Below are 141,036 nucleotides of genomic sequence, written 5' to 3'. Positions count from 1 at the left end.
TAGCAGGAAGGGAAGAATGAAGGGGGGGAAATCAGAGGGGGAGACAAACCATGGGAGACTATGGACTCTGAGAAACAAACTGAGGGTTTTAGAGGGGAGGGGGATGGGTGAGCCCGGTGATGGGTATTAAGGAGGGCACGTACTGCATGGAGCACTGGGTGTTGTACGCAAACAATGAATCATAGAACACTACATCAAAAACTAATGATGTAATGTATGGTGATGAACATAACATAAAAAAAAAAATGTGCAGCAGTTTCTGGAGTTTGGCTTTGTTTTTGTTTTTTCCCAAGAGAGAATGTTCAGAAAACCAGAAGCATGACCAGACTCAGACCTCATATGCCCAGAATCTGAAGACAACCGTCCTGAGAGAAAAAGGGGTGTGGGTGACTGTGAAGCTATCTCAGAGAACCTCTTTGGAACATGCTGTGGACAAGAGGAAATCAGAAGGAAGGAGAGGGAGAAAAAAACTGATGTAGAAGCCAGAAACAAAAATTTTAAAATAGCTCTACCAGGATAACCCCATTAGCCAAGGACTTCTTTCTCCTCAATTGACCAGTTGTACAGCATGAGGAGCAGAGGGCTAGTCTGTGGGTGCCCCCTCGTGGCCAGAAATATAATGGCTTCGGTGTTTGGAAAAGGGGAATTTCCCCTCTCAGGCTAGAATGGGCTATTATCCAGAAAGGAAAAAGAGAAAGAACAGACATCAGAAATGTCCCTGGCCAAACCTTTCAGGGAAGAAGCAAGGCAGAATATGGTGAGGATCAAGCAGAGAAAAGTAGACTGCAGAGGAAGGAATAATGAATCTCTGCTGGAAGATGGGGGAAAGCCAGCTCCCTCCCCCATTGGACCAATGAATATGAGTCTAGATTCTATCAATCTAGATAATAGAATAGGTTCATGGAATTAAGGCTGATTCATTTTTCTTTTTTAGAATTCCTTTAATGGTATTTTAATAATGAAATGAAAATAACAAAAGTATGCGATTAAAAAAATAATGAAGGAACCAAAGAGATCATCTCTCTGGACCTCTCAACCAAGGAGGAATGAAGCACAGGTTGGCGCTTTGAATAATTAACTGACTTGTTTTCTTAACCTCTCTCCTTTGATCGTCATCCTTACTTCCCTTTACCTTCTACTCTTTTTCCTTCTCTCTTTTTGCCTTGTTTCCTTCCTTTCTTTCACTTTTCCTGTTAAATATATCATACATAGAGAAAAGGATAATATGTAAATGAACATCTATATCCTCTCCCCCACATAAGAAACAATATCACCAATACCAGTGAAGTAGCCTGGGTGCCCCTCTTTCTTTATTCTCAGAGGTAACCTGAGTTTGGTATTTATCCTTCTCTTAATTTTCTTTGGTGTTACCACCATACCTGTATGCTTAGACAATATATTGTTTAGTTTTGCATGTCTTTGAACTTGACATAAATAGAATCATATAAGTATTCTTTTTTTTGTCCTTGCTTTTTTCACCCAAACATTGCATTTAAAATTTTCATACCTCCAGGAGTGCCTGGGTGGCTCAGTTGGTTAAGCGTCTGACTCTTGGTTTCAGCTCAGGTCATGAGATTGAGCCCTGCATCGGACTCCAGGCTCACTGGTGAGTCTGCTTGAAGATTCTCTACCTCTGCCACTCCCCCTATTCTTGCATGAGCACTCTTTCTGTCTCTCTCAAATAAATAAATAAATATTTTTTTTAAAGATTTTTTAAAAAATTTTTTGAGAGAGAGAGAGCAGAGGGAGAAGCAGACTCCCCACCGAGCTGGGAGCCTGACATGGGGCTCAATCCAAGGACCCAGAGATCATGACCTGAGCTGAAGGCAGACACTTAAATGACCGAGCTACCCAGGTGCCCCAATAAATGAACCTTTAAAAATTGTTTTTCATACCTCCAGAAAGCCCACATCTTATAAATATACAGCTTGATCAATCAGCATTAAATTTTTCATTTGAATTCATCAATATACAGCTCTAAGTTCATTAATTTTTCATCTTCAAATATAATTTTTTTAATATTTTATTCATTTGAGAGAGAGAGAGCATGAGTGGGGGGGAGGGGTAGGGGGAGAGGGAGAAGCAAGCAGACTCCCAGCTGAGCAGAGAGCCCGACTTGGGGCTCAATTCCAGGACCCTGGGTTCGTGACCCAAGCTGAAGGCAGATGTTTAACTGACTGAGCTACCCAGGCAACCCAAATATAATTTCTAACACTTTATTTTTAAGTAATCTCTACACCCAGCCAACATGGGACTCAAATCCACAACCCTGAGATCAAGAGTCGCCAGGTGCCCCTAAATATAATTTTTGATACAAAGAATACATGTAAGATATATAAATCATAATAATAAATTAAATATTCATCACCCAACTCAAATTTCGCAAGTAACTTGCACCTACATATGATTCTTCTCATCACTTCTCCTCTCATCTCTGATATAGACTGATTGTGTCCCCTGAAAATTCATATGTGGAAGCCCTAACTCCCACCGTGACTGTATGTGTTACCTATAGGGAGGTAATTAGGTTAAATGAAGTCTCTTTTTTTTTTAAAAGATTTATTTACTAATTTGAGAGAAAGAGAGTGGCGGGGGGAGGGAGAGAGAGAATACTCAAGCAGACTCCCCACTGACCGCGGAGCCCGACACAGAGCTCAGTCCCAGGACCCTGAGATCATGCAGGTTAATGATAGCACAGGAATAAATAGATAAATAAATAAATGCCCCAGGTTAAATGAAGTCTTAAGTGTGGGGCTCTAATCTGATAAGAGTGGGGTCCTTATAAGAAAATAAAACAAGACGAAATCAGAGAGGGACAGAAACCGTAAGAAACTCTTAATCATAGGAAACAAACTGAGGATTGCTGGAGGGGAGGGGGTTGGGGAGATGGGGTAACTGGCTGATGGGCATTAAGGAGGGCACAGACTGGAATGAGCACTGGGTGTTATATAAGACTGATAAATCCCTGAACTCTACCTCTGAAACTAATAATACACTATATGTTATTTAATTGAATTTAAATTAAAAATAAAAATAATACATTAATTAAAAAAGAAATAATGCATGTAAAGCTCTTTAGTACTTAGTAGGTACTCAATAAATATTAGTTCCCTTTTCTTTTCTTTTTTTTTTTAAAGATTTTATTTATTTATTTGACACAGAGAGAGAGACAGTGAGAGAGGGAACACAAGCAGCGGGAGTGGGAGAGGGAGAAGCAGGCTTCCCGTGGAGCAGGGAGCCCGATGTGGGGCTCAATCCCAGGACCCTGGGATCATGACCTGAGCCGAAGGCAGACGCTTAACAACTGAGCCACCCAGGTGCCCCCTAGTTCCCTTTTCAAAAAAAAAAGAAAAGGAAGAGAAACCAGAACTTTCTCCCCCCCAACACACACTGAGGAAAGGCCATGTGAGGCCACAGCAGGAAAGCCAGAAGAGAGATTTCACAGAAACCAAATCAGCAGGCAACTTCATCTTGAACCTCCAGCCTCTAGAAGTAGGAGAAAATAAATTTCTGTTGTTTAAGCCCCCCCAGTCTGTGGTCTTCTGTTACGGCAGCCCAAGCCGACTAAGACACCTTCCCTCCTGCTCAAGAGGTAGCTGTTATTCTGGATATATTAACTTTTTTTTTTCATATAAAAACCATGTAGTGTTTCCCTGCATACATATTTTTGCTTATTTTTGAGATTTGCAAAGTTGTACTCATGCCATACATAGCCTTCAGGACTTTTTTTTCACTCAACATTATTTTTTTTTTTTTTAAGATTTCATTTATTTATTTGACAGAGAGACACAGCGAGAGAGAGAGGGAACACAAGCAGGGGGAATGGGAGAGGGAGAAGCAGGCTTCCCGTGGAGCAGGGAGCCCGATGCGGGGCTCGTTCCCAGGACCCTGGGACCATGACCTGAGCCGAAGGCAGATGCTTAACGACTGAGCAACCCAGGTGCCCACTCAACAGTATGTTTTAAGAATCATACGTGTTGCTGCATATAATTATAGTCCCTTTACATATATAGATCATCCCACACATGAGCCATTCTCCTGGGGGTGGATATATGGGTGATTTCCCTTTTTTTTTTTTTTTTTAATGATTTCTAGTGTTGCTTTTATGAACAGAGCTGCTCTTAACATTTTGTACGTGTCTCCTGCTGAGCAGAAGTTTCTCTGGGGCGTAACCATAAGAGTACTGCTGAGGAGGAAGGTGTATGAATCTTCACCTTTATGCAGTAATGCCAGGTAGTTTCCTTAAGCAGTCAGTGAATATATGACCCACAGCCTCTCCAATCCATGCTATTGAGTCAGAGAAGAGTCAAGGGCAAGGACATAAACACAATAGAGAGATTGAAAAAAAAACCATTTTTTTTTGCTCATTTTTGCTTACTCATTTTTGCTTCTCAGGTTTTAATTGTGGCCTTACTTTGCATCTCCCTGTTCACTAATGAGTTGACATAACTTGTCATAAATTGTCATTTGTGTTTCCTCTGTAAAAAGTATGTTCTTTGTCTTTTGCACATTTTTCATTTGGGTTTTTGGTGTTTTTCTGACTGATTTGTGAAACTTTCTTATATTTTCTATATAATCTTTCTTTGGCATTTTTATGTGTCACAATATTTTCTCCCAATTTGTGACTTGACTTTTCACTTTCTTTATGTCGTTGTTTGAAGATCATAAGTTCTTATTAGTAAAATTTAGTATGCACTCTTAATAGTAGAATTTTCCAATTTTTTCCTTTGCAGTTAGTGCTTGTTTTAGAAATGATTCCTTGCTCCATACATAGAAAGATATTATCCTCCATTACCTTCTAAAAGGTTTTTCTCTCTTTAAGATTTTAATGTTTTCAGAATAGATTTGTGTGTGTGGTATGATGAAGAGATATGATTTAATGTTCTTCTCTATGGATAATCCCAGCACACCATTTATGGAATAGTTTGTCCTTTCCCCAGCGGTCTGCACTACCCAGTCCTAAATCAAGTTTCCATACGTGCATGGATCTAATTTTGACGTCTCTCTTCTGTCCCATCAGTTATTTTATTTATCCCTATGCTATCATCATACTTTTTTTAAGATTTATTTATTTATTTGAGAGAGAGAGAGTGCGTGAGTGCAGGAAGGAGCAGAGAGAGAAAGAGAGAGAGAATCTCAAGCACACTCCCTGCTGAGCACGGAGCAGGACTCAGGCTTGATCTGGATACTCTGAGATCATGACCTGAGCCAAAATCATGAGACAGATGCTTAGTTGACTGAGCCACCCAGGCGTGCCTGGTTTTAGCAGGGACAAAAAGTTCCTTAACAAGTCCCTCAACAAGAAATTCCCTTCTATTTCTACTTTGCCAGAAGTTGTGTTCTCATGAATAGATGCTGAATTTTGTAGAAGGCTGTTCTACCTCTAAGATAATCATAAGAATTTCTCCCTTAATCTCTTAATGTGATAAATTAAATCAGTCCTTTTTCTAAAGTCAGGCTAGCCTTGTCTTCCTAGAATAAACCCTGGTATATTATCTTCATACGTACTTCTGGATTTTGTCTACTGATATAATTTATGGTCTTCACAAATATATTTGAGTTAGATTGGCCTATAATTTTCCTTTCTCATGAAGTCCCTATCTGATTTGGGTATCAAGGTTATGTAGCCTCTTGCCATGGACTGGGGGTAAATTCCTTCTTTTTCTATATTCTGGAAGAGTTTGTGCAAAAATGATATTATCTTTTCCTTACATATTTGATAGAATTTACTGTCACACCATTTGGGGCTGATGTTCTATTTGTGGGAAAGTTTCAATTATGGCTTCAACTATTTAATGGTTATGGAACTGTCTGGTTTTTCTATTTCTTCTGTGGCGAATTGTAGTTTTTTAAGAAATTTATTCATTTCATCTAGGTATTCAAATTTATTGGCAGAAAAGTCTTCATAATATCCCCTTATTATCTTTCTCATGTCTGCAGCATCAACGATAAGGTCCCCTTTATTTCTTCCCTGGTTTATACTTGCCTTCTCTCTTCTTGTCTTGACCAAGTAAGCCAGAGGTTGATTTGTTTCATTAATCTTTTCAAAGAATCAGCTGATGGTTTTTTTTTTCAATCTCTCTATTGTGTTTATGTCCTTGCCCTTGACTCTTCTCTGTATTCCTTTTTTTTTTAAGATTTATTTATTTATATTTATTTATTTGACACAGAGAGAGCACAAGCAGGGGGAGAGGCAGAGGGAGAGGGAGAAGCAGACTCCCCACTGAACAGGAAGCCCGATGCGGGGCTTGACCCCAGGACCCCGAGATCATGACCTGAACCGAAGGCAGACACTTAACCAACTGAGCCAGCCAGATGCCCCTCTTCTCTGTATTTCATTTCTTCTCTTTCTGCTATTCTTTTTGTAACTTCTTCTTTTTTTTTTTTTTAAGATTTTATTTATTTATTTATTTGAGAGACAGAGCACGAGCATGGGGAGGAGCAGAGGGCGAGAAAGAGGGACAAGCAGACTCCCCGCTGAGCGGGGAGCCTGAGGCAGGGCCCCATCCCAGGACCCTGAGATCATGACCTGAGCCAAAGTTAGATGCTTAACCGACTGAGCCCCCAAGCACCCCTCTTTTTCTAACTTCTTAAGCTAGACACTTAGCTCATTCATCTTTAGACTTTCTTCTTATATAAGCAATTCAAGGGCAAAAGAAAAATCTTACTTTTTATGGATAAAGCACAGATATCCATAATAAATGATAAAGCACAGCACAGAAACAAATCTACAGTATATCTGTGGTCTTAAAATTATATAGACAGGGGATTATATAGGTGATTAGGGAAAAAAGTGTCTAAAAAGTTTCCTTAAGGGGATGATAATGAAAGAAACGTTGAGAAACACCACCCTAAGACCAGGATCTGAGCGCAAGTAGTTAACTTGGGAAGTTCATGTGACATCAATGGGGAGGGGAAGAAGTGATACTGGAGGTAAGGCAGCCAATAGGGAGTGTGCTCACAGGCCAGCCTCCCCTGGGGAAATCCGGAGGGCAATACCTACAAGTCATCCCATATGCGCTGAGGGAGCCCAGGTATTATTCACTGACTCCTGACCAGCTTGTACTGAGGGCTGCTCCCAGCGAGTAATTCTGCAGCTCTTCCGACCCACCACACAAGACAGCCACGTGGCTTTGAACAGTCTTGGGAACCAGAACCCTCAGGCACCAACTATTGGCAATATCCTGCAATAGTCCACTGGGGCACAATAAAAAGAGAGATGGGTGGTCAATGCCCCCTGTTACACTATTGTTACTTAAAATAATAGACAGTACTATTTGGAGAAAATTTCTGAATTGCATAATCACTAGCAGCACTTTTTATAAAGTCCCCAGGGAGATATATTTGTCATGTAGGTGCTGCCAGACCGAACAAGTCAGTGTTCCTTATTGTCAGTCACACATCATCAGGCTACTTCAAGTCTAACCCATCTTTCCTAGAGATGCAATGTTATAAATTGTGTTTTCTTTTTTTTTTCCTTTAAGATTTTATCTTAAGTAATCCCTGCACCCAACGTGGGGCTCGAACTCACAACCCCGAGATCAAGAGTCGCATGCTCCTCCGACTGAGCCAGCCAAGTGCCCCGTAAACTGTGTTTCCAATGCAGGAAACACATTTAATATCATAAAAACACCAAAACTGAAGATGAAGAGAAGTGAAAATCGAGTAGGCTGCAAATATATAATAAACATAAACTAAATATGTATGCAGCCAAAAAGCTAAATTGTTACTGTTCTTGTGGGGGAAATTTTGTGCACAAGCTGGATTTGCTAAGGGTTCTTAAACTATAGCTTCGGGGCGCCTGGGTGGCTCAGTCGTTAAGCGTCTGCCTTAGGCTCAGGTCATGATCCCAGGGTCCTGGTATTGAATCCCACATAGGGCTCCCAGTTCAGCGGAGAGTCTGCTTCTCCCTCTCCCTCTGCCTCTCCCCCTGCTCGTGCTCTCTCTCTGTATCTCTCTGTCTCAAATGAACAAAATCTTTAAGGGAAAAAAAAAAACAAAACTACAGCTTCAGTGGAATGTTTTTGGTAAATGTCCATAAACATTCTCATTGCTCAATGACCTTAAAAGTCATCAACATTCCTGTCATCTTTGTCAGAAATTTCCTCCCCTGCCCCCTCCCCTTCCCATGCCCTCCCCCGTCCTCTCCCCTTTTCATCCCCTCCCCCTTCCATCCCCTTCCCCCTCCCCCCTCCCCTTTTCATTCCCTCCCCCATCCCCTCCTTCTCCCCTCCTCTTTCCTCCCCTTCCCTCCCCCTTCCCCCTCCACTCCCCTCCCCTCCTCTTTCCTCCCCTTCCCTCCCCCTTCCCCCTCCACTCCCCTCCCCTCCTCTTTCCTCCCCTTCCCTCCCCCTTCCCCCTCCACTCCCCTCTCCTCCTCTTTCCTCCCCTTCCCTCCCTCTTCCCCCTCCACTCCCCTCCTCTCCTCTAAGCTCTACGCCCAATGTGGGGCTTGAACTCACCACCCCAGAGATCAAGCGTCACATGCTCCACCGACAGAGCCAGCCAGGCGCCCCACCCTGTTCTTTTCTTGTACAGCTCATTCTGTAGTCTTCCTGAGAAGTGTTTCCTCTGATGTCTCATCTTTTCTTGAACGTTTCCAAAGGACAATGACTTTGCAGAAACCATTGAGTTGGAGGCATACTGGATTCTCTGTATCTGATTATGCTGGACATGCATTCTAAAGTGTTGTCATCACATGAATGTTGGCTGAATTGGCCTACACTTCCCACTTTCTTCAAATCTTTCTTTCCCTCAAAACCTGTGCCTACCAGAGAATGCAACTTGACCTCAGGAAGACTAGCTCATTCACTTTTCTTTTTTGCCCTATTATCTTAAAATATCATGCTTCTTTTTCAGAGAAACTGAGGGAAATCCCAGAAAACTTCCCAAAGGAGGTGACATTTGGCTGTGCAAAATTTTGGCAAGTGTACATGGGCTCAAGTGTGGGAACTGCTTGAGAAAAGGCCAGGAAGTATGGCAAGTGTTTGTACTGAATATCTTCCATTGGTTCCTCCAAATCCATTCTTCATTTTTCTCCACCCTGCGCTGTGTCCTGGGAGATGACCATGAGGGACTGCACCAACAGACTTCCTTGCCCTACAGTTTCCGGTGGGCTCAGCCAATGGAAAGCACCAGCAGAAGAGAGTGGCAGTTTTTCATTCCCGCTGTGGCACCATCCCTCCACTAAAGGCCACAGCTCCTGTCAGGTAGCATTCTCTCTCTCTGGGTTCAGGGAACAGTTTTGTCCCTTCGGCCCTAGGAGTGCTAACAGGTATCGCACCATCTCGTACTGCTCTTCCTAAACTCTACCCACAGCTTTGAAAGAGCTCCTGTATTAAGCTCTTCTCAAATTATCCATTTTGAGTGTGCCAGGTCCCTGATTGATACAGTGTGTTTGATGAATGGATATTAGTTCAGACTAGTTGGAGCATGAAGTGTGTGAGATGAAACAGCAAAACATCATGTAGGAACAGTAGGCTGAGAGCAGATGGTGAAGGGGCTTGTCTTCCAGGCCAGGGAGTGGGAACCTCAGAGGGTTTTAGACCAGGAGTGCCATGCTTTAAGAAAACTAATTTGGCAGCTGCGTGTAGAAGGGTTTAGCAATCAGACATGGGGAGAGAAGTTAGGAGATGATTACAACTGCTATTACAGGAAGGTAACACTTTGTAATTATCAGATTGGCAAAGCGCCAAAGATTTGATAGCACAGCACATTGATAAGGATGTGGAGGACTAGTGCTCTCAGACATCGCTAGTGAGGGCATAATTTGATAAACCTCTTTGGAAGGCAATTTGATAATATGTATCAATATTGTAAATGAGCATAAGCTATTGCAGCAATTCCTCATCTAGGTACTTAACCTACAGATAATATTGCACACATGCTAAATAATTTATGTGTAAGGCTATCCATTGTAGCATTGTTCTAGTGGCTCAATATTGGAACAACTTAAATGTCCATCAATTAGAGACTGGTAAACAAGTATAGTACAGCCCATGGCATGGACTACTATGCCACAGTTAAAAAGAATGAAATGACTATATGTACTCACATGGGAAGATCTCCAAGTATAATGTTAATGACAAAGGTAAGGTACCTAATAGTTTACATAATATGCTTCTATTTGGGTGGGAAGATAAAAGGATATTTTGCACTTAAGTTTGTAAATGCAAAAACCAGAAGAATAAAGGAAACAGGTATAGGATGGTTGCTCTCTGAAGAGAACTGACTGGCTGGGATCAAAGGAAGGGAGGAGATTTACTTTTTATTCTAATCTTTTTGTATCTGTGCATAAATTATCTATGTTTAAAAAATCCACGGCACTGCCATCTTAGACCCAAACCTCTACCTTGATATTAGTGCTAAAAATCCGACTATGTATAGCTTTCTTGGTGAAATAACACAACTGAAATGTAGTCAACTAAAAACAAAAAAACAAAACAAAACTTCATAATAAAGCATTTGAATTCCTGAGCAGAATGTTGAGCTTGTTTACCAGGTAAGTAAATGGCCTTGAACTGTCTTGCCTGGACTTGTCAGTTCTTAAAAGTTCAGACTAACTACAATATCTGAAAAATTGGAAGGCAGGTCTCTGAATAGTAACTGCATCCTTCTGTGACTGTTGCTAATCCCAGTAGGTAGTGGGCAGAGCTGTCAGTCAGGGAAGACCCCTTGGATAGTCTGATTGATGGCTTACTTAACGGCTTTTCTAAACTGGAGAGATTATAAGGCACCGCCCTTTCAGAGCTCTCAGAGTTTCTCTATCGGGATTGTTGTTTCATTCATCTTCACCTAGACTGTACCCTCCATAAAGGAAGACCACATGCTTGTCATTGCATTCTTAGTGCCCAGCACTGAACAGGTGCACAGTAGATGCTCAAACATCTGCTCAGTTGAATTGAACATGGCTTTCCGAGTCGTATTGCCCCTGCCCTTCCTGAAAGTTAAGCTGGGTAAATAATTGACCCTTCATCTCCCTTCATGTTAATTGCAATGGCCAACTTATTTTCTTCATAAGAGAAAAAAAAAAAGTCAAGTAGTGTGACTGAGTTTTCAATTTGGTGATGAGACTTTTAAATTAAATGCAATTTAGTTGTCTAATTTCTGTGATACTAGAGTAATTGCATTATGTTTTCTAAAACACTGTTATTACCTTGTAACATTACCCACAGAAAGTTGAATCTTCACATCTTGCTGCTTTAGTTCATTTCCTAGTTAATACAATTAAAACTTTTCTTGGCAATAACTCTTGCATTGCAATCAGAACTTCAGGATTAGAACTTCTATGTAAATTGGCCATTTCTCTTATTCTTATGGGGTTGAGACTCTGAAGTGATACAATTATGTAATACCATACTGAATTATGTCTAACATAGCCAATAATAAATGAAGTTTAATAAACTGCTTGACTAATGTGCAATTTTATTGCTTCCCTAGACGATTTTTTAAAAGATTTTAAAAAGAGGGCACCTGGGTGGCTCAGTCGTTAAGCGTCTGCCTTCCGCTCAGGTCATGGTCCCAGGGTCCTGGGATAGAGCCCCACATCGGGCTCTCTGCTCAGAGGGAAGCCTGCTTCTCCCTCTCCCACTCCCCCTGCTTGTGTTCCCTCTCTCTCTCTCTGTCAAATAAAATCTTAAAAAAAAAAAAAGATTTTAAAAAGATTTAGAGAGAGTTGGGGGGGAACAGAGGGAGAGAATCTCAAGCAGACTCCCCACTGAGTGTGGAGCCCAACGTGTAGGACTTCTATTTGGGTGGGAAGATAAAAGGATATCCCACCCCAACACCCTGAGATCATGACCTAAGCCGAAATCAAGAGTCTGGGCTTAGCCCACTGAGCCACCCAGGCGCCCCTCAGTGTTTATTTATTTTTTTAAAGATTTATTTATTTGACAGAGAGAGAAAGCTCGAGCAGGGGGGAGCGGGAGAGGGAGAAGCAGGCCCCCCCGCCGAGGAGCGAGCCTGATGTGGGACTCGATCCCAGGACCCCGGGATCATGACCCGAGCTGAAGGCAGACGCTTAACCATCTGAGCCACCCAGGTGCCCTCAGTGTTTATTTTTTATGAAAACATATGGTTATTAAATTTATTGGTACACTATGCTAGCATTGTAATGACCATTATTATTAAATTTGTTTAATAAAAACTTACTAAAATAACTCTAATCAGTACTTTTTTTTTTAAGTTATCTCTATGCCCAGCATGGGGCTTAAACTCATAACCTGAGATCAATAGTCAAGAGTCGCATGTTTTACCAGCTGAGCCAGCCAGGCACCCTCCTCACCCCCCATCAATGCTTTTAATTCAGGGGTGTGATTTTTTTTTTTTTTGTCAAAAAAAACCCATCACAGTTTAAGTCTAGGGAAAACATAATAATGTCTAACTTTCTGAAATGGCAGAAAGACTTGAGAGGACAGGATGAATAGGCAAAATCTGCTGAGGACAGAACTGACATGATCTGGAAGTCTGATGTTACAAATTGGCCAGCTCAGGGACCAGATGCAGACTGCAAAAAAATGTTTTGTTTGGCTTGTACAATGTTTTTAAAATGCTTAAATTTGTCTGCCAAGTCACCTGGTCCCCCACTCCCTAATGACTTTCTCCCAACAGCCTAACTGACGTTACCTGCTTGGCCCTCGTAATGCCTGGAGAAGAGTGACAGCTTTGAAAGAAATAAGGAACTTGGGAGGGAACGAAGTGAAAATGGAGATTTTAAGAATGTATGAATTTGACAGGCAAGTGAGCCCACTGATACAGAATTGTACACATAGGTTCAGAGTTGCAGCTCTGGAGAACATGCATACAAAGAAGCTGAAGGCAAAACCTTGGGCATCACTCACATTTAAGGGCTGTGAATCCCTGGAATCATAATGAAAGGGAAAAAGCTGTCAGAGAAACAGGGTAGAGCAAGGCTACGGTGGAAAAGAGAGAACTTCAAGAAGATAGAGGAAAGCTCGGCTGAGACTAGCAAGCATCAACAGTGGTTCAAACTGCCATGATTTTGTGGTTTTATTATCTATTACAAACTGCAGGGATTCTTTTGGATGCAACTACTTAACTGTCCTGTGAAAGTTCAGTCCACAAATAGGAATTGCAAGCCCATCAGTGCCGTAAGCATGGTTTTCTCCTGAAGTGTTTTTCTTTGGTGTTAAACTATCGGTCTTTAGGAGAATAGCCTTACAATACCAGTCCTAGTTTCTTATGTTGAGAATTTCATTCCAGGTTGTCTCTTTTTATTACCAGAATTCATTCTCCTAAGCAATAGATTTTTTACCCCTTTTCTTTGTAGATGTTGCAAATTGTGAAATGATTAGGATTGCTTCAAGTCAGCCAATAGTTGAGGGAAAAAAATTCCAGATTCACCTCCAGCTAAGGAATAGAGCTTGGCAGGCCACATTTTTTACTGGCCTCAATTATGCCTAGGTGACTCTACTCTTGTTCACATATCCTAAAAGCCACCTTAAGTTCTTTTTTGGAACAAGATAGAACATGGAAATACTTAAGGTACTACAAGCACTTTAATACTTATGGTCATTATTAAAAATCATGTCTGCAGTTACAAGGCCACTAGACCCAAAAAAGCTTTTTGCAACTCTTAGAACTTTCCATTTAAGAATAATGGGTGATAACATTGAGTGGAACGCCAAATTTGTAATAGTGGAAAATTATAGCAAAATGAGTGGAAAAAATGAAGATTCAGCTAGATGTTTTTGTGAGGATATGTAGCATATTTATTCCTGGGAATTTAGGAAGAGCAATTTGCCCTCTTTAATGACTTTGGAAGCTCTCTTTCTAACTCAACTAACACTATTCAAAATCACTATGTTACATAGTGGGCTCTGGAGCCAGACTACCTGGTTTCAAATCCCAGTCCACTTGAGCTGTGTGACTCAGGCGACTCACCTACCTCACATGAAAAATGGTGCTAACAGAACCTACCTCCTAAGATTTTTTGGACTTAGTCATGTTTGCATGAGTAAGGTGTTTAGAACAGTGTCTATGACCTTTTAAGGGCACAAAAAAAGCTGGTAGCTATAATTATTTTGGCTTTACAGTTGGTTAAGACTTATGAGCCTCCTGGGGTCGATGCCAAAACTTTGGATCCAAACAAGTCGATGAGTAGCTGGATTCCAGAAGCCCAAGCTAATGTGTACCTGAAGACCAGAGTCTTTGCACCGCCCTGCTGAGTAGTACCTATGGAAGTCAAACCTTCAATTCAAGAGCTCTCAATTACTAGTATTTTGCACAGGTTTGATACCATACTTTACATTAACTGGCTCCTACTAGAGCACTACTAAATTCACTTATTAAATATTTACAGTTATCATTAAGTTTTAAATACCACAAATCACTAATAACCAACACACATCCATACTTTTCCTCTTACTGCTTCAAACTATCATAGTCAAATCAAAGCTACCGCACAGTACCAGAATAGCAAAAATGCTTCAAAGTGTTAGACCTGTCGTGAATTTAATGGGAATCACAAGTAGGAGCCTATTACACTCTCAAGCCTTAAAATACTGAAAACATACAAAGTATGAAAACAATTAAGTAAACTCCGAGGTCCCATTAGCAGGAGTAGGTCCCACATGGGAAGTATTTGGTAGGAGCGAAGAACACAGTGACAACTGCTTAGTCCCACTGGATCACTCGCTCTTCTTCAGGAAGAATACTCCAGTTCGGGGAAGCCATATCCCGGGCCAGCCAGTTGAAATCGTCGACGTTGTTCCAGTTATTTTTGCTTCTATCTAAACCAGAGCCCTCGAAGTCCTTGTCGATGCCCGGGTAGCTCCAGGTATAAGGGGCGAACTGGATCCCGCTGCAGTCCTCCACGATGGCCCTGCTGGTCACCTGCAAGAAGATGCGGGTGTCTCTCGTAGTGTGTACGCGGAGCTGTTGGCAGGCCACGGCCAGCACGCAATCACTGCAGTCCTCCAGGAACACAGAAGTGGACACCGGGCCGCAGAGCAACGTGCAACTTCGGGCTTTGGCCAGCCGCAGGGTGTTGGGATTGCCATACAGTTTGATGATGCATTTGCTCAGGTCGGTCAAAAGGACGTCGCGCTGGTGCAGTTCCTCCGCCCGCTTCTCCAAGACTTGGGACTCCACATTGGAGAAGCCGAAAACAAAGCTGGAGCCGATGCCTCCCTCATTCAATGGCGGCGGGGAGGCCAGGATGCCTTCCGCGGCCGGGGCGCTAGGAACTGCGTCGACTTTGGTGGCCGAACCAGCGTCCTTCCTCCGGGTCTTGAAAGCGAAACGCTTCTTGGGCTGCAGCTCCTGGCGCCGCTCGGCCAGGGTCGCCTGCAGCCGCGCCAGCGCCTCTTGTCCCTGCCGCAGGTCGTAGGCGGCCAGGAACAAAACCGAGTCGTTGAGAAGTTTCTGCAGGCCCTGGAGCCGAGCGGCCGCCTCCTCCAGCTGCTCCGTGGATTCCCCGCTCTCCAGAAGCTCTTCTACGGCCGCTCGCTCCCGAGCGAAGGCGGCGGCGAAAAAGTCGCTCTTCTCCTCCTCCACCTCCTGGTCCTGCCGCTTCTGCTTCCGCCTTTCCACCTCCAGCTGCCGCTCTTGTTCTCGTCTCTGAAGCCGTTCAGGCACCAGGCTCCGGTCCCGCTGCGAACCCATGGCCCCGTTTGCCGCGGCGGCGGAACAACTGGCACTCTCCATCTTGACTTCAAGCTTCCTTTCTCCTACCTTGCTTCCTCCGGGCGCGCCCTCCGTGAGGCCTCCCACCAACGCGTCCTCTGATTGGCCGGACACGCTTACGTCAGCCCCGGCCTTATTTTCTTCGCCCATTGGTTCCTCCGCATTGGAGAGGGCGGGGATATGAGGCGGGGCCGAGTGACAAGGGGGGTGGGGAGACAAAGGTCCTTGTGGGTGGGTGGGGTGGGAGACAGGAGGGGGAAGCTTTTTTTTCCTCTTAAAGGGGCAGGACTTATATCCGGGATTGTGGGGTGAGTTGCAGCAGCGGTAGCTGCACATGTGGGTTTGTTTATAAGAACAAGGTTAGAAACTCGCAGGCCTCCCCCTCCCCCCAGCTCCTCCCTACTACCCCCTTACAGGCCGGAGATCCGCTACTGGTGGGGGGAATGTGTGCGTATGGTGGGTGGGGGGGACAGGTAGTGGTGAGAAAGATGGACGGGGGGGGGGAATATTGCACCGCCCGGCCCGCGCTGGAGGAAGCGGCAGCTGGAACAGCTGGCTAGGGAGCCGCTTGCATGCCTCTGGTTTTTTCTTTTCCTTTCCACCACCCCCTCCCCCAACCCATTCCTGCCGCCCCCAAACCCTCGTTCTACCCGCCTTCCCCTCTCAGCCGCTGCAGTTCGGCGTGGCCTGGGCTCTCCTCGATTCCCGTAGGCACTTACGGGGGCGGGAGTAGGCGAGGGGCACCGGGATGGGAGAGACTGGGTTTCTCACTGCAACCGGGTTCCGGGGGCCCAGGGGCTGTCTAAAAACGGATTACTATTTTTTTGGCCAATTGCTGCAGTCGGAGGGGTGGGGGCGGGGGAAGGTGCGATTCAACACCCCCTTCCTCTTCCTCCCACGTCTTCCCCCCCGCCCTTCGCGGTCACTCCCTCCGCAGCTGCGAGGGTGAGACCCCAGCCCCGGGCTCTGCGGCTCTCCGTGGGGCCGTCGGTCTTTAGGAAAGCCTTGGGGGAAACGTTAACATTATTTCTAGAGGTGGTGGGAGGGATTTGTCACCGGAAGTGAATGAGCCTAGCCGAAAGTCCGGAGCAGCCGGAGGTGTGAGTGGGCAGCCAAGCCGGCGCAGTCACGAGCAAAACGCCGGGCAACCGGCCGGCTCGGAGGCGAGACGCCGCCGGCTGCGGGCGCGCGGCCACCTCGCGTGCTCCGTGCAGGCCGCCGAGCGCGGGGCGCGTCTCTGACCCCGCCCGCCCTGCCAGGCTTCGGTTTTGCTCTCCACCGCGTTCCCAGCCGCCACCGTTTCTAATTGGGGTATTTGGCCAAGAAACTGTCACTTGAAATTTCACTGATGCATCTGCATCTTGGTGCAGAGAAAGATGGGAGGAAACGAGAGAATTAAGACTCATTTCCAGTTTTTCACGCCCCACTCTCCTCCTTCCCTTCCCATTTAAAACAACAAAACACAACACATAAATTCCTGTATTTCTCCACTGAAAGCGAGCGAGCACAGATCACAGCGCTCGGCAGATTGCGCGCGGGAGGGGGAGGGGGGGGTCCCGTGTGTTATGTGTGTGCAGTGGATGGGAACCGGGAACTGGGTGCTGAAGATTTTCTGTGCTTGTGCTTGTAGTATATATTCTTGGTTTTGGTTTGCTTTGTTTCATGTGCAAGCTGGATGAGGCTTTCTGCTTTTTGTGAGGTTTGGTTCTGAGGCTGGTGAATTAAGTATAGCTGGTTATCTTGTCTGAGTCGTACGGGGGAATGCAATAGCTGCTTTATTTTATAAAGATTTAACCAAGGAAGGTTTAAAGAAGATTTATTTTGCTAGGGAAACAACAAAAAACGAAAATTTGACCTGCCTTCCTTAAGTTTTTCAGCAATTGAAACTGCCCCACTCAAATTAAGACAGTTTGTAGCCAAACAAGGTTTACTGGAGCTGCAGGTGCGTGAGGCAACATTTGTGTATTAGCCATAGTGAATCTATGGGTGGGTGGTAGTGTCTGTTATTAGAAGTGGAATTGAGCGTCGTTAAACCTTCCCAAGAACTTCATTTCTGCCCCAAAACAGGCTTTGGCATAGAGGCCAGTAGACTTTGGAAGTTTTGAATATTTTAAGTTGGGTAGTTCAAACTTTTATGAGAAAAAAGAGGTAAAGGACAAACACGGACGAGTCAGCCTGTTGACCCTGTGTGTTGAAGGCAGTTTCAGAGACTGGTATGGAGTCTGAGTGGGAATGGGCAGGGGTCAGTGATGCGGTCCTCATGAAGCATGGGCTGGAGGGTTCTCTGCAGCCGCCGGCACAGCTGCAAGCCAAGGTCAGGTGGTCAGGATATGAAGGTGAAGCTACATTTCTATGTTCAAAAGCAATAGGAGGGTGGAAAACCTCTAGCAGTGCCAGACTCTGTTTGGGTCTTTTTTCTGACATTTGAGGGCAGTCAATTCAGTGTGCATCCTTGAAAGGGATCCCAGCTCCTGGGAGGGAAGAGCCTGTTCCAATGCAAGGAGAGAGGGTGATTAATGGCAACAGTGTGACATGTGGCAAAAGGCAAGCCGTGCCAGAGCTCCGAATCCTACTTTCAAAGAGCTTGTGAATCAAGGACTGCTGCTCTCTTTTAGACATCTCGAAAGAATCCTAAGGTGTTCCAGACTTTAAAAATTATTTAACTAACATTTATGGTTTATGGTTCTGTTTGTGAGACTGACTTTTTAACATCTTGAACATTTCAAACGTAGTAAAGGGGACAGTGAAGGGGATGGGTACTCATCACCCAGACTTGGACAGTTACCAACTGACTGTCTGCTTTCTTCCAAAACCCTGGCCACTTATACACCCCATCACCCTGATTATTTTACAGCAAATCCCAGACATTGTAATACTTCATATTCTACAATCTATACATATTTCAATATGTCTCAAAAGGATGAGGACTGCCTTTTTAAAACATGACCACATACCATCACAGCATTCCAAAAATGTAGTGATATTTCCTTATTATCATCAGAGTTCCAGTCTATACTCAGATTTCTTTGATTATCCTATAATTTCCCCCCTTTTTAAGTTATTTATTGACTAAGAATCCAAAAAAGTTCCTCACAATGTGTCTAGTTGATCTGTTCCTTCAATCACTTTAATCACTTTTAAATCCACCCCACCCCCACCCCCCAGCAATTATTTTGTAGGAAAAACCTGATCATTTGTTCAGTGGAGTTTCCCACAGTCTGGATTTTGCTGGTTGCATCTCCATACTGTATTGGATGTTAAGTATTTGTTGTATTCATTTGATCTTTTTGTTTGTTTGTTTGTTTGTTTTATTTGACAGAGAGAGAGAGAGACAGCGAGTAGAGGGAACACAAGGAGGGGGAGTGGGAGAGGGAGAAGCAGGTCTCCTGCTGAGCAAGGAGCCTGATGCAGGACTCGATCCCAGAACCCTGGGATCATGACCTGAGCCGAAGGCAGACGCTTAACGACCGAGCCACCCAGGCGCACCTCGTTTGATCTTTTAATGTCATAAGTGAACGTTCATGTATTAGTATGCCACAGGAAATGAAAGCTGAATTTCAGCACAGAAAACAGTCTTTGGTTATGGCTGGACAGCCAGAAATAAGGCCTCTTGCCGTCCTCTGGAGTTTTTCGGCGACCCTGTGTGGATGGGAGATACCAGGCAAATAAAGAGGTCCAGACCCTGTTTTCTCGTAGCTCCATTCCAAAAAGGAGGTGGCATCTTTCAGCAAACACTGACTATATCGTGGGTAGAAAGCACTCATTAAAGAGCTCTACATGCCAAGTATCTAACGTTGGGCAAATTTTTCAACTTAGTTGCTGACTTATCTGACCCGGAAAGAGGACAGCAAGAAGGCTGTGCTGTCCTTGAAAGGCTCCAGGTCTGTCTGGGAAGCAGGACAGGAGCAACCCCTTCCTTCCACCTCTGCCCCCCACTCTCCTCCCCTTCAACCCCCTTCAGCTTTCTGGAACGATTTTCATCATTGTACACCCGATACCGTTTATGAATCTAGCATCAGTTTATGAAGCACTTGCTGCGCTCCCCCACCGAGCCCACGGATGCCCTCAGGCTGCCAAGGTGAATGAAGACAGACTGAGTCCCCTTCCTCCTTGGGGAGGGCTAACTGGGCCATATAAGAAACAGTAAATACTCTTACAATGTTCACTAGATACTATTTTCTGTTCTGCTTACTGCATTTCAGAAATACTGATCAAGCCCCCTTAAATTAAACTGCAGTTTAAAAATGCCGTATCAGCAGGAGAGAGTGCAGCTGTAGGTAAATTTGTGCGTTTGGTAATTGGCAGATGAGTCGGATGGTTTCTGTGTTCTCTGTAAAGTAGGCAGTGAGGTCCTCTGCTGGGTAGGGGAGGGAACGGATAGGGGTGTCTAAAACTGTGGGGAAGGTTTGGAAGCTCTATGGGAAGAGGATCAGTATGTTGCCCAGAGAAGTGGGGCTGGGTGGTGTGGATGTTCAGCACGCACTTGGAAAATGAATGAGGGAATGAATGAGAACCTCCCAGAGACCAGGTCAGGGGAGGGACATGGGGTTTGGGGCAGGCCAGAGGGAAGAAGCTGGTGTTGAGAGCCTGACCCTCAGAAGGCAGGGAATCCCCATAAGGCAACTTCTCCAGAAGAATCTGAGGCTCGCCACCGGCAGTCCCTCATGCGTTCCCTGTAAGACTCTTCAGAAACTTCTTTCACAGGGCGCCTGGGTGGTTCCGTGGGTTGTGTCTGGCTTCAGCTCGGGTCATGATCCCAGGATCCCGGGACCAAGCTCCAAGTTGGGCTCCCTGCTCAGCAGGGAGTCTGCTTCTCCCTCTGCCCCTCCCCCTGCTCACATGTGTGCTCGCTCTCTCTCTCAAATAAATAAAATCTTAAAAAAAGGAAGAGTTCTGTCACTTCCCAGGAGCCCCACTGCCTGACAGCAGATGAGCTTACCTACTCTTCACAGAGGAGAAAGCCCAGCAGATGAGAACCTGAACTTGCCTCGCATCTCAATTACAATTTGTGAGGATCCTCCTCTTCGTCTTTCCCTTCTCACGCAAAGCAAAGCTGTCCACCTGAGTTCTGTATCCCTTCCCCTTCATGTTCCTAGGACCTTCAGCCACAACTCATCCTCTCTTCCTTCAGGATCTTTCCTCTCTCTTCTTCAGCATCCCATCCCAGCCAGTAGGTTCCCTCAACTTAAAACAATTTTCCATTTGTCCCATCATCCACCAAAGTGGATGCTCTAACTTCCTTCCTTCTCTTAACAAACTTTTTACACTATTCTATTTTTTTTTTTTTTTTTTTTTTTTAAGATTTATTCACTTGTCAGAGAGAGAGAGAGATTGAGCAGCAGGCAGGAGAAGCAGGCTTCCAGCTGAGCAGGGAGCCCGATGCGGGACTCAATCCCAGGACCCTGGGATCATGACCTGAGCCGAAGGCAGACGCTTAACCGACTGAGCCACCCAGGCGCCCCTATTCTGTTTTTTGGTTTTTGTTTTTGTTTGTTTTTTTTTACTGTTTTCTTTTTTAAGAGAGAGAGAGAGCACGCCCAAGCATGTGCGTGCGCAAGGTAGGGGGGAGGGGCAAAGGGATAGGGAGAGAGAATCTTAAGCAGGCTCAACACCCAGCTCAGAGCCTGATGTGGGGCTCCATCTCACGACCCTAAGATTGTGACCTGAGCTGAAATCAAGACTTGGATGCTTAACTGACTGAGCCACCCAGGCACCCCTACACTGTTCTATTTTTTAAAAACAATTTTGGGTGGTGCCTGGGTGGCTCAGTGGTTAAGTGTCTACCTTCAGCTCGGGTCATGATCCCAGGGTCCTGGGATCGAGCCTGACATCGGGCTCCCTGCTCCGCGGGAAGCCTGCTTCTCCCTCTCTTACTCCCCTTGCTTGTGTTCCTGCTCTCACTGTGTTTCTCTCTGTCAAATAAGTAAATAAAATCTTTAAAAAAAAAAATGGGGGGTATAAGTAATTAGGTTAATTCCCCCCCAGCTTTATTGACATTTAATTTGATATATAACATTGTGTGAGTTTAAGATATACAACGTGATGGTTTGATATACATATATATGTATTGCAAAGTGACCACCACAAGAGTTAGTTAATATATCCAGGTTAGTTAATATATCCATCACCTCACATAGTTACCTTTTGTGTGTGTGTCTGGCGAGGACTTTTAAGATCTACTCTCATAGCGACTTTCAGCACACAATACAGTATTGTCACCTAGAGTCACCATGCAGTATATCACATCTCCAGAACCTGTTCATCTTGAAACTGGAAGTCTGTGCCCTTTGACCATCTTCACCCATCCCTCCACCCCCTGCCCCTGGCAACCACCAGTCTACTCCCCGTTTCTATGAGTTTGGTTTTAACCACAGAGTTTTAAAACCGTAATCTACATTTGCTACGTCTGGTTTCTCAGTTATCATCCCTCCTTAGCCCCTTCTCATACGACTTCTGCCTCTGCCACTTTATTTGAAAATGAGTTGCTCTCTTCCCTCCTAACTTCAAACCCATTGCTGTTTGTAGCTCGAAGAGCTTCAGTACCTCTTCTCGAAGCCCAGCTCCTGGTTCTTAGTTCCCTGTCCATCTCTGATCACCGATGCTTCTTGTCTCCTTCACAGACTTCTCTCCACCAACCCCTTACATACCCGTGAGGCCAGGATTCTCTCCTGGTACCCCTCTTCTCATTCCTCTCGCCTCCCTGCCAGCTTACCTTCTCCTAGGACTCCTGTCCTTGTGCTGACCTCTCTCCAATCCCTGCCTCCTCCACCCTTCTCGAGACTGAGCCCGACCCTGAACTGCCAACACCTTTCTAGATATTGCCAAGTAACTATTTACTATCCTTGGAACTATCTTCTACCCAAAATACCTCATCTTAAAAAAAAAAAAAAAGCCCCATCTGAAGTAGATGGTCTAAAATGAAATCCTTAGTGCCCTAGTGATGTCCTTCTTCTCCTGTATGTAAGTTTTAATCCTTTGTTGCTGCATAACCATCCCAAAACTTACCAGCTTAAAATAACAATACTTTATTATTTCTCACAATTCTGTGGGCTCAGCTAGGGCTGGAGCCTCCAAGGCAGCCTCCCTCGCAAGTCTGGGGCCTTAGTGCTGGCTGTCGCCTGGTGCACCTAGCTTCTCCTCCTGGTGGCCTCTCCCTCACTCTTGGTCTCTTAGCATGCGGTGGTTGAACTTAAGCTTTGCGTGGTGACTGGTTTCCAACCGGGCATAAGCAGAGGCCACTAGGCCTCCTAAGGCTCGGGCAGGAATCGGTACCGTGTCGCTTCTGGTGCGATCACTTAGTCAAAGCAAATCACAAAGCCAGCGCAGATTCAAGTCGAGGAGAAAGAGACTCCACCTCTTGATGGGTGGAGCAGCGGGCCTTTAGAGAGGTGGAAGGAATTGGCAGCCGTCTTTGCAGATAATCCACCATGCTATATACATAGAAATCGTCCTGCTAACTCTGACGTGGCATTCACCGTGTGCCAGGCAATGGCTGAACATTTACGTGTATTACCTCATTCAGTCTTAACATCCCTGTGAGGTAGAAACTACTACGATCCCCATTTAACAGACGAACAACTGAAGAAGCGACAGTGAGCTCCTCAGGACCAAGACCTAGTAAGTTGGCGGAGCTAAGATTTGAATCAAGCCAGCCTGGTTCCCGAGTCCAGGCTTTCAACGCCGCCTCTCTGATTGTGACGCCACACTCAGCTGTGCTCCGACGCCACATCGCTAGGCTCCCAAGCAGAAGGTGACAGTGCCTCGTTCTCCCTCCCGGCCTCACGGTCTGCAAGTACTGTTTTGTCTCTCTCAGTTCGGGGCCCTCTTTTCAGGCCTTGGCGCCCTCCTCATCTTCTTTTCCCGGGGCTATTGTTCTAGACTCCCATCTGGTTCCCTGCCCCGTGCCTCCCGGCGTCCCCCCGGCCCTCCAGGCCTCAGCCAGTGATCGCCCTAAAACTCAACTGATCGTGTCACTTCACTGAAAACTTCTGCGGGCTCCCTGTTGTCTAAACACTGTCCCAATTCCTTAGTCCTGATACCAGGCCCTTCACAGCCTGTTCCAAGTACGTCCCCAGCTCCGCCTCCCACCACTGCCTTCACTCCAGCCACACCACACTCGCCGTAACACACCAACACACCGTGCTCGCCCACTTCCACTTACTCATGCCGCGCTGACTTAATCAGCACCCACCATATGCTAGGCACTCCGCTAGGGGCCACGCAGACGGGCCCCCTCTGAGCTTACAGCCTAAGTGATGGATGCAGACAGTGTGGTGGCATATATCCTATAATGGAGGAAATCTTGGGTGCTAAGATCACCCGTGGTAGCCTACTCCAAACCAGAGGAATGGGGTGTGTAGGCGGGTGTCCTTTAGAAAATCTAAGCTGGATCCTAAAAAATGAGTGAGATCTAACCGGAGAAGGGGGAAAGCAATCACTCATCATTCCTTTCTGTGGATATTCATGGAGCACCAACTACGATCTGGGCACCGTTCTAGGTGCTAGAAATACAGCTGTGAGAAAGACAGACAAGAAGTCCCCGGCTTGATGGCCAGGAAGCTAGGAGAGCTTTGGTGTCTGCCTCTAGCGACAGAGACAGGGCAGTAGACCTGGACATGAGAAAAAGATGTGTTCCACGAGAGCAGTGTCCTCCACCCTGGCCGCACGTTCGTACTCCTGGGAGGCTTTCCAGCATCGGCCAGAATCCCTGGGAGTGGGACCTAGGCACTGGTGTTTTCTAAAGCTCCCCGTGTGGTCCTGATGGGCAGCCAGGGTTGCAAGCCGCCCTGTTAGAGGACCTGTAGCACACTGAAGCTGGAAGTGGTGATCAGAGTTGAGGTTAGCATAGTCAGCAGAGGCCAGACCACCAAGGGTCTCGTCAGTCCTGTCAGGCACTTTGGGCATAATCTTGAAGGCACTAGGAACTGGGGAAGGATTTCGGCAGGATAATGACAGAATCAGATTAGTTTTCCTTTCTCCTTCCCCACCACCCCCCTTTAACAAAGGATCAGGCTGGATGCTCTGTGTGGATTGCATTCTCTTGGAGCAAAAGTAACCTGATACCAGTTTGGAGGCTGTCACTGGAGAAGTGGGGGTCCTGGGCCAGGATGAGGAGTGAGGAGAGAGAAGAAACGGTTAATGTGTGAGAGATTTAGAAGCCTACACAGGACTCTGGCTCACTAGAAGTGAGGGACAAAGGAGGGCAGAGAGTTGTGGAAGGTTCTGGCTTGAGGAGCTGGGTCCACGGTGATCCTGGTGCAAGGGCCAGTGAACCAGGAAGAGCATGTTTGGAGAGAGAGCTGGTGGCTCCATTTGGGACCCGCTGCTTGCTTCCTTGTCCTGCTGCCTGTGATCCTCTGCTTAATCTCCACCTGATGGCCCTTGCCTCCCACCAGACCTGTTTTATACACCTCTTCCGGGAAGCCTATCTGGATTCTCCCTTCCATTGGCTCTGGGTGAACGCCTATCAGTTTGTGAGGTCAGTGTCTATTTACAGATATTTATTCTACAGCCTGGGCTTCTCCAAGCATGGATGTGTCTTATTCCATGCTGTCTGCTTAGCACAGTGCCCGGTACACAGGAAGTGAACGATAAAAAGATGTTAAATAGACAAGTTAATGGCTGAAGACCTGGGCCGGAAGCAAGAGCTCTCCTAGGACTGATTAGAAGTGGGTCAGGGGATTCTTGTTCTCATTTCTAGGGAAAGGGACAGACAGAGTCCAGGGGCAGAGGAGGGTATTTGCTGAGCTGATCAGGAAAGAGACTGAGTTAGAGGCACCGAAGCTGTTGACTCGTAGATAGAGTGACGTATCATCAGCTATCTAAATTGTCTTTTTTTTTTTTTTTTTTAATATTTTATTTAATTATTTGACAGAGAGAGACACAGTGAGAGAGGGAACACAAGAAGGGGGAGAGGGAGAGGGAGAAGCAGGCTTCCCGCTGAGCAGGGAGCCCGATGCGGGGCTCGATCCCAGGACCCTGGGATCATGACCGGAGCTGAAGGCAGACGCTTAACGACTGAGCCACCCAGGCGCCCCTAAATTGTCTTTTGAATATAGTTGCAAATTCCTTTTGTGGCAAAGGCATATACATCTCTTAAAACTTTCCTGCATCTGTCCTTTCTCTTATATCTCTTCCTGTCAGTGAAGTGGGTTGATGGTAATAAGAGGACAGATCTGAGCTTAAATTCTGATTACTAGCTGTTGTGACACTGAGCATGATACATAACCTCTCTGAGCTCAGTTTCCGCCAACTGTAAAGTGGGGATAAAGAAAGATGTATTTCTCCCAGGATTGTTGCAATGTTAAATAAAGTAATGTGTGGGAAAAGTACCAACTATTGGGCCAGACCTATAGTAGACCCCCAACCATTGCCAGGTCCCTTTCTGCCTGCCAGTCCCTAGACCTTTGTCCCTTAATACTTCCCAGCCCTCAAGGCGAGTGGTGGAAGCAGAATTTGCTGTGTGCATTATGACGATCTCAGAAAGGGCCCTTCAATGTCCAGCCTTTCTGCAATTCTGGGGGATATTTGGGCAGATTCTACATGTAAATAGTGCTGTAAAAGAAAACCAGAGAATCCTAGAAAGAGAGACCTGGGCAAGCTCTGATGAATCCTTTAATACCAGGACAAAACCTGGCTTATAGTTTAAGAAAAAATAAGGATATGTGGTGATTTCTTTTTTTAAAGATTTTATTTATTTGACAGAGAGAGACACATAGCGAGAGAGGGAACACTAGCAGGGGGCGTGGGAGAGGGAGAAGCAGGCTTCCCGCCGAGTAGGGAGCCCGATGTGGGGCTCAATCCCATGACTCTGGGATCATGACCTGAGCCGAAGGCAGACGCTTAACGACTGAGCCACCCAGGCGCCCCTGTGGTGATTTTTTTTTTATGACAATTAATTCAGTTTAAAGAATTATATTAAGAAATCATATCATTTTTCTTTTTCTTTTTTTTAAGTATTTCTTTTTCTTTTTTTAAGATTTTATTTATTTATTTGTCATAGAGAGAGTGAGCGAGCATACAAGCAGGGGGAGTAGCAGGCAGAGGGAGAAGCAGACTCCCTGCTGAGCAGGGAGCCCGGTGCGGGACTCAATCCCAGGACCCTGGGATCATGACCTGAGCTGAAGGCAGACGCTTAACCATCTGAGCCACCCAGGCGTCCCTTTAAGTATTTCTTTTATGACAGCCTTTCTATCTGTGAAATCTTTACCTTGGGGAACCACTGATGTAATCTTACCTCCCTTTACAGATAAGGGAGTGTAAAACAGTTGTATGTTATGTAATATTAATGGAATGCGCAGTATTTTCTCAAACACTAAACTCTTTGTAGACACCATAAGGGCTATGGTTGTGTCTCCTATTTTTTGGACCCCATAATCCCAGAATATAGCATCATGCCTGGCATGGGATGCTCACAATAATTATCCGTTGGAGGAATAAATGAATTGTTCTAGGGTTTTTATGTTTTTTGCAAGGTTCAAAAGCTTAACCGACTGGGCCACTCAAGACGCCCCCCTATTTTTAACTTTTTGAGAAAGCTCCATCCTGTTTTCCAGAGTAGCTGCACCAGTTTGCATAGAATCCTAGTTGTTAATGATATTTATTTTTATTGATGGAGCCGGTAGACTCCTTGAGGGACTCTGTTCTCTGTTGCCCAGCAGGGCAGGTGCTCAGCGAGGGATTGAGCCCACTGACCATGCAGAGATCAGACATATCCAAGAAAAGATAACCCAGGAAGCTGAATGATAGCAGGAGCCACCATGTACTTCCCTTATATTACATCCTCCTTTAATCTCCATGGTAACCTTGCCAGGACCTGTTTGTGCTGCACGTCATAATTTGAAGCAACAACAATTTTAAGATTCTTTAGCAGATATTGCTGAATTTTAATTCCTGAACAGATGTGAGTTTTTAATATAGATTCGGGACGGCGGGGGTGAGGGTGAGTGGAGGTAACTTTTCTGCTTCAATTTCTTTCTTCTTCAGAGCAAAGGGAATAGTGTGACCCACAACGTTTTGAGATTGTTTAAAGGCTTTTGTTGAAATGCTTGTTTATTAAAATGCTTTTAAAGTGTCCTGGCAGTTGAAAGTTAAATAAGAAGCAAAAAGTTTACTCCTTGTCAACTCATCTGCCTAGAATTTTTAAGGTCCTCTTCTTTAGGTAGGATTTCATTATTTGCCGTAAAATGCTACTTTTCTGTGAAATACTATAAACTACTGTTTTCAGACCATAAGTTCCAATGCAATAAGGTCATGAAATCCATTTAGTGGATGGTGGTCTTTTAATAATGGCAAAAGAGATGGGGTGCCTGGGTGGCTCAGTCGGTTAAGCATCTGCCTTCGGCTCAGGTCATGATCTGGGGGTCCTGGGATCGAGCCCCACATCGGGCTCCCTGCTTGGCGGGGAGCCTGCTTCTTCCTCTCCCTCGGCTTGCCATTCTGCTTGCTTATGCGCTCTCTCTGTCTGTCAAATAAATAAATAAAATCTTTTTAAAAAATGGCAAAAGAGGGGTGCCTGGGTGGCTCTGTCATTAAGCATCTGCCTTCAGCTCAGGTCATGATCCCAGGGTCCTGGGATCGAGTCCCACATCGGGCTCCCTGCTCAGCAGGAAGCCTGCTTCTCCCTTTCCCACTCCCCCTGCTTATGTTCCTGCTCTCGTTCTCTCTCTCTCTCAAATAAATAAATAGAATCTTTAAAAATAATGGCAAAAGAGGGGCACCTGGCTGGCTCAGTTGGTAGACCTTCTGAGTCTTGATCTTGGGGTTGTAAGTTCGAGCCCCATGTTGGGTGTAGAGATTACTTAAAAATAAAATCTTCTTGGGGCGCCTGGGTGGCTCAGTCGTTAAGCGTCTGCCTTCGGCTCAGGTCATGGTCCCAGGGTCCTGGGATCGAGCCCCACATCGGGCTCCCCGCTCAGCGGGAAGCCTGCTTCTCTCTCTCCCACTCCCCCTGATTGTGTTCCCTCTCTCGCTGTGTCTCTATCAAATAAATAAATAAAATCTTAAAAAAAAAATAAAAAAATAAAAAAATAAAATCTTCTTTAAAAATGTTGGGTGCTTGGGTGGCTCAGAGCTTGGTTAAGCATCTGCCTTTGGCTCAGATCATGATCCCAGAGTCCTGGGATCGAGTCCAGTGTCAGGCTCCCTGCTCACTGGGGAGTCTGCTTCTCCCTCTACCCCTCCCCCCGCTCATGGTCTCTCAAATAAATAAATAAATAATCTTTTAAAAAATGTCAAAAAGATGTCAGAATGCATTGTGTTGCATAAATGAGTTTATATTACATGCATATGTTTTATGGATACACATACATGACTTGCAAGATAAAATGTATTTCTTTTTATAGGTTACAGTCAAAAAAGTTTGAAAAGATGGTTTTGTTGGGGTGCCTGGCTGGCTCAGTCAGTAGACCTTGCAACTCTTGATCTTGCGGTGGTGAGTTTGAGCCCCACATTGGGTGTGGAGCCTTTAAAAAAAAAATTAAAAAAAAGAAAAGATAAAATGGTTTTGTGAATGATGCCTTGACATTATGGTATTCAAATTATACATCGGCATGGATGAAGGGACATATTTTGTGTCATTATGAAGAGATAGCAGTAAGGAAAAATGGATGCTGAGCTAATTCCTGCAAAACGCCTTATCAGGTGGAAACCTGTTTGTGCTGCGCGTACTTCCTACTCCTTTCATTTGTAAAAATACTGAAGGCTTGCTCATAAAAAGAAAAATTTGGAGGAGGGAATAATGGCACATAAAGTTTCGGAATGTGCATGTGTAACAGGCTACGGCGTGAAGCATTTCTGCCTCTAATGGTTGTTGAGTTCTGCTCCCTGGAAGGGTCCCCAGTGGTCCCTCTCACGTGGTAACTTGAAATGTGCTGAGGCACGAATCTAAGTACATCCTAGTTGGCCTGTGGGCAGGGAAACAGTCCTTTAGCTCATGAGTGGGCCACGCCCCCTGCCCTCCATCTCCATTTTTTCTATTCTTTGGGGTTTTTTTTTTAAAGATTTATTTTTATTTGGGGGGGAGGGGCAGAAGGAGAGAATCTGAAGCAGACTCCCCGCTGAGCGAGGAGCCTGGCATGGGATGACCCTGAGATCGTGACCTGAGCCGAAACCAAGAGTCGGATGCTTCACCGACTGAGCCACCCAGGTGCCCCTCTATTCTTTGTTTTAAGAGCATAACTCCTATAAGGTAATAAAAAGTTTGTTCCCATCTGAAGAATGACCAGGAAGTGAAAGGTGAAGCCCCACCACGGAAGACAGCTTCTTGACAAAGGTGTGACTCCCCCAGAAAGCCAGAGTCGCTGCAGATCCTCACGTTCCACAATCTGGCAGGCCCTGGAGGTCTCTGTGGGTCGCTCTGGTGGCGGTTAGGGGTCTGGGCCCTATGCTTTGCTGCCTTTGTAGACCCTGTGGGGTAAGCATTGATTTGAGGCCATATTCGTTTACAGTATAGCCTCTGAAAGGCAGAAACTTAGTGTGTAGAAATTTTCATGTTTGCTTAAAAAAAGGAGAAATTATTTGTTCTATCTAAGGGCTGTGTTTGGTTTTTGCTTATTGATCAGCGCTCCTTCCTCAGTGGCTCTGGGAATGACCGTGTAGAGTCCTCTGAGATCACCTGAAGTGCTTCTGCTCTTTAGGATTCCATGCTGTCTGTCTCTGGTTTGCTGCGAGCTGAGGCCTTCACACAACTCTGGAGGGGAGAAGGACAGCTGGGGACAGGACAGGGGGTGTCAGTGGACAAATCAGGACCAGATTCTGCTTCCGCCTTCACGTGTGGATGCTGACTCTTTTGAAAGAATTACAATAAAGTCACTGATGGGCTGACTCATATGCCCTTTCTCTAAAAGACATAAACTGGATAGCTGGAGGGGGGAGGGTTCAGCCCCTCCCCATTCGGCAGTGTTTTGACCTGAAGCGAGCATTCTGTAATGTGCCTGTAAGTCACAGTTGCAATGTAGAAACAGGGGGAAAGACAGGAAAAGGGGAGAGGCATGTTAGTTTATCAGGATGCGAGAAATTGTGCCTCCTTTTTTATTAAAAAAAAGTTGGGCTGGGATTCATTCATTGCTTCACTATAGATGCAGCTCTCTCCGCTCTCTCAGCTCCGCATAGCAGAGGCTAGGTGGGCATCTTACCTAGTGATTACGTCCAGGGAGAGTTTGTCCATACAACCGCAACCGACTGTAATCAATCTGGTGGCCATTTGTCGAGTGCCTGCTACCTCCCAACACCAGCTAAGTGCCTTGACATGTTCCTTTAGCATGGAACATTGATGGAAGATGCTATAGTTGGTCCTGGGGTGAGCGGGGCTATAAATATGAGCAAAGCATAGTCTTTGCCTTCTTGAGGCTCATGATCCAGGGGTGGAAATGAAGATGACTAATTATAAGTCAAGCCAACCACAGTGTGTGTTATAAAGGAGGGAGGAAGTTCTTTGGAAGTACAAAGGGAAGAGGGAGGGGGCCAAAGAGAGGGCTGAGGGAAAGTGAACAGGAAGGAGAGGTACCCAGGGGAAAGGAATGCCGGGGCTGTGGCAAGAACATGAGCAGAGCTGGGGAGGCACCAGTAGTATTTGAGGAACCCGGAGTAACACTATGTGGGAAGAGCGGAGAGTAGTCCGAGGGAACAGAAAGATGTGGTGGACGATGAGCAGGAGCCCAGCGTCGTCATTCCAGAGGCATTGGGGCCCCATCAGAGGTTTTGAGCAGGGATCGAGGCACCAGATTTGTGTATTAAGAAGAGAAGTTGAAGAGAATGGATTGGAGCGGGGGAGGTTGCCTTCCGGAGGCCTCTGCAGTGGTTCATTGGCCAAGTGACAGGGCTTGAACAAGGCCAGTGGAAATGAAGTGGGGGTTACCCAGAATGATTTGTACCCGAGAGCCAGTCTGTGAATTTATAATGGGCATGAACCTATCCAGCCACTGGAGTGATTAGGTCAGCTGGCCAGAACACAACTTTTAAAATTGAAGTACATTAATAATCAAAGGATTACTTGGTGAAAATGGAGCTAAGGCAAAAGGAGTTGGATGGTCTGAGAGGACCTTTTACTCAATCTGTAGCCGTTATTGTAGAGCAGTAATAATAAAGCTTAGTCTCTGGTGGGATACTTGGCCTGCCGCAGATGGAGGAGCCGCTCCCCAGGCCAGCGCTATAGAGAGGCTGGTGGGCAGCATATTCAAGGCTCTTTTGGTTGCAAGAGAGGGAACTCACTCATAGGAGAGCAAGTAAAATGGGGAATAGTTCTAAGGAAGGAGAGTCTTCCAATCCAAATGCTAGAAAGGCAGCCAGGCCTCATGGGGCTTAGAATATCATCAGGCACTTTCTCCACCCCTCTTCCCTCCCTCCACACCCAATGAAAATCTCTTCTCCCTGACACACTGGCCTTCCTGTTCCCATCCACTTGCATGGACCCCATTATAACTGCTCCAAAATGGCGGCCTTGACCCTTAGTCTTTCCATCCATATTGTCTCCTCCCCACAGCTGAGCCACTTTCTGTGTCCCAAGTACTAACACGAGCAGAGAGGATCCAATTGGTCCAGGTTGGGTCATGGGCCTTTCCCTAATCTAGTTAGGTTGAAGATGTGAGGTGATAGATTGTTTGAGAAAAAAAACAAAATGATGGTAAACAATGGATAACTCTACTATGCTGGTATTAATGTTCAGCTCTTCCAGACTATGAATAACCCAGTGTATTAGTCGTGTATGGCTATATAGCAAAGTGCCTCAAAATTTAGCAGTTTGGGACGCCTGGGTGGCTCAGTCGGTTAAGTGCCTGCCTTCAGCTCAGATCATGATCCCGGGGTCCTGGAAATCAGTCCCACATCGGGCTCCATGCTCAGCAGGGAGCCTGCTTCTCCCTCTGCCTGCCACTCCCCCTGCTTGTGTTCTCTCTCTCTGACAAATAAATAAATAAAATCTTTTTAAAAATTCAGCAGTTTAATTTTTTAAAAAAGATTTTATTTATTTAATTGACAGAGGGAGAGAAAGAGAGCACAAGCAAGGGGAGGGGCAGAGGCAGAGGGAGAAGCAGACTCCCCGCTGAGCATGGAGCCAGATGTGGGACTGATTTCCAGGACCCCGGGATCATGATCTGAGCTGAAGGTAGACGCTTAACTGACTAGGCCACCCAGGTGCCCCTAGCAGTTTAATTTCTATTTTTATTTATTTTTTAAGTAATCTCTACACCCAACATGGGGCTCAAACTCACAACCCTGAGATCAAGAGTCACACGCTCTACCTACTGAGCCAGCCAGGCACCCCCGAAATTTAGCAGTTTAAAGCAAAAGCATTTATTGTATCACAGTTATGTGGGTCAGGAACCCAGGAACAGTTTAGCTGGGAGTTTCTGCCTCAGGGTCTCTCAGGAGGTTGTAATCCAGCTGTTCTTTGGGGTTGCAGTAACCTGAGGGGCGGGGAGGGGTGGGTGACGTGCTTACACAATAGGCAGAAAGCCTGGGGGCCTCTCTGACTGTTGGCTAGAGACCTCAGTTCCTGGCCACGTGGGTCTCTCCACAGACCGAGTGTCCTTAGGACGGCGGGGCAGCTGGCTCTCCCCAGAGTGAGTGATCCAGAGATAGCACCTCAGATAGAATTTGCAGCCTTTATAACCTACCCTCAGAAGTGGTAAACAATCACTTCTGCCCTGTTCTATTAGCCACAGACCACCCCTGGTACAAGGTGGGAGGGGGGTACACAAAGGTGAGAATACGAAGAGGTGAGACTCCCTGGGAGTCATCTTGAAGATTAGTCATACTCAGGACTTAACCATACTCAATCAGACATTTATTTAGTGCTTACTTGTGTGCCAGGTGCTAGGAATTCAGAGCAATATGACTGAGTTTCTGTCCTTGAGGATCTCCCTGTCTAGTGTGGGGGAGCCTTACAAAAACACACTGCCATGTGTCCCCTGAGCTCTCTTTCACCTCTCTGCAGCCATCTTTCACACTACCACCACACTTATCCTCATAAAATTCCAATCTGTTCATAGCAGTCTTTTATTTAAACCATCCTCAAGTGGCACCCCTTTTTGCCTAGACAGGTGTTTGGGGGGGTTGTTTTTGTTTTTTAAGATTTTATTTATTTATTTGAGAGAGAGAGAGTGAGCGAGGGAGAGAAGGAGCAGGGGGAGGGGCAGAGGGAGAGGGAGAAGCAGGCTTCCCACTGAGCAGGGAGCCCGATGCGGGGCTCGATCCCAGGACCCTGAGATCATGACCTGAGCCAAAGGCAGACCCTTAACCGACTGAGCCACCCAGGCGCCCCTGTTTGTTTGTTTTTTTAATTTTAATCACCACCACAGGAACAAATACATTTTTTTTTACTTAAGCATAGACAAAATACCATATGATTTCACTTATGTGTGGAATCAAAAAATAAAACAAACGAATAAACAAACAAAAAGCAGAAACAGAGCCATAAATACAGAGAACACACCAGTGGTTGCAGAGGGGAGGAGGATGGAGGGATGGGCAAAATGGGTGAAGAAGAGTGGAAGATACCGGCTTCCAGTTATGGAAAGACTTAGTCACAGGGTTTGAAAGGAACAGCAGAGGGAATATAGTCAGTGGTATTGTAGTAACATGGTGTGGTGACAGACGGTGGCTACTCTTGTGGTGAGCACAGCATAACATAGAGGGTTGTTGAATCACTGACTTGTACACCTGAAATTAATGTAACATTGTGTGTCAACTATATTGCAATAAAAATAATAATAACAAAAAATTTTAAAGATTTAATCACCACCACAGTAATATATATATTTTTTAATTGAAGTGTAGTTGACATATGGTATTATATTAGTTTCAGGTGTACAACACAATGATTCAACATTGATATACATTACGAAGTGATCACCAGGATAAATCTTGCTACCATCTGTCAGCAGAGAAAGTTGTTACATATTATTAACTATATTCCTATGCTGTACATTGTATCCTCGTGTCTTATTTATTTTATTTATTTATTTTTAAAGATTTTATTTATTTATTTGACAGAGAGAGACACAGCGAGAGAGGGAACACAAGCAGGGGGAGGGGGAGAGGGAGAAGCAGGCTTCCCGTGGAGCAGGGAGCCCGACGCGGGACTCCATCCCAGGACCCCGGGATCATGACCCGCGCCAAAGGCAGACACTTAACGACTGAGCCACCCAGGCGCCCCTTATTTATTTTATATCACAAACCAGCACACACATATATAGACAGGTTTATAATGAAAACAAATTTCACAAAAAAAGTTTACCTTACTACCTGTGATATATTCAGATATTTTCTATTCTAGGCTTTCATTTTTTTATGAAAGCTGGTCACAATCTCATGAATTTTACAACCTATTGAATTGTGGCCTGCAGTGTGAAAAGCAACCACCTAAAGAATCACCCAGACTCCCTGCCATGAGCTACAAAGCCCCACATAAAGTTCCTCTACCTGGAGCTCTCTCCTCTCCGCACATTATTTAGAGAACTCTTACGCATCCTTTAAAACCCAGCTTTAAAGTGTCTCCTCTTCCCCTCTCTTCTGGCATAGAATTGCTGCTCCCTGCTCTGGCCCTCAGAGCATTTCGCTTGGTGACTGTCCCTCCTCGCTTCCAGCCTGCTCTGGGGCCAGCTTCCGGAGTCCACAATACATTTTCATAAAGTCTCTCCCAATATGTTTACCAGGACGTGGAGCAAATTAGCATCACACGAATGACGGTGCTGCGAACGAGCACAAGCGGTGTGCAGGGGGGAGTGTCACACACAGGTTTCCTGTTGTTGGAGCCACGTGCTGCAGAAACAGGATCCCTCCCCCTGCGGGCCACTGTCTCGCCCTGTGCAAGCAGCTCAGGTACATTTCGCACTAGAACTTGCCACCCGGGTTCTTTGCCGCGGTTCATTTTAGCTGCTCTGGTTTCTTTTTATTTCGTGGTTTTGTGTTTTTTTTCTACTTTTTTCATTTGTTTGTGTTGATGGGGACAGCCTAGTGAGAAACGGAGCTTCAGGCGGCACGCGTAGAAAGGCCTCTGGACCCGCCCCGGGGAGGGAGGGGTTCCTTTCTGAAGTGGTATAGAAGGAGGGTTTTGAGGTTTTTGAATATTCGCTGCTAAGTATCTAAGAAAGAGATTTGTTTGCCCACATTTGCACTATCTTGGCAGGCCAGCAACCTGACAAAATATTTTCTGGGTTTGTTTTTTTTTTTTTTTTTGCCTCTCCGTGGTTTTTATTTTTGAGGGGGAGAAGAATTGACACCTTGGTTCAGTGGTATAGAAATACAATGGCTGTTTCCTTTTAACTTAAGGGTTGATGCTAATATGATTCCTAAGCCCAGCCTCTTGGGAGTTGCTGATAGACTATGCTGTGAGCCATAACCAGAAAAGGAAAAAAAAAAAAGCAATTAAATTATTCCTTCTCCAGTATTCTCATTTCTGCATCTGTCAATGGCTGTGTAACTGCCCAAGGATATGTTGACTTGGTTGTGGTGTGTGCATATTTGGGGGAGGGAAAGGAGGGGTGAAGACAGACTGTAAGCAGATAATTACTGTGGAATATGATAAACAGTATGATAGATTTATCGCATGCATAGAGAAGGGAGGTATTTATTCCCTTCAAGTGGAAAATCTGCATTTTCAAATGAGGGTCACTTCCATTAGTGGATCATGAAATCCATTTACAAGGTGGCTTAATAGCACTTCTAAAAGTGAAATCGAAGAGACTGAAATACGGTTGCCCCTTAAACAACATGGGGATTAGGGGCTCCAACTCCCCCACACCCTCCACTATTTAGTCAAAAATCCATGCATAATTCGACTCCCCCCAGAACTTAGCTACTAATAGCCTACTGTTGACTGGAAGCCTTACTGATAACATCAACAGCCAATTAACACATACTTGGTATGTCATATGTATTATATGCTGTATTCTTTTTCTTTTTTTAAGATTTTATTTATTAGAGAGACAGAGATCACAAGCAGGGGAGGGGCAGAGGGCAAGGGAGAAGCAGACTCCCCACTGAGCAGGAAGCCCGATGAGGGACTCAATCCCAGGACCCTGGGATCATGACCTGAGCCAAAGGCAGACGCTTAACCAACTGAGCCACCCAGGTGCCCCTATATGCTGTATTCTTACAATAAAGTAAACTAGATGAAAGAAAATGTTATTAAGAAGTTCATAAGGAAGAGAAAATACATTTACAGTGCTGTGTTGTAAGAAAATCTGCATATAGGAGACCCACGCAGTTCGAACCCATGTTGTTCAGGGGTCAAGTGGATCTCAAGTTGCAACCTCCATAGTAAGTTTAGATATCGTTTTCCGAAACCTTTGTTTTAGGTATATATTTATTGCAAATAGTGTGAAATCTATTTCTTGGGAGTGTCAGGCAAAGATGTCTGAAAGCCACTTGTAGGGGATGGAAGAAGGCACCCCAGAGGAGGTGGCATTTGAGCTGGGTTTTGGAGAATGGTGGACTTGCCCCAGAGGAGGAAGGGCATTCCAGGCAGAGGGAAAAGCTTATTGCCCACATTGGGCAGGTTTATTCAGGGGCAGGCTGTCCTCCTTGATTGCACTGCAGGGTACTGGGAGAGGAGCGGCTCGGGGTGCTCCTGGGGGGCAGGTGGAGTAATTCATGGGCCACTTGAAAATATAAATGTTGGCCCCTCAGCTCTCCCTAGAAATTCCAAGTCTCTGGGAACGGGTTTGGCTTTGGGAATCTGTATTTCTGATAAGCTTCCCTGGGCAGTGAGGCGCTAACGGACGTGTGACACAGCAGCGCTGGGTTTGCGAAAGGTGATTTTTGCAGTAATTTAGGTACAAGATTGAATGGGGAGGCCAAGCAGAGAGATGAGGACCTGAAGTGAGGTGAAGGCAGTTGGAGAAGAGGGACTAGATTTGAGGGAGATTTGAAAGGTGGGTTGCATGGGCTAAGGGAAGTAAGAGAATGAGAAGGAATCCTAGACAATCCTAAAATATCTAGGTGAACACAGAGACCAGAAAGGGAGAGGATTACTTGAGTTTTGGTTTTTGCCCTAGGACAGGGCAGGAATAACTCATCAAGCTTTCACCATGCCCCATGCGAACTATACCTCCAGAGCATACGTGGCCTTTGCTCAGATTACCCATCTCCGGACAATCTCCTGTCTTAGACCTGACTCCAGTTCATCTAATTCACAAGAGATTGATTCATACACCCATCTTTCTAGTTGACTGGTATGATTTACACTGAGGGGATATATAAACCTTTTCAGGTACAAGATACCTCTTTGCTCAGGGTGTTGGCTTTATAGTATCAGAATACCTGGGAATGGAAGCAGTCATTAAAAGACGTAGGTGAGAGAGAATTGTGTAGTCTGAGGGGTGTCACATGTGGGCTCTAAAAATGCCTGATTAACTTTCCTGTGCTCAAATAAGAATGTGGCTCTTCAGTGATCAAAATACTTGCAGAGGTTACAGTATCTATACTCCCTAAGTGTTTTTCTTCCGCGTTGAGGACATATCTCCGTGCCTGTTCAGCGCCTATTGATTTCTTTGTCTTCAGCTTGTATCAACGAGTCATCTTTTAGGGGTGGTTCCTTATCAGATGTCTGACCTCTTAGTAGTTTCATTTTCAGAAAGGACGGTGACCTTTATTGAGCAAGCCCCCTTTACATGGGAATCCTATCTTAGAGGCTGACTTCCTCAGCAAAACCTGAGGGCGTTTTAGAGTAGCAGCCTGAAGCCTCGGAGACCCCTGTTCTGCTGCCTCTCCAGTCCACCATCCTCCTGGGCATGGTGGTGGGGAAGGAGTGCTCTGTTTAGGACAGGTTAGGAGTTCTGGCAGAGCACCAGAGGGGCTGGGGACTTGGTGAGTGACACATCCCAGCCGTGCCTTCCAGTGGTGCTGGCATGGGGTATCTTAACCTGATGAGTGTCCTCCCCCTCTCATACTCTGTGGGGAAGCAGGCTGGATGTGTAAGACAGCAAGGCCAGTGGGAGTGCCGACTGCCTTTTTGGTTTTTTTTTTTATAGTTCTGTTATACTCCTTATCCTTGTACTCGAAGCTTGTGGGAGTTCAGACTTTTTAAAATCTGTCAAGGAAAATAACCAGCTTGAAATATGTCATGACTAGAATAGCCTTAGTCTCTACAAAGATGATTTAAAGTGTTTATATTCATGTATCAAATAATGTAGGCAAGGTTTTGAAAACAGTTGTAATCACTCCAATAAATTGCTTGTTTACCATTGCTTTGAAAACAATTACTTCTAATGATAGCGTTAACAGTCGCAACACTAAGGGTAACTATTATTAAATATTTACTATATATCCGGTTCTAAAGCAAGGATTTTGTATACCTAATGTCATTTAACTCTCCCTCCACCAACCTGAGATACAGGTATTGTTATCTTCATGTTACAGATAAGGAAACAGAGGTGCGAGAAGTTTAAAAAGTTGGCAAAGAGACCACAGGGCTAAAAAGTGGCAATGACAGAGCTCTAACTGGCGAGAGAGAGAGAGAGAGAGAGAGAGAGAGAGAGAGAGGGAGAGAGGAGTGGGGTGAGGGGGAGGAAGAACTCTAAACCATTAGCCTCTTCTGCCTGTGATCCATCAGGCAATGGTTTTATGTGGTTCTAGGAGACTTAACTGCACTCACTTAATATATAGGTCTCTAGATATAGATTGATTTCTTGTGTTCTTTCACATCTTGTGGACTGGGCTGTTTTTCTGTTATCCCACAAGTACTGATTGTGAGCTAACGCTATACAGAGTACTCTGCTAGGCCCTTAGAGAATAGAAAGCCCTTGAGGAGCCCCCTATCTGGGAGGGAACATAAGAGAGAGATAATTAGGTTGAATCATATGAGATTGCCATTGGGAAATTACAAGGGACATACTCAAATAAATTACTGATGCATAACTAAAATAAGACAATGTAATATTAGCTAAACACCGTGACATCTCCTATTTCAGGTACCTTGCTACACATTTTGCATGCACTAGTTCCTGAATCTTTAAAATAACTCTCAGACATGATTATCATTACCCCATTTTATAGATGAGGAAGTTGAGGCTCTGAAGGGTGAAGCCACACACCTGGTTGTGACAAAGGTGGGATTTGAACCCAGGTCAGCCTGAATACAGAGCTAGTGCACTTAAGCCCCAGAATATAAGTGCCTCTAGAGGTACAAATAAAGGTAGACACTTTCTTCATGCACATTGGCAATTTTTCAATTTTTATTTCACACACACTGTGTAGAGCATTTACTAACACATCTGGTATATTTTGGCATTTCTGTGATGGGGGCACATCTGGTCATGCACATCACCACTTCATCTCAGCATCTGCTTTCTTCCCCTTCTGAGAATGGCCCACCAACCAAGGGGAACATATGAAGGGAAAAGACAAAAAACATATATTTCAACTTGTGTTATGTGAACACTGGGCCTGTTTATTTGGACGCCCAAACACATGCTAGCACATTTCAATTTTAATTTAATTACTTCTTTTTTTTTTTCTGTGTCCACTTGCCCTTCTTTTTTTCTAAGTCACACACGTAGATGGGAATCACAGGAATGACCACTTCAATTGTACATAATTAAATTACAGGCAATACTATTAAAGTTATTTGTGTACAATCAAGCCATTTTAAGAAGTGTCCTCTTAAAAAGTTTCCTGATTTCACATTCAGATACCAAAATCCTGTTTACATAAACCATAATTTTAAATTTTATGTACAAAGGCATATCCCTTATTTAAAAATGTTAAGTTTTTTTTAATCACATGGGAAAAAATAAAGAAGCTTTTGTTTTGCTATATTAGTCAGTGATGCCAATTTTGGTGGTGTCTGGTGAATCTGAGATTCTCCCCACTGCTGTCCCAGGATTTTGCAACACCTCCCAAAATTTAAAATTAGATTTGACGGCTGGCATTCTCAAAGTAGGTCGTCACAAATTAGACAATTGTCCCGTCTGCCTATGCCACAGTACTGAATTCCGTTTATATTAAAAGAGGGAGGACTGCTTGTTCCCAAGAGCCTTTTCAGGCCTTGAAGAGGGTAGTTTTAGCATCAACCTCACTTGGGCTCCCTCACCAGCCCGTATTAGACTGATGACCTCAGGCAAATTACTGAAACCACTGGGAGTCTCAGCTACAAAATCAGATTGATTAAACCTTATTCTACAGGTTTGTGGGAAGGTTCATCCAATGATGTATATAAAGCATCTAGGTGGTTAATAGGCATTCAGGAAATGTCAGTGCTCTTATATGTGGACATTCTTTTAAAAATCCTGCAATGCCCTATACATAAGTATATAAATTCAGTTTTGTTTGGTGATCTGTTGAAGTGAAATTTGTGTGTCTTTGGGGTTTCGGGCAACTTGGGAGACTAGCTTTCTGAAATCCATTAATATTTCATTGGACCTGTGGGGTCACAGCTGTGTAACTTGCTTGGTGGGTCCTAATTGCAATGAATAATCCATGAACTCTTTTGAAATGTAATTCTTCGAAATGGGTATTATAATTAAATTCCAGCCAATCCAAGAGCACTTTAAAACGTGTTTAAAAATTTCCCAAGCCAATTAGAAAACTGGTTGGTCCAACTGTCAAGTGTAGAGAAATATGCTAATTTATGCAAAGACTACTGTTCCAGGAAGGCCTTGGCTGAATGTGAAGCACATTTACTGAGGAAACACCTCGATGATACTATGTGATACTAAATCACTGAATATATTTTTAAGGCATGTCCAAATACAAAGCATACATTGTGAAATGACAGAGCCGCAGTTACTAGAGCAAGATATGGTTTGTTTTTTAAAAAGATTTTCTATCTTGACTATGACAACATTGTATGCCAACCTTGACATATTTATCTTGTGCAATACAGTGTAGTTACAGTATCCTTATAAAAGCAAGCAAGGTGTACTACTATTGTGTTTTTTAATTCTAAGGGAATATAGAAACTAAACAATTTCACTTAAATAATTTAAATCTAAGGATAATTTGATTTAAAACTCACCAAATATCTGGGGGACATGGGTCTGAACATTCTGTTTATCAGCAGGACCCCCACTGCTGTATGTATTACAAACTAATTTAAAATAGTATTTGAACATTTCTGGAGCTTACATATGTAGTTTTTTAAAAATCTGAGTCACATTCTTATACAATTCATCTTTTACCTGCCCTTGGTGTTTATTTAAAAGATAACAAGACCCCCCACTATATTTTCTTGGACATTTACAGTAAAAGTAAATACAATTAACCTAGACACAAAGTACCCCCTCCCAATCCACACTATCATAATTAACATTTACATAAACGCTCTGAGGGCTAGATGGTTTATGGAGACGTCTCAACAAATTGAGATTTGAGATTAAAAAACGGGTGGTAATTATAAACTTGCACCAAAGAGTGTTAAAAGATTGGGTAGCTCCCTTTTTAAGAATGGGGATCACATAATGAAAATTTCACAAATTTGGAATATTGCTGGTGATAAAGGATGTCTACGTAAAGAGAAGGCAGAGAAGGCAATAGGAATTGGATGTTTCGAGTGACTTAATCAGCTCCTCACCTTCATCTTGGCCGCTAAAGTTGTGTTGTGTTTTGTTTTGTTTTGTTTTGTTTTTAATGCTGACTTACAGATTTCACAGATAAGGTTTCCCGGCATTCTGGAATGGAAAGAGAGGGTGTTGCAAAGGAAAGCCTAGTACATTTAAAAGTTAGAATGAATCAGTTATTTGCCAAATAACTAAGCGAAAGTGTTGTTTTACTTTTTTAAAAAGCATATGCAAAAAAGGTATTTACTGATTCTAATCAGAGTTCTAAACAAATACTGTGTTTTTTGTTTTTAACCCCCGGCGCCCCCATCCCCGGTCGAGCTAAAACTGGGGAGAGAGAGAGAGAAAAAAAGAGAGAGAGAGAGAGAGAGAGTGTGTGTGTGTGTGTGTGTGTGTGTGTGTGTGCCGGGCGCCTGCAGAGAATAGCACGCATCTTGTAGATCTTAAAAAAAAAAAAAAAAGCCAAATAAACCTGTTTCTTGAATAAACCAATACATTTCTGAAGTTAAAAAGAATCCCAAAGGAAACAGGAATTGACAGCTTGGGAGCTTGATTTTTGAAAAAAAAAAAATTTTTTTTTAATTAAAAAAAATCCTAATCTCCACATTTTTTGCTAGGCGAGCACCGAAGTTTGGAGGTAGACGAGCAGGCGAGCGGTTTGCCCGGGCGCAGAGCATGAAGGCCGGGCGGGCGCGGGGAGCGGGCGCCCGCCGCCCGGCGCGGGGGTGAGCGAGAGAGAGAGCGGAGCGCGTGTGGCCGGCGCCGCTCGGCCGGGAGCTCCCGCGCCCGCGCCCCGCGCCCCGCGCCCGCCGCCGCCGCCGCCGCCGCCGCCCCTGGTGCGATGGCGCAGAAACCCCGTTGACAAGGCACTGCTTTTTCATGACGGTGAGTTTCCCTTTGAGTGTATTATAATTTTGTGATAAAAATTTCAAGGAGAAAAAAAAACACACACAACCTCCTTCCTCTGCCTCTTTCCTTCGGGGAGGGGAAAAGCGAGGGAGGGGGGGCTGGAGATCTATCTCCAGACAGACAGAAAAGAAAGAGGAGCAAATTAAACACCGAGTTGCCAAAACCAGGATATTAGGTTTCAGCCCAGAGAGCTATTGGCTAAGGCTGTGTTTTTTTTGGGGGGGGTGGGTTTGTGGGTGGGTGATGGTGGTGGTGGGTGGATGTTTAATGGACACGGAGAAAAGGGGAATCGAGTGTTTATGCCTTTCCCAGCGCCGCCCGGGCCCCGGGAAGACCAAGTTCAGTGTCTCGGGCGGGGGCGCGGGCAGGGGGCGGCGGGGCCGGGCTGGGGGCGCCTCGGCGGGGTGGGGGCCCCGGCGCCTTTTTTTTTTTTTTTTTTTCCTTTTCCGCGGATGCAAATTTCTGGAGCGGGGAGAGGGAGAGCCTGGGAAGGGGGGTGGCGTGGCGGTTGGTGGTGGGGAGGAGAGGGGAGGGAAGCCTTTTAATGACTCATTGATTGAGCCGGTTTAAAATTAGTTGTGTGCGCGAGTGTGAGTGTGTTTTCCGCCCCCCGGAGCCGCCGGGAGCCGGGAAGGAGGGAGCGGGGCTCGGCGAGGGGAGGACGGCGCGGCGAGGCCGCGAGCAGGGGGCAGGGTAGGGCCAGGAGTGACGGCGGGCGAGGAAGAAAAATAAGCTTTTCCAATCTCCTCCCCTCGGTTTTCCCCCCCTCATTTCTTTTCTCTCGGCAGCTCTTGGGTGTGAATCGCATTTTCTTTCTTCTCGGCAAAATGGACCCCGCGTCTCGGGAGGGGGAGGGGAGAGGGTGGAGAGAGAGGCGGCGGCGGGGACCGGGTTTCTTTTTCATCCTGGCTTCCTCCTTCCCGCCGCTTCTGCGGGCAGCCGCGGCGAGAGCTCGGAGCCGGCCGCCCGTCCCCGCCGGGGCCCGGTCCGGCCCGGTGATCGGCGCGCGCCCGCCGGCGGACTGGCCCTTCCCCGTCGCCTCGCCGCCTGGCTCCCAAGCTCCGCCGAGGACCGCGCGGCCGGGGCCGGAGGAGCCCTCGCGCGGCGCCGACGACCCGCGGCCCAACCAGGAGTCTCTTGCTGGGCCCGCGAGGCCGGGCCGAAGAGACGAGAGGCCGTAGCGGCACTATTTTGGGCGAGAGTTCGCGGGCCCGACGTGGTTCGCGCCCCCCGAGTCGCCCCGAATGCGGGATCTTGGGGGGGGTGCGGCTGGAAGGCACTAAGATGGCGCTGGGCCTGGCCCGTTGCCAGGGCTGGTGGCGCAGTTGCTCCGCGGGCGCCATCTTCCCTGGCGGCGCGGGCGGCGCCCTTCGTGGACGCTTCGCCGGCCGGGGCGCCGGGAGGTCGGGGGCAACGGGGAGCTACGCTTAGGGTGTGGGATTCTGTAAGTGGGGACGGGGCCGTGGCACGCCTGCCGAGCCCCGGGCCGCGTAGCCTCGGTCTTCCCCAGGCCCCCAGACCCAAAAGACGAGGCGGCCGGCTCGGAGCGGGAAGGGGCCGGGGCTGGCGGCGTCTGGCTCCTTAGCATTCGTGTTTGAGGGAAGAAGTGGGCCAGGGGTCGGGCCTTGCAGCGGGTGGGTTCCCCTCTGAACCCGCATCCCCCTCCGGTCAAAATTGGAGGTGAGGGGGCTTCTCGTCATCTCTCCTAGGGCCTAAAACTGGACGGCTTTGTCTTCCCCGACCTGGCTGGGGGCCGGGCATGGAGGCTTTCCCTTCATCCTCTATCAGTTAGTTTTCAAGAGTAGAGTCAAACCAGGTTACAAAAGTGCAAGAAAAAGTCGGGGACAGTGTCTGCCTTATAGTGACAGGGTTCTCCAAAGGCACCCTACCTTAGTTTTCTTTCTTGAGTTGCTTTATTATAAAACAATCCTGGGGAGACATTGATCTAGTCAAACTGTGGAAAGGTTATGGGTTCCAGTGATTTGAAACACCTTGTTGGCTTTCATCTTAATTATTCCAAATGGTAGCAACTTAGAACAGTTGGTTAGAACTCTGATCTGAAAAATTAAACTCGCTTTGAAACTGAGACTTTTTTCCCTTTCCTTTTCTAAAAAAAACCCTCCGCTGTTTTGTGTCTGTTCTTTCTCATGAATATAATAAGGCTTCTCAGTTCCCTGACTCCCTGAAGTGGTTCCTTAAAACCACCCATAGAAGTATTGATCTGTCCTCTTGTAGCTCTGTTTGAGGAGGTGTGTGGGTTTTAACTGTTTTGAATTGTTACTGAAAAGATTATTGGGAGGAGGAAACAAGTTCCTAAAACTGATCTCTCTAGGAGTCCACAGAGATGGAAAGTAAGTAGTTAACTTCTAGTGGATAAAAGTAACATAGTGGCACCAGTAGGTGTGTCCTTGTGCTTATAAACACAATACATATAGTGGCTGTTTTAGACACCCTTAATAAGACCTACCATATATTGAACACTGCTGTATGTATGTGCCTGGTGCATTATTTAACTCCTGTTTATATCAGTCCTGCAGTATTGGAGAAGGAACTAGTGTTCAACCAGATACACAAATTGTTCTAGGTCTTGCCGTTTTAAATGGTAGAATTTGTGTGTTTGTGTGTGTGTGTGTGTGTGTGTGTGTGTGCTTCCTCAAAACATCTAGTGTGTTAGGCAATCTCAGTTTTAAGCTTCTGACTTTCAACTTTCCGATGCCCCAACTCCCAATTTTGAAATTCTGGCCCATCCAGCACCCCCTAAATCTGACTATGTAGGAGTCTCTTATTCCAGAGCTCTCCAGGTGATTCCACTGTGACAGATGTGGAGTTGGAATATCACTGTATTACACTATGCACTGTGCTGCTGGCTCTCTTTTGAATTGGAGTGTGAGACTTGAGGCCCATATCGTTTTGAGTTTCAGCAGTTATTGCTCAGCCTCTCTTTTATTTTTTTCTAGCTGCTGTTTATCAAATTATTGAAACCATTTTCTTACAGAAAGAAGGTTTACCTAGTCTGAGACTAAAATCTCTACATTTGCCAAAGTATATCTCATTCTGCTGAGAAGTTATAAAACATGCAGGCATCTAGGTCTAGCTGGGCCGTCTAGTTTAGTCCAGACAGCTGTGCAACAAAAATAGAATTGAATCTAGGATTGAGATAGAAATTAGGAATAGGGTAGAAAAGATCCTGGGGCGGGGGGGGGGGGGGGGGGGGGGGATCTAGAGGTAAATCCTTGGAAGAAAGGATTTTTTTTTCAGAATTTTCAATTGTGAAGGTACCTTTTGTCTTTTGGGAAGTAAGATGGTGAAATTATTCTAAACATGAGACCCTTTCAGGAACAGCGTATGCATATAGGACACGGAAGGTCAGGAAGAAACATCCAGAGCAGGTGATGAATAGCTGACCTGACCAAAATAAAAGAGAACCAAGTCAGTGATGTAATCTTTTAACTTCTCTGGAGCAAGAACCATATATACTTACTTTGTGCTTCCCTTTCTTTGTTCTCAAATCACTATTGTGTTTAGTAATTGATGGGGGAATGGTTAAAAACTTTGATTTTTGATGCAGATGACAAAATTATATTATCTTTGCATATGTCTACATTTCTCTTTCCTTCCACATTTGAAAAATTTTAAAGGAACCGCTACTGAATACCTGTGTGCAGTCCGTGTCCAGTCTAGATCAGTAGGCAGGTGGAGGTCTAGGCTTTGACTCTCCTGTGTGCTTTTTCTCCCATTGTGTTTCATGATAAATGCCCAAGTAATTATATTCTTTGACTAAAATCCAATGAAGATTGTAAGGAGGGGAAATCTAAACCTGCTTAAACAGGAGGTATAGGTTCTTTATTTTAAAGTAGCTTTTATTGGGGGCGCCTGTTTGGCTCACTCAGTAGAGCATGCGACTCTTGATATTGGGGTTGTGAGTTTAAACCCCTCATTGAGTGTAAAGGTTACTTTTTAAATAAATAAGGAAGGAAGGAAAGTAAGTAAGGAAGGAAAGTAAGTAAGTAAGTAAAAGTAAGTAAGTAAGTAACCTTTGGTGGAATTCAAGACAGGCAAGATCTCTGCCTTCATGGAATTTATAGTATAGTGGGGAAGACAGGAAATAAGTTAAATGCCAATAATCAAGATAATTACAGATTAAGAAAAATTGTAAAGTTAATAAGTTGGTAGATCTAAAAGAGCGTGGTATGGGGAATGGCTGTCTTGGCTAGTGAGAGTCAGGGCGCATCCCTTTGAAGAGGTGATATTTGAGCTGAGGCTTGAAACTTGAGCTTGTGCTAGCCATGTGAGAAGCTGGGGACTGTGCTAGCCTGTGAACAAATGCAAAGACCTGGAAGGCCCAGAAGGGCATGGGTGTTAGAACAGAGAGAGGCAAGAGGAGAATGGAATGAGATGGAAGTTGAGAGATCCTTCGGGGCTTCCTATATGAGGCTGTACCAGGAGTTTGGGGTTTTATTTTATTCAAAATGACAAGCTATTGTAGGGCTTTCGTTAGGGCAGTGATGTTTTTTTTTTTTTTTAAAGATCACTGCTGCTCTGTGGAGCAAGGAAGGAAGCCGAGAGGGAAGGGCTAGTGCAGTGGCCGGCTCAAGATTGATGGTATCTTAGGCAAATACAGTGGTGGGGGGGATGGAGCAAAGTGGATGGGGGGATCCAGATAGGTTATGGAGGTGGAATCAGAAGTATTTACTTAATGGGTTGGCTGTGGAGACAGGGAGGAATCAAGGAAGCCTTCAGGGTTCTAGCCTAAGCCCTGGTGACTGACAGTGCCATTTGCCGGTGGAGAAGACTGGAAGAACAGGTAGGGAGGGGTGGGTAATAAGAGCTCCGTGTGGAACCTGTTGTGTTTTTTAAATACTTGCAAGACATCCAAATGGAATGTCAAGTAGGCAGTGGGTAATTCAGATTGGACTGATCGGAGTGGCCTTAAATGGTGGGAGTCACTAGCAATACAGATGGTATGTCATGGAACTGGTTGAGATCATTTATGATCCTAGAAGCCTTAACCTCAAACCATAAAACACTTCCAGTGGCTCAAGATTGGACAAAAGAGACTGAGAAGGTTTACCCATGAAAGTGAAAGAGTGGATTATTCTTTTCAAGAACGAGGGAATGGTCTCTGCCAAATGCTGCTGAGAACATTGAGGATAGAGAAGTGACCACTAGGATTTGGCAACATGGAGGTGACTGTTTGACAAGTAGTTTCTGTGGCATATGGGGTTGGAAGCCAAATTGGAATGCACGGGGAATGGGATGAGGTGAACGGAGCCCACTTGTTGGGGAAGTTTTGCTGTAAGGTGAGAAGAGCGACAGCACAGCAGTGGCTGGAGAGGGAGGTAGGATCAAAGACATGCTTCTTTTTAAATGATGGGGAATAGAAGAGCGTTTTAAGTAGACTAATGGGAATATCTAATAGGGAGCGGGAGACTAACACCAAAGAGAGGTAAGACTACCAAAGGTGCAGAATTCTGGAGAAGGTGAGAAACTATTCAAAACACAAGAGGGTTTGCCTTTGGTGGGAGCCAGACAACTTGCCGAGTAGCAGGAGAGAAGGCAGAGAATACGGGCACAGTGCAAGGACGTGTATGAATTGGGGTAGAAATCAGGGCTTTACGTTCTGTGTTCTCAGTGAAGTCTCAGGCAAGGCCAGCAGTTAAGGAAGGAGGGGTGGGGATGGTTTGAGGTGAGAAGGACTCCTCGCCTTGGACAGCAGGACTGTGAAGTAAGTCACTGGGAAACGAGGTATGATTGCTGCTCACAGGACTGTCTGGCTGTGAATTCAGACATTCGGGTCAGAATTTGAAACCAGTTGATCCAGTTAGTTGAGTGGTTTTCTGCCAGTGACATCCACCTGTTACAAGGGAAGCCAAGAGCAGGCAGGGGATTGGTTTGACCAGGACTGGAGTCTCCCCCGCCAACCCCGGTGTGACAGAAGAGAGAAGATAGGGACCTGAAGGTGGTTGCAGGGGGCAATTAAAATAAGGAACCTTGGAGTGTTCACTGGGTAGGAAAGCAAGAGAAAGGAATGGGGGTGGGGGCCATGAGGTTAATCATGAAGATCATTCTTGGTTAATAAAAAATGAGTTAATGGGTACAGAATCTCAAGGTGAGCTGATGAAAAATCCTGGAGTCGGCTAGTGGCAGGCCCTGCTCCGCAGTGTGAATGGACAGAAGGCCACCGAGCCGTACGCTTAAAGATGGTACATCGGGTATTTTACCCACAATAAAAATGAGTTAACATCGAAACATTATGTGGCAGGTACAGATGTTATTGGCACGCTGCCTTGGACAATTTGCAGAGTACTGTATTTTCTGTGGAAGAAAGTAGCTTTAAAAATCAAATATCAAATTCCTGGGGCTAGGGAGAGCATCTCCACTTACCACGGTCCCAATCTTGTGTGTGCAGAACAGTCACCTAGAGATTCTGGAATGGGACCAAGAAACCTTATATTTTTTCTTTCCCTGTTCTCTGACTTGTTCTGACCCTTTAGCATAGCATTTAAAACAAGCCAGGCACTCAATAAAGATTTGCTGACTAGTTTGACAACCCAGGTAGAGTAAAATGATAGGAACCAAAGGGAAAGGTTTTTCAGATAGGTTGAGATCTACAGTGCCTTATACATTCTGATCTCTGTGGGTGATGAGAAAGATTACAGGCAAGGTGGAAGAAAATAAGTACTGGGGAAATCATTTTTTAAAAGTTTTTATTTGTTTTGAGAGAGAGCACATGCACATATGCACAAGGGCAAGGGAGGGGGAAAGAATCTCAAGCAGATGAGCGCAGAGCCTGAGCCTGACTTGGGGCTGGATCTCACGACCCTGAGATCATGATCTGAGCCAAAATGGACTGAGCTACCCAGGCGCCCCATGGAAAATAATTTTTTAAAGATTCAAACAATACCAAGTGGAAGTGTGTAGCACTCCCCTCAACCTCCCTGTCTGCATTCTTGCCTCTGAGTGAGGTCATGGACCTTTTCATAAGGTCCTCTGTTCCCCAACTTGCCTATGGAGTAACAGTAATATGAAATTAGAGAAAAGGAGAACAGGGTAGATGATAGGATTCAAAATAGATGTCTGTGGTCTTTACTGAGAAGATAGCAAGGTCATCTGTCAGGGGCAGAGGCAAAAGGCTTTGAGTTTAAGGAGAGGGGAGTAAATTTGTGGAGTGTATCAGATGTGGGGGAAAATGGACAAAAGAAATGGTACTTGGCTGTCATGAGGCAACGTGAATTAAGTAACGTACCAGATCCATCTGCAGGGCATGGTTCTGTGGTCCGTAATGTTCTAGAGTAGAAGTGGAAAATACAGTAAGTGAGGGGGCTGGCAGAAAAGGAGGGGTTGTTAAATGAGTGTGGGGAAGTGGCAGTGCTGACAGTAAAGGAATGGGATGTGGACTTTAAAGGAAGGCCCTACAATGGAAACCTTGTATATGGTACCTCACTTCGTGGGCGTAGGAGCCCAGGCTGTGGCTCTGCTGGGGATGGCTTGCCCATTTGTAGTGCAGTTCAGGAGAGCTCAGAGGGTGGTACCCATGTTTGTATAGGAAAGTGGAAGAAAGAGGTTTTGGGGAGAAGCAGCTGGGGGCTTTGATCTCCTTTTTTCTTACCTCCTTTGTGCTTGTGCTCAGGAAAAGATCCTGAGACCTCACTGTACCAGGTCTTAAACCCAGGTTCCCCTTCCTCTTAATCCTCATCGACTTTATCTGGTTGTGACTAAATGATAAATTTCTTCTTAATAAAGTTGTAAAGTGGAACATTTTCTGGTTTTGTGGGTTCTTTGGCTGTCTTGCAAACACATTAAACACTTATATTACCTGAAATAAAAACCCTGTATGTGAGAATGTGAGGGAATGAAGTATGAAAAGTATTGTCTTTTTAGGAAAGGCTTATCTCAGTTGAACCAAAATCCAGGATGCTTCCTTGTATCATCAGAAATTATGTTTTATGTATGTCCTGACCTGTAATTGAAACATTTTTACAAGGAAGAAAATGGAGGGAAAGAGAAAAAATATTTGTTAAACCTTAACATTATTTCAGGCCCTAATGGGTGTTTAATATTATTAAATTCTCATAAATAACCCTGGAAGTAGATTTTGTCTCTGTTTTATAGATAGTGAAACAGGTTTACCGAGGATAAATAACTTACCCAGGGTTGCTTTACTAAGGGTCAGAGCCGGGATCTTAATATATACTGTAGATCCGTTCATCATACATTTTGCCATTGGTATTAAGCCTGTGTATAAACTTAATCTACAGATGACTGCCTACTGAACATTTTAATATCTTATAATTGGATGACCATTATTTCAATAGGAAGAATAGGGAAAAGTAGTGTTTTTATGGATAAGTAAAAATTGTGATTAAAACAACCCAAGAGTCTCTTCTGGTGATAGTTAAATTCTAGGTCAAAGCAGTTATTCTCCTTCTGCAGATAATTCAGTTTTTATTTGCATAGTATGGTGAGTCAAACATGGGGACCATTTTAGCTCTATATTTGGTAGCAATCAGAGATTATGAATCATATCTTTCACTTAAAAAAAAATCCTAATCAGAAAAGAACACTTAGGACCTAAATTAAAGATGATACGGTACAGCTCAAGTTGTTCCATTGCTTAGAATGTCAACGTAAGCACAGTAATTAGAAGTACAGATTTGGGGGAGAAAGTACTTAAAAGGCTCAAAGTGTGATTCACTTGAAGGAATTGTTCTTGTAAAGAGGCCGTACTGTAGATAGAATGTAAGGGGTATTTGAGTGTGACCAGTAAGATAACATGTCAAAAGTAATTATTTTTTTTTCTTTTTGACTGTACAAGAAAGCTTAGCCCTGAGAGGCCACAGTAGTAAAAGATCATGAAACATTCTCACTGTAGATCTGAGTTCACCAGGGCAGCCCCTGAGCCTCATGCGGCTCACCCAACAGTCTGAGGTAGTTCTTCATGCCAGGCTGCAAGCACTAACTACAATTGTCCGCCTCGCCCAATGAGAACCAGCGTGTTAGCACTACGTATTAGTGGGAAGCCTCGGTTAGAGAGATGAAGAATTTCAAAATCTTGTGGTAAGTGTCACGTCAGAGAGAATTTCAAAATTTGTTACGCGGACTGTAAATATTTTGACCATAACTAAGGAGTAAGAAGACTGCTATTGTATGTATCAGAATCCACCATCCTTAAAAGTTGCTTGCAGCATATTTCAGCCTTGACTCCTGTTGCAATTTTTTAAAAGTAAATCAGCTTATCTGGTTTCATGGTTAAATTTTTATTTTAGAATAGTTTAGTGCTCCTAGGAAATTTTTTACAGTGTTAGGGCCACTCCCATCAGTATATTTTTAGCAATAAGTTTTAAAGCCCTAAGCATTTCCCCTGAATTTAAAAAAAAGTCATAGTTGTTGAATAAGTTTAGTTTCAGCGCAGTATAACTGATAGTTTTATGAATATAAAATAAATTAGGGTAGTTTATAATTTATTTTTTTCAAAAATCATTTCTCAGGGCGCCTGGCTGGCTCAGTCAGTAGAGTATGTGACTTTTGATCTCGGGGTCATGAGTTCAAGCCCCACACTGGGCGTAGAATTACTTAAAATATTTATTTATTTTTTTTTTTTTTTTAAGATTTTATTTATTTGACAGAGAGACAGCAAGAGAGGGAACACAAGAAGGGGGGGAGCGGGAGAGGGAGAAGCAGGCTTCCTGTGGAGCAGGGAGCCCGATGCAGGGCCCGATCCCAGGACCCTGAGATCATGACCTGAGCTGAAGGCAGATGCTTAACGACTGAGCCACCCAGGCGCCCCCAAAATAAAATATTTTTTAAAAAAACATTTCTCAATAAACAGTAGAACTGGAGAAACCTGGATGCCATTTTGAGAGATTAAATTTAAAATCTTTGTGTTTGGCAAACACGTTTGTTACATACAAAGTTAGAATTCACATCAAAGAAAGTTTTCTAGAGTAAATTTTAGTTTTTTAACTGGAAATAACCTAAGAAGTAGAATACTAGATACATATTTTTTTAATGTGGAGAAATGTCTTAAAATTTAGAAGTAACTCTTTCTATATAGAGACTATTATCCACACACACAAAAAAAATCAGATTTTTTTTTCTCCTGATTACTGAGAGTAAAAGTTATTTTTTTTTTTTTTAAGGATTTTATGTATTTGACAGAAAGAGACACAGCGACAGAGGGAACACAGGCAGGGGGAGTGGGAGAGGGAGAAGCAGTCTTCCCGCTGAGCAGGGAGCCCGATGCGGGGCTCGAGCCCAGGACCCTGGGACCATGACCTGAGCTGAAGGCAGACGCTTAACGACTGAGCCACCCAGGCGCCCCATGAAAGTTATTTTTGTGTGGTTTTGATTTGGAAGTATTTCTTCTAGGATTTAAAATAAAAATGAATGCTGCTATATTTAGATTTAACTCTGGCATTTCCTAGAAGTGCAAAGAAATATATTTAGAAATAGGTCACTTTAGGGGTGCCTGGGTGGCTGTCGTTAGGCGTCTGCCTTCGGCTCAGGTCATGATCCCAGGGTCCTGGGATCGAGCCCCGCATCGGGGCTCCCTGCTCAGCGGGGAGCCTGCTTCTCCCTCTCCCATTCCCCCTGCTTGTATTCCCTCTCTCACTGTGTCCCTCTCTGTCAAATAGATAAATAAAATCTTTAAAAAAAAAAAAAAGAAATAGGTCACTTTATTCTTCCTATTTGTATTCTGATTCTCCAGATATGTAAGAATCTCAGGATTGGAGAGATAAATGGGAGCCCAACCCCTTTTTTCTAGGTGTGATCACACTTAAAAGATGAATATTTACAACTCGATATGTTTGGAGCTGCTTCTATCCATAGACCTCAAGATGGTTTTATTTTCAAATTTTAAAACTGTTTTACTTACTCATCTGACTTTATATGGCACATGATATCCTTGTTATTTTCTGTTATAGCATATATCGTGTAGATAAAACAACCTGAAAGAAATTGTTAAGAATAGTACAAAGAGAGTGGCGCCTGGGTGGCTCAGTCGTTAAGCGACTGCCTTCAGCTCATGTCATGATCCCAGAGTTCTGGGATCAAGCCCCGCATCGGGCTCCCTGCTCAGCAGGAAGCCTGCTTCTCCCACTCCCACTCCCCCTGCTTGTGTTCCCTCTCTCGCTGTGTCTCTCTCTGTAAAATAAATAAATAAAATCTTAAAAAAAAAAAAGAGTAATACAAAGAGAAATGAAATTTGGGTAACCATGCTGTTTGGAAAAAGAGGGGGTGGGGAGGACCTTCACATACTTAGATATGTAAAGTTGACATTATGCCATGTGAAACACCTAGTGCACCCATAGAAAATTTGTTTATCTTTTTGATGGTATCTTCCAAGTACTAATGTATTAATGTATATGCCTTTTTTCATTTGCACAGCCATGTTCAAGTTTTACAGTTAAATTAGACATATAATCAATTAAGAAATTACCATACATGGTGCAGGAGTCTGTTTACAGAGCTTCCGCGCCCACCCTCACAGAGGGAATTGTGCCGGTGCTGCAGTCAAGATGAGGAAGAGGTCTGCAGCTAATGTTACAAAGTTGTCTCAACTGGTTTTCAGAAACACACATGTTGGGTATGCAACACAACATGCACGATGTTGAGAGGAGGCTCAAGTGTTCATGGAAGTGAATACTTCAGTTCTCTAAATACCTCTAAATAATATAAATTTAGATAAATTATTTTATAGAATACATTTTCTTCATTACAGTTAAATACTCCCCAGCTAGAACTTTCTATGATTAGATCAAAAAATGACATAAAACCTATTTGACATTAACCTTTTATTTTTGTCACGTTACATAATTTCCCAACTCATAATTCTCATTTAAAATATATTCTGTGTTTCATATTGCCTAACTATGAAAACATTACCTTGAGCTTGACTCTCAAGAATGTCTTCAGTGTCTTCAGGTTATAAGATGCTGTGAAAGTCACAAAGCAAATATTTTCCTTTCAGAGCATGACATGGATTTGTTATAGTGTGTGTGTGTGTGCGTATAAAATACTTATATCCTTTTTCTTATACTGCTTTCCAGAATGTTTCTTTTCTAAATGGAATGTCAAAAAAGAATCTTTTGAAAAAATATTCCTGTATCTACTCTGAAAGAAAAAGGCACTGCACTGATAATTCATCATCAAATATTTGTTAAATGCTAATTTTGTACAGGGCACTTAGAGGTTATAGGAACACATAATCTAGCTAGGTGAAGAGTAGGTGCACACAAAAGACACAACAGTGTATGGTAAGTGCCAAGTGAGTGGTACAAGTGAGAGCAAAAGAGAGCCTTTGAAGTGTGTGAGAGCATCCACGCATTCATTCATTCAGCAATTATTGAGCACCTAATTTGGGCCAGGTGCCATTCTGGGCTCCCAGATCCCTCAGTGAACAAAAGACCAAGGCCCTGCTCTCATGGGAAGACAGACAATAAACCCAGGTAAACACTGTAGTAAGTTATAAGAGAGAAAATAAGGCAAGATAAGGAAAATGTAGAGTGCTGGGGAATGGGAAAGTGGTCATGGTAGGTCATGGATCATCTGAGCAGACTTGAAGTAAGGGGCAAGCCTGGGGATAGCCGAAGGAACAGCATTCCAGACAGAGAGCAGCCAGTGCAAAGGGCCTGAGACATGAGCATCCCTGGTGAATTCAGGGCATGGCAAGTCAGCAAGGGATAGAATCAGAGGGAGGGCAGAGGGGTTGGGGGGCAGAGAGAGCATTGCAGGTATTCACGGTTGAGCGTAGAAAAGGACTTTGTTTTTTACAGTGAAGAAAGTGGGGATTCGTTGGAGGATTTTGGCTTATGTTTTATTTTATTGTTTTTTAAAGATTTATTTATTTTAGAGAGAGAGTGCACACGAGCATGGGTTGGGGCAAAGGGAGAGGGAGATAGAGAAACCTTAGTGGACTCTGCACTGAGCTCGGAGCCTGATGCGGAGCCTGATCCCACGATCCTGAGATCATGACCTGAGCCAAAACCAAGAGTCGGACACTTAATGGTCTGTACCACCCAAGGGCCCCTTGGCTTATGTTTTAAAGGGATTACTCAGGAGGTTGGGATGAGAATAGATTGCAGGGGGTAAAAGAATGGAAGCAGAGAGACCAGGTGGGATATGGTGATGGCTTGGATGAGGAAGATGGCAGTGGCGGTGGTACGTGGTGGGATTCTGGATCTATTTTGGAAGTGGAGCCAAGAGGCGTTCTTGCTGGCTGTGGAGCATAAGAGAGTGAGCGGTCAAGGGTTACATATAGGAGATGGAATTTGAACTGGAGCCTGGAAGAATTTGTTGACCATGAAAAGATGGCATAAGCAGAGGAATTTAGGTGGGCAAGAACCAAAATAGGTGAGAAGTGTAAGAAAGGGGCAGGACAGTGAGGAAAGCTCTTTGATGGAATGAGAAGTTTGTAAAAGGAGAAAAGTAAGAGGGGGGAAAAAGGCAGGCTGGGAAGGGACTTTGGGATCAGTTTGTGAAATGCACTAAATGCAAAGTCAAAGTATATGAAGTTTTTTTCTCTTACATGTTAAAAAATCATAAAAGTTTTCAAACAGGGCAGTGATGCGACTTAGAAGGAAGCACTGTAGTTAATAATAGCTTTGGAACCAGACAGATCGGGGTTCCACCCCTTGCTCTTTTCATTTCTGTGCTGTCTTTGAGTAAATTACATAACCTCCCTGAGGGAATGTGCCCAGTTTCTCCCTCTGGATTGAGAATTTACCATTCTGAGGCAGTTTGTAAGGGTCAAGTGAGATCATGCATATAAAGATTTACATAGTGCCTGACCCACGTGGGTCTCAGCTATCACTGCTGTTGAAAATTATTATTGCTATAAAAAGTAACATTAAAGCAGTGTTTCATTGCACGTGTCTACTAACAGTGAATGAATGGTTCCTTTAGGAAATGAAATGGACTTTTTGTCTAAAGTGAATTATTCCTGTCAGCCAGTATTTCCTTCTAAGACTGGGCATTGCTCCTTGAAATTCCTATTAGTTGTCCAGTAGTGTACTTTTAACAGAACAGCAGGGGATGTAATGCAGAGTTTACCTGAAACACTTAGAGATCAAATCTAACAGATTCCCATCTTGGTATTCCCAGTTTAGTGCAGAAAAGTCTCTGAGAAATTTAGCAGCAGAAACCTGATGTCACTTTAAAACCCAGTTTTCAGGGCGCCTGGGTGGCTCAGTCGTTAAGCGTCTGCCTTCGGCTTGGGTCATGATCCCAGGGTCCTGGGATCGAGCCCCACATTGGGCTCCCTGCTCCGTGGGAAGCCTGCTTCTCCCTCTCCCACTCCCCCTGCTTGTGTTCCCTCTCTCGCTGTGTCTCTCTCTGTCAAATAAATAAATAAAATCTTAAAAAAAATAAAATAAAACCCAGTTGCCAAAAGTTAAGGTCCTGCTGAATGCTATTCTGCAGAACACAGATTTAGAAAATGCTGAGAAAGTGAAAAAAAGCATATGGGCTTTTATTTCATTTACATATAAAAATATACCTTACATGTAAAAATGTAGTAAAGAAAAAGACTAAAAAAGCATGTTCCATGGTATCAGCTCAAGATGCCATAACAAAATAGCATAGACTTACGGGTGGCTTAAATAACCGAAATTTATGTTCTCCCAGTTCTAGAGGCTGGGTAGTCCAAGATCCAGGTCCTAGCCAATTTGGTTGCTGGGCAGGGCCTTCTTCCTCGTTTGCAGACAGCTGTTTTCTCCCTGTGTCCTCATGTGAGTGCTGGTGTCTCTTCCTCTTATAAAAGCACCAGCCTTGGGGCGCCTGGGTGGCTCCGTCAGTTAAGCGTCTGATTCTTGATTTCGGCTCAGGTGATGATCTTAGGGTCCTGGGATCGAGCCCCGTGTTGGGCTCCGCACTCAGCAGGAAGTCTGCTTAAGATTCTCTCTTTCTCCCTCAGCCCCTCCCCCGCGACCTCCTCTCCCTCCCTCTCTTTTTTTTTTTTAAGATTTTATTTATTTGACACAGAGAGAGGGAGCATAAGCAGGGGGAGCTGCAGGCAGAGGGAGATGGAGAAGCAGGCTCCCCGCTGAGCAGGGAGCCCCGATGTGGGGCTCGATCCCAGGACCCCGGGATCATGACCTGTGCCGAAGGCAGACGTTCAACCAACTGAGCCACCCAGGCATCCCTCTCCCTCCCTCTCTTAAAAAAAAAAAAAAAAGCACCAGCCTTATCCTATTAGGGCCCTGCCATTATGACCTCATTTAACCGCAATTACCTCCTAAAGACCCTGTCTACAAATCCAGTCATACTGGGGGATAGGGTTTCAAACATGAGCTTTGGGAGGGGCACAGTTCAGTCCATAGCAGTCACCTCTAGGCAGTGGAATCATAAGTGATCTTCATTTTCCTCTTTTTACACGTCTGTACTTTCCAAACTTTCTGTGGTCATAGGGATTGAGTGAAACTAGATTCTATTTCTAGATTCCATTTATATGAGGTACCTAGAGGAGTCAGATTCATAGAGACAGAAAGTACAGTGGTGGTTGCCAGGGGCCGGGGGAAGAGCGGAATGGAGAATTAGTGTTGAATGTGTACAGAGTTTCAGATTTTCCAGATGAAGACTTCTGGAGATGGATGGTGGAGACAGTTGCACAACAATGTGAATGTACTTAATACCACTGAACTGTACACTTAAAAATAGTTAAGGTGCAGGCGCCTGGGTGACTTAGTTAAGCGTCTGCCTTCGGTTCAGGTCATGATCCCAGGGTCCTGGGATTGAGTCCCACGTCAGGCTCCCTGGTCATCGGGGAGTATGCTTCTCCCTCTCCCTCTGCCCCTCCCCCCCTCCTCCCTCATGCTTGCTCCGTCTCTCTCTCTCAAATAAATTAAAATCTTTTAAAAAAATAGTTAAGATGGTAGATTTTATATTATGTGTACTTTTTACACACACACACACACACACACACACACACACACATATTCCCAAGACCCTCCATCAGAAAAAAACCCAAAAAACTAAAAAAATAGACAGCTTTTAGAGTTAAAGAGATGGTTAAGTACTAGTTCTGTGTTGATCTAGTGGTTCTCAAACTTGAGTACACATCAGAATTACGCGGACAGCTTGTTTGACACTCCCTGAGTTCCCGATCCAGTAGGTCTGGGATGGGCCTGAGAATTTGCATTTTTAACAAGCCCCCAGGTGGTTGAGAACCACTGGCTAAGAGGAAGTCTTCGGTCCTGGTTTATAAAAATGGAGATATGAGTCAGATGTGAGGCTTCTGTGAGGATACTGATCCAGAAGCTCTCAGCATCAGCTTTAGTTTCTTTTTAACAAATCATTTGCTTGCTTTTATTTTCAAATAATTTATTTTTGGATTTTTCCCCCATGGAATAATTATGGTCATTTTGCACAAACAGAAAGAGATAACTTATTTTTATTTTACTTTATTTTTTTAGTAAGCTCTAAGTGGGGCTTAAACTCACAACCCCAGAGATCAAGAGTCACATGCTCTACCCATTGAGCCAGAAATAACTTATTTTTAGAAACATATATTAAAGTATTTAAATATGTGACAGGCATGTAACATTAACTTTGTTTCTTAGATTAGGATTATTTCAGTCCAGTGACTAGACTAGGGTTATCTATTTAATGATCAACTTTTTTCTTATTTCAGACTAAATCTGCACATGTACGTATGGCGGGCAGGGTTATATTCTGGTGAAAATAAGGGTTATGGCAACTCCCCTCCCTCCATTCCCTTCTGTAAAAAAAAACGACAAAACCTCTGGGAAACCCTATGTAAATAACTAGGGTAAATATTATTCATACCACTTTAGCTGTTCTTTTTTTTTTTTTTTTTTTTAAAGATTTTATTTATTTATTTGACAGAGAGAGAGACAGCGAGAGAGGGAACACAAGCAGGGGGAGTGGGAGAGGGAGAAGCAGGCTTCCCGCCGAGCAGGGAGCCCGATGCGGGGCTCGATCCCAGGACCCTGGGATCATGACCTGAGCCGAAGGCAGACGCTTAACGACTGAGCCACCCAGGTGCCCCCACTTTAGCTGTTCTTAATTCTCAAAGATTTCTACCTTGTGGCTATCCATAAGAGCTAACAAGAGGAAAGTGACACCCTAAGCCAGTGTTGTACTGACACTAAATTCTGTGAACATCTCTAGGCCTGGACTATCCAATATCGTGGCCACTAGCACTTGAAATGTGACTAGCACCAGTTGGGATATGCTCTAAGTGTAAAGCTCACACCAGATTTTAAAGACTTTGTGTGAAAAAAAGGATGTAAACTATCTCATTAGGTTTATACTAATTACATGTTGAAATGATTAAATAAATATTAAAATATTAAATTAATATATTTATATTAATATTTTCCATTTAGTTCAAAATATTGTTTGGATATTCTGGACTAAATAAAATATATTAAAATTAATTACACTTAAAAAGTTTTGGCTACTAGGAAATTTTAAATCAGATATGTGGCTCTCACTGAAACATTTCTGTTGGACAGCTGAGCTACTCTAGACCTAGGAGTTTAGAAGTGTTGGGGGTGGAGTTGGGGAAGAAAGGAGGGCTCTGTGGCAAAGCCAACATATGAAACTGAGTTTTAAAGAGCAAGAGGTCTGATATGCATTATGAATTACCAAGAAATATATATAATATGTAGCATTTTCCAAAGTAGTTTCATTATGGAACCCTGCCATCCTTTTTTGTTTAAAGAACTCCTTTACCTGCAGTCCTACATGGAAAAGACTGTAAAATGCTACTCTGAGCCCGTGTTCCCGAAGCTCCTTTCTACAGGCCAGTGCCAATATATTTCTCCCTACTCATGCATACCTTTTTATAGTGATCAGTTTAAAATAATATGCTTCACTTTTCTCAGCAAAAATACCATATAACTAGTTGATTTAAAATTGTAGAATTTTAATTGATGGGATAGTGAGGTTTTTTGCTGTGGGAGAAAATGTTTTAAGATTCTCAATTGCTATCTTTTGGCATGGGAAACGTTTCTAGAAATCAAACCTTCCAAAAATCATGATTCCACCCACAGAGATGAGAAGTAGCACAAGCTTGGGAATTAGAGATTTGAGTTCAGACCTCTGTCTTGCTACTTACAGACTCTGCCATGTTGGACAAGCATCTTACATTCTCTGTAAAAATTGGGGTAATAGTGCATACCTGCCAGGATTGTGTTGGAAGGGTTAGAACTGTGTGATGTGCCTGGCAGAGGGAAGGCACTGAGTAAATGTTAGCTATTACAATTTTTTTAAAGATTTTGTTTATTTGAGAGAGTGAGCAAGCTAGAGAGAGCACGAGTGGGGGAGGAGCAGAGGGAGAAGCAGACTCCCTGCTGAGCAAGGAGCCTGACATGAGGCTCAATCCCGGGACCCTGGGATCATGACCTGAGCCAAAGGCAGACATTGAACTGACTGAGCCACCCAGGCGCCCCTGCTATTACAAGTTTTATTACCTCATGTGCCTTGGGATATTAATTAATAGTAAAAGGGGCTTAATATTACTGTAAATATCCATACTAGTATATGTTTATTTTCATGCATACTGTTAATGCTTTCTGTAGTTTGGAAAGTTATTTCAGATGTAGGTCTTGCCTTTCTAATAAGATTATCAGCTACTTGAGAGCTGGGACATATTATATTTGTTTAGCCTTCTAGGACAAGGCTTACCTAATAAATAAATAATCATTGAATCCAGGCCTCATTATCATTAGTATGATAAATTATAATGGTACTGCTTAATATATCATGCTGTATTAATGTGCTTTCTTAAAGAAAAATTATATGGATGTTAAGAGAATCATTAACAGAAGTTGCAAGCTATTATTAGAAGTTTAAGAAAAAGGGCGCCTGGGTGGCTCAGTTGGTTAAGCCACTGCCTTCGGCTCAGGTCATGATCCTGGAGTCCCGGGATCGAGTCCCGCATCGGACTCCCTGCCCAGCAGGGAGTCTGCTTCTCCCTCTGACCCTCCCCCTTCCCATGCTCTCTCTCTCTCTCTCATTCTCTCTCTCAAATAAATAAAATCTTTAAAAAAAAAAAAAAAGTTTAAGAAAAAGTTGAATAATGACAAACCTTCCTAGAGAAATAATTTTACTCAGTGAGGCAAAATCTAAGAACTTAAATATTTAGAGAGGGAAATAGGGTGTTCTTTAGGCAAGACTGTGAAGACATAATGAAGCAAGAAAAAATTATTCTAATTTGTCCAAAAGAATGTCCTGAATAATGGCAAGAATGGAGCTGTGGTTCTGTCCTATCTTTTTTTACTAAAGTATAACTGACAGTGTTGCATTAGTTTCAGGTGTACAACACAGTGATTCAACAACTCTATTCATTATGCTGTGTTCATCACAAGCGTAGCTACCATTCATCACCAGCCAACACTATTACAATCCCACTGACTGTATTCCTGATGCTGTACCTTTTACTCCCGAGACTTATTCCTGTATCTCCCACTTCCCTTCACCCATCTTGCCCATCCCCCCCACTCACGCCCCTCTGGCACCCACCAGTTTGTTCTCCGTATTTATGGGTCTGTTGCTGGTTTTTTGTTTATTCGTTTGCTTTTTTAGATTCCACATATAAGTGAAATCATATGGTATTTTTCTTTGTCTGACGTTACTTAGCATACTACCTTCTGGGTTCATCCATGTTGTTGTCACAAATGGCAAGATCTCAGTAATATTGTCAAGTGTGCATGCGTGCGCACATGTGTGTGTGTGTTTATATATCACATCGTCATTCATCTATCAGTGAGCATTTAGATTGCTTCCGTATCTTGGTTATTGCAGATAATGCTGCAATAAACATAGGTGTGTTCTCATTTTCTTTGGGTAGTGGGTTGTATGGTATCTCTATTTTTACTTTTTTGAGGAACCTCTGTACTGTTTTCTGTAGTGGTTGTACCAGTTCACATTCCTACAAACAGTTCGTGAGAGTTCCCTTTTCCCCACCTTGCCAACACTTGTTATTTCTTGTCTGTTTTTATACTAGCCATTCTGGCTGGTTCGAAGTGATACCTCATTGTGATTATGATTTGCATTTGCCTGATGATCAGTGATGTTGAGGATCTTTTCATGTGTCTGTTGGCAAGCTGTATGTTTTCTTTGGAAAAATGTCTATTTGGATGGGCCTGTCCTATTTTAAATGACCCAGAAGTGATATAAGATATGGTCAACCTAAATGAAAAGTTTTTATCTCTTTCCTGAGGAAAAGGGTTGTGTTGTAGGCACAGATATCTCAGAAGATGGAACTGGGTTCTAAATCATTAGACAGTTTCTCCTAACATTCAGTTCTTGCACATGTGACTGCCACCTTGAGAATGATGTGGTTTTGTTTTGTTTTGTTTTGTTTAATATTTTATTTCATATTTGACAGAGAGAGAGCACACAAGCAGGGGGAGAGGCAGAGAGAGAAACAGGCTCCCGCTGAGCAGGGAGCCCGATGCGGGGCTCGATCCCAGGACCCTGGGATCATGACCCGAGCCGAAGGCAGACGCTTAACTGCCTGAGCCACCCAGGCACCTGAGAATGATGTGGTTTTAAGTAAATAATAATAATAATAAATTATTATTATTTTATTATTTAAGGACAATTATTAAAATTATTATTATTATTATTATTAACCATAGTGAGTTGTCCTTAAAAGTAAATTTAGTCTTTTATTCTTAGACCACTAAAGGCTGTCTGTAAGTTACCTGATTCCCTTATTTAAGGGTTCAGTAATCTATAGCTGGATAGCCCAGAAGTGAGTATAGAAAAAGGTGTTAATTCAGATGTCATTCAGTTCCAAGCACTCATATAAAAACTAGAAAAGTATGTGATTTATTTATGTACCTGTCTTCCACTTTGGATGTTTGGGAGAATGAAGATGTGAATTTTGACTAAGCTTTCCAGAAGATTGTTACATATTTATCAGATGAAATTTGCCTTTGTGTCTCACTCTGGTCCAAGGCTGAGAATTTGATGAGCTTTTCCACTGCAGTTTTAGGCTTTTTAAGTTGTAAAATGTATTTCTGTTATTCTCCACTGAGCATACAAAATATTAGCTTTACTTGATCTTTCTTACCCAGGAGTTTTTTGATAACTTTGATGATACTGAAGAGTGTCCTTTCTGCACTGTTGAATCAACAGCTTACTGCTACCATCCTGTGTATCTGGCAGCACCTTCAGCATCTTTGCTTTGCAAAAATTACACCAAACAGTGTTTAGAAATAACCAGTCTGTGCTTAGCAAGTATAAAAATAGCTTGTGGATTATATTCAGATGTTTAGAATCCCATTGTTTGTTATTGGATTGAGTTTATTCACTTCTCATGTTGAACAACGGCCCTGGGCCCTAGCAATGTGCAAGGGCCCTATGGACTGACCCCTAACAGATCTGTGGATAGAATTGTGGGGAGGGTAGACCATGAACTTGGATACGAAAAAAATTGCATGTTATTTTCTTTAGACTCCAGTGAAATTTATCATTTCCTAAATCTGTGAATGAAGGCCACAGACCATAGTGGTATTAACAGTGCCTGGGAGGGGCGCCTGGGTGGCTCAGTCGTTAAGCATCTGCCTTCAGCTCAGGTCATGATCTCAGGGTCCTGGGATCGAGCCCCACATCGGGCTCCCTGCTCCACGGGAGGCCTGCTTCTCCCTCTCCCACTCCCCCTGCTTGTGTTCCCTCTCTCGCTGTGTCTCTCTCTGTCAAATAGATAAATAAAATCTTAAAAAAAAAAAAAAAACAGTGCCTGGGAATTTGTTACTAGTAGAAATATTTTTTTTATCCCCTTACGTTTGCAGATATCTGAAAGATTACTGTCTTCTAAATGACAGTAGTTACTAGACTCACCACTAAATCTTGTATATGAACACATTGACGAAGAATCACATATACAACCCTATCACAATTTTTAAATACGTTCTATAAATGTATTTTTTATTTTTTAATAAATATATTTTTAAAAATCCTACATATATTATGGACCTTGAAATATTACTCTGCAAAGGGACCCATAGGCTTCACAGACAGCCAAAGGCACACAAAGGGTCAAGAACCCTCCTCCTTCCTTTGGGAGATTTCTTCCCACAGCCACATCTGGTGCCTGTCAGGAGTTGTGGGGTAAACTGCCTCAACTTCTCTCATCCCTTTGCTTACTGGGGTTAATTTTAACTGATGAGCCACGGGTCCTTCATCTCACTTCAGTGAGCATCTGTCCTAAAATTGTCAGCTTGGAGAATGCTTTTCCGGAAATAAAAGGGTTTTTTGATCATGGATCTATAACTAGTTATGGTCTTTTTTTTTTTTTGTAAGAATATTCATATATGCTTTATTTTTTATTGTTTTTATTTAAAAAATGTTTTTCATAACAAAGTTTTCCCTTTTAGCCATTTTAAGTACAGTTCTGTGGCATTAAGACATTCACAATATTGTGCAACTTTCACCACCATCCTTCTCCAGAACTTTCTCATCTTCTCCAACTGAAACTCTGTTCCTTATGGTCTTTTGATAGGAGTAAGTAAAAATATAAATTCTCTTCACATGGCATTTCTTAGGGTTTACAAAAGATTTTACACCAGATAGAAGTTTATGTCTCTCTCTTTTTTTTTAAGATTTTATTTATTTATTTGACAGAGAGATGAGAGACAGCGAGAGAGGGAACATAAGCAGGGGCAGAGGGAGAGGGAGAAGCAGGCTCCCCGCTGAACAGGGAGCCCAACGCGGGGCTGGATTCCAGGACCCTGGGATCATGACCTGAGCCGAAGGCAGATGTTTAACCGACTGAGCCACCCAGGCACCCTGAAGTTTATGTCTCTTAAATGGAATATAGAAAGATGAGATTAATTCAACTTTAAAATTTTTGTAGAAACTGAAATCTTGTTTGGAATAATATGCTACGTGTATATTCATATTCTTTCTTACATCATTTTTAAAAAATATTTCTTCATTTTGGGTTTTTTTAATTATTTTTTTAAATTAGGCTCCATACCCAACATGGAGCTTAAACTCGGGATCCTGAGATCAAGAGTCACACGCTCTACTGACTAAGTCAGCCAAGCGCCCCTTAAATCATTTTTAAGCTTAAAAAATGTTTCTCTCATTTTCTTCTCCTTAAATAATTGCTTTTGTGTACACATCTTCCTTGTGAGTCCACTTTTACAAGAGGGGACCCTGGACATCTCTTGCTTGGTACCATCGTTGACTTCGTAAAATGGAATTTTGTTTGTTAATATTGTTAGTTGTTTTTATAGGGCTTGTTTTTCTTGGAACATACCATAAAACCAAAATATTTTGAATGTTACTCATTGAGAGAGAGCAGTGAGAGTCAAGAGTTTGCATAATAACTTTAACCAGATTACTAATAAATATTTTTTGCTTAAAACTACTGCCCCTTCAAAGTATCTTTTAAAAGCAGTCGTATACATGGGGACAATAATACATACAAACTACACTGACGGATAGCAATAGTGTCCTATTATATTTGAGGAAATATAGAGAAAGATTCATTAGTTTTTATTTTAATAGCTTAATTATTACCACACTGTTTTGTAGTGAATTCTTGACTGTGGGATGGGAAGGCAAACAGCTGTCCCTTTTACTCTTTGCTGTGACTGGTACTGTATAATAATACCCGTTGTTTTCAAAAGTAGAAAAAGTCACATTGGTAGGGTTTTTGCTTTTACTTCATTTAAAATGTTCTCTGGGGGCGCCTGGGTGGCTCAGATGGTTAAGCGTCTGCCTTCGGCTCAGGTCATGATCTCAGGGTCCTGGGATCGAGTCCCGCATCGGGTTCCCTGCTCAGTGCAGAGCCTGCTTCTCCCTCTCCCTCTGCCATTCCCTCTGCTTGTGCTCTTCTATCTCTCTGTCAAATAAATAAATAAAATCTTTTTAAAAAATAAAGAAAGAAAAATAAAAAGAAAAGAAAAATAAAATGTTCTCTGGAAGAAATCCCCTTTCCCTGAGGAAGAACACAAATGACTTAGATACATTTCCATTTCATTTAAAAAAAGATTTCAGATTTTTCTGAATAAAACTAAAGTCAGGGAAAAATATCAGCGCAGTTTCTGTTTACTATTCAGGTATTTTGTTTTTATGAAGAGGATGCAAGTATGACTTGCTTTTGGTGCTTCTAGTTTTTAATTCCTATTCCTAAAAGTTTTGCTAACGTGTTTTTGGTTGTCATCTTTATGGGTGGTTAGTTTCAACCTTGGCATTGCTTCCTCTCCCTAGGTCAGTGTGTCGTTGGAGCTGAGTCCCTAAATGACCGTTTTTAGTGGAAGAAAGTAATAAATGTGGCAATCGATGATTAAAACAGAAACTGACCTTTTATTTGGAAGTAAAATACAAGAATTCTTTAACTGAAACAGTAGTGTAACCAGAGAGAACTGACTCATCTTTTTAATACATATTATTCTATGTACTGAAGTACTGTGATTTATCACAAAGATAGTTTCAATTTCATTTTACTTAATATTTAATAGCAATCAGGATAGCAGCATTTCTTTGTATCATTTGTCAATCATTTCCTGTATATTGTTTTCCATAGTCATTAAAATGTTCAGTCACTCTTAAAATGCAGTAAATTATAAAAACGTTTTTGGCAGGGCATCTGTTTTTTTCCTACATTATAGAGTAGTTTTTCTTTCCTGTAAAGTCCAGTGTTGGTGCCCTCACAAAGCCATACATGACTGTAGCAGAGACTATTTGACTTAGACTTTTACGGAACGCAACTGTTATTAATATAATAAATTACTGTGCTAAAGATTTGGGGACTCCAAGGGATTATTTTAGATTTATGTTTAGTACATAAATCCCTGTTTGAGGGAGGTTTATTTAATACTAGATAGATTATTATGGGAGGATACGCAATCTTTTGCCCTATGAATCTTAGAAAATGACACTTCCTGGGGTGCCTGGGTGGCTCAGTCGTTAAGCGTCTGCCTTCGGCTCAGGTCATGATCCCAGGGTCCTGGGATCGAGCCCCACATCGGGCTCCCTGCTCCCCGGGAAGCCTGCTTCTCCCTCTCACACTCCCCCTACTTGTGTTCCCGCTCTTGCTGTGTCTCTCTGTCAAATAAATAAATAAAATCTTTAAAAAAAAAAAAAAAAGAAAATGGCACTTCCTTATGCCTCAGGGATGGAGTCATTTGATCTGGAGCAGAGATGGGGAGTCAGTTGACTTCTCATGGCTTTTTCTTCCCAGCAGGAATGCCTGGCTAGATGCATAAGGGCCCAGCATAAGCCTGCAGGTCCTGGGCGATGGACGCCCAGCCCTGCATCCCAAATCCTGTGCATTATGATGTGAAAAAGTGCTCATGTGTAGCCTAGCTGCCTATTTTTGGAAACTAAATAATAAGGAACTGACATCACCCTTAGAAAAGTTAGACCAAAATCTTAGTAAAGTAATTCAATAGAGTAAAAGACATTTACTAGGCACATTTATATCAGGCGTTGCACTAAACTCTAATAATACAAAGATGGAAAGAAACTGCCCCAGCTTTGGGCGCCTGGGTGGCTCAGTTGGTTAAGCGTCTGCCTTCGGCTCAGGTCATGATCCTGGAGTCCCGGGATCAAGTCCCGCATCGGGTCTGACCCTCTCCCCTCTCATGCTCTCTCTCTCTATCTCATTCTCTCTCTCAAATAAATAAATAAAATCTTTAAAAAAAAAAAAAAAAAGAAACTGCCCCAGCTTTCACGGAACTTGTCAGCTAACAAGGGGATCAGAAAAACACAGTTTTGTCATACACCTGTCAGATGCTAGTAACACATCAGACGTGCTCTGGGGATACAAATGAGTGAACAATTAATATTACTTGGGGATTAAAAAAAAAAAGAGAGAGGCAGTGTAATTTTACTCAAAGCCTTAAAAAATAAACAGGCAGGGGCGCCTGGGTGGCTCAGTCATTAAGCGTCTGCCTTCGGCTCAGGTCATGGTCCCAAGGGTCCTGGGATCGAGCCCCGCATCGGGCTCCCTGCTCCGCGGGAAGCCTGCTTCTCCCTCTCCCACTCCCCCTGCTTGTGTTCCCTCTCTGGCTGTCTTTCTCTCTGTCAAATAAATAAAATCTTAAAATAAATAAATAAATAAATAAATAAAATAAACAGGCATCATCAGTTGACCACTTGGGGTGAGTGGGAAGGTCTTTTTGTCTTCTCAAAAAGATAGGTGCAAAGCCAAAGAATTTAAAAAGTGATGTAGTAATTTTGAGGGATATCAAATGGTCAAGATGGCAAAGGGCCAACGGGTGGGTAGAGGTTCAAAATGAAACTAGAACCTATTGTAATGAGCCAGTATTTCCAGTTCACTGATGTCAAAAAACCATGCAGTCTAAAAGTTGCTCAGCTTTGAGATGGGTGACTTACTTATATTTACATTCGAATACATTGCTCTTCATCAGTATTCTCAAAGCACTCTAGACTCTTTTTACTTAAATTTGGGTTGTGCTTTAGTTGAGAGCAAAAGATAGGCATAATGAAGATAATCATAGAGAGCAATGACTGATCAGTGTCAAAAGGCATGGTTGTGGCTTTTAGAATTCTAGCTAGAGACTCCTAAAGACCACCCAGGGTTGTCAGAGAAGGATTCACAGAGGTAGATTCAAGCTAAATTTTGAATAATGGATGGGATTTGAATAGATTATGGAAGAGGAAGAAGAGCATTTCAGGTAAGAAGATTGTCTCCTGGGAGCAGGAGAGTGGCAGTTTGGCTAGAATAGAGTGTAGGGGAATAGCGGGAAATGACTATTTAATTCTAGGCTTAAGTAGAATTATTTTCCACTTTGGATTGTTCTTGCATAGGAATAACCTGTTCTCCAAAATAAGCATACTTTCTTGGAAAGCTGAAGTAGGTTTTAGGGAAAAGGGAATGAGCACACTTTCCCTGGTGTGCCTGATCCTGTTGGGAGGTTTTGCCATCTTATGGCCAACATACTGGAAAGGGTGATAGATTCATTTAGAAAAATGTTCACTGACAACAATGAGATGTCACCTCATACCTGTTAGAATGGCTATTATAAAAAGACAAGGGGTGTCTGATTGGCTCAGTCAGTAGAGCATGTGACTCTTGATCGCAGGGTTGTGATTTTGAGCCCCATGTTGGGTGTAGACATTACTGAAAAGTAAAGTCTTAAAAAAAAAAAAGATGTTGGCATGGATGTGGACAAAAGGGAACCCTAGTGCACTTTGGTAGAAACGTAAATTGGTGCAGCCAATATGGGGAACAGTATGGAGGATGCTCAAAAAATTAAAAATAGAGCCGCTATATGATCTAGCAATCCCACTTCTAGATATATATCGGAAGGAAATGAAATCACTGTCTCAAAGAGATATCTGCATCCTCCCTGTTCTTTGTAGCATGATTCACAATAGCTAGGATGTAGAAACAACCTAAGTGTCTGTCAGTGGATAAATGGATAAAAAAATTGTTTTACACACACACATAACACACACGTACATGCAATGGAATATTACTCAACCCTAAGAAAGAAAGAAACCCTGCCATTTGTGACAACATGGATGAACATTGAGGGCATAAGCATAAGCCAAGTGAAATAAGTCAGACAAAGATCAACAAATACTATATGGTCTCACTTATAGGCAGAATCTAAAAGAGTCAAACTTGTGGAAACATAGTTGACTGGTGGTCGCCAAAAGCTGGGGGCTGGGAAATGGGGAGATGTTTGTCAGAGGGTACAGACTTTCAGTTATAAGATGAATAAGTTCTGGGGACCTAATGCATAACATGGTGACCGTAGTGTATTGTATACTTGAAATTTGTTAAGACAGTAGATTTTGAATATTTTCACCACATAAAAAATTGGTAACTATGTGAGGTGATGGAGGTGTTAACTAACCTTATTGGGGTGATCATTTCACAATATACATATATATCAAAACATCACACTGTATACCTTAAACTTACACTTAAATCAATGAAGCTGGGGGTAAGAAAGAAATTTTTTAAATGTTCATTGAGCTCCCATTATGGGCCAAGTGCTATTCTGGGTGCTGAGGTTTATCAGTGAAGCTGGTGGAGCTGACTTTTGAATGTAAATACAAGTAAATGAAGTCAGAAGGGGAAGGAAGAAATAAGGGAATTATTTGATGGCAAGGAGTGGAAAGAGTGATACTGAAGGTGGTCTAGAGTAATACACTCCCAAATAAGATTTCACCTATGACATTTTCCTTCAGTCAAATTACCAAAAAACTGAACCCTGCCCCTGAGTTTGAAGAGTAAGGAGCCTCAATTTGTGTCTCTGAGCTGACCTGAGGCCATTGTTTGCAGGGCCCACCTGATAAGTTCCCCAATTTGCCTGAAATTTGCCTGAGTATGTGTTATAGCACGAGGGAAAGAGTGACCAACCTCAGGGGGTCACGGAGAAAACCCTATTGTAACCCCAGATTCCTGGTGAATCTTCTGGAAGAGACTGGGGGAACAGGATTCCATATTTGATTTGTTTGGTGGGTTTTTGTTTTGTTTTGTTTTGTTTTGTTTGGTGTACTATATTTCCTTTTAGGCTTTTTTTCTTTGTATGTATTTTTTAAAATTTTAATTCCAGTGTAGTTAACATATGGTGTTATATTAGTTTTAGTGTACCAGGATTCCATGTTTTCAGTAACCAACTTTATATTATTTTGAATCTATCCTAGACATCATAGTAGTTCATTCATACCTATTTCAGTATGGCTCTCTAAAAGATATGTGGGTATTTTTTTAATATAACCCCAGTTTCGGGGCGCCTGGGTGGCTCAGTCGGTTAGGCGTCTGCCTTCGGCTTAGGTCATGATCCCAGGGTCCTGGGATTGAGCCCTGCATTAGGCTCCCTGCTCAGCCGGGAGCCTTCTTCTCCCTCTCCCTCTGCCTGCCATTCCCCCTGCTTGTGCGCTCTCTCGCTCTCTCTGACAAATAAATAAATAAAATCTTTAAAAAAATAACCCCAATTTCATTATTACATCTGAAAGTCTTAATGGACACCCCAGTTAAAAATGGTTTTCAAACTTTTTCTCCTAGTTGAGTAAGAATTGAGTCACTGGGATGAAGGGGAGAAGTGGGAGTATCAGAGTGTCTCTCTGACCAACAGGCCTTCAAGAAAGCTCCTGGATACCTTGGAGAATCCTAGGTCGCCAGGGAACAAAGTTTAAAAATCATAGCTGTGGCTGTTCACTTCATTTAGAGGTGGAAAAATGGGCCCTGAGAGATTGGAGCTTGTCAGTAACACACAGTAGTTAGGTCAATGTCAGATATCTCAAACAAGCCCTTGGTTTCCAAATTCAGTGTTCTCCCCCATATGTCCCCAGTCTCTGTAAAGCCTTGCCAGAATTGGCCCTGACCCCCTGAGGTTGGCCACTCTTCCCCCCCTGGTATAGCACATTGTGTAGCCAGCTGGATCGCTTATTATGTGAGGTTTATTTCTGCCCTGCCTTATTCTAAGTAGGAATTAAAGCAGCTCTAAGGCCTTCAAATTCTGCATTTTGTGAGTTGAACCAAGGCCCAGCATCTTTTCTGATGGAGGAATTTTTAAATTCCCAAGTTTTTCTGCTAATAATATTTCTTAGTCTTTTCTACCTTCTCTTCATTGCTGCTAGAAAGCTATAGCCAATGACAAAATGCCGGCAGTTCTTTGTTGAATAATAACTGAAAAACTCAGAGCCCATCATGTTAAGTTTGACCCTTCTTATTGCAAGTGGGTATAATTGTGAAAATACCATCATGTTTTTTTTCTAGTAAAATGTTCTATTATGTCACCAAAAAAAAAAGCCCAGGGGCTTCACCTGAAGAAGCTTGAAAACCCCTGCCAAAAACTCTTAGCACTTGTCACATTACATTGTAATAAACTATTGAATGTCTCTCTTCCAGAAGAAAGTGAGTACCTTAAAGTCAGGAACCATGCCAGAAGGTTTCACACTGTGTTGCAATTATAAAATTTAACAGCCGGTAACAATTACAATAGCGTAAAAGGAGTAAGGTGAGAATACTTTATATCTTAGTTGACAAACAGTTACTTGCCCTGGGTAAGTGGCTATTCTATGGCATAGCTTTTTGATCATGACACTCATTGGAAAACCATTTGCTAAAACACAATAATTCACTTTTCAGCATTGCTTTGACAGTCCTACAAAAAATATTAGGTGTGTTTACATTTATTATTACATTTTATGTCACGCTCATGTGATAGTCCCAGCCTTAACAGTACCTGGCACATGGTAGGTGCTAAATGTTTACTAAATGAGTAATGAATATTGTTTTCAGCCACTGACCAACTGTGTTAAAGATTGAAATTAAAGAAGCAGCTTTCCTCTTTCCCTAAGCTATTCTTCAGGGTAGAAAACAAAAGGAGGCAGGGCGCTTGGGTGGCTCAGTCGTTGAGCGTCTGCCTTCGGCTCAGGTCATGATCCCAGGGTCCTGGGATCGAGCCCCGCATCGGGCTCCCTGCTCCGCGGGGAACCTGCTTCTCCCTCTCCCACTCCCCCTGCTTGTGTTCCTGCTCTTGCTATCTCTCTCTCTCTGTCAAATAAATAAAACCTTAAAACAAAACAAAAGGAGGCATGGGATAAAACTGTATGATTTACTCTCCTCTTTTACCCCCCTTTCGGTAAACTCTGATCTTATAATTCATGCCAGTTAACTCACAGAAACTATTGTTACCGCCTAAAGTGATTTTTTCCAAAACCTTAAACATGACTATAGGGCCAAGATGGAGGAATGGGGACTGGATTTACCTTCCTGAATAAAAAAAGTTAAAAATAGGACAAAATATATTAAACAGTGGCTTTGAGACATGGGAAATCAGGCGGCATGGACAGGGACCCCTGAGAAATGGCAAATGGATGAGGTGCGCCCTATATTGCCCCAGCATACTGTCTGGAGAGAGTTGCCACACCACAGCCTAGGGAATGGGACGCCAGATGGAGTCTGATCATCTTCCAGGGTTGAGCTGATGTGGTTGGTAGGTGAAGGTGGCTAAAACACATGGCCAAGTACCAGAGAGGAGAGCGCTGCCCAGAGAGAAAACCCCTGAGTCCTCAGCTGATGACTGGTCAGTACCTGGAGTGTAGGGGAGAGACCCAAGTCCTGGGAGAGAACCACCCAAAAGGATTAGAGGAAACAATACTCAGAGCACAATTTTTGTGAGCCTGAAGTTTTTCAGTGTGTATATTTCTGAATGACTCTAGAATCTGTTAATGTTTCTCAAACTTGGGAACTCAGACCACCCAAGATTATATTCTCAGACCCAAGTTTGAGAAACATTGCTTTGTATAGTTAATGATTCTATAGTCAGTAAACCTAAGGTTATTGTCACTGTGTTGGAATTTATCTTAAAGAAGTTTGTTTTGTTTTTTTTTTTAAAGACTTCACCTATTTATTTGAGAGAGAGAGAGGGCACGAGTAGGGGGGAAGAGCAGAGTGAGAGGGAGAAGCAGACTACCCGCTGAGTGGTGAGCGGGGAGGCCCATGTGGGGCTGACCCCAGGACGCTGAGACCACATTCTGAGCCGAAGGCAGTTGCCCAACTGACTGAGCCACCCAGGCGCCCCTTAAAGAAGTTTGATATGTCAAATCAAACAGTATTTATCCAGGGCAGAAAATGGTTTGTGTTCCTACCTGTGAGAGTGCAGAAATCCTTGTAATTCATAAGACATCAAGTGAAGTACTCATCAAGTGAAGAGTATTGCCTCAGAATAGGGCAAAATTAGCCATAAAGATTGACAAAACTTAAAAGCAAGCCTCAAGAGGATCAAATGATTTATAAGTAACTTAATTGAGGGGTGCCTGTCAGTTAAGCATCCGACTCTTGGTCTCGGCTCAGGTCATGATCTCAGGGTCACGGTATCAAGCCCCACGTCAGGCTCTGCACTGGGTGCGGAGTCTGCTTGGGATTCTCTCTCTCCTGCTCCCTCTGCCCCTCCTCCCACTCCCTCTCTCTCTAAAGTAAATAAATAAATCTTAAAAAAAAATAAGTAACTTAATTGTGTCCTAGAGAAAGTTTAAGAATATCTATAGGGATACAAAAATATCCAGTACTCAATAACATAAAATTAACAATGTCTGGCATCCAATAAAAATTTATCAGGTATGCAAAGCAGCAGGAAAATACCACCAGTAATGAAGAGAAAAAAAAAAAATCAATTAATTGAAACAGACCCAGACATGATACAAATGATAGAATTAGTGGAGAAGGATATTAAAAATTTATCGCTAATTTTCTTAAGTTCAAGAAGGTAGAGGAAAGATCGAACATACTATAATGTACACACTGTTCTGTACCTTTTTCCTTTTTTTAAACTTTATTTTTTTTAAGATTTTTTTTTTTTTTAATTTATTTGAGAGAGAGAGAGAACACAAGCGGGGAGGAGGGACAGAGGGAGAGGGAGAAGCAGACTCTCCGCTGAGTAGGGAGCCCAATGTGGGACTCAATCCTAGGATCCTGGGATCATGACCTAAGGCGAAGGCAGACGCTTAACCGACTGAGCCACCCAGGCGCCCCTGTATCTTTTTCTTTTGACCATGTATCTTTCCAAGTCAGTTTGTATAAAGCTTCCCCATTGTTTTTAATGGCTATGTAGTAAGCTTCCCCATTTTTTTTAATGGCTATGTGGGTCAACCAACCTGATTTAACAAGTCTCTCATTAGGACATCTAGGGTTTTTTTTTAATACTTTAAATCAAGTTATAATTTATATACCATAAAATTCACCCTTTTAAAGTGTACAGTTCAGTGATTTAATTCCAGAACATTTTCAACATCCCCAAAAAGAAACCCCGTACCCATGACATCTAGGTCTCTTACAGTCTTTGGCTAAAGGCAATAATCCTGCACTGGATAATCTCATACACATATACTTCCACACATGGGCAAGAATATCTGTGGGACACGTACTTGGAAATATTTGCTAAGTAGAGTGATTTGTGCACCTAAAATTTTGGAAGGTACTGCTAAATTGTCCTCCCCAGAGGTTATGGAGTATACACTCTTACTAGCAAGGTGTAAAAGCTCCCATTTCCCCACTTACTGATCAGCATAGTCCTTCACCAAACCTTTTTATCTTTGCCAGTCTGATAATAGTATCTCACTGAAATTTTAATTTATATTTCTCTTATTCAAAGTGAGGTTGATTATTTTTATATGTTTAAGGGCTACTTTCCTATTTTAATGAATGATTGTTCATACCCTTTGATTTTCTGCAGGATAACTTTTTCTTGGTTATAGGAGCTCTTAATGTATTAGGGAGAAAAGCCTTTTCTGATATAAATTGGGAGTATTTTTCTCACTTAGGTTTTTTGGACTTTATTTTCAGTCTTTGACTTTGTTTATAGTTTTTTTCCTTTACCATGCAGAATTTTAAGAATTTGTCATTGGATTTGTCAATCTTTTATACTTCTGTCTCTTTTGACAGACTTTCCCTACTCCAAGATTATAAAAAATAGTATCTCGGGGCACCTGGCTGGCTCAGTTGGAGGAGTATGTGACTATGCTATGTACTATTATGCTAGTACTTTAAGTTCTCGTCCCCTCACTGCCCCCATTTAACTGTTTGATCCATCTAGAATTTATTTTTGTGTAAGATGTAAAGTATGGATCCACCATATTTTCTCCATACAGCTAACATCTTTCCCCCACTGATTTAAAATGTCACTTTTATACTGTGTCCTCTTGATTAAAAGCTGTTATTAAAAGTGTTGACTCGGATAAGGACGATTTCATAGTAGCTTTAATTTTTTTTTTTTAAGAGTGGTAATCAGAGGGCACCAGGGTGACTCAATTGGTTAAGCTTCCGACTTTTGATCTTGGCTCAGGTCTTGATTTCAGAGTCGTGAGTTCAAGCCCCATGTTGGGCATGGAGCCTACTTAAAAAAAAAAAAAAAGTGGTAATCAGGTGTCTGGGGTAGTGTTTTCCGACCTCTTGGGATGCCTGTCAGGATTCTGTAAGAACTACAGTCTCCCTCCCTCTGTGACAAATCCTACTGTCGTTAAGCTGCTGTTACTGAGGGGAATGTGTCTCGCTCAAGTGTGCTGAGCCAAGAAGTAGTTTTTAACCATTGATCTAAAGGTTTTCCGTAAGAGGGAAAAAGAGGGGGGACTCCTCTTTCCCACGTTATAAATTTCACTTGTGGCCAGAGGCCCACTTAGTGATTCCAGGGTTGTTACTTTCAGGAGAAAAGAGTCTCAGCAAGGAAAGGGAGAACCTTTCCAAAGAGAACTGAACTCTTCACTTTTGAAGTCATTAGTTTCTGATCCTCAGGTTGTCTTCCCACTCGGAATTGTTGTCAATTTCTACACCTCTCCTTTGGTAAGTTATTCTGGTGGACCGTGTGTCCTCCTGGGGAAAGAACTGCTGGATTAGGCGGAGGATGACTAATGTTTTGGCCGGACGTGGAGCTGGAGACATAAGGATAGGAGTCATCTCTTTTAATTTGAAACTGTTTAAAGTCAGAAAAGAGTATGGCCCTTTAAAAGGTAGAATTCTCAGGGTACTCCTGACTATAAAGGCTCGTGGAGTTCTACCCAAAGGGAGCTAGAGGCAGAGACCTGTCTGGTAGGACAGATGCCACTGACTGGGACAGACATCCCGGGGAGTGTTTTGTCAACTGTTTGAGCAGCCTGTTCGGTTTGATAGGGGAGGCTCCACAATGGCTGTTAATTTCATCCAGTATTATAAAATTGTTCTCTTATTCGTGCTACTCAAGGAGTAGCTTGTCACTTCAAACTTTGGCAGATGTTCTCTGTGCTTGAAAGTCCCAGTGGCGGTGACACCTTGGTAGAGTGACTGGTGCTGACTTCCTCTCTCAGTGTGTTAACCCTTGCATGTCTCCTCTGCTAGAGAAGCTCATACAGGTGTAAAATCGTGAGGGAAGCTGGGATAGTTGTGAAAGGTGGTCTCGGTACAGGCTAGTTTTCACTTACATTTTTCTTAGTTTATTCCAGAAACTGTTGAACACTATAAAAAATAATTTACAAAGGATATAGTGGAACTCCATTTCAAAAGTCATGTCAGAGTAAAGAAATAATATCCACTTTATGGGCTTGGTGATATGTCAAAATTGCCCAATTTATTCCATGTGATTGTGATATCTGGGAGACAAGCTCATGGCACAATAATGAGCTGTGGCTGATGCAATTCTGCCATATTAAGTATCAGGATTTAAGGGAAGCCCTTCCCACAGACTTCTATATATCTACTTAATTATAGTTTCCTCGCTTTCCTTTCCTGTGACATTTTCACTCCTCGGAAGTACTGTCGTGCTAGCGTGTTCCTTTGTAACTCCACATCTGAGTCCTCAAAGCAGATTTCACCTGGTCTGCTGCCCCTTTCACAGTTTTAGCCTGGAGGTTACCCTTGGATCAGCTTTCCCCCTCTTCTTCCTCCTGTCTCACCAGTCATCTCACCTCTCCACCAGAGTTCCACTTCTGATCACCCCAGGCCATTCAGCAACTGAACGAATTCATCCCCCCCCCAAACAGGAAGGTCTCACATTGGGGGATACTTACCCCTTCCAGACCCTTCCTGGAGGAAGCAAGTTTCCTTCCATGTGGCAGGAGCCAGTTTTATACTTGTTTGGCCTTGTGACTGATAGGATGGGGAGTTTGGGGGAACTGGAGAGGAGATGACAGTTTTAACCAAGAAAAAACATTGAGTAGAAATTATCCCTTCTGCCTTCTTCGGGCGTGTCCCTCTTCTGGGCATCTCTTCAGGATTTCATTCCTCCGTCCAACTGCCGTTCACAACTGCCCTTTCCAACTGCTCCAGAACTCTTGGCCCCGGCATTCCGTGATGTAAATTATTCCACGCATGGCTCGAAATGGGTGCGAAGCAGTGTTGCCAGGTGTCGGATCACTAGTGTAAGTTTACCGGATCTCGGGGGAGGGAGGAGAAAGGGGGAGAACTGCTCTTGGAACTTGTCCAGTTGTTATTGTTTCAGCCAGAGCACAGTAATCGAGCTGGCTGAGCTTGGTGCTGTCCGTGGCTGGGGAGAGAGGGAGCTTGGGGCCCGGAGCCGGGGGCAGTTGGGGGTTGAGATTTTCTACTTTAAAGATTCTAGCGATGGGATATAGATTGTTTGGAATCAAACAGTTGGTGGTGCTGCTGCCCGGGGAGGAACCTGGGACCTCTGGGGCCAAGCCTGAGGCAGAGCTGCTTGGGGCTATGGTGTCTCCTCTGCCTCAAAAAGTAGGGAGAACTGGCTTTTTCTGTTTTTATAAAGAGAGCCAAAATATGGCAAGAAATCCAGATTGCTCCACCATGTTTGGAAACAGTCAGCCATAAAACGCAACAGGCCTCTGCATACATGAGATTTTTTTTTCTAAAACAAAAATATTATTTCTCCCCCTTTTTCATGATACATTTTGAGGAAGTGGCTGTTCCTGGTTTACAGTCCCTTTGGGGAATCTGTGTGGGAAGGGCTGCTGCCAGCTATCTTGGATTTATCTAGATTCTTTTTTGACTTGTAAGTTAAGGATTTGCGTTCAATAAAAACAATTTAAATTGAATATTTAGTCTCTTGAATGACCACAAAATTTTAAAAATCCCATTAAAAACAAGCATGTTAGAGAAAAAACGTACGTGAATTACACAGTTACTTATCTAGGAAAGTAAAGAGTGTATTTTTATGTTGTATTGATGCTTTAATCTGCTTTAATCTGCTTGGCTAACCGGCACTTTCTTTATTCCTTTTCTTATAGTTGTCATGGATGATGATGATGACTCGTGTCTCCTTGATCTTATCGGGTAAGATGCTCGTTCCAAAATCAGGGTAAATCAAATGTGTGAGGTTTGCTGTACTAAAACAACCTAATAAGCATATTAAAAACTGGGTGGGTTTTTGGGGTGCCCGGCTGGCTCAGTCGGTGGAGCATGTTATTCTTGATCTCGGGGTCATGAGTTCAAGCCCCATGTTGGGAGTAGAGATTATTTAAAATTAAAAAAAAAAAACACACAAACTGGGTGGGTTTTTAAAATGGAAGTCAACATAGAATATGGATTAGCAAATAAAGAGACAAAAATATTTGGATATGACAGGGTTCATAATTAGGCCATCCTTTATTAAATTTACCTTCTAACAAATCCCAGGAGGCAGAAATGAGTGATAATAGGAAATGGAACAACATCAAGAAATCAATAATAAAACAAACTATTAATAAAATTGTTTAAAAATAGGGAGAGAATGTTTCTCAGGCTAATACGTCATTTTCTTTTTACCCTAGTGAAGATGAATCCCAAATATAGGTCACGTATTTATTTGCTGTTTTCCTTTCTTTGTTGCTGTTTTCCAGAGACCCACAAGCATTGAACTATTTTCTACATGGACCTAGTAATAAATCTGTAAGTAATATTTAGAGCATCACAGATATAAATTTTGTCTTTTCTTTACAGTTAAAGTAATCACTTTATCAAATTTGTACCTTTGCAGAGCAATGATGACTTGACGAATGCAGGATATTCTGCAGCCAATTCAAATTCAATTTTCGCCAACTCCAGTGTGAGTATTGGAAACTGAATCCAGTGATAAAGTGTTTCTGTCTCATTGATGGCTTGTGAACCGAGGCTTTCCTTGCCTTTGGAGCCTGATGAGAGTTATTACCTTGTCTCTTGTAATTGACACGGAGGGAGGATCTACTGAATGGTGTTGACATTGTCTCCTTTTAACTTCATGGACTCAGATAAGCTATATGAGATTTACTTTGCCATTTTCCCAAGCTTTCACCTGTCTTTCTAAAATGACTCCAAAATGTGATAACCTAAGAAAGTCATATTAGAATGTTTTAGACCTTATCACAAAGCTTTAAAGAAAGTATTCTTAATTGTAGTTACTTACTAAACATTTCCATCTTAAGCGAGAAAAAAAAGGTAATAACTAAAACTTACTGAGCACTTAGTATGTTCTTGGCGCCAAGGGTTTAGCAAGATTAACCACATTAATCCACACGGTAACTCCGTGAAGTAGGCTCTTTTATGATCAGTATTTTATACATGAGGAAACCAAAGCAGAGAGGTTAGTACTTGCTCAAAAGTCTACAGCCAGGAGTTGTAGAGCTAGGCTTCTCCCTCAGGTTGCCCATTCTGGATTCATATTCTCAAGCTCTAGGAGCATCTGGACAAGAAACCTGACCTCTGGGGGATAGGGAAGTCCTGCTTGCGGACGACATCCAGATAACTATGGTTAAGCCTGTGTTACTTTCATCTTTTCAAGTGCCTTCTTCTATCATGGATGGTAGCCCAGAGTCAGACTGCCCAAGTTTGAATCCTCACTCTACCACTTACTAGACGTGTAACCTTGGATCTGTCACTACATCTCTGTAAGGTTCAGTTTCCTTATTTATGAAACCAGGAGAATAATAGAACTCTTTCCTAGGTTGGTTAACATTAATTGACTAGTCCGTGGAAATTAGTTGGTACAGTGCTCAATAAATGTTAACTTATCAGCAGGGCCTTTATTTTCTTCATCTATAACACGGAATAGTATTCGGAAGGTCCTTGGGGGTGCACAGTTCTTTCAAGTATTTGAGTGTGTGTAAGTTATGTCGGATCATATGCGAGACACCTCCACGTGCTAGGGGTGGTTTTAAAGTCACAACACTGATCTCCAGTAAGGCTTGTGAACCAGGAGCATTTCTGAAATTCATTCTGAACAAGTAATAACTTCATGTGGTGCCATGAAGCCCATAAAGTAGATATTTAGCCTGCCCCTCAATGTTCATGATTTTTATTTACCAACCCTCCTCCTTCCATGTTAGTATTAATTCTAACTTTTCAGACTGCTTCGTTCAGTATGTATTTATTGGGTACTTCTATTCCATCGTGTCAGGTATAGTAGAAATTTTTTTTAGTAGAAATATATATATTTTTAAGGATTTTATTTATTTGACAGAGAGAGACACAGTGAGAGAGGAACACAAGCAGGGGAAGTGGTAGAGGGAGAAGTAGGCTTCCCGCCAAGCAGGGAGCCCGATGCAGGGCTAGATCCTAGGACCCTGGGATCATGACCTGAGCCGAAGGCAGATGCTTAATGACTGAGCCACCTAGGCGTGCCCCCCCCACCTTATTTTAAATAGCTGTTAATACCATATCTTTTCTTTTCTAATCTTGACCTGTCCCCAAAAAACCTGCTGGACAGTGGAGTGTATCTTACTTACCATGTTCCATTTTATTCATATGCCTGTGTTGTCTCTAGTTGGAATGCCCATTCCTAAGGGCTCCTTGAGGACAGAAACTAACACACAAGTGGGTGCTTGATAAATAAACTGTTGATGGACCTTTACTTTTGAATAGGACACTGAAAGTAGTTTTGAAAGCGTTATAATAGGCTGATTCCTTCTAAGAAATCAAACAACCGTTCACTCATTTTATGTGAGGAGCTTGTTTTTGTGTGAACCAGTCTTGCTTAGGGTGTTAGGGGTTAGAACTGGGGGGGGGGGGCTCCTGGTCCACAGACAGACTCCTAACGGCAACTCATTGTTTGGGAACTCCAGTTCCAGTCCAGTAGCACAACCTGTCACCGTTCCATTTAACAGCACAAACTTTCAGACATCTTTACCCGTGCATAACATCATCATACAGAGGGGTCTTGCACCAAACTCAAAGAGGAGCCTCGAAAGACAGGGCTAACTCTGGGCTACCTTCTGGACCTCTAACAGAACAATACCCAGAACGCCCAAAAGTCACTCGGACTACTGTCATACAGGGGACTAGACATGGCCATCTCCTGGATACACACACACCCTGGGCTGAGTCTCACTCAAGCCCTGGACTGAGGGCAATCCTGAAAAGTCAAGTGTGTGCCAGTATCTCAAAAAATGAAGCTAAACTCCAGGTGGTCATCAGTATGTTCCTGTTATTTATCTATTTTCTATAAAGTAATTTACCAGAGCAATGAATAGGTACACTTAACAGAAACAGTGTTAGATATTACTAAGGAAATAGAATATCAGAATAAGCTGAGCACTTTGGAGAGATGTACCTGGAAAGCAGACTGTTAGGCTTTATTCTATTCAAAAGTGAGGTGCTTTTTATTATTATTATTATTATTATTATTATTATTATTATTATTATTAAGAATCTCTTTCAAAGGTTCGATATGCCAGGTAACACGCTGCTTATTCTTTTAGAATGCTGATCCTAAGTCATCCCTCAAAGCTGTAAGCAACCAGCTTGGAGAAGGGCCCAGTGATGGACTGCCACTCTCAAGTAGCCTTCAGTTTCTGGAAGATGAACTTGAGTCTTCTCCTCTTCCTGATCTCAGTGAGGACCAACCTTTCGACATTCTTCAGAAATCCTTGCAGGAGGCCAATATCACTGAACAGACACTGGCCGAAGAGGCATATTTGGATGCCAGTGTAGGTTCAAGCCAACAGTTTGCACAAGCTCAGCTTCATCCTTCTTCATCAGCATCCTTTACTCAGGCTTCTAATGTTTCGAATTACTCAGGTCAGACGCTGCAGCCTATAGGGGTGACTCACGTGCCTGTCGGAGCATCATTCGCAAGCAATACGGTGGGTGTGCACCATGGCTTTATGCAGCACGTGGGGATCAGTGTGCCCAGCCAGCATCTGTCTAACAGCAGTCAGATTAGCGGATCTGGTCAGATACAGCTAATTGGGTCATTTGGTAATCAACCTTCCATGATGACTATTAATAACCTAGATGGATCTCAAATCATATTGAAGGGCAGCGGGCAGCAAGCCCCATCAAATGTGAGTGGAGGGCTCCTGGTCCATAGACAGACTCCTAACGGCAACTCATTGTTTGGGAACTCCAGTTCCAGTCCAGTAGCACAGCCTGTCACCGTTCCATTTAACAGCACAAACTTTCAGACGTCTTTACCCGTGCATAACATCATCATACAGAGGGGTCTTGCACCAAACTCAAATAAAGTTCCAATTAATATCCAGCCAAAGCCTATCCAGATGGGCCAGCAGAATACATACAATGTGAACAATTTGGGAATACAGCAGCACCATGTTCAACAAGGGATCTCTTTTGCCTCTGCCAGCTCACCCCAGGGCTCCGTAGTTGGTCCGCACATGTCTGTGAACATTGTAAACCAACAGAACGCAAGAAAACCGGTCACCTCACAGGCCGTGAGCAGTGCTGGGGGTAGTATCGTTATTCATTCTCCCATGGGCCAGCCTCACACACCCCAAAGTCAGTTCCTCATACCCACAAGCCTTTCCGTCAGTTCCAACTCGGTCCACCACGTCCAGACCATAAATGGGCAACTGCTTCAGACTCAACCTTCTCAGCTCATCTCCGGCCCAGTGGCCTCAGAGCATGTCATGTTGAACAGAAACTCTTCCAACATGCTCAGGACCAACCAACCATATTCTGGGCAGATGCTGAACAGCCAGAACGCTGCTGTCCAGTTAGTGTCTGGGCAGACGTTTGCCGCCTCGGGAAGCCCGGTGATAGTCAATCACGCCTCTCCTCAGATCGTCAGTGGACAGATGCCCCTGCAGCAGGCATCGCCAACCGTGTTACACCTGTCACCTGGGCAGAGCGGCGTCTCCCAGGGAAGGCCTGGCTTCACCCCCATGCCCTCGGTGACCAGCATGGCAGGCCCTAGTCGGTTCCCTGTGGTCAGCTCCTCCAGCACTGCCCATCCTAGTCTTGGGTCTGCGGTTCAGTCGGGAGCAACAGGATCAAACTTTACGGGAGACCAGCTGACCCAGCCAAACAGGACTCCAGTACCCGTCAGCGTGTCTCATCGTCTTCCAGTTTCTTCTTCCAAATCTACCAGCACCTTTAGTAACACACCTGGAGCAGGAACCCAGCAGCTCTTCTGTCAGGTACGTTTGCTTTATCACGTGAATATTTGGAAGATTACAGAATGGGAAAATGGAATGTGTATTTCACAGAATATCATTTTCATCCTAAGCTCCCAGTTTATTAACTTCCAGTTTTCAATTTATGATTGATTCCCTTTTTTCTTCCTAATTAAAATGTTTTATCCATCCTAGCATTGGGGTTTGGAGTGGGGACTCTAGAGTCAAACTCATGGATTTGACTCAAAGCTTTATGACACAGAGCAAGTCTTACCTTAACTTACCTCTCTAGACTTAATTTTCCTCATCAATTGAACGGACTATACTAGTACCATTCCATGGGAGTATTGGGAGGATTAAATGAGATAATCCACATAAAGCACTTAGTGTAGTTGACTTCTAACAGCAAATGGCAAATACTCAATGAGAGCCCACTGATACACATACTTGATGAAATGTATTATGGGCATTTAAAATGAAAGCTTAGTGTAGATTATTTACTTACATCATGGAGTAATCCACTAGCTCATAACTATGGACTGGGTGAAGAAGTTGGGGCTGCTTCTTGAGTGCCAACGGGAAAGGCTCAGGGACTCAGTGTGACTCATCAGTGGGTAACTGGCCTGCACCAGAGGGATGCATACCGAGGGAAGGATCCCAGATTACCTCGGGCAGTTGGTAAACCCACAGGACTATGTTTCAGAAAAGCATCTCAAATGTCATCGGCTTTGGTTCCCACCCCGCTGCCCCCATCTGCTGATCCTTGAACTCTAGCTTCTGGTTCCTGCTCATCCTGAGCACGGCCCATAGTTGCAGCTCCACAACCCCGCCTTCACCCCTGTGATTGACCCTTCTTTGTCCTCCTTTTCCACTGCCTTGCTCCTCCACATTTACAAGTATTCAAAAACCTCTCTGTGCCAGGTACATCGATATTCCCTAAGGAAACAAAGATTATTTATGATCAAGGATATTCAGTGTATTACTTTCAGTGTCAAAGGTGTATATGTGTGTTATGAAATAATGCCAGACTTCTAGAAAAGTTAAAGTTGCAAGGATAGTATAAGGAATTTCATATACCTTTCACCAAGATTCCCCAAATGTTAACGTTTTACTACCATTTGTTTTATCCTTCTCTTCCTCTCCCCTCGCACTCGCTTTCTCTCTCTCTCTCTCTCTCTCTCTCTCTCACACACACACACACATATACACACAAACACACACACAATTTTGAGAGTAAATTGTGGACATGGTGCCTCTTTACCCCTAAATACTTTGGACTTCAGTGTGTATTTTCTAAAAATGGAGACATTCTCCCATATAACCATAGGTTATACAATTATCAAAATCAAGAAATTAGCATGATTACAGTATTACCACCTAATCTACAGACCTTAGCCAGATTTAGTCGATTTTCCCAAGAACGTCCCTTACAGCAAAAGGGGAAAAAAATTATATTGTTTTGTGTTTATGATCCAGGATCACTGTCTAATTTTGTTGCCATGTCTTTAAATCTGGAACAGGTTATCCATCTTTCTTTGTCTTTTATGACCTTGAAATTTTTGAAGAGTACAAACCAATTATTTTGTAGAATGTCCCTCAATTCAGGTTTCTCTGCTGTTTCCTCACGATTAGATTCAGGTCATACATATTTGGTAGCATTGCCACAGAAGTGGTATGTCCTCACAATATGGACTTGTCCCATTACTGGTGGTGTAAACTTTGAACACTTGCTTAAGATAGTATCTGATGCTTCTTAATAAGTTTCTTCTAAGGGGATACTTTGACACTGTGTAGTTATCCAGTTGCTCATCAAACTTGCACACACTACCACTTAAGCTTCCACTGATAATTCCTGACTAAATCCGTTCTTACAGAATCAGCTATTACTGTGATGGCCACCAAATAGAGATTGTCTAATTCCATCATTTATTCTACATTAATTATTGGCATTATACTCTAAGAAAGCTTTTCCTGTTCCCCTTTTACTTATGTCTTTTTTTATATGAGTATGGACTCACAATATTTCTTTTAAGATTTTATTTATTTATTTATTTGAGAGAGAGAGAACACAAGCAGGGTGAAGGGGCAGAGGGAGAAGGAGAAGCAGACTCCCCACTGAGCAGGGAGCCCGACATGGGGCTCGATCCCAGGACTCTGAGATTATGACCTGAGCCAAAGGCAGACACTTAACCGACTGAGTCATCCAGGCGCCCCTCATAAATTCTTATTTTATTCAATGAGTTAAAAATTGTTGTAGTCACTTATCTGATGCTCGTTACTTTGATGGCCATTTGGCACCCCTCCAAATTGGCTACTGGTCCTTCTGACACGTTTCCATCATGCCTTGAGCACTTTCTTTAATTTCTGGCAAAACAAGATGTTCCGTGTTCATTTTTTACTTTCCCTCCTCTGCCCTGGAATCAACCATTTCTTTAAGGAGCCTTATTCCTTCTAGCAGAGAACAGTATTTAGAAACCAAGATCTGAGCACTACATGTTCATTGCGACTGACTTGGATTTCTTTATACACACCCAGCATCTGTAGCTATTTATAGATCAATCTACAGATCAATTTATAGATCAATCAATGTATTAAAAACAATGAGTTCAGGGGCACCTGGGTGGCTCAGTAGGTTAAGTATCCCACTCTTGATTTTGGCTCAGGTCATGATCTCAGGGTCATGAGATGGAGCCCCGTGTCGGGATCTGCGCTGGGCATGGAACTTGCTTAAGATTCTCTCTCTCCCTCTCCCTCTGCCCCTCCCCCCTCCTATGTCAATCAATCAATAAAAACAGTGAGTTCATATTGATACTTTGGATTCTAATCCAGGACCACTGGGTTCATTATTCAGGTCTCCTTCTTTTCCATTTCCAAACATCTTCCATGATTCCTCTTTTCTAACAGTGAGAAAGGCAGCTCCACAATATATTTACTAAATTGCTCAATCCTAGAATACACAGAAAATAGTTTCAGAATAGCTAATCCATACCACCATAAAAAACAAACCTACTAATGAGACGTCAGCATCAGTTTACAGTTCTGTCTTTAGCCTAAAGGTATAGAGTCACAATACTGTGTTCATGGGACACCTGGGTGGCTCAGTCGGTTAAACATCCGACTCTTGGTTTCAGTTCAGGTTGTGATCTCAGGGTCATGAGATTGACCCCCACATTAGGCTCTGTGTTCAGCAGGGAGTCTGCTAAAGAGTCTCTCTCCCTCTCCCTCTGCCCCTCCCCCCAGCACATGCATGCTCTCTCTCTCTAAAATAAATAAATCTTTTTTTTTTTTTTAAGATTTTATTTATTGGTCAGAAAGAGAGAGAGCACAAGCAGGGGGAATGGCAGACAGAGGGAGAAGCAGGCTCCCCGCTAAGTAAGGAGACCAATGAGGGACTCGATCCCAGGACCCTGGGACCATGATCTGAGCCGAAGCAGGCACTTAACCTGCTGAGCCATGCAGGCATCCCTAAATAAATAAAGATTTCAAAATACTGCATTTGAGTTACTTGGCTTAGTACTTTCCCCTCTCCCTTGGTGTAGTTATGCTATTCATCTGAAATATAGTTCTGCTTATTTGTTTCTGTTCATATTTCATTTTAGGAGTCTTTCCCCACTATCCTTGTTGATTTTACCTATTTAATTTCTTTTAAAAGTGTGACCCATTAGCATGGTTTCAAAAGTCAGGGCTCTGCAGAAAGTGTACCTGGAGCACCTCAGTCCACCCTTCTCCCACCCTTCCATCCTTCCCTGCCAGTTCTCAGCCGTGTCTGTCATCACCAATCTCATTCATCTCTAGTTGACTTATCCTATGTTTATTTTCATACAAATGAGCAGATACATGTATATTTTCTTATTTCCCTTCCTTTCTTGTTCAAAGTATAGGGTGCTGTAGATACTCTTCTTCATTTCAGTTGCTAAAAAGTTTTTTAAAAACCCAAATATCTAGGGACACCTGGGTGGCTCAGTCACTTAAGTGTCTGCCTTCAGCTCAGGTCATGATCCCGGGGTCCTGGGATCGAGCCCCGCATCGGGCTCCCTGCTCAGCGGGGAGCCTGCCTCTCCCTCTGCCTGCTGCTCCCTCTGTGCTCTCTCTCTCTCTCTCTCTGACAAATAAATAAATAAAATCTATAAAAAAAATTTTTTAAAACATAATAAAAATTAAAAAATAAAAGCCCAAGTGTCTAATAATAGAATCATGGGCTGTGATGAATGCTATGCAGCTACTTAAAATGTTTTCAAAGGGTGCCTGGCTATCTTAGTGGAGTGTGTGACCCTTGATCTTGGGGTTGTAGGTTCGAGCCCCATGTTGGGCATAGAAATTACTTTAAAAAAAATAAAATCTTGGGGCACCTGGGTAGCACAGTTGGTTAAGCATCCAACTCAGTCTCAGCTCAGGTCTTAATCTCAGGGTCGTGAGTTCAAGCCTCCTGTTGGGCTCCACAGTGGGCATGGAGCCTACTTATAAAAATAAATAAAACAAAATCTTTTTATATAAAAGTAAGTAAATAAATAAAATAAAATGTATTTAAAAAATTACTTGGTCAGTTGAGCCTCCAGCTCTTGGTTTTGGCTCAGGTAGTGATCTTAGGGTCATGAGATTGAGCCCCGCATTGGGCTCTGTACTCAGCATGGAGTCTGCTTGAGATTCTCTCTCCCTCTCCCTGCCCCTCCCACTTGTGCTGGCTCTCTAAAATAAATAAATAAATCTTAAAAAAAAAATTTTTTTAATTAAAAAAAAACAAAGATTTGGGGAAAGGCTTACAAAATAATTTTAAGTGTACATTTAAATTTGAAATATTTAAAATGTGCTTTTAAATGTATAATAAAGATGGGCACCTGACTGTCTCAGTCAGTAGAGCATAGGACTCTTGATCTCAGGGTCATGGGTTCAAGCATAGAGCGTCCTTAAAAAAATAAATGTAGGGGTGCTTGGGTAGCTCAGTCAGTTGAGTGACTGACTCTTGGTCTCAGCTCAGGTCTTGATCTTGGTGGTCTAGAGTTCAAGCCCCACAATGGGCTCCACGCTGGGTGTGGAGCCTACTTTTTTAAAAAAATGTATAGTTAATAAACAATTTGTTTTCACTTTTAGAAAAATAATTGGGGAGAGACAATATGTTGAATTAGAAAACAGAAAACCTATTTGCTTACAAAACACCCAGAAATTTCATTAGAAAGAAATGCAATATAATATTAATAGCAGTTCTCTGGATAGTAGAATTACAGATTATTCTCATTTTCTTCTAGTTTTAAAAACTTGCCCCAAGGGGCGCCTGGGTGGCTCAGTCATTGGGCGTCTGCCTTCAGCTCGGGTCATGACCGCAGGGTCCTGGGATGGAGCCCACATCGGGCTCTCTGCTCAGCGGGAAGCCTGATTCTCCCTCTCCCACTTCCCCTGCTTGTGTTCCCTCTCTCTCTGTCTCTCTGTCAAATAAATAAATAAAATCTTTAAAAAATAAGTAAAAATAAAAAATAAAAACTTGCCCCACATAGAAGACATGATACCTGGACAGCATTTATCAAAACATATTTATATATTTTTTAAAAATAAGTAGAACATGCAATTGGTAAAAACTTAAAACAGTTCCAAAATAGTTTGCGGTGAAAAGTAAGTCTTCCGCCAGTCCCCACGTTTCCCTCCCAGAGGCTGCCACCATTTCTAGGTTCTTTATATTCTTCCAGAGATGTCCTCTGCATATACGGTAACAAATATCACATAGACCTACTTACCTCTGCAAAACACCATGGATGTTTAATTACATAAATTGAGGATCATTTTATATCAATATGTATTGATCTGCTTTATGTTTGTTGTTATAGTTAATTATATATAATCAGCCACAGCATGATTTCTTTCTCTTTTTTTATTTTCTGTGTATAAGTAATGGCTTGATTAAGGAGAAAAATCTCTTTGACTCCCAAAAGTTTAAATATCCAAAGGTAACAAGAAGCCTCCACTGGCAGCTCCGAAGTAACTTTTTTGTGACTTTTAATGCCAAAAGGTATGGGAACTAGGTCAGTTGTATTATGTCAAGTGTGTTACTGCTGTAGGTTTTCTGGAACAATTAAGGTATCAGGTGTATTGGAATAAGGAGGATACAGCCTTGGAGGCAGCATGAGTTAGAAAAGTAATGTTGAGGTGTTATCTAACATTTAAAGCCCCAGGACACCCAGAAACACTTACAGTGACTCTATTTTACTTTATAATTTCTGTGTAAAATTTCTGTACAAATTACTTTATAGAATGTCGTAATAAACAAAAACACCATTACAGGGACTTTCCATGTTTACCTATTCGGGAAAATTTAACTCAGCAAGTTTTGATCCTATAAAGGGTTAATTCTAGGGAGGAATAAGTTTCTAAATACAAATTTTGGTTTTGGTATAGGAAATATATTTATTTGGTTCAAAATTCAAAAGGTACAGAAAGGTATATATAATAGTGAAAATTTCCCTCCTTCTGTCCCCCAGCCACTCAGTTCTCTGCAGGCAACCAATGTAACCAGCTTCTTATAGAATGAATGTAAAAGTCCCCACCCCACCTTTTGTATTGTGAAAACTTCCCAAACCCACAGAAAAATTGGAAGAGTACAGTGAACGCATTCACCTAGATTTACCCATTGTTGTTTTGCAACATTTGCTTTAACCGTGTGCCTCTTTCTCTCCCTCTCTCTCTACACACACACACACACACACACACACACACACTCTTTTTTCTCTGAACCATCTCGAAAGTAAGTTACTAATGTCATGACCCCTTAGTCCTAAATACTTCACCAGCTATCTCATAAGAACAAGGACCTTCTTTAACACAGCCACAATATCACTATCACACCCAGAAAAGTTAACATTAATACAGTAAAATTGTATCAGATTTCTTCCAGTTGACCTAATAATGGCCTTTCCAACAGTTTCACTCCGGAATCCAGTCAAAGGGCACGGATTCATCTGTTGTCACGTCTCTAGGCTAGAGCAACCCAGATCATTTGTCTTGTAGAGTAGCCTCAGTGTGGAGTTGTCTGATTGTGTCCTCATGAGCAGAGGCAAGCTAAACAGTTGTGGCAAGACACAAAGTGTTGGGTGGGCCTGTTATTGGTGATTCTGGGTGTGATCACTTGGTTAAGGTGACTTCTGCCAGGTTTCTCCTCCAGGTCCTGTACCTTTTTCCCTTTGTAAAGCAGAAATGACCGCTAGGATAGTGCTTTGGGACCATGTGACTATCCTCCCCTCCCTCCCACCTCGTGATTTGCGACTCCATCAGTGAGCCTCACCTGAATATTACATTGGTGGTTGCAAAACGGTGATTTTCTAACCGTATTATCCTATCTAGAGTATTTGGCCGGACTGTTCCATAAAGAAGAGCTTTTTCTCCACCCTCTCTCTCTCTCCCTCCCTCTCTCTCTCTCTTTGGGGCTGTCAGCTTCAGTGCTTACGGACTCGTGGCTGTGCTTACTCCATCCATCCCCAGCTAACTCTCCCTCTCCCTCTGCCCAATATCATTTTGAGGCTAAGCCTGACATATAAATTCATCTGTGATATTTAGATATTTTAGATCTCTAAAAGATCATGTATTCATTTTGTAGTTAATGTTGCAGTCTGTTGCTTTCATTATTCTTTTTAATGCCTAAAATGTCCCAAATGTGGTCAGTGGAGGCCTGCTGAAGCTGGCTCCTATCCTTTTGATGCGGCCCCATCTACTTTGAGCTCTTTGTGGCCCAAGATACTGTGCGCATGTCTTCTGATTACCTTGCCTTGGACCTAGAATCAGCCATTCCTCCAGAGAGCCCTGTGAGCTTAAATCCCTTAATGCAGAGATAATTTATAGGATTTAAACTGTCTTGTAAACAGATTAATATTCAAAAGTCAGCGATTAAAGCAGGCAATTTACAAGAGTTTAGCCTATTAAGCAAAAGTAAATTATTTTAAGTCCAAATCTCCTTAGATCACTAGAAGATTTAGTAGATTGAAAATCCCTTGAGAGCAGGACCCACCCTGCTTTCCAGCCCCTCCCTACCCCTCCTCTAGCTCAGCCTGACAACCTTAGAACGGAGCCACTGGATTTTCAGACACCGAGACTTCAAAATTCTAGGTGTTGTTTGTTCCTCACCTTCTATACTTTTAATAAGTTACTAAATCCTACAGATTCGTCTTTGAATGCCTCACACCTGTTCTTTCCAATAATAATAAAAGTAATGATCATATTATTAACAACTGGTACAGTGGCCAGAGGCTCTCCATATTATTGCTAAGCCTTACCTTGGGGCTACAAGGAGTGACTGTTTCCATTTCACAATCAAGGAGATGGAGGTTCAGAGCATGGCCAAACTGCTCAGAAAGGCAGATTTTACCTGCCAGCTGGCGCTGCTAGTGCAGCATCCCCGTTTCTCTCCTTTTCTGCATCCTTACCCCGAGCTAGACTTTAAGAGGGACTGCAATGTAATGGGAAAAACAAGAGTTGGGTTAGGAATCAGAGCTCGCTTGTAGGTCCCGCTCTGCCAGGGACTGGTTTGGTGATCTAAGTTTATATCTTAAACTCTCTGAGGCCTAATTTTCTCTTCTTTAAAATGAGGAACTCTAGCTATGCAATCGAACCACCTGGGGAGCTTTTTAAAAATATGGATGCATGGGCCTCTCCTTCATAAATTCTGATTTAAATGGTCTGGAGACAGAGCTCTAAGCATCAGCATTTTTCAGAAGCTCCCCAAGTGATTCTAAAGAGCAACCAGGATAGAGAAGCACTGGGCTAGATGATTTCCAAGGCCCATTCTGACCCTAACACATCGACAAATGTAGCAATTATCTGGGTGATTGATTTGCCTTCGGCCTCTTTCTAAAGGCGGATTTCCACCACGTTAATCTTCCTAAAACATTTGCTTGGTGACCTGAACCAAATCATCTGAGACTCCCCATCGCCACAAGAGAAAGTACAAACCCCTGGCTGGCAGTTAAGCTTCTCTGGTTGGAAACCCTCCATTTTAGCCAGGCTGACCCCTCCTCCCCGCCTCCCTCATTGTGAGCCCCACATCTTTACTGACACGGGTATTCATTAAACTTCCTTTCCTAGCAGGTAGAAATGCTTCCTGTCCTTCAGAGCCCCCCCCAAAGCCTCTAAAAGAAAGAAGCCTTTTCCAGTCACCCCAGATACCTTCTCTGCACTTTTTGTTCATACTGCGTACTGGGTGCATAATCACTGACAGTGCTGTTGCCTGCCTGCCTGCCTGCCTGCCTTCCTGCCTTCCTGCCTGTCTGCCTGCCTTCCTGCCTGCCTGCCTGCCTGCCTTCCTGCCTGCCTGCCTTCCTGCCTGCCTGCCTGCCTTCCTGCCTGCCTGCCTGCCTGCCTGCCTGCCTGCCTGCCTTCCTTCTTTCCTTCCTGCCTTCCTGCTTCCCTTCCTGCCTTCCTTCCTGCCTGCCTTCCTTCTTTCCTGCCTTCCGCAGTACTTCAGTACCTGCCACGGCCAGCCCTGGGCCAAGTCCCAGTGAGACAACATTCTGTTGCAGGGCAGGAGGCAGACAGATAAACTGACAACCGCAGTGCAGTGTTTTCAGTGCTCCGGTAGAAGTAATCCAGAGTGCCAGGCTCAGAAAAGAAGCCTCTAACCCAGATGGGATGGTTGGGGAAGGTTTCCTTGAGATAGTGGTTTCTGACTGAGACCTACCCAGGTAGCAAGGGCCTGAGTGAAGAATTCTCCAGCAGTAGGAACAGCCGTGCAAAGGCTGGTGAGAGAAGAGACCGTGATACTGAGGGGACAGGAAGACCGGTTCAGGTGAGGTGCAGAAGATTTAGGCGGGAAAGGTGAGCAAGGACCAAATCATATGGGACCTTTGTCATGTTAAGGAGCCAGTGTCATAATCAAAGCATGAAATGCTGAAGCCCTACACCAGTCTGGTGGCACGAGAGATGGTGAGAATGGAATGGATTTGAGATTGATTGGCTGTCGTGGAGAAATAAGGATGATACATAGACTCTTGACCGTCACACCAGCTTCACTGAGCTAGAGAACATGAAAAGAAATTGTGGTTTGAAGGGAAGTTAGGAGTTTAGAATATGTTCGTCAAGTCTCACAACCTAGAGGACAATCAAACTATATGGCAAACAGCTATAGACACCGAAGCATAAGACCAAAATGTGGACTCAGTGGGACTGACCAGCATATAAATTGTAACTGAAGTGGTACAGATGGGTGAAATGGATCAGGGAGAGTGCATGAGTAAAGAAAAAAAAGTGGCCAGAAGAGAACCCCAAAGCACCTCGATATTTAGGGGAGGGACACAGAAAGAAGAGTCCACAAGTGAGACTCAGAAGGTTCCAGAGAAGAGGAACTGATAGGCTTCAGCATTTTGGAAGCTAAGGAAAGAGAATGTTACAGGCGGGAGGGCAGAGGTCCACAGAGCGAAGTGCCACTGAGAAGCCAGTGGAGGTCAGGATCAGGATGTTTCTGACAGATTTAGCAACAAGGAGGCAGCTGTCGACCTTGGTAAGACTTGTTTCCCTGGAGTGTTAGGTGCAGAAGCCAGACTGAAGTAGACCGAGGAGAGAGTGGGAGGTGTGGTAATGAGTACAGACAACATTCAGAAAAACGAAGGTAACTGATAGGCACAGGATGGGTAGGGTCAAGGGAATTTGTTTTTTAAGATATGGGAAAGGCTTGAGCTTTTTTCAAAGCTGATGGCAAGGAGACAGACATGAATTCCACAGCATTGGTGGGATTCTTTGTAGAAAAGAGGAGGGCTGCGTCCGCCATTGTAGCAGGAGAAGCAAGGAAAGGTAGAATGGGGATGTGGGTAAGGTTGTAGCTGTGGTGGGAGAGAGTTGAACGAGCTCTCACCCGGCTTACAGGTTTGAAGATAATGAAATAGCATTCAGTGGAAAATGGGCAAAGGAGCTGGTTAGGAAAGAAAGGATTGCTGGACAGGCATGAGGGCCCAGTTGAGGTTGGCACAGGGGACGTGAGGCAGTAGCTGGACAGGGTCTCTGCTGCTCTATCCAAGGCCTTTGTTCAAATTAAGAAAAAGTGACCCTCTGGGTAGATAAACTGCTCCACTGGCAGGCTTGGCGCTTTTATTTATTTTTCTAAGATTAATTATTTATTTATTGGGGGTAGTGAGGGGTAGAGGGAGAGGGAAAGAGAATCTCAAGCACACTCCCCTCCTAGCGTGGAGCCCAATGTGCGGCTCCATCTCATGGAGATGAAGCCTGAGATCATGGCCTGAGCAGAAATCAAGAGTCAGATGCTTAACCCACTGAGCCCCCCCAGACACCCCAGGCTTGGCACTTTTAGATGGAAGAAAAAGTGCTCCTTCTCTTCCTGAAGTTTAGCTCTCAGTGCCTCTGGCAGGTCACACATCTTTGTGTGTTCTCCAACCTTGCCGGCTCCAGCCCATTTCTGTGGCAATGGGGCAATTCCCAGACGAGAGTGTGGTTGGGCAGACCCCAAACGTCTCCCTCATTCAGTAAATGCCTGTTGTAGGATGAATCTCGTCTTGCTAGGTTGGAATTGGTTTCTTTCAAAGTGTACCACAGAAGGGGAAATTGACACATTAAATATTTTGATTTGTTGGGTTTTTCTGTATGTGTACATGGTATCAAGATAATCCATAGGATCTAAAGAATTAAGATGTATACTGATATTAGCAGAGTTCTTGGAGCCAAGTTCTCAACAAAGTATCCTTAAATAGTCTATTTGTGAAGAATATATATATATATATATATATATATTAAGATTTTATTTATTTATTGGACAGAGAGAGAGAGAGAGCAAAAGCGGGAACACAAGCAGGGGCAGAGGGAGAGGGAGAAGCAGACTTCCCGCTGAGCAGGGAGCCCGATGTGGGACTCGATCCCAGGACCCTGGGATCGTGACCTGAGCTGAAGGCAGACGCTTAACGAGACTGAGCCACCCAGCCACCCCTATATATATATATATTTTTTTTTAAGATATAAAATATATATATGTATTTTATTATTTATTTTTTTAAAGACAACTGCTTTTCAAATAACACCAAATGGATTCTTTTTTTTTTTAAGATTTTATTTATTCATTTGAGACACAGAGATACAGAGAGAGAGAGAGAGAGAGCATGAGCAGGGAGAGAGGCAGAGGGAGAGGGAGAAGCAGGCTCCCCGCTGAGCCAGGAGCCCGATGTGGGGCTTGATCCTAGGACGCTGGGATCATGACCTGAGCCGAAGGCAGACGCTTAACCATCTGAGCCACCCAGGCGCCCCTGGATTCTTTTTTTTTTTTTAAGATTTTATTTATTTATTTGACAGAGAGAGACACAGCGAGAGAGGGAACACAAGCAGGGGGAGTGGGGGAGGGAGAAGCAGGCTTCCCGCTGAGCAGGGAGCCTGATGTGGGGCTCGATCCCAGGACCCTGGGACCATGACCCGAGCCGAAGGCAGATGTTTAACGACTGAGCCACCCAGGCGCCCCTATATATTTTAGAAAATGTATTTAAAGAGTAAGTCTTCTCTACGAGTTCAAGAAAAACAATAGAATGATAAATTTTATTTCTGGAAAAGATTGTCAGCTGTGAGCAAACTGAAGTTTTGGGGAATGGGGGAAAGTTGCTGTCTCCTGGGGGCGCGGGGGTTGCTGGTATGGGAGGGAGGGACAGACGCCCGTGACTTCCGCTGCACTCAGTTTATTTCACAACTATTTACCGTGCGCTCACTGTGGTGCCGGGCCTGTTCCAGTGCTGGGAATACAGCAGGGAACCAGATGGATAAGAGGCCTGCCCTGAAAATAAGTAGGCTGGGCACAACCAGTGAACTTCTAGAGACAAAGCAGTTCCGAGGCAGTGGAGCTTTCCAAACATACAGAGCAGCTGAATTGAGGTGATTCCACTGTGGGGACCGGGACAGGTTCCCCCCTTGGATCCTGATTCTTCTGCCACCACCCTGGCCCTAGCCACCCCACCCAAACCTCTGCAGTTGCCCCAAGGGAAGGGGTACAGTGAGAAGCACAGGCAGCGGTAAGAGGATGAAAACACGCTGGTGCCAATGCTTAGCCTCAGACAGGTGGGCGAGGGGACTATAAAACACTCCCCGGGGCGCCTGGGTGGCTCAGATGGTTAAGCGTCTGCCTTCGGCTCAGGTCATGATCCCAGGATCCTGGGATCGAGTCCCGCATCGGGCTCCTTGCTTAGCGGGGAGCCTGCTTCTCCCTCTGCCTCTCTCTCTCTCTCTCTCTCTGTCTCTTATGAATAAATAAATAAATAAAAAATCTTTAAAAAAAAACCAAAACACTCCCAACTGTGCTCAGACAAGAGGTGGCCCCTTCAGAGAGTATCCTTGTTTTTAGACACAACAGTACTTCATACCCTCAATTTGATGGTGAATTTTCAGGCTTTGGCATAAGATTGTTCTGGGTTTTTTCCCTTTTACTCTTCTGTCTTGTGAAAGCGAACACATTTAGAAAAAATACGTAAAACGTCAGCGTACAGTTAACAAAGATTTTTTTTTAAGACTTTTATTTATTTGAGAGAAAGAGTAAGCAAGAGAGAGAGAGAGAGAGCACAAGTGGGGGGAAGAGGGAGAGGGAGAAGCAGGCTTCCCGCTGAGCAGGGAGCACAATACAGGGCTCGATCCCAGGACCCAGGTATCATGACCTGAGCCGAAGGCAGACACTTAACCGACTGAGCCACCCAGGTGCCCCCAGTTAACAAAGAATTATAAAGCAAATTCCCATCCATGTGAACACTTAAGAAATAAAATATTGCCAGTAGTCCCAGAAACCAGCCCCCTCCATAGGCCTTCCCAACCTCGGCCCTTCTCCTGGCCTTTGTAATGATCTCTTCCTTGCTTTTGCTACTTATGTACGCATGGAATTTGTTTTATTCATCTGTTTAGTAGCTATAAATCATTTTAGGTCATGTCTGATTAACAAGGTAGAAGATCAGACTGGGTAATGCCATTTTTATTTAAAAAAAAAAAAAAGTCGGATGCCTGGGTGGCTCAGTCATTGAGCGTCTGCCTTCGGCTCAGGTCATGATCCCAGTGTCCTGGGATCAAGCCGCACATCGGGCTCCCTGCTCCGCGGGAAGCCTGCTTCTCCCTCTCCCACTCCCCCTGCTTGTGTTCCCTCTCTCGCTGTCTCTCTCTGTCAAATAAATAAATAAATAAATAAATCTTTAACAAAAAATAAAAATAAAAAAGTCGTGTGCTGTAAAGCAATAAGGATGATATTCTTCTGTTTCACGTGAACTAGGCACATTGGAAAAAATCCCCAAACTGTCGTGTACTAACAGGCTGCTGTAAGGACTATGGTCATTTGAACATCTTCACTCTGCTTCATCTATTCGTCTGTGGATTTGGTTAGTTCAGAGTCCCACCTAGTGTATAGCCTTGCCCTGTTAAACCACATTTTTCCAACTTTTACCTGTCTTGTTTTTTTATTCAAAGTGGCCCTTAGTGTTCGTCCCCTGGAAATATTTGTGAGGAAGGCCTGCTCTCACTGTTTGCCCCAGGCCTCCCTACAACCCCAGTGTCCTCTGCATGAGCAGCTTCCTGCAATAGGAGAGTGGAGTTATGTTCTAGTGGAAATGCTGTAACATTGGAAAATTTTCCCCTTCTGGTTTTGTTACTAAGAATGTATTACCTGTCTGCCTAGAATGGTGCAGGTCTGACCTTCCCTGCTAATGGAAGGATGGGCGAGGTGACCATTTCCAACTTTGTAATGACCTCCTCCAGTCCTTCTTGGGTAGTGTCAAATCCTTCTCCATTTTTATATTAGAAAAGGGAACCAAATAATTAATTGTTTCAAATAATTGTTTAGAATAGAAATGTTAACATGAGCTTACTTGGCCAATGGTCAGGTATTGCCAAGGTCTCATATGAATGGTTGGTGGGAACATTTTATTATTTTATTTTATTTTATTTTATTTTATTTTATTTTAAAGATTTTATTTATTTATTTGACAGAGAGAGACACAGCGAGAGAAGGAACACAAGCAGGGGGAGTGGGAGAGGGAGAAGCAGGCTTCCCGCCGAGCTGGGAGCCCGATGTAGGGCTCAATCCCAGGACCCTGGGATCATGACCTGAGCCAAAGGCAGATGCTTAGCAACTGAGCCACCCAGGCGCCCCTGGTGGGAACATTTTCATCAGGCCAAGGTCATAGTTTAAGTCCCCCATGGAGATGGTTGGACTAAACTCTAAATCTACTTATGGTATACAAAATATAAAACTAGAGAGGGACGCCTGGGTGGCTCAGTCAGTTAAGCGGCTGCCTTCAGCTCAGGTCATGATCCCAGGGTTCTGGGATCGAGTCCCACATCGGGCCCCCTGCTCAGCGGGGAGCCTGCTTCTCCCTCTCCCTCTGCCTGCCGCTGCCCCTGCTTGTTCGTGCTCTCTCTCTAACAAGTAAATAAATAAATCTTTAAAAAAATAAAACTAGATAAAAAAACTCTGAAAACTTACTGCACTATGAAGTGATAATGACATGGAAGGTTAAAAATTGAAAGTAATTTAAAAGCCCTTTATCATCTTACTTTATTTTTTTAAGATTTAATTTATTTATTAGAGAGAGCAAGTGCACATGTGCACAAGTGGGGGAGGCGCAGAGGGAGAGGGAGAAGCAAACCCCCCCACCCCACCCCTGCTGAGCAGGAAACCCAACGCAGGACTCTGGGATCATGACTGAATGGAAGGCAGAGCTTAACCGACTGAGCCACCTGGGCGCCCCTACCATCTTACTTTAAATGGATAATAGGGGCGCCCGGGTGGCTCAGTTGGTTAAGAGTCGGCCTCAGCTCAGGTCATGATCCCAGGGTCCTGGGATCGAGTCCCACATCGGGCTCCCTACTCAGTGGGGAGTCTGCTTCTCTCTCTGTCAAATAAATAAATAAAATCTTTAAAAATAAATAAATAAAGATAAATGGATAACAGATTTTTTTAGAGCTAAAAGGAACTTGCCAGTCCTTAAACATCATCCGATTCATCTTCTTCATTTATAGAAAAGAAGCACATACCCATTAAAACATCAGATTAATTTTTCTAATAGTATTTTCCTCAGACTAATATTCAGTTGAAATTACATTTCCCAATTACACGTGATGTTGACATGACGTGAATGAGAGACATACCAGTGGCGGGGTGACACATACACAGCAAGCAGTGAGTGCTGACAGTGGGTTTGGGGTTGGCACTTGGGCCCTGACCAGGTGCTCAGAGTCTGTGCAGACCCCACATGGGATCTGATAGTCGGAGTTATAATCCTTGCAGGCGTGATGGAAAATTACTGGGGATAGAAACTATTAGGGATAGAAACTGAGTTTCTGGCTCAGCCTTTGCATCTGAGCACCATCAACACAGCAGTTCCAGGGGCAAGAGAGCAGTCCGGTATCATCTCAGCATCCCTATGAATGGCGTCCAGAAAATTCAACATGCCCATAGATTCTTTTTTTTTTAAAAGATTTTATTTATTTGACAGAGAGAAACACAGCGAAAGAGGGAACACAAGCAGGGGGAGTGGGAGAGGGAGAAGCAGGCTTCCCGCCGAGCAGGGAGCCCGATGAGGGGCTCGATCCCAGGACGCTGGGATCATGACCTGAGCTGAAGGCAGACGCTCAACGACTGAGCCACCCAGGCGCCCCTACCCATAGATTCTTAAAGGGTGCTCTTTGCAATCCTCCCAGCGTGATAGGAGAGTAAAGTAAAATTCTTATTTCGCTTTGTAGTCTAACCTGAAGGTGATGCCAGGTAGGCATTAACAGGCTTGATTGGTGTTTTGAAAGCTTTTAGTCATGAAATTAACTTCTCATCTTGGCCATATTTTTCACAGGCTCAGAAAAAAAGTTTGAATCAGACTTCCCCCATTGCTGCTTCCAAGACCACGGATGGCCTGAGGCAGACGCAGATCCCTGGCCTCCTGAACACCGCACTGCCAGGTCAGGAGCCTTTGTTGTAAGCTCCCTTCCGCTGTCCCCTGTCTCCCCAAACCCATCCCTCGTCCTGCTGCAACCTTTCCCATTCCACCTCATGCCCACTCTGACCTTGCCTCCTGTATCTTTTCTACCAAATAACAGACCATGTTGCGTCCGTACCTCCCTTTCATGTACTACTAAGAAAAAAAAAAAGCACTTCTAATTAAATTATGACACACTAAATTATATGGAAAAAATGTGCTGCTTAGAAACAATAAAATCTAGTACCATATGGCACAGGTGACTTTGTAACTATCCTCATGTCCCTTTATTTATGTATATTTGGAATCCCCCCAAGACTAAAAATATTGTGGGCTATGTCTTCCATTTCTTCTAAAGCTTTGAATATCTGCACTGCTCAATAAATACTAGAAAAGACAAAAGCAGGAACACTCCTAATCAGCCCCCTATTTGGGCCTCCATCCCTTAATTTATGAGCGTTTTGGGGGTTCGGTAATACTGACGGATTACTGGTTTGAGGCTTATTCCTTAGACCTTAGATAATTTGAAACTGTAGCATTGGCAGCTTTTATTTACTACCATTTATTTATGTATTTGTTTCTATTTCCTATACCTAAATAGGCTTTACTAATCCTGACCTCTGCCCCTAGAGCTTTTGTAGATGAATGTACTTCCTGCTCTCCTCCCTCAGAGCGAGCATCCATGATAAAGAAATCCCTTTCAGAATGGTCAGTAATCCATATACGTTGGACTCTACGGGTTATATAGGAGGCTTGATTGACTGTTTCTGTTGTCTTATGTGTTCGTTCTAATAGGGCAGGACTCTGGAAGCAAAGTTACGCCGCTGTCCTTAGGAACCGCACAACCACAGCAGGAAAAAGTAGTTGGATCATCTCCTGGCCAGCCAGCTGTGCAGGTAGAAGACCGTTTGTAGAGCTGCTTCCTAACGCTGAGCAGAACTGAGAGAAAATGTAGTCATGTCATCTTCAGCTTGGGAGTTGCCGCCTGGCATCATCTGCCCACAAAAGTGTGCTCACTGAAGACCTTCCCTGCAGCCAGGCCGTGTTATGTTCATGTTTGTGGGATTAATGTGTCTATTCTATTTCTCACATTACAACACTGTCATTTCCTCATGAATTAATACTATACTAGCAGCCAATACATAGAAGGTACTCAAAAAAATGTAGTTTACTGCTGATCCCTCATTATCGTAGCCAAAGTGGATCTGTTCCTCTTGTTTTTTTATTTATTTATTTTTTTTAAAGATTTTATTTATTTATTTGAGAGAGAGAGAATGAGAGAGAGAACATGAGGGGGGGGGTCAGAGGGAGAAGCAGACTCCCTGCAGAGCAGGGAGCCCGATGCGGGGCTCAATCCAGGGACTCCAGGATCATGACCTGAGCCGAAGGCAGTCACTTAACCAACTGAGCCACCCAGGTGCCCCATGTTCCTCTTGTTTTTTTTAAATTAATTTATTTATTTGAGAAAGACAGCAACAGAGCACGCACATGTGAGTGGCAGGGAGGGGGGAGGGGTGGCAGAGGAAATGAATCTCAAGCAGACTCCCCACTGAGCACCGAGCCCTACGTGGGGCTTGATCTCGTGACCCTGAGATCATGACCTGAGCAGAAATCAAGAGTTGGCTGCTTAACTCACTGAGCCACCCAGGTGCCCCTGGATCTGTTCATCCTAGTTATACTGAGAGGTTTCTTTTTTTTTAAAGATTTTATCTATTGGGATGCTGGGTGGCTCAGTCGGTTAAGCGTCTGCCTTTGGCTTAGGTCATAATCCCAGGGTCCTGGGATCAAGCCCTGCATCGGGCTCCCTGCTTGGTGGGGAGTGTGCTTCTCCCTCTCCCTCTCACCCTCCCCCTGATTGTGCTCTCTGTCTCTGTCAAATCTTTATAATACATACATACATAAAATCTTTAAAAAAAAAAAAAAAGATTTTTATCTATTTGAGAGAGAAAGTGAGTGTATGGGGCAGGGGGGACAAGCAGACTCCCTGCCTCCCCATTGAGCATGGAGCCCAACTCGGGGCTCCATCCCAGGACCCCGAGATCATGACCTGAGCCTAAGTCAGACACTCAACCCACTGAGCCACCCAGGTGCCCCTATACTGAGAGTTTTTTTATTTTTCTGCTGTAGCAACCAGGAATGTTACAAAATATCCAGTCCCTGTGGTCTTTTAACCCAACCACTGATCTGAAAAGGAAGGAAAAAAATCTTGTTTTCAGCTTACCGAGCCCTCAATTTCTTCTTCATCAAACACCAATGAATAGTTTAATGAAACTTGTTATAGTCTGGGCCTGCCTAGAATACCCAGTGAAGGATCTGGTTCAGTTCTCAGGTTCTGACTTAAGTCATGTTTGTGTCCTTAACATTGATACAAGAAGTGCTACTGTGGGCACCTGGCCGTTTCAGTCGGTAGAGCATGCGCCTCTTGATCTCAGGGTTGTGCGTTTAGAGATTACTTAAAGGAGAAAAGGAAGAAAGAAAGAGATTCCCTACTAGATGACACACCTAGACCGTAACGGCAACTGAATTTTCATATGTTCATGGAGTTAGTACCCACAAAATATACTTCTCCAAAAATCTAATGATACGTTTAGAGAGTTGGGGTTTCAGGCTTTAAATACAAGCTGAGTCCTTCCAAGGAACTGATAGCACAGCTTTCCATGATCTTGAACACAGTGTGACTTTGCTACATGGGTCTATGGCCTTGCTTGTTTTATTTTTTAGCAGGACACCTTCTACATTCTTAGACTATGCTCTTGATAAGGAGTTGAAAATATTCACAACATAGTGACCTTTATGTGTAACTGTATTCTGCATATTTTTTCTACAGAAGGGAGTAATAAGAGGTGTGTTTTGTCTTTAGGTGGATAGTCACTCAGGAGGACAAAAGCGACCTGCTGCAAAACAGCTAACCAAAGGAGCTTTGTGAGTGACCCCTGGAAATGACTCATTTTGAACATTTCTCTAGGTTCCTAACCTTCAATAACTATACAACAGAAGTCAGGTTGTAATAATATATGTAATATTTTTTAAAATACGCTTTGAAAATGATTTCCTACAGTTTGCTTCTATTAGGACCCATAAATACAGTGACCCTTGAACAACATGGGTTTGAACTCTGCAGGTCTGCTTATATGCAGATGTTTTCTGATAAATACAGCGCAGCACTGTAAATGTATTTTCTCTTCCTTATGAGTTTCTTAATGACATTTTTCTTAGCTTCCTTTTTTGTAAGCATACAGTATATAATACATGTACTGTACAAAATATATATTAGTCAACTATGTAATCAATAAGGCTTCCGGTCGACAGGAGACTCTTGGTAAAGTTTTGGAAAAGTCAAGTTATATACTGATATCTGACTGTGCGGGGAGTCCGTGCCCCCAGCCCCCTCATGTTGTTGAAGGATCAGCTGTGTGCCAGATATAGTTTGAGTCTACTGTTTGCTCTTTTGTTCTCAAGGAGAATAGTTCTCTCTCTTTTTAGCATACCACATACCCTTTGACTGGCCAAAGGGTCTCTGAGAAGAAGCGTGGTTTGATAAACTCCTGTGTTTGGAACAGAAATATTAGCATAAGCTTAGTTGGCCAGTGGTCAGGCATTCCCAAGATCTGTGTGAGCACCCCCGTGTGAGGGCTTGGTGGGAACACCGTGGTTTTGAGGCCAGGGTCATAGTGTGAGTCCCCTGTGGAGACAGTTCGACCAAACTCTACTCCCACCATGGTGTACAAAGTATAAAACTGAAGAAAACACAGAACCGCTGTCCTGCGAATAATAACGTTCCTGTAGATCTTATTTTCTTTGCACGCAAATAGCAATCATGATTAGATTTCCTTCCATGGATCTCCAACTGACACTGGCAATTTCTCTTTTAAAGCATCCTCCAGCAGTTACAGAGAGACCAAGCCCACGCTGTGACACCTGACAAAAGTCAGTTCCGATCACTGAGTGAGGCGGTGCAGAGGCTCCTCTCCTACCACGTGTGCCAGGGCTCCATGCCCACGGAGCAAGACCTGAAGAAAGGTAAACAGGCTGCCACCCCAGAGCGCCCCTGTCACACCATGCACCCTCCTATGGATGCCCCACAGGAGAGCGAGAGCCCCGGGGCTCCCAGAGAGTAGTCGTGTTCGCGTTTTTCATCGTAGACCTAACTCGTTCCCAATTTACTCAATTTCCTGGTCCTTCTTTAGAAGACTTACTCTTCTCAATATTCGGTGAGGGGATACCCAAATGTCAGAGTATTTTATTGACCAATTCGGGGACACTGAACCCAAAGCATTGTTTGGACGGCTGGCTGCAGATGGATGGCCCTGAACGCGGTGCTCTACACAGTGATTTCTCGTGTTTGGGCAGAATGCACCCCTTTAGCTGCTACCAACAGTTTTATTTGTTTTGTTTTGTTTTGTTTTTTGTTTTGTTTTTGCTACCAGCAGTTTTATGAATGAGATAGGTACGTTAGCCCCCAAAAGCGTTCTTCGAGCTCCAAAGTGAGTCTAGGGCATTGCTGTATGTCAAGAAACTGGCAAAAATGCTAAGGATAATAAGGGCCCCTTTATGCCCACTTGGAATTCTGCCCATTCTGAGGCCTGGCCCAGCCACCCCTCCCAGCTGTGCTGCTTAGTTCTACCCTCCTTCCCCCGAGCCCGTTCCCAAGCCTGGACTCCATCAGTTCCCCTCTGCTGCTTTCAGCCCTCCCGCAGCTGCCCCCGGCCGTGCTGACCTGGCTTCGGTCTCCAGTCCCCTGGGAGCTTCCCTGGGCGGTCCAGGGAGTAGGGTCCAGGTCCAGCATGACACAGGGATGCGAAGACTTGGAGTGACTAGAAAATGCAAAACCTTTGGAGACAGGCAGGCAAAGGACAGAGCCGCAGCACTGTGACCTGCAAGATGTCATGAACTAGTTTGTGTCCTTACATAAAACCGGTCTGCCCAGCCCAGACTGTGGGACTTCCTTGTTCAACTGTTTCAGTTTTTCATACCATTGGAAGGGAGTGGAGGTTTGACCATCTAGACCAACAGATCCTTCTCTATTCATTGATATTTATTACATGTCTGTGCTATATGGTTTTCTTTTATAGGTGATGTTAAAAGTATTCTGGTTTTGGCCTCCTAATTAAAGTTAAAATAAGCTAGCATTGGGATGAGTTGCCCAGTCACCTAACAGTGGACAGTGAGGGAAAGTGCAGAAACACGTTTAAACAAGGAAAGCTAACCTAAGAAGAGAAGACTGTCACAGGCAAGACATGTTTGAGTAATGGAAGAGTAATGCATTTCGGTCCTGAGAAAGAAAAAGACCTAGTGAGTGATTTGCACTCTCTTACCATTTTCTCTCTCTCTCTCTCTTTTTTTAAAGTCGACAATGAATTTGAAACAGTTGCCACTCAGCTCCTAAAAAGGACCCAAGCTATGCTTAACAAATACAGATGCCTGCTTCTAGAAGATGCCATGGTAAAATTCATGCTACCAAGCATATTTGTTTTTTAAAACCCCACAGGTCACAGCTAGTAATTCAGAGAGAAAAAAACTTCAGGGAATTACATTCTCCCAACGTAATCTCAAAGGCACAGATAGTGAAGATTGTAGAAAACCTTCCACCTGACTGGTACTCCCGACACTTGGCATTCGCTGCACTTGACACGTTCGCTCACACCTAATGCGTGCTCTGGTTCTCCTGGTTCCCAGTGAGGAAACCAGGGCTTTGGTTAAGTAATTGGCCTAACATCCTGTATCAGTTTGGAGAGCAATTAGCAAAGCTAGGGGACAGACCAGGACTGTCTGAGACCCCAGCCCCCGTGCACACTCTGATGCTGTCACCTGCCTCTCACCAGCCCAGAAGTGTGGGGAAAATTGTTCAGAGTAACGTCTGAAAAGACCAGGTGATGACAAATGTTAAAATTAGCTTTATCTTGTTTTAAACTGAGTGATCATTAACATGCCATAAAGTTCATGCATGATTTAAAAATGTACAACTTGATGGTTTTTAGTTATGTTCATAAGGTTGAGCAACCATCAACCACTGTCTAATTCCAGAACGTTTTCATCACTCCAAACAGAAACTAAACTTAGTTTTAAAGCACCGGTTAATTAGAGACAGAAGATACTTCAGGAAATGATAGAAAGACCAAACCTATTCTGAGATTTTAGAAGCAATTCTGAAATCTTACAGGCTTTCACCTATAAATTGGCCTCTTACAAGCAGTTTCCAATTTAAGTTCAACTTTGAAATGTACCTTGGGAGCTTAGTTGAATTATATTATATACATATACAATACAGTATAAAATGTGTGTGTGTGTGTGTGTGTGTGTTAAATATATATATATTTACTTATTTATATTTACTTAAAATTATGCCTCCAAAATTTGGAATAGTTGTTCTTACATTGCCAGCCATTTCAGAAAAAAAATGCTGAGATATCAAAAAGACTTAACTCTTACCATTTTTGAGGAAAGGACTACTTATTTCCTCAAGTTATCTTACATCTGCTATGAATTCTCATGTTAAATAAGACTCACAAATATAATTTAAGCTTCGATTCTGTAGAGCAAAAAATAATTTTAAGGAAAGCCTTACTAAAAAACACATTGAAAGTATAGTAGAATATGAAGAAACATGTCATCCTAATGAAAAGATTTCTAACATAGTGTTAAGCAGAAGGGGGAAATAAGACAGAACAGCGTGTACAGTTGCTACCATTTGGTGCAGAAATAAACCAAGAAGAACGTCAGTGCACGGGTGTGCATAAAATCACTCTGCAAGAGTCTATTCAACTGCTAGGTGCGGGTGCACAGACAGGCAGGGGAAGCAAAGAAGGCAGGCTTAGTTTTCACGTCCTCTCTAGAAATCAGTGTAAATCACCTTTTCCCCAAAAATACAGTTTTAAAAAATGCCTCCCTACGTGACAAGGATAAATGGGACTAAATGGGACGATACTAGAACCTAGACACCAAATTTTCAGGCCTGGTTGGTTCGTTTGTTTCAAAGATGCAGTGGGATGTTTGCACTTTGTTAAAAGGCATCTGAAATGACCAGACTCTCGTTTTCAGCGGATCAACCCCTCTGCTGAAATGGTGATGATCGACAGGATGTTCAACCAGGAGGAAAGAGCTTCTCTGTCCCGAGACAAGCGTCTGGCACTTGTAGATCCTGGTAAGAAATGTCAGAGGAAAAGTAGAGGAGAGGTGCTGCCAGGGTTCCGGGCCGTGGGCCTGTGGGGAGTCTCTCTGAACCACCGCTGGGTATGAAACCTGAAGGTACAGAATGCATTCTGGGGAGAAAAAACCCAGAGTAAGAGCAGTGCGTGAATACTGTGAGAAGGTCCATAGTCTAGAAAATCCAAGCTGGAATTCCACATTCGTTATGTGATGGTGTTTCCCCATTATAAACGTAAACTTCTCATTCTTTCTCTATTTCTTGAGAACTAAATTATTTTTTTTAAAGATTTTATTTATTTATTTGATAGAGAGAGAGAGACAGTGGGAGAGGGAACACAAGCAGGGCGAGTGGAAGCGGGAGAAGCAGGCTTCCGGCTGAGCAGGAGCCTGATGTGGGGCTCGATCCCAGGACCCTGGGATCATGACCTGAGCCGAAGGCAGCTGCTTAATGACTGAGCCACCCAGGTGCCCAATGACTGAGCCACCCAGGCGCCCCTAGAGAACTAAATTAAGTCAGAAGCCTTCCCAGAAGCATTTAAGCCTCAGCAAATTATCGAGTTATCTTACCATGTGCAAGGCATCGTTAGGGGCCCTGCCCGCAAGCTCGTAAATTAAGATGCTCCATTAAGTACCTTTCTTTCACCCCGCAGTTTCCCACTGACTGCACTGAAGGGCAGGAAGAAATTTTCCTCCGGCCAAGGTTTTTCTAGCTGGACAAATTAAATTTACGTATTAACAGGAGAGAAAAATGTTTTATTACATGTGTACAGAGGCCCAGTAATGAAACTGAAACCAAAGAATGACCAAGGCAGGCAGTTTTTATACTTTTTAGACAAAGAGACAATAAATCTATGAGGAATTGACAGGATAAAGAAGACTTAACTCTGGGAGCTTCAGTTAGTAAGGAATTCTAAACAGAATTTGGGCTGGAGTAGTAAATTAGTGAAAAGTAACAAGGACTGTTTCTACGCCTTCTGGGCCCTGAATTCCCTATTTCTGGTGATAAGGATGTCTATCTCCTGGTACAGGGAGGGCACTTTTTATGTGGGAGATTTATTTCCTGCTCTCAGGGGGACAGAGGAGGGTCTAAGTGTCCTTCTTGTAATGGCTGGGTTTTTGTTTGTTTTTGTGCTGTTGTTTTTTTTTGAGAGAGAGAGAGAGAGCGTGCACGCATGTGCCTGGGGAGGGGCGGTGGGCAGAGGAGAAAGAATCCTAAGCAGGCTCCATGCTCAGTGTGCCCCAACACATTCTGCCTTTTAAAAATGAATCCTCAGGGTACCTGGGTGGCTCAGTTGGTTGAGCATCTGCCTTCGGCTTGGGTCGTGATCTCGTGGTCCTGGGGTGGTCCTGGGATGGAGTCCTGAATCAGGCTTCCTGCTCAGTGGGGAGTCTGCTTCTCTCTCTCACTCTTCCTCTGTGTGCTCTCCCTCTCTCTCTTTCTCTCTCAAATAAATAAAATATTTTTTTAAAAAATTAAAAATAAATTAAAATTAAAAAATAAAAATAAAACTGAATCCTCCTGGGGCGCCTGGGTGGGCTCAGATTGAACCCTGTGTAGGGCTCCCCACTCAGCAGGGAGTCTGCTTCTCCCTCTCCTTCTCCCAATGTCCCTCCCGCCACTTATGCTGTCTCTCAAATAAATAAATAAAATATTTTAAAAAATAAAAATAGAGACGCCTGGGTGGCTCAGTCAGCTAAGCATCTGCTTTTGGCTCAGGTCATGATCCCGGGGTCCTGGGATCAAGCCCTGCATGGGGCTCCCTGCTCAGTGGGGAGCCTGCTTCTCCCTCTGATCCTCCCCCTGCTCGTGCTTTCTCTCTCTCTCTCTCTCAAATAAGTAAATAAATAAATATCTTTAAAAAAAAAATCCTCCTTGGGATGCCTGAGTGGCTCAGTCCATTGAGCGTCTGCCTTCAGCTAGGGTCATGATCCCAGGGTCCTGGGATGGAGCCCCACATCGGGCTCCTTGCTCAGCGGGGAGCCTGCTTTTCCCTCTGTCTGCTGTTCCCCCTGCTTGTGCTCTCTCTCTCTAACAAATAAATAACTAAAAAAAACTTTTAAAAAAAAATCCTCCTTTTTTCTGGCCTCTAAAATATTTTTAAATCAAATAACATTATAACAATTCATGGAGTATAAATTTTACCCATACTTGCACCATCCTATAAACGAAAAGTTTTTATTTCTCCCAGTTTTCTTCCAGTTCTGGTTCCCATTTGCATACATCATTTATGTATACTTATAATCATATGCTAGATATGATTTTGTTCTAATTTTCTTCCATTTAACCCATCTGAAGTTCTTATCATTTTCTAGTCTTCAAAATAATAATCAATTTTTAATACATTAATTTGAGAATTTAGCTAAACTATTCCCCCTAGGGATGCCTGGGTGGCTCATTCGGTTAAGCGTCTGCCTTCAGCTCAGGTCATGATCCCAAGGTTCTGGGATCGAGTCCTGTGTCGGGCTCCTTGCTCAGCGGGGAGCCTGCTTCTCCCTCTGCCTGCTCATGCTTTCTCTCCTTCTCCCTCTCTCTGACAAATAAATAAATAAATCTTTAATAAAATAAATAAATAAATAAAAGGGGCTCCTGGCTGGCTCAGTCGTTGAGCGTCTGCCTTCGGCTCAGGTCATGGTCCCAGGGTCCTGGGATGGAGCCCCGCATTGGGCTCCCTGCTCAGCAGGAAGCCTGCTTCTCCCTCTCCCACTCCCCCTGCTTGTATTCCCTCTCTCGCTGTCTCTCTCTGTCAAATGGATAAATAAAATCTTTTTTAAAAAAATTTTTTTTAATTTAAAAAAAAATAAACCATCCCCCTACTGTTAGACTATTATTTTCCAGTGGCTTTATTTCCATTCCCCTAACTTCTTTTCTGATTCTTGATAAATATCAAGATTCTGCCTTATGTTTGGTGTGGCTCATGAAACCCCTAAAAAGAATAAATGGTCCTTACACTTGGTCTAAAGGGAGAGTCTGAAAGAAATGCTATGTAGCTAGGAGAATCCACAACTCTTTCCAAAAAGGAAGAGAATGATGTAGGATATATTTCTGTCCCTTTTTCCTAGAACCTGCAATCTCCTATTGCCTTATGATGAATCGGGCGTATGGATAAAGCCTCATACATTGTCACAGCTCCCCAGACACGAGTGTCCTGAGGACACAGATGTGCTTCATCCCCCTGTGTACTGTGCCCGCACAGCCAGTGTTTGTGGGATGGAGTCTTCTTTTTAGATGTCAAGGCTGTGTCCCCTACATCTCACATTTTGTGATTTGGTGAAGGAATTGACATTTTGGTTTTACAGATGTCATCAAAGCCCTGTTTCACCTTTTCTGCCCTTCTGTAACAGCAGGCTGCCTCTGTGCCCTCCACCTCTCAAATCCCCCTAACATTTCTCTTGCCATCCTGGGCTCCTCAAGCCTGGCACAGTGCAGGGCTCACTCACAGACCCGGTTACTCCACACGCCATTGTCCTTCCAAGAGATATCATTTGACCATTTGTTTTGTGCTCCTGGCGAAGTGCAGCTTTATAACGCCTGGTCCCCTCACACGTGTCTACCGGGACCGAAGTGCCATCACCCAAAGACAAGCAGTTGTGTCCACTCCCACCCCCGCCCTAAAGCCTCATTCCCGGGCCCTCTGCTCCAAGGGAGAAACCAGGCTGGTACCAGCATCCATTTCTGTTTTCAGACCGTTTCAAAGCAGCCATTAATAAAAAACTAGCTAAAGATAACGCTAAGAGGGGCGCCCGGCTGGCTCAGTCGGTAGAGCATGCGACTCTTGATCTCAGGGTTGTGGGTTCAAGCCCCAGGCTTGTGGGTTCAAGCCCCAAGTGTAGCCAATACTTAAATAAATAAGTAAATAAACTTTAAAAAAAAAAAAAGAACACTCAGAGAACAAGACAAAGCAGAGCTTTTGGCCCATCTGGTTTTCCCGTGTGTCACCAAGCAGCTACCTTGTCAAAGACGTTAAGCTTCGCGTCTGGAAGCCCCGGCTACCGTCATAGGAAGCCCCCTCAAGCGTTGTGCCCCCCCTGCCCCCCCCCACGCGTTCCTGGACATGAAAGACTGGCTCGCTGGGCTGGGCTTGCACCTGACCAACTGAGGGGTCTGTTGTAGAGCTCCCCCCCCGCCACGTTCACTCAGTGTTCTTTTTGTTCCCATTTCCAGAGGGTTTTCAGGCTGATTTCTGTTGTTCCTTCAAACTTGATAAAGCTGCTCACGAGACGCAGTTTGGCCGGAGTGACCAGCACGGCAGTAAAGCAACCAGCTCTTTCCACCTGACGGCCAAGGCCCAGAGCCGAGACCGAGCCAGACCAGGCATGGCGGAATCCACGAATCATGACCAGTTTCATCTAGTGCCTAATCACATCGTGGTGTCCGCAGAAGGAAACATTTCTAAAAAAACTGAATGCCTCGGCAGAGCGGTGAAGTTCGACAAGGCGGGCTTAGCTCAGTACCGCAGTGCGTCCGAAGAGAAGAGCAGCCGGCGGGAGTCGGTGAAGGCCAGCGAGTGCCCTCCCGGCCCCGAAGGGCCCCGGAAAACCTCATCCCGACCGGACCATGGTACTGACAGCAAACTCTCCAGTATCCTAGGGGATTCTCATTTGGAGATGACGTGTAACAATTCCTTCCAGGACAAAACTCTGAGGAATTCTCCAAAGAATGAAGTTTTACACACAGACATCATGAAAGGGTCGGGCGAACCCCAGCCAGATCTCCAGCTCACCAAGAGTTTAGAAACAACGTTTAAGAACATCTTGGAACTGAAAAAGGCCGGGCGGCAGCCCCAGAGTGACCCCACGGTTAGCGGCTCTGTCGAGTTGGATTTCCCCAACTTTTCTCCAATGGCTTCGCAGGAAAACTGCCTGGAAAAGTTCATCCCGGACCACAGTGAAGGCATTGTAGAAACGGACTCCATTTTAGAAGCAGCTGTAAATAGTATCCTAGAGTGTTAATAGCCTCAGCCCTTCCCCGCCCCGTCCCCGAGACCCTGTCCCCGAGACCCTGTCCCCGAGACCCCGTCCCCGAGACCCCGCCCCAAGACCCCGCCCCGGACAAGTTACATTCTTCCTGGCAAAAGCAAGCGGAAGTGGTCTCCTGTCTCCAGCCTGCTTGATCTGTCATCACAGGTTGTCCTTTCTGATCTCGATCCCATTCTTTGTTTCAGAGCAATACTCGTCGTGGTTACAGGGAGATCCCTTCGCGAAACGAATCCTTGTTAGAAAGCAGTCTGATAGGCCCGACACATTTCAAGTGTTACGAAAGTGCTTAATAGTCATTTCTGTGTTTGTTTACTTGTTTTAATTTTTCAAAACAAAACACCGTAACTCGCTGAGATCACAGTACACTTGGCCCTGGGTAAAATTCTGACAATCATAAGTCATTTGAAAAGAACAGACTTATTAAAGAAAATCAAACAGGACTGATAGAAGCTACTTTTTAAAGAATAGCCCACCGCATCTCCAAATTTTGCCGTTTGGGGTCTGTTGTCCTTGTCATTGGGAGGGCAGACCGCCGGGTCTTGCCCCCCTCAGGCCCTCTCTGAGCTGCTCTGCCAGGGACGCCGCAAGGAAGCCCCCCCCCCCCCGAAGCTGCCAGTAGCGCACAAGCAGGGCATTTGCAGGGTTTCCTTGCTCATCGTTCAAGTGCTTTTCTGACGTTCCCGGAGCAAAGCCCACGCTTTTCAGCCGCTGCGCGTTGAGTTTCATCTAGGGAATGCTCTGTTCTTAGTTGCAACAGCATGACTTGAGATCATTTCATCAGGCTAAATAAAGGAAAACGGAAACCAGTTAAGTGGCACAGTGTACAGGGAGGCCGGGATAGAGCCTTGAGGGATATAATATGTATATATGTAAAAGCATATATATGTGAACTATTGAGAAAAAAAAACAAGCGTTTTCGCATTTTCTAATTGGATATAGTCAACATATGCTGTATGTTTTTGTTTGTTGCTGGGTTTCTTTTCATTTAACCTCTCTGGCCCCTCTCCCACAAATAGCCAAGCGTCTAAAGCACTTTCGTTCGAAAACTGTGTTGTAATTTTTCAGTTTAAACTTTAAGGGGACTTTGGCCTTGTTTATGCTTCTCGTCTGAGAACAGTAGTCACCCCCCCACACACACCCCCTGGCAGCAATCATTACCAAAACACAGACAAACCAAAGTAACCAGCCAGCCCCCCCACTGAAAGAAAAGATCTAAGACACGGGAGTCCCACTTGAGAGCCAAAGGACATGCCCTGTCATGGTCTGTGTGTGGCCCGTGTTCATATTAGTGAACATGACTTATTGCTTTATTTATTTATATTTCTTTTCAGGGAGCTTTCCCCGTTTTCCTTCTTTGTGCCCCAGGTCATCCCACCTCTGCTGTTCCCTTCATCCTCAGTGTCATTGTAACCAGCCGGTCTCTCCCATCATTGGGAAGGCGATGTAACGGTATTTCATACGTGCCCTCCCCCGTGTGTGTGTGCGTGTACCTGAGCTGTTCAGATCCAGAGGTGACTCTGGTGACAGTGTGGACACACCCAGTCTTCCTCCCACTTCCTGCACGCACTCTCTCATTTCTTCGGTTGATCTCTCTGGGCTTTAGAGGTGCACCCACTGCTCTCACACGGTGCCAGCATCTGTTTCTGGCTGTTTCCAGAACGGGGATGACCCCCATTGTCATCATGTTGGGCGCTTCTTCTCCAGATTGGCCTGCGATGGAAAGGAAGGCTTCTGATTATTGGAAAACACGACAACAGAAGACCCAGACTCTCCCTGTCCCTCTCTGTCCCTACACTGTCCTTGAAGGAACCCCCTCAGACAGCCAGTCTTCTTAAAAGCAAAGTACCTTCTCCCCACCCTCACCCCCACCCCGGCCAATAGAACTTGGAAAATCTGGGCCATTTTAGGGTTCCCATTTTTTCCTTATTTGTGCCAATGTCCAAGTTGCAGATTTCCCCTTTTTCCTGTATTGTAACATATTAGAAGGATAAGTTGGTATTGCCAGTTGGAACTTTCTGTTTGGGCAGCCCGGGGGTAACACCCTGCCCTGAACCCCATGATTTCATAGGCTCTTCTCTTAGGACTCATGCTCCCCTCATTCCTAGCAAGACTTAAAGATGGTCCCTCTTAATCAAATTCTTCTCATTGTGGAACTCTCTACCTGGAAACCTTCACGTAGGCTACTAATTAATTATGCCAATCAGTGGAATTCTTAAAAGATAAACTTCATGTACATTTGTCACCTCCCTTTCTTCCCTATCCTGCCCTGCTACCCCAGCCCCCGCCTTTCTAAATACCATCTCAAAGGGTCTTTCAAGCCCTAACACTTGCCTAGCAAACGGAGAGCCTAATTCACCAAAATGAAACTTGTAAATTTTTGTGTCCTTGTATGTAAGTTTACTTTCTATGGAGGAAAGATTCTAGATAATGACAAATGAAGATTACGAAAATGTATTTTACTCCTGTGATTAGATTATGTGCACATGGGTCCTAACTCGCATGTCGAGCCCCCTCTGGCGAAGGGTAAGAGAGCTCCACCTTGGACGGCCAACTTTCAGTTGTTCAGGTTCATTAGTCAAGGTTAAGTTTTAGAACTACTTGTACTCAGTAACAAAAATCATTTTCTTTCTTTCTTTTTTTTTTTTCCTGTTGTTGTGGAAAAGTGTGCATTTGTTATTAAGCATTTGATTTTCTGTGTCCTTAAATACTGCCTAAAGATAAAGCAAATTTTAAACTGGCAATTACGAAAAAGAACTATTTTAGCTCTGAAGAATTTAGTAGATTTTGTTAGATTAGGGAGGCCTTACAGACTGACTTGACTTATAGAGGACGCGTCACTCACTGTCAGTGTGGTGTGGGCTTTATTTGCTTAAATACCTTCATTTGTATAGTATGTCTCACTTGAAATTGCTTTGTATACATTTTGTAAAAATATTTATAAAATGTTTTGTAAAAAAAAAGTATAACAAATTGCAGTTTATTTTGTTATGTTGGATAAATACTGTTAAAAGAAACCAGTCAGTAACTATATTGTTAATCCATGGTTAGGAAATGTTTAGTTGGAGATTACGAAATGAAACAACCATTGCAATACAGCCAAAGATTTGGGAAAATGTGCAACTGTGATTGTCTTGATTTTGCAAATAGGAATGGCTCTTTCTCCAGAAGAAAAGGGTAAGTAAGTGTTCAGTGGGAGTTCAACTGAAATAGATTTACCATTCCCAAACAGGAACCTAAACTAGTGAGGGGATAGGATTGTAATTGATTGGCCTTTCCAAACGGTTTCCAACTCAACAGGGTTGGTCGGTGAGAAAGTTTAGTCATGTACATCTCTGGCCTCCATCCCTACTCTTTTTTTTTTTTTTTTTTTTAAGATTTTATTTATTTATTTGAGAGAGAGAGAATGAGAGACAGAGAGCATGAGAGGGAGGAGGGTCAGAGGGAGAAGCAGACTCCCTGCCGAGCAGGGAGCCCGATGCGGGACTCGATCCCGGGACTCCAGGATCATGACCTGAGCCGAAGGCAGTTGCTTAACCAACTGAGCCATCCAGGCGCCCCTCCATCCCTACTCTTGTCACGTGGGTCCTTAACTGAGGAAGGAAAAATGGGGTCATTTGAGAAGTTACATAAACGAGCCTCAATCTGCAGGAGGTTTTCTTCAATCATATTTCTTTTGTTTCAGTGAAGGACAAGAAGGCTAAGGGATAGGGCCGGAAAACTATTTTACATAAGACTTATGCCAGAATTAACATGTTCCTCTCTGGATTCACACATTTGATCCACTGAGAAATACCTCTGTAACCTTAGCTGTAAAGTCAGCCCCTTGAGGCCCTTCTGAGTTCTTGCCCTCACAAGTGGGACTCTGCCCAAATTGTTAGGGAAACCACCATAGGGTGAAATGTATTTCTGGGGGTGAAGGTAGAAGGCTCCTTAAATTTTTCTTTGGGGCCTAGGATTTACACTTACATTCCTTATGGTTTAATTGTGCCGCCTTCACACGTGCACACGCGCGCACACACACACACACACACCCTTAAAGCAGTAGTAGTTAGGAAATTAAGATTCTGCAGTAATCAATATATATACAAGAAGTTGTTCTCCTAGAACTAACAGCAGTCAGAATCATTACTGCTAGAATAGTTGCATCACTCAATGCATCCCTTAATGTCTTCTGCAGTGTTGCCCTGATATCAAGATTCTCTTGCTAAGGACAAATATGTGCCCAACATGACATTCCTTCCCCTCCCCCTTCAGGCCATTTGCAATGGGAGTGCCCCATGAATGAAGAAGGCAGGATGATCTGGCTGCTTGATTAGGATCTGTCTCTATTCCCCAGGGGAATACCCAGAGGGAAGACCAGGCATCTTCTCTAAGGATGGTTAAAGCCTTCAGTCCTGTGTATGGGGGCTGTGTTCCAGGAAGGGGGCCAGTGGATTATTTGGGGGCAAAGAGAAAAGAAAGAAACCACAGTCTGGGGGCACTGAAACAGCATTGCTCAGGCAAGACTCTGGCCGTGCTGTCCCCCCAGGGGCTAGCCGGTTTCACGCTCTGACTCTGCTCTAGCCTTGTGTATGTTCTCCGAGACACAGGGAGGGCTCCTGGGCACCCACTTGCAGGTGGAGAGCATCAGCCACCGTACGTTGCTTGAGCAGTTGACAGGCACTGGGCTGGGCACTGGGGATACATGGATAATTCAGGGCTGACCTACTCTCAAGGAGCTTGCAACCTAGAGAGGAAACAGGCACACAAATAATTGCATTACATTTGGGAATTGACTGGAGTTCAGGAGAGAAGAAACTAGGGCTAAAATTCTTTCCAGCCTACCACTTCAGTAGAGTTGCAGTGTATATTCCAATGTCCTGCTTCTTGGTACACCCTGAGTTACATCTGAGAAAAAGGTATTGTGCTTTGTGCAGGAATAAAGGTAAAGGCATTTTGTAATCATAGGGTTAAATATGTGGAGAAATCTGGTTCACACAAATGGTAGGAGCACCTTTGTAGTCTAAAGTGGATTCTGTAATATGGATAGCCTGTGTCTGTGTTGCTGCCCATAAAAGGCCTTGAAGCCCTAATCTACATTTCCCATGGGCATGTGCTGGAGCCTGGCCTTTGAACACACTTGCAAAGGCAAGAAGATCCTCAGGAAAAAAAAAAAAAGAATCACTTCTGTGAGGTCCGGGGAGGCAGTACAACAGGGTGGGCAGAAAGTGCCTTTGGCAGCAGAACCTAGAAATGGGTTCTAGGACCTTGTCTAACACATAGAGATCTCAGCGTAAGGTCCTCTCAGCCTCAACTTCTTTGCCTATGAACTAGGAAGATTTGTCCTGGCCCTCTAACTCCTTACGGTGTAAAATGGGGTGTTACTGAAGAAGTGGGAAAGGTGGAAGAAGCTAAGTGCCATTATCCCTGAAATAATTCAGGGGCGGTTTGGGTTTTTCTGTTTTGCCTTTGGTCATCCCTCCTGCATACTGTCTGCTTCCTACTCTAGGTTTCCTGGGTCCAGCCTGGCCCCTCAAAAGTGGCTGCCCTTCACAGGTTCTCTCCTTTTTCCTTCACACGTTTGCCCCCTTATGCTTGTCTTTCATCAGGATCAAAAGCTGTTGGCCACGTTGTCTCCCCCAACTCTAGGCTCATCTGGCTGCTTTCACACTAATCTCTTTCCCACCTGATTCCTGGTAACCCCATGTCACTCGCTGAGGAAGCAACAAGGAAAACTTGAAACAAAACGAAGTCACCTTCAAGAAGGCTCATTATCCAAGAGGTCTGGGACCGATGGGAAATTGCAGATGGAACCCCCTTTTGGGTGCTGTGGGGGTGGTGGTTTTGCCTCACTGAGAAAGCACTGCTCAATTTATCTCCTAAATGATTCCAAATAATCCCAAAGTGCAGACAGGACAGAAGTAACTTGTTGTGGAATATGCTAGGAAAGGAACCCTGGAGTCAGGCCAGAGAGCCACAGAACGTCCTGAAAGGACTCTTAAAAAAACAGTCAAGTGGTTTCTAAAACAGGCAAATCAAAATAATAAACAAAAACAGGCAAATCAAAATAATAAATAAACAGGCAAATCACAAGAATATAATTACCTAGACAGTTTTTTCTTTCTTTTTTTTTAATTTTCTTATTTGAGAGAGCAAGAGAGCACAAGCAGGGGGAGTGGCAGAGGGAGAGGGAGAAGCAGTCTCCCCGCTGAGCAGGGAGCCGGATGCAGGGCTCCATCCCGGGACCCTGAGATCATGACCTGAGCCAAAGGCAGATGCTTAACCGACTGAACCACCCAGGCACCCGGACAGTTTTTTTCTTAAACCAATACACACGGGATAAATGAAAAACATAGCACAAAATGTAAGTCTTCCTATTTCAGGCCCCACTCCCATTTCCCAAAAATAACCCCCATCAACACTTTCTTGTATATACTTCCAAAATTGTTACATACAAATACATCTATAGCCAAAAAACAAAAACCACAAAACAACCAGGGACCAGTCTTTTACACCCTATTCTGTATCTTGCTTTTTCAAATGTAACCAAGTATCTCGGAGTATTATAGCCTGGTTGCAAGCAACAGAAACTGATCTGCTTGGTTGACCAGCATAATGGAGTTTTATAGAAAAGGTAAGGATTGAAGGGAAGATTGAAGAACCACTAGGTTTGAGAAAGACAGGAACAAGGAAACTTCGTAGGTCTTCGTAGGTAGAAATTCTTAAAAGTCTTGCCCCAAACCTCCAATATTTCTTCCATCGTCACCCTGCTCAAGATTCAAAACCCAGAGGGGAGAAGTTTTTTGTTTTTTTTAAGATTATTTATTTATTTGAGAGAGAGAGGGAGGGAGAAACAGCTTGAACAGGGGGAAGAGCACAGGGAGAGGGAGAGAATCTCCAGCAGGCTCCCCGATGAGTGTGGAGCCCGACGTGGGGCTCAATCCCACGACCCTGAGATCATGACCTGAGCCAAAACCAATAGACAAGTCAGACGTTAAACTGACTGAGCCACCCAGGCGCCCCCACACCCAGAGGAGAGAAGTTTATGGCATCTCATGCCCCCTCCCACTGGAGAGATGGAAGGAGTTGAAAAGATCTTCCAGAGACCCCTTCAACTTATGTATTGGGAGGACAAACATTTAGATTTGATACCCTACTCCACTCCAATAATGTACATGATGAAGGAGAGACCAGTCCACAAGAGAAATAGGATACTGTTAGGAAATGGAAATGGAGATCAGCAGGCCAAAAAATAAATACCATTAAGATTTCAGGACCTGAAAACCTACCTCATTGCATATAATTGCATTGTCTTCCATAATTTATTTAATCATGCCCTCGTGATGGACAACTAAAGCAGTCAAGAAAAAAGAAGCCTATGACAACAGGCTAAAAGAATAAGATTCTCGGGGCACCTGGGTGGTTCAGGCAGTTAAGCGTCCGACTCTTGGTTTTGGCTCAGGTCATGATCTCAGGGTGGTAAGATCAAGCCTGTGTGGGGCTCTGCGCTCAGCGGAGAGTCTGCTTAAGATTCTCTGCCTCTCCCTCTCCCCCTGCCCTCTCTCCCTCTCTCTAAAATAAATAAAATCTTTAAAAAAAAAAAAAAAGAGGGGCACCTGGGTGGCTTAGTCGGTTGAGCATTTGACTCTTGATTTCAGCCCAGGTCATGATTGCAGGGTTGTGGGATTGAGCCCCGTGTGGGGCTCCGCCCTCAGTGCAGAGTCAGCTTGTTCTTCTCCCTCTGCTCCGCCCCCTGCTCTTGCACACGCACTTTCTCTCTCTCTAAAATAAATAAATAAAGGGCGCCTGGGTGGCTCAGTTGGTTAAGCGACTGCCTTCGGCTCAGGTCATGATCCTGGAGTCCCAGGATCGAGTCCCGCATCGGGCTCCCTGCTCAGCAGGGAGTCTGCTTCTCCCTCTGACCCTCCCCGCTCTCATGTGCTCTCTCTCATTCTCTCTCTCTCAAATAAATAAATAAAATCTTAAAAATAAATAAATTAAATAAATAAATAAAATCTTTAAAAAAAAATTCTTGAGGCTGTAAACGACCATTCCTCATTCTCACTCACTATCCTCACTTTGAAATAAAAAGTCTTGTATCTTGCCTAGTGCTGGAGCATATGGTCAATGCTCAGTAAACAACATGTATTCAGTTAGTGAATAATTTGGGATTGAAGAGGTCCCGATGTCTTTTCCTCTGGATCTTTGTAGAATGATGGCTTGGGCACTGAGAATAAGTACTCTCCTAGCACCATCTGCTGGCATTGGAAAACCTTTCCTGCATCATGGCCTCCAAGTCTCTTTCGGCCAGTATTGTTAATAGCCCTGAAATTCTCGAAAAAAAAAAAAAAAATAGCCCTGAAATTCCTCCTCTTAATACCTTCAGTACCGCAGAACTTACCTTTTATCTGTACAGAGATACAGTTACAAAATAGTGACTTATTTTTGTTCCTTGTTTACTAAGAAATGTTTTACACTTTGGTGATCCTTGTTTTTGCCTTTTTACAAAGTCAGACACATGTGAGACACTGAGTGAGTGAGAAGGAGCCTCACACCAGTCTTTGACTCCAAAGACTGTTGTCCTTTGGCGTTTATTCATCAGGTAATGAGCTCTGTGTATGGCACTATCTTTCTGGTTGGACTAGTTACATAGCACATACCGATATGATGCTTTGAGCTTATTTTTAAAAGCCCCTGTAGGTGCCCACTATTGTGAAGACAAAGAAGTGTGAGATAAGTTCCCTGCCTTCGGAGCACCCAATCTAATCAGGGAAGCAGTAAGTCAAACAGTACAGGATAAAGTCTGTGGTGATGCCTGTAAGTGCCCAGTGCCGAGTAATGACACTGGAATACATCCTGTGCTATATATATATATATATATATATGGCACTAGACATCCAAAGCCTGGAGACATTTTTGTTTGTCACATCTGGGGTGGGGGTGTTACTGGCATGTAGTTGGTAGAAGCCTAGGATGATGCTAAACATATCACGATGCACAGGACGGCCCCCCATAATAAAGAATTATCTGGCCCCAAAAAGCCAATAGTGCTGCGATTGAGAAACCTGCGCTAGACCTTTAGCAACTGCCATGGGGGAGGCAGGCATGGTCCCTGCCCTCCTAGTATCATGAAGAAATGTTAAAAATATAGTAATACTGTGTTGAAGGAATTCAAAGAAAGGAAAGACTACTCTAGAGTCTTGTTAAAGTACAATCCATAGACCTGAAACAGGGCATCACTTCGAAGCATGCTAAAAAAGCGGAATATCAACCCCCACCCCCACCCCCCACTGAATGAAAATCTGCATTTTTAACAAGACCCTCAGGGGACTACTATGCGTATTAGTGCTGGAGACAGCGCTGCACTGCAGGTTTCCAGAAGACAGGACGTGGGTTATTTCTCATTGTTTTATGAAGCAGGAAAGAAGGAAGCAAATTCCAGGTGGTGAGAGCTGTAGGAGGGAAGATTCTGAGATGACGGGGAATTTCTGGTTTTCGATCCAGCACTAATAACTAACATAGTGTTGCCTTCTTACAGTCAGACATTGTGCTTTATACGAAATATTCCACATAAAACTCGTAACACTATTGGGCAGGTCCATTTTAGGGGTAAAGCAAACCAAGGTACAGAGGGGTTAAATCACTTGCTCCGGGACCCACTGACCGAGCCGCGCTGATGGCATCGAAGCTGCATTCTCTCCCACCCGAAGTCCTCCACAAACACCTCCACCCACACGGGAGAGCCAAGGTCGAGGCGCCAGCTCTCTCCACCCAGCGAAATGCCAGTCACGCCACCCAGCCTTCTCCCCGCACTCGCGCCGCGGAAGGGAAGCCGGAGGAGCGGCGCGCCCTCCACACCGGAAGTCGTAGGTGCAACGTGGGAAGCGTCTTCATAAGCCCCGCCACCGGCGTTAAACGAATATGGCGTAAAGGAAGGGGGCGGGATTTTGAGAATGACGCAGACCCTCAAGTGCTTGGAAGCAGTGGGAAGAACGTTCTGTGCATTGGCAGGAATCTGTGTTAGCGAGACCGCAGCCGTTCACTGCAGCTCGCTGGGCGCTGGCTGTCGGGGAGGTACACCGGGAGCTAGACGACACATCTCTATGGTCAAGTAAACATAGAGCGGGCCTCTCTGCCCCCACGTGGTGGGCCTGCGCATGAGCAGTAGCCGCAGCTGCGGAAACATGGCGGAGGAAGAGTGAGTGTTTGGGCTTTGACTCTCTCGAGTGGGGTCTTGAGCATCTGGTGCCATCCACAGTGTGTATTCCTCAGCGGCGGGAAATAGGCTACTTGTGGACTGAAGGAAGAGACTAGAAAAGACTCCAGGTTACAGAGGGTGGGATGAGGAGGAGGGAGCCAGCCGTAGGGTTCGGGCTGACGGTCAGACGGAGGGAGCCGCCGTCAAGTTCGGGTTACCCCCAGCGGCGAAGAGCGAGTTTCTGGCGGCGGGTTGAAGAGTGCCAGACTCGGGTTCGCTCAGCCTGACTTAAGTATTGCTCCTGCCGATGGGACTGCACCCGTCCCAACCCCACGGAGTTTTACTAGAATCACGTAGCTGCTAGTGTCTTTAAAAGGCTGTGGCAGTAAACGCTCCATGGAGGCATACGAGGGCCAGTGGCCAAGGGGTTCATGACTTCTTACCGCTTTAGGAAAGGGTGAATGTTACGGGGTCCATTTTGAGGACTGGAGTCAGAAACCACAGGTTTCAGGGAAGTCTTTCTTTAGGAATTTGAAGAGAGTGATGTTTCTCAGGCCCAGAGATGGACTAGAAATTCATTGAGATTTGTTTTTTAAACATATAGCTGATTGCACTTCTCTCTATCAGGCAAAGAAAAAAGATCCCATTGGTTCCAGAAAATCTCCTGAAAAAGAGGAAGGCTTATCAGGCCCTTAAAGCCACTCAAGCAAAGCAGGCACTTTTGGACAAGAGGGAGGTAATGATGGGGAACCAAGAGAAGGGAATTAGAATGTGTATTTGGTGAGTTATATCTAACGTGTTGAACTAGATTTGGTATTGACAGTCCTTTCCCCATAGATTCTAACAGGTATACGGTTCATGTCTTCCTTTAACAGGTATTTATAAAACACTTTCTGCAGGTAAAATACTGGAGTGGAGTTTGTTAAGGAAGAAGTGGAGTAGAGATTGTACTATTTATTTAGGTTCATACCAAGTGATTTGATAGACCAAACATGCTTGTGTACCTGGAAGAATACATATATTTTTTTTTTTTAACATGCCAGACAATTTTTGCTATTTGCTAAACGTTTTTGGAAAATACATTATTTTGGAGTCAGGAAAATGAAACAAGCTCATGCTTATTCTGTACTTTATGATGCTTAACCCAATGTTAGGTTCCATAAACGTGTTAGTAAATGTTGACTAACAGCATGGAAACTAACTTGTTTATTCATCAGAGGCTTTTCCTAGTGGTTTCTGAGTTTTCACAACTCCACCTTTACTTGGGTGTCTCATTTTTCCCTTATATAGGAGATGTGCTTCCGTTTGCGGAACACAGTGGGAAATACACTCAGTTGATAGTGACTAATGAATTACTATTGTAGAAATAAAAAATAGAGGCACAAAATGGTGACAACGGTCTGCCTTCTCTGTAGCAGAAGAAAGGAAAACAGCTCAAGTTCAAGCGACTGGAATGGTTTCTACATGACTCCTGGCGGCAGCAACGTGACAGGGTGCGCCTCAGACGACTAGAAGTGAAACCTCGTGGCCTGGAAGTGCCAGATAAACATTCCTTGGCCTTTGTTGTCCGCATCCAAAGGTGGGGAGCTTGCCAGATTCCATAGGCTGGAGCAGACTATTGATTCAGCTTTAGACCCTTTCTAGGGAGATGAACTACAATAGGCTTTAAGCCACTAAGGCAAGTTGTGCTGGGAATTCAGGGTTGAGCACAACATAGTTTTCTTTTTTCTTTTTTTTTTTTTTTAAGATTTTATTTATTTATTTGACACAGAGAGACACAGTGAGAGAGGGAACACAAGCAGGAGGAGTGGGAGAGGGAGAAGCAGGCTTCCCGCCGAGCAGGGAGCCCGATGCGGGGCTCGATCCCAGGACCCTGGGATCATGACCTGAGCCGAAGGCAGACGCTTAACGACTGAGCCACCCAGGCGCCCCTCAAGGAGTCTGTCTAGGAACTGAACCAAGGTCAAGTAGATGGAGCATATTCAGTGCTGGAGAGAGTTCATAAAGCTTTTTCCTCATTTAGTTGTACTTTACCCGGTCTATCTGCAGATACAGCCGCCTCTTCCTATTTCCTGTAGCCAGTCACCCAAACCAGAAACCTGTGGGCTTTAAATATTTTTGAGCCCTCATTATTAACCTTCCTGCCACTTCCCGTAATTTCTTTCCTGGACTAGCGCGTTAGCTTCCTAACTGGATTTCCCTGCCTTTGGTGTCACACTTTCAGATCTGTCCTATATGCTCTTCTCAGTGATTGTCAGAAAGAAAGCGGATTGTGTCTCCTTTACCTAAAATCTTTTGGGCTTACTGCCCACAGAAGCAAGTGCAGCTTCTTTTGCTTGATATGCACAGCCCCGCACACACACTTCCCCCCGCCCCACACACACAGAATCAGGGCCCATGTCTGTGTTCCTGTAGCCGTCAGGCACTGCTCCATGTCGTGTGAGAGTGATCTGTGTGCATACAGCTGCCGCCTGCTGACCTGACACCGTCCGTGTCTTGCGCTCTGGAAGCCTTGTAGTGGCAGACATTTCATAGGTGCTTGCTGGACTGACATAAAGTGGATAAAACCTGACTTCCTCTGCTGTTCATTTCAGGATTAATGGGGTGAGTTCACTGGTGCAGAGGACCATTGCAAGGCTTCGCCTGAAGAAGATTTTCAGTGGTGTCTTTTTCAGAGTGACACCCCAGACCATAAAAACGCTGCGTGTAGTGGAACCTTACGTGACCTGGGGGTGAGTAAGGTTTGTGTGTGTGTGGATTCACATTAGATTGTATTTGAGCACGGTGAGAACATTAGGATGCACAGGGTGCTATTCTCCAAGGTAACGAGCTTGTGTTGCTGTGTGTTGAAGAAACATTTTGTTGTGACCACAGTCACCAGAAATCAGCTGCCAGCCGTGGAACCCTGGAGCACGGGGCAGGTGGAGCAGGAGGTATCCATGCTGCTGCTCATGCTCACGTACCACGAACAGTACCCCGAAGGGCTCGTTCGCTCGCAAGCTGAGGCTGAGTAAGGGGTAGAAGAGAAATTAATTCTCAGAGTCTTGAAGCAGAGCTAGGGGCTGTGCTTGTGTAAGAGGAGTGTTCCTTCAAACGGGAAAACCCAGCAGAGGCCGGGATTTAATCTCAGACTCTGGCACCATCTTGGGTAGAGGGTCATATAAGGCCAGAGTCCTGAACTGTAAACCAGCCCTTGTTTTATTTTTGCTTGGGAAAGTAAAATTCTTTTTTGCATGGTGAATGTTTATAGCCGTACATTTTAATTTCTAATTACATAGGGCCACTCTGGTTTTCTGCCCCCTTCTTCACTTGTGTACTTCCAAGCATCCCGGCTGCAGTGTGATTGGTAGGAGATTCCTTGGTGGGAAGAAGGGGTAGTGGGAGAATCTCTCCTCAGGCAGGCTGCGGGACTGAGTGGCCAGCGTCATGCAGTGTGCCAGGGGCTGATAAGGCTGTACCTCATTCGGTCTCACATAGATTTCCAAATCTGAAGTCTGTCCGGGAGCTCATCTTGAAACGTGGACAAGCCAAGGTCAAGAATAAAACCATCCCTTTGACGGACAACACAGTGATTGAGGAGCACCTGGGTGAGTGTTGCCGCTTAGGGGTCAGTTGGGGCAGAAAGCAAGGATCTCTGGTGGTCTTGATGTGGGATCTAGGTCGTATTCTTCTTCTTGGGGTCCCAAGAACCTACCAGAGTGCCCAGCTCTGGCATGTAAGAGCCTCATAGTTTATACTGGGCCAAATGTTGAATGAAGGAATCTGTACCCTTACGTTTCCCAGGGAAGTATGGTGTTATTTGCTTGGAAGACCTCATTCATGAAATCGCCTTTCCGGGGAAGAATTTCCAGGAGATCTCTGCGTTTTTACGTCCTTTCCATCTCTCAGTGGCCCGTCATGCTACCAAGAATAGAGTGGGCTTCCTCAAGGAAGTGGGCTTACCTGGCTATCGAGGGGAACGCATCAATCAGCTCATTCGGCAGCTGAATTAAACCCAGGTGAGGCTGGAAACTGCCCTGGGGCTGACTTTTGATGGGCCATGCCTTGCCATTCATTTTGCATTTATCAGTATCTGAGAGTAACTCTGGCATTGGGGGGAGAGGGGAGACGGGTAGCTACAGGTCTAACAGAAATGTGCTTAGGACAGTGAATGCCTGGTTAGGACATGGGGCTATGTGTATTCCAATAGTTACAGGCTAGAAAATGTTGAGTAGCAAAAAAATCCGTAGTGCTGTGGTCATTTACCTAGAAATGGGGAGAGAATGTTAAAAACCAATTTCAAAAAGGACATGAAGATCTAAACCATCTATTTGTTGAAAGTATCTTAACTTTTTGAAATTGCTTATTGTTATTACTCTGAAGTGCCACCTTTCATTAAACTTCTATTAATGAAGTTATTCTTCCTCAGAATATCTGAAAGCACAGCGCATTGGTGGCATGTGTTTTGTCTTTTGAAATGGTTACCGGTATCTTCAAAGAAGATTATTTTCTGTTGTATCTTCAGAAACTAGAGAGAGGGTCAAGGAAAAGATGATGATGCTCCTGGCAAGCACTTGTCATCACAGCCCAGTTCCAAGGGAAAGTTCCAGTGTGTTTTCCACATTGGCTGCCCCTACCACCTCTGAAGTCAGCGGAGGACTCCTGCCACGGAAGAGGGGGTCCTGCTGTGTCGCATCGTCTATCTTGGGGTTTAAAGTTGGTGAACGAATACCCAAGCATGAATACAAGACAGCCTTGGACCAGGCTCAGGGACGTACTTGAACCTGGGGGTTCCAGGGGCCTTGTTTTGGAAGGAACTTGAAATATAATTACAAAGAAGAGCACAAAAACAGTGCTCAGTTGTCTCTGCTGTGAGTCCATGTTCTCACTCTTCAGTGACAGCTTTGCAAGTTCTCAGACTTGGCTGGCGCTGATGTGTATCTGGTGGCTTCCTTAGCCTAGCCTGCGATTGGCTTAGTCCTTTTCTTTAGCTCGGGATCTTAACTTACTCTTGGGTCTGTGAGAAGGGAAGGACCCTTTTCCCAGGAAAATACACTCAAATTTTTGCTTGGAAGTTTCTATGTTCATAGGCTTTTCTTAGGGACTCATGTACCTTATGTGAGGAAGTCCTGCACTACCTGGATTGGTCACCTGGGCCCTGACCTTGTTAGTCTCCTCTGGTCCCTTATCCTTTGGAAGACCAAAGTTTACCAAGATAGCTTTTTCCCTTGGAGCCAATTGGGTGTTTCCTGTTAGGAACAGAGTGGTAGATTCCTGAGTCCCCTGTACCATCTGGGAAATGCCCACCGTTTATTTCTGCTGGGCTTCAGGATGGGATGTTCTTGGTTTGGCATGGATGAAATTAGTACTGTTAGGTCTTTTTAGGCTCCATGAAGGCTTAATTGGACCCTCTCCTCGCATAGTCTATCCTCCGAAAGTATTGCTGTCTACCCCACTGGTAACAATGTTAGTAGACCAACACTGGGGCTTCCAGGGACCTGAGACCTAAAAAGGGATCTGATCCTGCTTGTGTTTATCATCTGTGTCCCTCCTAGGTGGGCTTTCCTCTGCTCCTGTCACTATGTTGCCTCAGTTGCCATCTGAGTAGTTGGTGAGGATGTGCCAGGTACAGGTTAAGACTTGAAAACATGCTTAACCGTTGTGCACCCTGGTCCCTTAAGCTCAGCTCTGCAGCACTTCTGGCTCGTGGGGCCCTCAAACATAGCTGTGAGGTCGAGTTAGAAGTAGAACAATGCCTTACAATGTGCCAGGTTGTGAGGTAATTAATTAGGTTGGTTGGCTTAAGAGTTCACCTGCCAGGAATAGATGTTAGAGCTTACACTTAAACTTTAAAACATTGTGAAATCAAATTACTTGAAAATGACGTATCAGAAAGCCATGGGAAAAGAGCATTTGTGAGTGCCTAACTAAGCCCAGGGTTTCTATTGGAGATCTGTTTTATACTAAATACAGGAATAATGTTCCCATTCTTGCTTGCAGAATGGGGCTATCTAGGCTAACCTGTGTGCCCAACTCAACACAGTTGTTCAAAGGATTAAGCAAAAGAACAGTTTTTAACTTAGAATTTAATGGAAATAAATAAGTTATAAAAATTAATGTTCTGCTTTATCGTGTATTATGGTGCACCATTCCCTAAACAAGTTGTGGACTTACCATTTCTGGGAAAAACGAGTTCTTATCGTATGATCTGTAGATGTGTATTTATGTGAATTGTTCATGGCCATCAATGTATATTCCTGTCAACACATACCATATGTATGTGGAAAACAGAAACCTCAGTTTCAGGAAGCAAGAGTAGGGGCAGTGAGCCACGTGGCCTATTTAAAGAGACAAACTTAAGGGGCGCCTGGGTGGCTTAGTTGGTTAAGCGACTGCCTTCGGCTCAGGTCATGATCCTGGGGTCCTGGGATAGCCCCACATGAGGCTCTCTGCTCCGCGGGAAGCCTGCTTCTCCCTCTCCCACTCCCCCTGCTTGTGTTCCCCCTCACGCTGTCTCCCTCTCTCTCTCTCTCTCTCTGTCAATTAAATAAATAAAAGTCTTTTAAAAAAAAATAGAGACAAACTTAAAGTGGTTGTAGGAGCTTTTCCTCTGTTCTAAAACTTAAAGCCTGACCCAACTAGTTCCCAGAGATTTTGTTGTTGGCTTTTTTAATGCTTTGGGATTTTCCTGGTTTAATGTGACTCTGAAGTCATTCTGGGGCCCAGTGTAATCATCAAACCGTGTATGATTAGCTGTTGATCTGGAGAGTGGCTAAAATCAACACCACTTGGACCCCAAATTCATTTCCACAACCACCAGAATAAGCTGAACCCGGGAGATAAACACTGACGTTCTCATACATTACTAACGAAATTGTTCCCAGTGGGTTGGACCCCGTTAGTGTGTCCTCAGTAGTATTTTGAAAACGAAAACACATTGAATCTCAGTAAAGGATGAGGTTTGTCAAATACCTATAAGGACTGAAACAGGATTAGAAAAAACATTTTTTTAATGAGGACTATGGTCCAGAAATACGGATACAAGATAACCCTGACGACGCTCCCAGGAGGCTTAAGTCCAGCTGAGACCCGTCGGGGCAAATGCATAAAAGATGAATAACGGTGGCCAGTATCCGGGGTGCGAGCTGATGCAGGACACAGTCAGGCCTTCCAGGTCTAAGAGGCAAAGGACCTCGAGCCTCAGGAACCCACTCCGTGCCATCAGGAAGGCGCAGTTCCTGCCTCCGCCGCGCAGGGCCCCTCCACGCGGTTCTTCTAGCGGTACCCGAGGGTCGGCGGCATCTGGGGCCCCGGTTCTAGGGCGGCGGCGCGGGGGCCTCTGCCGATCCCGCGGCCTCCCAGGGCTTGGGCCTCGGCGGGAGCCGGGACGCCGTGGGTTCGCTGTGGGTCGCCGCGATGTGGCGCCTCTCCACGCCCGGGAGCTCCCGGCCCTGCTGGACCAGCTGCAAGAGCTGCGCCAGGCTCACCGAGGCGGGGGCTGCGGGCGCGGGCGCGGGGTCCGGGCCCGAGCAGCTCCGACCGCCGGGCCGCTCCATGCCGGACCGCTCAGCTTGACCCGCGTGCGGAGTAAACGCTTCCGGGTGGGGTGGGTGCAACCACCGTCGGAGGGAATGAAGGGGGGTTCGTAGAGCATACCAAGCCGGCCCAGAAAGGGGGGAGCACTTGAGAACCACGACCAGCTTCACGCAGAAACGCTTCACACACACGGCAAACAGCCCGCACCAGAGTCTAACGTGCAATGCTTGAGAAGGAACTGGAAGGCTTGCGCAGCACAGGCCGTGCATGCGGACACGCTGGTGCAGGCAAAAGGACCCAATTTGGCACACATGCATAGGCACCAAGTACAAAACTCTTTTCTTCTTGTTAAGATTTATTTATAAGAGAGAGTGAGCGAAAAAGAGAAAGAGCACGAGCAGGGGGAGGGACAGAAGGAGAGGGAGAAGCAGACTCCCCGCTGAGCAGGGAGCCCCAAGCGGGCCTCCGTCCAGGGACTCGGGGTCATGACCTGAGCCAAAGCCCAAGGCAGACGCTTAACCGACTGAGCCCCCAGGCGCCCCTTCTTTTCTTTCTAAAGTAATCTTTTGGGGGGGCGCCTGGGGGGCTCAGTGGGTTAAGCGACGGCCTTTGGCTCAGGTCATGATCCCGGGGTCCTGGGTCGGGCTCTCTGCTCAGTGGGGGAGTCTGCTTCTCCCTCTGCCTCTGGCGCTCTCCCTGCTTGTGTTCTCTCTCTCTCTCTAATAAATATAATCTTTTTAAAAAAATTTTTTTTTAAATAAAGTCATCTGGGGAGGGGGTAGGGAGGATGGGTTAGCACGGTGATGGGTATTAAGGAGGGCAGTATTGCATGGAGCACTGGGTGTTATACGAAAACAATGGATCATGGATTACCCCATCAAAAACTAATGATGTAGGGGCGCCTGGGTGGCTCAGTCGTTAAGCGTCTGCCTTCAGCTCAGATCATGATTCCAGGGTCCTGGGATCCAGCCCCGCATCGGGCTCCCTGCTCCACAGGAAGCCTGCTTCTCCCTCTCCCTCTCCCCCTGCTTGTGTTCCCTCTCTCGCTGTGTCTCTCTCTGTCATAAATAAATAAAATCTTAAACAAAAAACAAAAAACAAAACTGGAGAGTCATCTCTTAAAAAAAAAACTAATGATGTAGTGTATGGTGAGTAACATAACAATAAAATTGAAAAAATAAATAAATAAAGTCATCTCTTGGGGCTCGAACTCACGACCCCTGAGATCAAAAGTCACATGCTCCACCGACTGAGCCAGCCAGGCACCCCGGGTACATACCTATTTTCACACCAGGCAGAAGTGCACACCTACAGGGACACATGCAGCTGTGGAGAAATTGCCCGTGGCCTCAGGAGAACCGAGAATAAGCAGCAGCACCGCAGAGCCTCGCCGTTCCCTCCCCATCTCCTGCCAAGGAGACTCTATTCCTGGTGTTCGTGGAGGGGATGAGAAAAGAGGAAGGCAGGCCAGAGGTGCCACAGTCCTTCTGGCTGCTCACAAAGTCAGTGCCCGTAATTGTCAGGTTTCTAAGTTTATGGAAAGTTCGCCTCATCTGGCAAACACTGCTTTCACCATGTAATCGAAGTCTAATTACTGTTAACAGAACGAGCTGGCCACCTGTGTCTCGGGAGGTGCGGCCGAGAAGGGCTCTGTGGAGGGAGGAACACTACAGCCTTCAGTATTCCTGCCCAGAAGGTGCACTCTGAATCTAGTCCTGTGGAAATGAACAGACCAAGCAAAGTGAGAGACATTCTGCAAATGACTGGCCTGGACGCTTTATAAATGCCAGTGTCATAGATGTCTTGGGATGCCCACAAAGACGGTTATGGTAATTCTGATCAGATGGGTGACTATGTGGACTCTCTTCTGTGGCCCCTCCAGGTCCTCTCTCCACCCTTATCCACCCAGCTTCCTGCACCCTGGCATCCACAGACGTCGCAATGGGCTCCCTTAACCTCTGGCTTTGGGGTCTGGCTAGTGGGGACCCCAGCAGAAGAAAGAAGGAGAAAGAGGTCAGTGTATTTATTCCTCAGTTTCCCTCCGTCCACGATTCCCACTGGCGGCAGTGTCCCTCCAGAAGCTCTCTGGCTTTGGGGCCCTGCCATTGATCCCTCCCCTCACCCCTTCAGGCCTGTTACCAGTTTCAGGTACCGCATGATCACTTGGGACATCCGGACATCCCTTCACCCTGCCACACCTCTATAAATAGTCCCTTTATTAAATTCTCCTCAAATTTCCCAATATACACGTGTCCTCTGTTTCCTGTCCGTACTCACCAATAACGGAATGGGCCCCAGGAACAGCCTCAGGCAGAATACTGAGATCAGACTGATCATAAACCCAGAGAGTGCAGGGGAAGCCTCCTTGCCGAGGGGGCAATGCACCCAGGTAATCCACTGCGTGCAGAGGTATCGCCATTACCCAAATTCTCACTGGGGGTGGAAGGGGTGAAGTGGAGAATACTTCGTTGTTGCGGTAGGGAGATGGCAGGCGAAATGGCTGTGGTTCATATGGCTGAGGACTGGCACCAGGATGTCATCGTAGGCTTGCCAAGTGGCAGTGCTAAGTGTTCAGCCCTTTAGGGTAGCATAAGAGTATGCTAACACAAGGGCACTGATGGGGAAGGGGTGGGACTCTGAGATGAGACGGGGACGTTTGGGCAGACATGTAGTGCCTCTGTTTCCCTGGACAGCGGCTTCAGGACTCTCTCCACCTCCAGTCTTCCCTGGCTCTTCTCAAATTAGATCCCAGAACAGCCTGGGCAAAGAAGTACGAGGCCCACGCTGAGAGCAGAAGGCCCAGACAGAAGGAATTACAGACCTTGCTGAACTGCCTTGGCAGGAGCCACAGCAGTATGTGTGGGAATGGGTTCTCAGGGAAATAGACCCAGGAGAGTGGAATGTAAGGCTCCGTTTGGCCAAACTCAAGGCCATGGATGCTCATCCAGGATTTGGGATTTAATGTGTTGGCTCGAGCACCTGGGAGAGGCATTAATAGTCTGTGAGGTTGGTTAATTAAAGCCTGGACTTAATGGTAGCCTACAGTTAGTAAACTTGATATGCCAGAATTTCTCTGGCATACTGTAGAGGAAGGAATCCAAAATCTCAGAAAGGTGGGAATGCTGGATTAGATTCATTATGTGCAACCTGATTAGCCATCCCTCAGCACATATTTTAAGGGGGTCTAGAAAACCCTCCCTTCGCCAAAGCATTCAGAAATGCTTTGGTGAGGGGTGCCTGGCTGGTTCAGTCAGTAGAGCATGCAACTCTTGTGCTCAGAGTCGAGAGTTTGAGCCCCACGTTGGGCGTAGAGTGAAGAAGGAGAAGGAGAAGGGGAAGAAGGGGAAGAGGAAGAAGAGGAAGAAGAAATGCATCGGTGAGAGCCACGCACATCCTTGACTTGCTCTGATGGCTGTCCTCTGTAGGCTGGAGAAGCTGGTGGCAGTGCCGGATGAGTCCGTGGAACTAGAGTCTACAATCTCGTTGGGAATAATGGTATCCTGGGAGTGTAAAGGCCAAGTGGCGATGCTTAACAGCCAAAGGCAAGGTAGCTATACCACCTCCCATAAAGACATGGGCAATAGTGGCCATCCATTGGACAGAAAGATAGTCCCGTGGACCCTGGTCAGCCTCGTTCCCTAGGCACTGTAGGCCTGGGTCAAGGGACCCATGGTAGCAGGGACAGAAGCTATGCTTTGGCTCAGTAACATAGCTTTCCCCTCTCTGAGGCTAATCTGGCTGTGGCCAGTGCTGAGCGCCCGACTTACTGACAGCCCAATGCTCGGTCCCTGATTGGGCACCATTCCCACCTGGTTGTAGACTGATCTGACCGGGCGCTCCTAGCATGGAAGGGCTGTGCTTTATCCTCGTGAGAACAGACACATAGTCCAGGTATGAATTCACCTTCTCTGCCTCCAGTGCTCCTGTCAGCACCACCATTCTGCTAGCATGAGGCGTTCTGAGGGACAGAATACCTTACTCATTGCCGTGGCATTCCGCATAACATCACCTCCAACCAGGGCACGCATTTCATTGCCAAGGAAATGTATAAATGAGCTCACTCCCGAGGAATTCACTGGTCTTACCATGTGCCCTATGACACAAAAGCAGCTAGCAAGATAGGATGGTGGAGGGGCGCCTGGGTGGCTCAGTTGGTTAAGCGACTGCCTTCAGCTCAGGTCATGATCCTGGAGTCCCGGGATCGAGTCCCACATCGGGCTCCCTGCTCGGCAGGGAGTCTGCTTCTCCCTCTGACCCTCCCTCCTCTCATGCTCTCTCTCTCTCAAATAAATAAATAAAATCTTTAAAAAAAAAAAAAAAGATAGGATGGTGGATGGACCTGCTGAAGGCTCATCTAGAGCATAGCTGAGATGCTACACCCTGCCGGATGCTGGCGCTATCCTGCAGGATGCAGTGTATTTTTTTTTTTTTAAAGATTTTATTTATTTATTTAATTGACACAGAGAGAGAGTGAGAGAGGGAACACAAGCAGGGGGGAGTGGGAGAGGGAGAAGCAGGCCCCCCACCGAGCAGGGAGCTGGATGCGGGGCTCGATCCCAGGACCCTGGAATCATGACCTGAGCTGAAGGCAGTCGCCCAACCAACTGAGCCACCCACGCGCCCCATGGATGCAGTGTATTCTTTACACCATACCCATGCACAATCATATAGAGCCAAGAGGTAAGTAGGGGTAGTTGGAGGCTCCTCCCTATTATACCTCAAGTCTACAACCTACTGGAAGAATTTTTTACTACCCATTCCAATAATGGAATGGACTCAGGGAGCTTGGTGATCCTAGTACCCAAGGGAGAAACACTTCCACCATACAATAATCATAGTACTGATGAGTTGGAAGCTGAGATGGCCCCTGGCCATTTTGGTTTCTGCTGCTACTGATCCAATAGGCAGAGAAAGGCACCTCTGGAAAGTCTTGGTTGATTAGACCCAATTACTAGAGAAAATTAGGTTGCTGCTGCATCATAGAGATGGGGCTAGATCTGGAGCCCAGGGGATTCACTGAGGTGTCTTTTCTTAGGTTAACAGGAAACTTCAGCAACCCAACAAAGTCAAGACCACCTAACGACTCAGACCCTATAGGAATAAAAGTTTGAGCCACCCACCAGGTAAAGAATCTGGTGCTGGCAAAGGATAAGGAGAATGTCTCATTGGGGGTGAAAGCAGGCAGGTGTGAGTTGAACTTAGGCCTTGTAACCCCCAGTTTTCCCCTGCTAACTTCGGTAAAGAACACTGGTGGTAGCCAACATTTTAGGTTTCAGTGGGAACGTGGTCAAATTGACATCCCCTCTCACTGATGCTGTAGCTGATGGGACACCGTGTGTCCTCTGTGCTGGGGGCATGGATTTTTCATCTGGACAAAAGAGGTGGCTTCCCTGGGACCCTTTAGAACCACCCACCCACTCACACACACTCACACACACTCACACACACACACACACACACACACCAGCCCTGTGCTCTGGGAAGCTGAACTGCGTCAAAGGACTCTTACACCCTCCACTGGGATTCAGCCAAGGGGGGCAACAGCTGGGGGGCAGAATATGGGAGGATACCCAAGTCAGGGAGTTTATTCTCCCACTTCCCTAGCTGCTGGATCCACACCGACTACGTCCATTGACTGAAGGTCACAGCTATTGCCAGGCACCCTGTCCACACAGCTCTCTGTGGCTCTGGGTTCCTGTAACTGCTCCCCCCTCCTTCAGACCTCAGGTGCTGACACCCCACTGTTGTTGCAGCTCCAGCGGTTCCTTGCCACCCTACCCACACCTTTATAAATAGTTCTTTTATTAAACTCTCTTCAAATTCCCCATCTGTGTTCCTGCTAGGTCCCTGGGATATCTACTATGTATTTTAGTTAAGATCGGTTTTGGCAGTGAGCATCAGAAAACCCAAAATAACAATAGTTTATTCAAGATAAATCTTTCTAAATTCTTTCTCATGTAAATTAAACTTGGTGTAAAGCAAGCCAAAGCTGGTGGTGGCTCCATGAACATTAGATCATTATATATATATATATATATATATATCCCCGCATCGTGTGTGTTCCCTCTCTCGCTGTCTCTCTATCTGTCAGATAAATAAATAAAATCTTAAAAAAAAAAAAAAAACTTATTTTAAAAAAAAGAGAGAGAGACACAGTGAGAGAGGGAACACAAGCAGGGGGAGTGGGAGAGGGAGAAGCAGGCTTCCCACTGAGCAGGGAGCCCAATGCAGGGCTCGATCCCATGACCCCGGGATCATGACCGGAGCCGAAGGCAGACGCTTAACAACTGAGCCACCCAAGCGCCCCTCAAGTGTCATATTCTAAATCACTTTTCCTAATGCTCACACCAACTCCAAAAGGATGATCTCCCTCTCCAGGACCCCACTCTCTACCCCTGCACACACACACACACACATTTCAGTAATGGTGTCTGTTATGCTCCAAGTCCCTTATCTGTTTGTGAGCCTGTCTGTCTCCTTTCTTGACTCCTGGGAGCATCTCTTTTTGTCTTATTATCCCCAGCCCCAATTCCTGGCATAATAAAGACACCAATAAATGACAAGGATATTTTAAGGCTTGCATAATATTTCATCATATAAAGGCACCCTAGTTTACTCAACTACTTCCTTGGGTTTGGGTTTTTTTGTTTTTTGTTTTTTGTTTTTTATATAGGAGAGAGAGTGTGCATGGGCTGGGGGAGGAGCAGAGGGGGAGGAGCAGAGGGAGAGGGATAAGCAGGCTCCCCACTGAGTAGGGGACATGGGGCTCCACACAGGGCTCGATCCCAGGACCCTGAGATCATGACCTGAGCCCAAAGCAGACGCTTAGCTGACCGAGCCACCCAGACACCCCTAGCTACTTCCTTGTTACTAAACATTCAGGTGATTTTTATTCTGTATTATAACTCTCATGGTAGGATTTTTATCTGATCAGTGAAATAGGTGGCCCTGTCAGTATTAACTGCAAGAGACTTCTACTTGCTCCTTCAGCACACACACACACATACTGATCTGCCCCTCTTGTTGCAATCTTCTAATTGGATGGATGGGTCAGATTCACAATCAGTAATCACTTGGTTATAACAATGGTCTTTTTCCAATAAGCACTGCTACTTTTCCTTAATTCTCTTTTTCACATCCTATGTGGCTCATCTCAGTTTAGAAGGGCCCTTGGTTTTCTCTCTGTGCATTTGACCAAAAAAGGGGGAGATAGGGATAATCTGCTGCATGCCAGGCACTCAAATGTGTACTCCAATTGGACAACCTTGGAAAAAGAACCCTGGAGAGAGACCTGTAAACACGTCCTCCCTGTAGTGAACTCCCAGCTCCAACCGCTTGCTACAGGGGAATCTTCAGCCCTGTTAACTTCCTTTTTCTGAGTCTCCGTTTCCCCAGCTGTAAACAGGAATGCGAACACCTGATCAGGAGGTTGTGAGGATCAAATGAGAGGTCTGTGAACAGGACCTGGCTCTTAGCAGCGGGTCAGCAAACAGCAGCTTTAATCCCAATGAGGAGCTCAGAGAAGGATTTCAGCCCTGGGATTCAAGGCCGGAGAGTCGGGGCATCCTCACCGCCCTGGGCAAGGGCATCTTTAGGATCAGCAAGACTGTGGCCTCAGAGGGAGATTCTTGGGGCTCCTGGAAGGAGGGGACCTATGAGAGAGCGAGCAAGGAAAGCTTGCAAAGCCGACCTTTGCGGGGAGTGGGGAGGCGGCCAGTGGGAGGGTAGGTGAGCAGCAGGAGATGGCCCCAGCCGGCGGCGGGCAGGGGAGGCGGCTGGCACCGGGGTCTTTTGCCTCCCCATTCCTGGGAAGGTCTTAAAACCCTAAAGAGGCCAGAGGGCTCCTTCCCCATCTGTAATGTGGTAACGGAGCCCGGGCCAGCGCCTCCCCAGGCTGGAGGGCGCGAGAGTCGTTAGGGACACCTGCCTCCCCCGCCCCCTCCCAGCGGGAGCCCGCGCGGACCCCGCGCACCTGGGCGCCCGCTGCGCCTGGGAACACGTGGCGCCCCAGGCCTCCAGGCGGCGGGGAGGGAAGGGGAGGGAGCGCGGCCCGCGCCGCCCGGGCTCCCTCCCCGCGTCCGAGGGTGCAGTCGACACACTATTAAAGCAACCGTCCCGACGGAAATGGGGTGAGGCTGGCACCAGAATAAAGAAGTCGGGGAGCCGGGAAGAAATAAACCCGCCAACATAAAAGAGATTAACATAGAGAATGTTTCACAAATAATAGGGACAGGAAGGATTATTCAATTAATAATCGGGGGATCTTTAGATCGATTAGATCTTTGGGGGGGAACTGAAATTTAGATGCATATCTTGTATCCTACACCAAAATTAACCCCTGATAGAGTTATAATGGTGGTGGGGGCGTGGGGATTAAACTTCACGCGCACAAAAAGTAGCATGTATCGGTTCTCTAGAGGGGGGAAGACTTTTCTAGACTTAAAAGGGATGAGGTAATTCCCATTAAGAAAGATGGAGGCGTTGGTTCATACAAAACAGAAAACCGTCAGTTAAGAAAAAAAGTGAAATTAAAAGTAGCCAATGAATTAGGAATGGCTTCGGCAAGGGCAATATACAAGGATTGGTATGGTTGCTATGTGAAAGCGCTTACAAAATTAGTAAAACACTCGGACTGCAAGAGGGCAATAAACAATGCAATGAAGGAAACAAGGAAATGAGAAAAGAATGTTGTGATCAGAGAAATGAGATACCATTTTTAACTGATTAAATTAGGATTTTTGTTTTATTTTTTAAGGAATGCCAAATGCTGGTGGGGATGCCTTTCATACACTGCAGTAGAATATAAATTAGTATAACAGTATACACTGCAGTAGAATATAAATTAGTATAACGACTGGGTGGCTCAGTCGTTGGGCGTCTGCCTTCGGCTCAGGTCATGATCCCGGATCCTGGGATCGAGCCCCGCATCGGGCTCCCTGCTCGGCGGGAAGCCTGCTTCTCCCTCTCCCACTCCCCCTGCTTGTGTTCCCTCTCTCTCTGTGACTCTCTCTGTCAAATAAATAAATAAAATCTTTTTTATTTTTATTTATTTTTTTTTTTAAAGATTTTATTTATTTATTTGAGAGAGAGAGAATGAGAGAGAGCGAGTACATGAGAGGGGGGAGGGTCAGAGGGAGAAGCAGACTCCCTGCCAAGCAGGGAGCCCGATGCGGGACTCGATCCAGGGACTCCGGGATCATGACCTGAGCCGAAGGCAGTCGCTTAACCAACTGAGCCACCCAGGCGCCCAATAAAATCTTTTTTAAAAAATTAGTATAACAGATGTATATCAGGGAGCCTTAGAAGCTCAACATCACTAATCATTAGGGAAATGCAGATTGAAGTGACAATGAGATAACACTCCACACCACCGGGATGGCCACTATTAAAAAAAAAAAAAAATCACAAATGTTGGCAAGGATGTAGAGAAATTGGAACCCCTGTACACTGTTGTAGGAATACAAAATGGTCCAGCTGCTCTGGAAAACAGTGTGACAGTTCCTCAAAAAATTAAAAACAAAGTTACTATATGATCTAGCAATTGCACTTGTGGGTATAT

The 141,036-nt window shown here is 44.4% G+C and overlaps 4 protein-coding genes across 8 annotated transcripts; 2 read left to right on the top strand and 2 right to left on the bottom strand.

Moving 5' to 3' along the window:
• Positions 1-12,310: 12,310 nt before the first annotated feature.
• TBCC (tubulin folding cofactor C) lies at positions 12,311-15,750 on the bottom strand. Its single transcript, XM_032409813.1, has one exon. The coding sequence runs from the start codon at positions 15,664-15,666 to the stop codon at positions 14,635-14,637; it is 1,032 nt and encodes a 343-aa protein (XP_032265704.1). The 5' UTR covers positions 15,667-15,750; the 3' UTR covers positions 12,311-14,634.
• A 27,218-nt stretch (positions 15,751-42,968) lies between these two features.
• On the top strand, positions 42,969-113,763 carry BICRAL (BRD4 interacting chromatin remodeling complex associated protein like). Of its 3 annotated transcripts, XM_032409812.1 has the most exons (13): positions 42,969-43,025; positions 78,702-78,848; positions 79,689-79,734; positions 80,280-80,328; positions 80,417-80,485; positions 83,112-84,788; positions 101,540-101,645; positions 102,458-102,558; positions 104,523-104,584; positions 105,537-105,682; positions 107,010-107,104; positions 108,701-108,803; positions 112,971-113,763. In XM_032409812.1, the coding sequence occupies exons 3-13, from the start codon at positions 79,694-79,696 to the stop codon at positions 113,756-113,758; spliced, it is 3,237 nt and encodes a 1,078-aa protein (XP_032265703.1). In that variant the 5' UTR covers positions 42,969-43,025; positions 78,702-78,848; positions 79,689-79,693; the 3' UTR covers positions 113,759-113,763. The 3 variants fall into 3 exon arrangements, with proteins under 3 accessions (XP_032265703.1, XP_032265701.1, XP_032265702.1); XM_032409810.1 differs by lacking the exon at positions 78,702-78,848 and having other exon boundaries at positions 42,973-43,025; XM_032409811.1 differs by lacking the exon at positions 42,969-43,025 and having other exon boundaries at positions 76,866-78,848.
• Positions 113,764-123,712: 9,949 nt separating this feature from the next.
• RPL7L1 (ribosomal protein L7 like 1) lies at positions 123,713-130,057 on the top strand. Of its 3 annotated transcripts, none has more exons than XM_032409808.1 (7): positions 123,713-123,962; positions 124,590-124,698; positions 125,378-125,541; positions 126,557-126,694; positions 127,440-127,549; positions 127,746-127,960; positions 128,467-130,057. In XM_032409808.1, the coding sequence occupies exons 1-6, from the start codon at positions 123,922-123,924 to the stop codon at positions 127,952-127,954; spliced, it is 771 nt and encodes a 256-aa protein (XP_032265699.1). In that variant the 5' UTR covers positions 123,713-123,921; the 3' UTR covers positions 127,955-127,960; positions 128,467-130,057. The 3 variants fall into 3 exon arrangements, with proteins under 3 accessions (XP_032265699.1, XP_032265700.1, XP_032265697.1); XM_032409809.1 differs by having other exon boundaries at positions 128,371-130,057; XM_032409806.1 differs by having other exon boundaries at positions 123,732-123,962; positions 125,381-125,541.
• Positions 130,058-130,526: 469 nt separating this feature from the next.
• Positions 130,527-131,528, bottom strand: CUNH6orf226 (chromosome unknown C6orf226 homolog). The gene has a single exon (XM_032410170.1). It carries the CDS (start codon positions 131,495-131,497, stop codon positions 131,258-131,260), a length of 240 nt encoding a protein of 79 aa, XP_032266061.1. The 5' UTR covers positions 131,498-131,528; the 3' UTR covers positions 130,527-131,257.
• Between the last annotated feature and the right edge of the window lie 9,508 nt (positions 131,529-141,036).

The sequence above is a fragment of the Phoca vitulina genome, unplaced genomic scaffold (genome assembly GCF_004348235.1).
Source record: "Phoca vitulina isolate PV1807 unplaced genomic scaffold, GSC_HSeal_1.0 scaffold11, whole genome shotgun sequence".
NCBI lineage: Eukaryota > Metazoa > Chordata > Mammalia > Carnivora > Phocidae > Phoca > Phoca vitulina.
This window is presented reverse-complemented; position numbering and strand designations above follow the sequence as displayed.

What these genes read in the sequence shown, in the direction of transcription:
- TBCC (XM_032409813.1), bottom strand. Translation starts at nt 15,666, where the DNA reads ATGGAGAGTGCCAGTTGTTCCGCCGCCGCGGCAAACGGGGCCATGGGT.
- CUNH6orf226 (XM_032410170.1), bottom strand. Translation starts at nt 131,497, where the DNA reads ATGGAGCGGCCCGGCGGTCGGAGCTGCTCGGGCCCGGACCCCGCGCCC.
- RPL7L1 (XM_032409808.1), top strand. Translation starts at nt 123,922, where the DNA reads ATGAGCAGTAGCCGCAGCTGCGGAAACATGGCGGAGGAAGA. An exon ending in GGAAACATGGCGGAGGAAGA is followed by an intron (nt 123,963 to 124,589) that starts GTGAGTGTTTGG and finishes TCTCTCTATCAG; the next exon opens with GCAAAGAAAAAAGATCCCAT. An exon ending in CACTTTTGGACAAGAGGGAG is followed by an intron (nt 124,699 to 125,377) that starts GTAATGATGGGG and finishes CCTTCTCTGTAG; the next exon opens with CAGAAGAAAGGAAAACAGCT.
- BICRAL (XM_032409812.1), top strand. Translation starts at nt 79,694, where the DNA reads ATGGATGATGATGATGACTCGTGTCTCCTTGATCTTATCGG. An exon ending in CTGGCCAGCCAGCTGTGCAG is followed by an intron (nt 102,559 to 104,522) that starts GTAGAAGACCGT and finishes TTTTGTCTTTAG; the next exon opens with GTGGATAGTCACTCAGGAGG. An exon ending in TGCTTCTAGAAGATGCCATG is followed by an intron (nt 107,105 to 108,700) that starts GTAAAATTCATG and finishes TCTCGTTTTCAG; the next exon opens with CGGATCAACCCCTCTGCTGA.